Below are 144,179 nucleotides of genomic sequence, written 5' to 3'. Positions count from 1 at the left end.
CCTCAATTCACCGATTGCTTTTTATGACACAGGACCCCGCCGCTTCGGAGATCACACTGGACTCTCCTGTGATTACAGCCAGTGTTTACAAAACGCCCTATTTCTGCTTGCTGCTTTCTGAAGTGCTGTGTCCTAGTCTTTCCAGGCAGCACTTTTCCCGCCTCCACCTGTCTGCGCTCCTGGGCATGCGCCGCGGGCAGAGCCGCCACTTCCCACCTTATGGAGCAGCGGGCCCACGGGTGACGTTCAGGAAACTCGCAGCCCGGGAGGCTGCCCCGTCGCCCATAGAGCAGCGTCGGGGCGATGCAGGCCAAATCGCAGCTAGCTATTATTAATATTTCGAATTTCAGAATTTGGAATTATTTAGATCGGCTACAAGTATTGGCTAAATTCTATTTGTTTCCCTTTGCACTGCCTTTAGAGATAAAAATGGACATACAATTTTGAGTTAACAGGAAAGCAACTGATTTGATCAATCTGATTCAGAAATATTGTCTGGGGTTCTAAATAAAAATATATTTTATTACTGTTTTAAAATTTTTCTTTCTTCAAAATATAAGGAATTCACTTTCAGAAAAGAAATGGGGCACTAATAATAAGTGTTTATATAGCACTTTCCAGTTCAGGAGGTTGCTCAAATCCATTATCTCCTGTTATTTTCAGCACAGCTGTGGGAGATGGGTATTATTGCTACCATGCCACTGACTGGGCCTAGACCTGTACCATCCCATGCCCGTCCAGCTGAAATTTTAATCAAGACCTCATGACCCCAGAAGCTGTAATAGCCATTAAGCCAGTGATTCTTAACCAGGGTGTGCGTCAGCATTTCCTGGTGACCTTTTCAACATATGTACGGCCAGATCTACCCTGGACCTCCTTGGTCAGAATCTCCTGGCTGATACTGGATTCTTTCAATAAAGAAACACATAGCCTAGCATCAAGACAAGGTAAATACTTAAGGTGATGGATATCCCAATTCCCCTGATGTGATTATATGACTATAAAGTTACCACATGTACCATGAAAAGGTACAGCTATTATGTATCAATACAAATTAGAAAATAGAGATGCCCCTTTAGGTATAAATATCACGTCAGGTATGGGGACAAATAAATGTTTTAGGAAGAAACAAAGCAGAGTGAGGGGGTGGAGAGTGACAGGTGGTGCTGTTTTAGATAGCGCCTGTTAAGGAAGGCTACACTCTCTGCGAAGGGACATTTGGACTCAGACCATAGTGAAGAGGAGCAGTAAATATCGTGGATGTGGGTGGGAAGGGGGTTCCAGCAGAGGTAACAGCAGATGCAAAGTCCCTGAGGCAGGAGCGTGCTTGGTGTGTGGAGGAACAGCGAGGAGACCAGTGTGGCTAGAGTGGGGCTGGTGAAGGGGAAGTACTAGAGACAGGTCAGGAGGGCAGCCTGGAGTCAGATATTAGTCCTTCACCTGGTGCTGTACAACCTTTAAAACAGGCGCAGGTACTCCTTTAAAACAGGGGCAGTGCTTTTTTCCCCCCTCTACCTTGCTAAACAATGAGCAAGAAAAACATGGAGGATAAAAGCACAGCTAAAATACAGTCTTGATGAGCTGCCACCATTGCAATCACCATGAAGCTGTAGTTCAGGGCTGTTAGGGAGACTGAGAAGAGTGAAAACGGTTAGTGGTGAATGAGTAGCTGCTAATTTGATAATCACCGTGAATCCGAGTGAAACAGATTTGTTCGCCTCACTGTCTACAATTTACTTTTATTTGTGATTGAATTGTAATTTCCATTTAAAATCATTATAAGGAAACAATACGTTCCCATCACACTCACTTAAGTACCATCCTGGAGGTTTTAGTTTTGCTTTAACATTAAATCTGGTCATGCTGTCTTTCATTCCTACCATCAGGGCTTTCCCTTAAGCAGATGCTGTTCTTTTTCTTGTGTGTATAACATGGGAACAAACCACACATGCCTGGAGAAATGATGATCCTGTTTCATTTTTAGATAACTGCAGATTGATTAGTTTTGAAATTTTCTCTCAAGAGAGATAAATGTCTTTCCTAATTTTTTAGGAAAAATGCCCCTTCCATATAGATATAGCTTTAAAAATATTTATTAAGGCAGGAATAGAGTGCCATATCCATAAAGTTTAAATCCAGTACTGTAGTGGATCTTAAACAAACAACTTACCATGATGAGTATAGTTGCATTACACAGTGTAATTTATTTTCCAGATTGATTATTTTAACTACGATATGGGAAATAAAATGTGCTATGATTGGTCACTTGTTTGTCAGCTGGAATAGTCAGATTAAAGAGGGCCCCAAAAGAGAAATGCAGGTAACTTTGTCTGTCATAGCACATTCACAGAGCTCACACTCTGAGTGGTTGAAACATAAAGGTAGGTAATGACTTCAGAAAACAGGTATCTTCTCAGGCCTCAGCATACTGTTGTAAGAAGCAGAGGGTGAAATGAGATGCAAAGTGTGATATATAAATGTGCACAATGTGATATAAAATTAAAAAGAAAATGTATATTTAGACAGGGTCTCATTCTGTCACCAAGGCTGGAGTGCAGTGATGTGATCTCGGCTCACTGCAGCCTTCATCTCCCAGGCTCAAGTGGTCCTCCCTCCATAGCCTCCCGAGTAGCTGGGACTATGGGCATGCACAACCACGCCTGGCTAATTTTTGCATTTTTTTGTAGAGACGGGGTTTCACCATGTTGCCCAGGCTTGTCTCGATCTCCTGGCGTCAAGCAATCCACCTGCCTTGGCCTCCCAAAATTCTGGGACCACAGGTGTGACCCACTGTGCCCAGCCAGACCTTACGTTTGTTGAAACAAAATCATCTGTTTACCTACGCATTATATAATATATAGAATGATATACTTGTAATATTGCCAGTAGTATTTCTTTAATAGAGGATGGTTGAATTTTTATTTGGTCACTTATCTATACTTTTTAAGATAAACACATACTTATATAATTTTAAAAATGTGTACCATAGAGTTTATATACTTTTATAATGAAGAAAAAGCACCAATAAAAGTTTTTTTTTTTTTTTTTAAATGGCATGTTTGTTGCATTGTATAAAGATCTCATTCTGGCTTCTTCCCAGCCTCATTTTTTTTCCATATTCCACCAGTGAATCATTGATTCCTGTCTATTTTACTTTGACGCAAACTTAGTTTTCCATAATAAAAAAACCTGTAGCTTGACTCTTCTGTAATTTGTCATGTTTTTTGCTATATCACTCCAACCACAGAGGTAGGGATGACATTTGTCATGTTTTTGTTATATGACATTTGTTATATGACATGTTTTTGTTACATGACATTTGTCATGTTTTTGTTATATCACGCCAACAGTCCAACCACAGAAGTAGGGACGATTTTTCTGTGTGACAGTTAATATTTTATGGAGGTTGGTCGGGATTCTGGACCACACTGTTGGCTATATGTATTCTTTTCCAGTAGAGGGCAGCAGATGACAGAATGATGAGTCATTAAGATGAACTGTGTTGACAGCTTTCTGGGAGACATGTGAGAAATGGTAGAGGCATAGTTGGCTGGGTGTCATAGTGACTCAGTCATTCAGAAAGCCATATGGTTTATTTGTATTTGTGCAAATTAACAACAGAATGTTTCCCTTTCCTCCAAACTATGGGGATGCAGAAAATTAACTTCTGCCCCATTGTTAGGAATTTCCAAAGATTCCAGTGACACAAATGTAAACACTTAGGAATAGAACTTGTACCAAATAAGAGTTCTTTTATAAGACTTGTATACTTTGCACTATATTTCCTTGGAGGTTCTGATTAACTAAATTTGAGGTAGGGCCCCAAGTAAAGTTGACATATCAAACATAGATAAACCATTCTTGCCCTTAAAATACATAAAATATGAAAGTCAGATAAAAGGGTACAAATTGTATATACAATTAAAGGGTTGTAAAGGAGTGGTGATTAGTAAAGAAAATACTCAGGAAACAAATTTGACTTTGAGAAAGGATTTAAAGAAAGAAATGCCAGCAGTTTAGAGGAAGGACCTGACAAGATTGAAAACTGGTGCCCACTGAATCCAAGTGAATCCAGGCTGCACAAGGATTCTTTTTTTTTTTTTTTCTGGAGACAGGCTGTCACTCTGTCACTCAGGCTGTAGTGCAGTGGCTCATTCATAGCTCAATGCAGCCTGAAACTCCTGGGCTCAAGCAGCCCTCCTGAGTAGCTACTCAAGGCTCAATCTACTGAGTAGCTAGGACTACAGTTGTGTGCCACCATGCCCAGCTAATTTTTTTATTTTCTATTTTTTGTAGAGACAGGGTCTCATTATGTTGGCCAGGCTGGTCTCAAACTCCTGGCCTCAAGCTATCTTTCTGCCCTGTCCTCTCAAAGTGCTTGGATTACAGATGTGAGCCACTGCATCCAGTTCTGTACAAGTATTCTATTTGGTCAGCAGAACGCTTTATATTTCTTAAAATTTGTATTTCTGTAGATGGGGCATGCACCTTCTAGTTTGCTACCCTCCTCACCATTCCCTATCATCACACACCTGGCACTTTACACATTTCTCTTTATCTTCCTAGCTCCTGAAGCCATTTGTGACTACAAATTCTGGCTTAGAGGAACTAAGGAGATGGGTACCAGAGGGAGGAGGCAGTCATCTAGGAGCAGGTAAATCACCTGTAGAGGGTGTGTGGGGTTTATATAAACTGGATTACTCAGCCCAAGGGGCCATGTTGGAAAACAGGTAATAAGGAATTGAAGAAGTAGACAGTGGTGGTGATTTGAAGAGTAGTTTAAACCTTGTACTGCCACACTCCAGGATGAGAAAACCAGAAAGTCCTAGAAGAAAATGAAAGAACTGACCCAGAAAAAGTGCTAGAAAATCTGTTTCTGTTTAATATGTGCTCTCTCTATGGGTTTTGATGACTAGAATTGCTCTGCTGAAAAGTAACAGTAAGTGCCAGAGTCAAACATGATTGACATGTGTGAGTGCTGCCCCTCACTGTCACTCCAGAGCTCCCCACTTACCTGTGTGTCCCAGAAAAGTTAAAGGCTTGAGAGAATCAGCTCCCCACATCCATGACATGGGTCTCTCCTTGTACAATATTTAAAAATATATATTATGTATATATATGTTTTAAAAGTTTGATTTTGCTCTGTCACCCAGGCTATAGTGCGTTACAGCGGTCACAGCTCACTGTAGCCTTGAACTACTAGGCTCAAGGGATCTTTCTGCCTCAGCTTCCTGAGTAGCTAAGACTACAGGTGTACACCACCATGCTTTAAAACTTTTTAGGAAAAAGGGTTGCCCAGGCTAGTTTTGAACTCCTGGCCTCAAGGGATCCTCCTGCCTCAGCCTCCCCAGTTGCTAGGATTATAGGTGTGAGGCACATGCCTGGCCCTTGCACAATTTTGAGAGCACTATGAAGTGCTAGCATACTGCCCCAGAGTCAGTGGTGGTCCTGGTGCCGACATTGACTCAATGGCTCACTAGAGCCACAGCCATTTAATCTATTGCTCCTTAGTTTTCTCATCATAATTTAGAGGATTGCACAAAGCTGTGTGAGAAGACCCCTTTAGCATTAGCTGCCTATGATTCAAACTCAGAAAAGAAAGGCCAAGGCCCAAGCTGTGAATCAAGCATGATTGCTCTTGAGAAGAGTATTAGGCACATTGCATATGGGAGGAAAAAATGAGGAGGGGTGAACAGGGGCAAAGAGTGTGAAGTCTAAGAAGATTAGACATAGGCTCCAATTCTAATTCCAGCTTTTCCTAGCTGAGTGACCATATAACTTCTCTGAGCCTCAATTTCATTTGCAAAATGGAGACATTGGTACGTGTCTGGCTGGACTCTTTGGAAAATTAAATGAGATAGTGTTTTTAAGTGTCTGGCACATCTTCACTGCTATCCTCGTCCTCAACCTCACCACATGTAGAAGTTAGTCTTGTGAATATCCCAAACTTCTGTCTGGAAGAGGCCCTCTAAATGAGAAGTCTCAAGGACACAGCATCAAGATTTCATCTCTAGGAGAACCATGGACAGCATCTGTGCTGACAGTTCTTTGATTAACTCAGTTAAAACTTGGAATGGCTAATCTGCTGTTTTCAGGCAGTTTTGATTGCCACAGCATTTTGCTGTTGCACCGTCATCAAAAGAATCAAAGGAAGAATTGTGTTTAGGATCCAGAGGCTGCTTCTGGAGAATGTGGGGAAAATGCTGACAGCTCACTGTGATGATTTGCTGGGGACCGAAGAAGAAAGACGTTCAGACCAAGAAATGGCTCTGCCTACCTGCCTCTGAGGCCTGCAGCTCTTCACTGGAACCTTGTTGCTTTGACATGAGGCATCTTGTCCTCCCCAGAGTCCTTTTTCCATCTCCAGCAGAAGCCGTGTTTTTCCGCACACCTGAGGGATAAGACATGTCTCCCTAAGAGAGGCCTGGTATAGAGCAGTTGCCTGTAGGGAAGGAAGAAAGTTGAGTGGGAAAAGGGATGGTTCTGGGTGACTGAAGAAAACCCCAGGAGGTGTCTCTGTGACATTATCTTTTCCTCTAGAAAACCATTTTCTGAATCTAACCTAATAATAAAGTAATCCAATCAATAACTAAGTAGAAAGGCACATCATGTTAGACTTTCCGTCATCCTTAAGTACAAATCTGTTTTGGAAAGAACTTCGGAGATTTATTTTTAGGGAATGAGATCACTAAAGGTGGTTTCATAGTTCCACAGGATAACACAAAATTTCTTTTATTTATTTATTTATTTTGACATGGAGCCTCACTGTGTCATCCAGGCTGGAGTACAGTGATGCGATCACAGTTCACTACAGCCTCGAACTCCCTGGCTCAGGTGATCCTCCTCCTTCAACCTTTTGAGTAGCCAGAACCACAGGCGTGCACCACCATGTCTGACTAACTTTTTGTGAAGATGGCGTTTCGCTATGTTGCCTAGGCTGGTCTTGAACTCGGGCTCAAGCGATCCGCCTGCCTTGGCCTCCCAAAGTACTGGGACTACAAGGTGTGAGCCACAGTGCCTGGCAACTTTTTTTTTTTTTGAATCAAAACGAGGCCCAGGAATTACTGATTAACTTCTAAAATTCTTGGTGGCTTGCTTAAAACTCAGCCATAGATTCCTAAGGACAAAAGAGGCTTGATTGTGGGAGGTGAGAATAAGGCTTGGGATAAAGTGGGCAGTTGTTAAGGAGTTGGAGATTCAGAAGGGAAAGGAGACGCTGCAACTGGTTTTTAGCTGGAAGTGAGAGAAAGAGCACAGATTCCTGCAAGGGCAGAGGAGCACTTGTGAGACTGGGTGGCAGGGCCCAGATTAGGGTGAGGCAAGTGAGACACCCAGGTGCTAAATTCAAGGAGGCACCCACAGTCAGGGCGCGTGAGTGCAGGGGTGGCACCTGAGAGTGAGTGCCTCCTTCAGTGTGGCATCACAGATGCTCGAGTTGTTCATCCTAGTCCAGGCTCTGAGAGTACAGTAAGATGGAGCAACATTTTGTTTTTCCAAGACAGTTTCAAACTTGCCTCCTATTTTGGTTACCCAGAGGTTCTGATAAAAATCGAAATAGCACAACTTTGGGAAAGAAATTCTCATATGAGTATAGGGCTTATTCTATAGTAAAAATGTGGCTCACGACTTACCAAGATGTACACATTTGTGGTTTAAGGTAAAAAAGTGAAAAAAAAATCATCCTCCAAATTAGTGTCTGTTTATATCCCGGTGTGTGGATGGAGAACTAAGATTTTTTCCTCTTTCTCTCTTTTCCTCTGCCTTTCTTCTTTTCTCTTTCAACTCTTTCCTTCTATTCTGTCTCCCCTTCTCCTTCCGGCCCAGTTTGACACCACTGAAGTGCCTGCCCTTCTCTTTTTCTTCCTCCTTCCTTTGCTTCCGTTGCTTATAACAGATTCGGAGGGGGAAAAAAAAAGAATCAAATATCTGTTTCACAGCCATTTCATAAACAATACTGGCTCTTTTCTTTTGGTACCACTAGGCAATGAAAAGCACTGTAGGAGGACATTTGTGACAGTATAGTGATGAATTCATGACGACTCGGCAGCGTCGACTTGAAACAGGTCCACTGTGTTTCTCTGCATTTAGCCAAGACCAAACCAGAATGAATGCCTATGGATGCTCAGCTGGATGCATGAAACAAAGAGGTTTTCTATTTTGTGATGAAAGGAAAATAATTTGAGGGGGAAAAAAACCCTCTACTCAAACCAGAAGTTTAGTTTGTGTTTGTTTCAGCCAAACTACTTCAAGCCCTGTCATATTTCTGTGGACCTCAATTGTTGCAGAAATGTTTTCAAAGCCTTTCAGGTTTTGTTAAATCTCTCCAGAAGTTAATTGAAAAAGGGAGTTACTAACACAGCTTTTCCAACATTGGATCGTAGTCAATCTTTTTCAACAACTTTTCAACAACTTGAATTTTTGAGCTAATTTCCTTTTTTCAAAATTATGTTTTGAAGCAGATACATCTCATGTGAAATACATTTTCAGAAATCTATTTGAAAAATTGATAAGCATTAAAATTTCTAGCCTGCCACAATAGGAGGAAAGATGAACATGGCTTATGTTATTCTCCTGTTTCTTGTTTAAACATTTCATGATAAAGAATATGTAACATATTGCATAAAGATAGGAAAACAAACTTCAGCCAGAACTGAGGGCTGGTGTGTGGTTGTGTAGGATGTACACTGCACAACACTGGGAACTGTTCCATATTAGCGCCAGTGTATATTTGTATATTTATTAAAATAATTTCTTGGTGAGTGGCTTGGAAATGTCTTGGAGAAGGGGCTTTCCCACCCCACCCCACCCCGCTAATTTGCAGAAAGGCATCATTTGGGAAGGCAGTGGCTCTGAATCTGAGTTAATATTTATAAGTTTTATTTTTGCTCCTGTACTCCTAGGTTTGGATTGGTTGTATCCTGTTGTGCTTGGGACCTTTCTCCCAATTTGCCGATCATTCCAAATGAAACAACAAACAAACCAAAAAACAAAACATGGAACGATTTTGCATTCTTCAGTTCCTCTGATTTCCATTTTCTTTGTCCTGAGCCTAATGTTTCTTGCTGGGTTCCTTTTCCTAGTTCTTTCTTTATGCCAGATGCTGCTCTAAGTGTGTATGTGTGCCAACTCATTAAGTCCTATGTTCTTAGCCATTTTTTAAGGATGAGGATACTAAGGCTCAGAGAGGGCTGCTTACATAGCTGGTCTGTGATGGAATCAGGATTCCAATCCAGGTAATGCAGCACCAAAGTTCCTAATTTGGGTCAATTCCTCCAGCCCTGGTCCCCTCCAATCTCAACTTTCTCTCACTTTCTCCTGACCACAGCAGAGGTCCCGCATGCCTTCTGGTGGACCCTACTCTCCTTGTGACAGATGAGGACAGGAGGGGGCAATTGCCGTTGCGGGTTGTGTGACTCCAGGGCCCTGGCATGCTGCTGAAGCCAGAGGTTCTTTCTTTCCTTCCCCATCCACTTTCTCAAACCTTCAGCCTCACTTTGGCAGGCTCCTCCCTTTCAAGAAACTTATCTTTATATCTTCGGGACTTTACATGCTAGCCCAATATCTGTGGTACATAGACAGGATTTCTTTATGCTTACTTATTCTCTGCCGTGTTCCAGAAATAATGTAAAAGGGGGTCTCATGTATAAGCAAAATAAATTCAAAATGATGAGACAAAATAAGTCGATGAAGAGGGCAGGGCAGAAGGAAAATGAATTTGAAAAGGTCAGACGAAATCATGTACAAGTTTGGTCAACACTACATGTGCCCAGCACATTTGCTGGTGACAGGGAGGGATCTGGGTGGGTGGAGTGGGGTGGGGCCATGTGGAGGGAGAGAGTAGGAAAAATAATGTAATCCAGGAGCACTACTCATGGCTGGATTGACTGGGGGATAGATTTTAGAATATCTAATGTAGTATTTTCCAAAGAATATCTAATGTTGTGTTTTCCAAACCATGTTCTAAGTATTACCAGTTCTATGGAACTTAATAGAAAATAAGAGAACAGTGGGGTGATGGTCATGGTTTGTGGTTTGATGTTTCTTTACTGAGAGATTAAAAAAAAAACTCATGTACATTGTAAGCCTCTAGGAAGGGGATGGGGCTACAATTATTTCTAGACATTTTTACCATGAGGATCTTTCTTTTGGAAACTTAGAGGACTACTGTATTCGGAAGAGACATTGGGGAAAGGAGTATAGGTGGATAAGAAATGCTTGTCTAAAGAAGTTATCCTAAAAGGGAAGATCGGTAATTTTAAGTATATAAAGGGTAAAAATGTATACACAGAAAAAATATTATAGAAAAAATCAAGGAGAAATGACTGAGAAAGGATGACAGATAAAAGGCTATTTTTTTAATATAGAAAAAGTTCTTACAAATCAATTTTTAACATCACCAACCCACCAGAAAAAGGGACAAAGGACATGAACAGGTAAAAACAAATACAAATAGTTTATAGACATGTGGAAAATATTTATGCTCACTCACAAATGGAAAAATACAAATTAAGTTTAAAAATGAGGCACTGCTTTTTTACCTACCAGAGCAGCAAAGCCTCAGGAGTTTCATAATATGCTGCATCGGCCAGGGTGTGGGTAAGCAGGAAGCCTCCACGTCTGGCGGGAAGATAAATTGGTGTAACCCCTTTGGGGGCACTTTGGCAACCTCTATCACATACATTCAAAATATGGTACAGCTAGACTCTGACCATATTTTTGCACCTCTTCCACTGCCTTCCAGGTCTGAGCCAAGACCTCTCTCACCTGGATTGCTACCCTGGTCTCCTCTCCTGTCTCTCTCCTATCACCTTTGTCCCCAACATCTACTCTCAACACACAGTCACAGAAAGTGTGTTAAAAGCTAGAACATGTTTCATGTTTTGCTCAAATTCTTCCATTGGCTTCCCATCTCACCGACAGCAAGAGCCAAAATTCCTATATTGGGCTGCAAGGCCCTACCTAACTTGGCCCCAGCACCAATTTGATCTTATCTCTTATTCTGTTCTGGTTCCTTCTGCTCCAGCCACAGTGGCCCCCTTGCTTTTCCTTGAATTTGTCAGCGATCCTTCCATCTTAGAGCCTTTGGACTCAATGTTCCCTCTGCCTAAAACAGGCTTTCCTAGTTATCTGTAGGGCCACATTCCTCACCTCCTCCAGGTCTTTGCTGAAATGTTGCTTTCTCAGTGCAGCCTTTCCTGATCACTCAATTTAAAATCACAACTTCCATTCCCTCTTACTCTTCTCATTCATTTCTACAGCTATTATCATCTTCTCACGTACTATATGACTGACTTATTTATTGTGTTTTTATCTGTTCCTTACCATGAGAATATAAGCTCCACAAGGGTAGACATTTATTTTGTTGTTTTGTTCATTGATGCACCTCTGAACAGTGCCTGGCAAGCTGTCAAATATTTATTTATAAATATGTTTCTCAATATTTATTGACTTTTTATTGAATGGAATTGACCCAGAAATTCCACTTCTAGGAATTTACTTGATGATACACTTATACATGTGTACAAAGTGACATGAATATTGTTTATTGTAGCAAAACACTGAGCAGTTATCTTAAGATATTGAGCATTATCTGAGGGTACAAATTAAATGAAGACATTGGATAAAGTTTCAAACCAGATAGGACTAAAAGTTGATTTGTGTCCCACTATTTAGAAGGTAGGGGCTGAAGCTGAAGACCAAATCAGTTATAGTCCAAACAAACTACATTTTCTTTTCACCTCTGATTAAAAAATGTGAAATATATACTTGTGTGTGAAGTTGGACTTTTCCTATTGCCTTCGAATTGGTGACCAAGACTCAAGGTTGAGAACAAAGAGGTATTCAGTCCCCACATGCTGAAAGAGCCTTTCGATTGCCTTTCAGGTGTCTGACAATTAAGGTCAGACACTTCTGTTTGGGCTTACCAAGAGCAACCATCACCTCTGCTCCCACTTGCTTATATAAAAAGATTAGAGAATAGGTCCAGTCATCAAGGCTCTGTCTTCCAAGAAATACAGAAGGGGCTTCAGAAGACTCACTTGTGGTGATGGGGTCTCCTGTAAGAAGTGGGGTGAGTCTGGCATTTTTCTCTCCTGGCTGGATGGCATTTCTATCTGAAGGCTCACTATGGTATTGCCAAATTGGACTGAAGTTTACCTCTTGGGAATGCTTAACAGGCATTCCAGGGATTGGAGGCAATCTGAACCCAGGGATTACTTCTTATGTAGAGATTCTTGCAAGCAGGAGGCCTGAAGGAGTCATTTATTGCAGAGAGGTAAGAAGGGATGCGGGGGTAACTTGTATGGGAAAAGGAATAGAACAACCCCATCTGAAGCTCCTCATGTCCTTTGGAAAAACGGAAGATTCATTTACAGGGTATTGGATCTAAATGTAAAAGAGCATGAGGGAGAGTTCTGAGTACACGGAATGAGATTGTCCAAACAGCCTCTGGTCCTAGCGGGTATATAGGGGCTGGGGAATATACTAGTTAGCTAGAGCTGCCATAACAAACTACTGCAGACTGGGTAACTTAAACAAAATACATTTATTTTCTCACAGCTATGGAGGCTACAAGTCCAAGACCAAGGTGTCAGCATGTTGGTTTCTTCAGAGGCCTGTCTCCTTGGCTTGCTGATGGCTCCCTTCTTGCTGTGTCCTCACATGGTCTTTCCTCTGGGTTCCTACAGCCTTCATGTCTTTATGTGTCCAGATTTTCTCTTTTGAAAGGATCAGTCAGGCCAGTCAGATTGGATTGAGGCCCACCCTAACTCACTGAATCACCTACATAAAAGTCCTATCTCCAAATATAGTCACATTCTGAGATACTAGATTTCAGGGGTTCAACACAGGAATTTTGGGAGGACACAGTTCAGCCCATAACAGGCTCCTAGTCTTTTAGTGAGTCTGCCACTTTCTGAGCTGCCTTCTAACAGCAAGAGGAAGGCATGGTGGAGTTGAGCACCATTCCAAGCAAATCATCCCACATATGAAGAGACCTCTCCATTAGCAGAGGCTACCAGTAGCAGGTAGAACAAGATTGAGCCAGAGGAATACTAGAGGAGCCTCCCAAGCACCCACTGGTTACCAATGACCCAAGAGCATCTCTTCTTCTCCTATTTCTCCTGCACCCCCAGCTCTCAATCTGAAATGCCTGATCCAGAAAACAAACAAACAAACAAACAAACAACCCAGACTCTCTCCTTCTTCCTCTACCCAATGAATGAGATTGGCCTCTTCCTAACTCTAAGTCATGTGAGGCAATCCCAGGAAAGATCCACTGGGAAGAAGAGAGGAGATGAAATTTAAACTGGATATGAGGTGGGAGTTCTAAATCAAAATAAGGTGAATTTAACTGAAAGTGCCAAAGAAGTTATAGGATCTGCCTAAGAAGTTACGTAGAAAAGTTTTTTTTTCAGAGCTCAGATGAATATGGGGACTGAAAAAATAAAGCTATGTCAATTTAAACTTCACCAAATTGATATTTCTCAATAAATTGAATATCTGTTTCTTTCTATGGATATGGAACCATATCTTGGAAAACACCACAAGCTGTTTTTACGAATTATCTCTAGGGAAGGGGAAGTTATGGACCAGAATTGGTGTAAGAAGAAAATGTGCTTTCATTTTAAACCCTTTGAACTTAAAAAAAATTACCATGTAGATGTATTACTTTAAAAATACTCAAACAGTTTAAAACTAAAGTAATTAAAACAGTATGATACTAATGGAGAATGCTGTTAAGAAGCAACCCTGAAAAACGTCAACTCTAAGTTAAAGGAGTTTCTTACCAGTGGGAAAAATAATTGTTGTAGGTTGAACCAGGGAAACACGTAATAGGAAGAAACTGGAATTTCCTGGGTTTGGGATGGAAACCTGTTCTATAAATGTGGAGGAAGACCTGTAAAAGGAGTGGGAGAAACCAGAGACTTGGAATGTAAGAAACCATTGTGAGCCGCTGATGCTGTTGCTTGAAGGGAGATAAATGTTGTGACAGATGTCTGCAAAGCTTTTGGCAAGGAATGGGGTTCCATTTGGTATGGTGCATTTCAAGGTTAAGCTCTTCTGTGTCATGTAGATGTGGCATGTTTTTGGCTTAGTGCTGAACCATGGGGTTTGGGATTTATATAATTGTAGAAAGCATTAAGTCAAGAGGCAATGCACAATAGTTTGGCTAGTGACATTTTATGTAATTCCTCATGCATATGTTTAAGCCGTAGAAATCACCCCTAAAATACCAGGAAAGGATTCAAGAAAAATGGGAAGAAGAGTAAGAGGTCATTATAGTCTATGCATGTGTTAAATTTATGTATGGGTTGTTCATTTCCCCGTACATGATTAATTCTATTCTTGAGAGTGTTGAGTAAATTAAAATAATAAAACCATCACAAAGGGATTCTCTGTGTGCAGACAGTGACTTGAGAGGGAGTTATAACTCTATCATCTTCCTGGAACTGAATTAGACTAGGAAGAAAGGAGTTCTGATGAAATGAAGTGTAAAACAGGACAGCAGCCTGGATGCAATGAAGGTGGCTAATGCACACTAATACCTGCCACAGTTGTTTCCTCTAATATTTGAAAAGATGAAGGGGGAAAGTTATAAAATGCTAATAAAATCAGTCAAAAATGCAGTCTTTGCCTAATTTCAAAAGGAGTCTTTGCTGTTGAGGAGTACACTCCAAGAAATCTACCAGAGCTAAGAAGTGTCACTGTTGGCTTTATCTTGATGCTTTTCACTCATTTGAGCCTCTGGTTCTGAGATCAGGCCAGTGACGTTGCAAAAAGGGCATTTCTGCAAGGAAGGACTCATATATCAACTCCCTTTGGCCCATACAGACTCCATTTCCATTGGATTTTAACATTTTAAGGTTAAAGGAATACCTGATGCTTTTTTGTTGTTTTTTAAAGCCTAGATGGTGTGACATGTCAAGAAGCTATTTTGTTACACTTAACAATGTTTTGGCTGTTTGGTAAGACTTACAGTTCTGGAAAGTTTTTGTTTTTGGAGAATCATCCCCGAAAATGCTAGAGCACCCGCTATGGGAAGCTGGAGAAGAGGCTGCTGTAAAAGAGGAAAGAAACAAGGTCTCCAGCTTGCCCTCTCATGTTGTAGGCTTATTTGACAATTCCGAGGTCAAGAATCCTGAGGAGCATTTTAAAGACAATAGAAAAGGATGTTAGATTTAGTAGATATTGGTTTTCTTTTGCTTACCCGCCATACTTTCTCTCATTTTGAGGAGCCTCCCTCCTCTAATAATCAAGTTGCTTTGGCTGAGGCTGCCTCTGTTCTGGGAGAAGACACTTGACATAGGTCTGAGTCAGTTAATAAACTCTACCTGGTCACATTGGTTGCTTCTGGCTTCAAGTGAATCCTTGTTTCTTGGGTAGGACTGACCCAGAAGGAGAAGTGCCTCTCTCTTTTGAGGAACTTGAATGAGAAAGGAGGTAGTAGGTTGGAACTCTGCCGCCCTGTTGGTAGTGCTGGTAAGCCTCTCTAGAATGCGGCATTACAGAGGAAGCATGGAGAGAACGGGATCCTGATGAGTTTTCAAAACTTTTAATTTAGCCATGTCTAAAACCAAGCCTACAAGTTGACATTTTCAGTAATGTGAGTTAATATATTCTACCCCCCTAACCCTTTATTTTGTTCAGCCGTTGTCAGTAAGGGCTGTCTTCATGGAAGTGTTCCTACTTGTTACTGTAAAGTATTATGAGGCGATTACAACAAAAATTTGAGATGCGGAATAAATTAAAAGGGAAAATATCTAAACATGATGATTAAATCTCAATAAAGACAAATGATTGGGCACTAAAATTATAGATAAAATAAGTAATTTGAAATAAAGCTACAAAGAATCATAAGTTAAAAATATAATAGTAAGAGAGATAAAAGATTAACATAAAAGACTAAAATCCATGATATAAAAGTTGAAAACACAAAAGTAGAGAGAATTAAGGACTAAGAAAAGGAATTGAAAACAATAAAGGTAAAACAATATTAAAAAGTTCAGAAGAATAAAAATGGATTTGGAGAAATATCTTAAAAAGAAAATGAAAACAAAATCTTAAAAATTAGAAAAAGAGGTAAAAGAAAACCAGTACAAAGTGAGTCAGTGAGAATCCACACAAAGTTCAAGGGATGGTTAAAAAAATTCCGTTGATGGGATGTCATTTGGTGGGGCTAAGAGCCAAGAATACAGAAGGCCCTTAGCTTGAGCAGTTACCTATAAATATGCAGGGTATGTCTGTTTAATACTGACACACAGTGGAACAGTAGGGAGAAAGAAACCAACCTTCTCATCCTTGGGAAACTTGAAAGCAAGTGTCAGTCATCTCCCTCTTGCCAGCACACACAATAGGGGCTCGTACAATTCTTTATTGACTGGTCTGCAAATTTGGCGTATTATACACAGAGCTAATAGAGCATAGTTACAGTCAATTAGATCATTGGCAGGAAAAGCAGGGTGTCACTGGATACATTTTTTTCAAACTATTTTCTTTATAAAGAAGAAATATGTGGGGCATATACCAGCAATAAAGTAACCCAGCTATAACTGCCAAACATCAATACAACTATTTAGGATTCCATCTGAGTTTTTGTGATCATAGGATGTCAGGTTTTAGCTTGTGTTCAACAGCCATTCAGTTCTTGAAATACTAGAACAAGAAAAAGATTATATATTCAATAGAAATAAAAAATTGGTATGGTATTGTTACATAGTCAATATTTTCCCCTTGAGATTCAGATATAAAAAGAATGTAGTTCAAACTGAAAAAAGTATATTAGGAAAAGTACTAGTATGAATGACCTTTCTAACCTCCTAGCAAGGTTACAGATGGTGAAAGTCAATTATCATGACACTGCGAACTCTATGTTGGGTTGCCAGACAGTGTGAGATGTAAAATTTTGTCATTTTCTTCTGTTTTGTATTTAATCTAGAAAGATCAGAAAACCTGTTCATTTGCAATAACTATTTTTAACTTGAATATACTACAGAATTTATCCTGTTATATTTGATGCTAATTTTTAATTTTTTTTTCTTGCTGGAAGTGTTTCCTGAAGTATTTTACTAGTTTAATATATGTATATATATATATATATTTTTTTTTTTTAGACGGAGTTTGGCTTTTGTTGCCCAGGCTGGAGTGCAATGGCGCGACCTTGGCTCACTGCATCCGCCTCCTGGGTTCAAGCGATTCTTCTGCCTCAGCCTTCCTAGTAGCTGGGATTACAGGCGCCCGCCACCACGCCCAGCTAATTTTTTGTATTTTTAGTAGAGATGGGGTTTCACTACATTGGCCAGGCTGGTCTTGAACTCCTGACCTCAGGCGATCCACCCACCTCAGCCTCCCAAAGTGCTGGGATTACAGGTGTAAACCACTGCACCTGGCTTAGTTTCATATATTTTAAGAAATCCATTCAGAAATATATCAGAATATCTGTGATAGTCAATTTTATGTGTCAATTTGTCTAGGCTACTGTACTTAGATATTTGGTCAAACATGTCTGGATGTTGCTGTGAAGGTATTTCTTAGGTGAGGTTAATATTTAAAGCAGTAGACTTTGCGTAAACAAATTACTCTCCATAATGTGGGTGAGCCTCATCCAATCAGTTGATTGTCTTAAGAAAAAAGACTTTTTGAAGATCTTAAGAAAAAAGACTGATGTATCCTGAAGAGGGAGTTTAACCAGCACATTGCCTGTGGAGTTGTGTTGTAACCTTAATTCTTTCCTGGGGGTGTGGACTGTTGGCCTACCCTGCAGGTTCTGGACTTGTCAGCCTCCACAGTTGTGTGAGCCAATTCCTTAAATCTCTCTCTATATACACACCTACTATTGGCTCTGTTTCTCTAGACAACCCTGACTAATTCAATATTCAAATCTTTTCAGTGACAGAGAATTGAAGGAGATTCATTTTATTTTATCTTGCACTTGGCTCAGAAAAATAAAGATCAATTCTGATCAATGGTGCAATATCAAAGTGCTATCTATAGCACCTCGGAGGAACATAGGTAGCTTATCTTTTTTCTTCCATTAAAGAAGCCTTTAATAAAAAACACTAGACTGACAATTTGAAAGATTATGCCTTCTTCATAGGTTACTAATCTTTGGGATTCAAAAAACTGAAGTCACATTTCCCAACCCAGCTGCCCCATGTACCCTACCAAGAACTTCAAGTTGAAGGAATACCTGATGTTTTCCAGGTAACTTAAGACATTTGTTTAATAACACAAGCTATTATTTTAATATTTTCTTGTAAAGCATTAATTTGCCAGCATTCTTTATATTGCTGATTTTAAAAAGATAATTGTATAGAAGAAATTTTTTATTTTTTTCCTGTAAATATTAAAAAGACTTTTGAAATGCATTTAAGATCCTCTGTTAGAGTCCTTCATCTTAGGGGAAATGGAGTTCAAACTAATACTTGTTGGATTAATTAAGGACCAAATGATCTTTGTTCTTCATTGTCTGAGTGAACATGAGACTGTGTCTAATCTTAGGTTTCTTATTGCTTAATATTTACCAAAAGCAAATTTGGCCACTTAGTGATAGTTAATTTCAGAAATAAACCCATGATTTTTGACATTCTTATCACTATTGAGCCATTAGAAGATAGAATCACAAAAATGGTATACTGTAAAACTCATAAATGTATTTAATTTTAGAGTTTGGAGGTCTTAGGATGAAGTATAAACCAAATATCTAGATACAACAGTTAAAAAATTATTAGTGTGTTGTGGATTTAGAACTTCTGTACATTCAAGACTTTTTTTTTTCATGTTTAATTTGTGTGACTGCCATGGAAAACACAATGTTAATGAAGGCTACTTTTGTTACCAATAATGATGCCCCTTCTCATGACTGAATATTTGCAAAACAGCTCTTTGATATATAGGATTTAAGATAATGATATCATTCCCTTTTGGTAATTAATTTTTCCTTATCATTTTTTCTTAGTGTTTATACTATTTTTGTGGAAAATGTTGAACAAACTAAAAACCAGAAGAGGGACAATTATAATAATCTGTTATTTGATCACATCTCTCATGCCAATTCCATCTTTTAGATGATTTTCTTTTGTAACTTTATTCATGAATTTTGGTGCAATAAACAGGAGCATGTCCAGTGGAGGGGGATGAGGTCATGTATTCACAGCCTTCAGAAAAATTGGTTAAAGCAACTGCAGTTACTTATGCTCAAAAATGAAAAAAAAATCTTTGGGTATGGGTAGAGGTATAATAGCCACACCAAAATACTTGAAGTTTTCATTTGTAACTATTTCTAGCTCCAGAGGACAGCATTAAACAATTTGTTATATAGTATCAAAATTTAGTTTATTTATAAGAAAGGAGTTTAATAATGGAAGCTCCTCAAGAGTGGAAAGTGCTGTCTTTAAAAAGAGAAGGATCAGATAATTTCTATTATACACAACTTCTTCCACAGAACAGGAAAAGAGGAAGAGCTATCAAGACATATTATGAGGCTATTATATATACCTTTGATACAAAACTAGTCCAAAATCAATGTGAAAGAAGACTGTGTAGGGGCACCAAGAGCAGAAGGCACATTTCATTGGAGGGCTATCTTAAAAGAATAGCTACCATAATATCATTCAACACAGGAAAAATAAGTGCCTAAGAACAATGCAAGACTTTTTAAAGAAGAAAATTAAAAAGGCAGATGAAAGGTTATAAGAAAATATCTAAATCAGTGACAAGACAAATAGTAATTTTCAGATAGGAAAACAAACTTATAAAATATGCATTCCGTATTAGGGTTCTCCAGAGAAACAGAACCAATAGGACTTGGATGGATGGATGGATGGATGGATGGATGGATGGATGGATGGATAAATAGATAGACAGACAGATATACAAGAGGAGAGCTATTTTGGACACTGGTTCGCGTAATTATGGAGGCTGAGAAGTCCCATGATACGCTGTCTGCAAGCTGGAGAACCAGAATCATTGCTGTAATTCAGTGTGAGTCTGAAGGCCTGAGAATTGAGGGACTATTGGTGTTAGACACAATCTGAGTCTAACAGACTGAGAACCAGGAACTCCGATGTCTGAGGGCTGGAGAACATGGATATCTCAGCTCAAGCAGAGAAAGCAAATTCACCCTTCCTCTGTCTTTTTGTTTTATTCAGTTCCTCCATAGGTTGAATGATGCCCACCCACACTGAGGACAGTCATCTGCTCTGCTGAGTTCAGCAATTCAAATAGTGATCTCTTCTGGAAATATCCTCACAAACACACTCAGAGATTAATGCTTTTTCCAGCTATCTGGATATCCCTTATCCCAGTCAAGTGGATATATAAAATTAGCCACCATAGAAGCCTATCCTATGGATCCTTTTGCAACTTATTTTTTCATTTGACACTATACTTTTTACATTTATTCACATCGATACTTATAACTCTTGGTCTTTATAATTGCATGAACCAATTGCTATAATAAATCTCCAGAACTGCTTGTCTGTCTTTCTATCTATGTCCTATTGGTTCTATTTCTCTGGAGAACCCTGACTAACACAGCTCACATTTAGGTAAATTTTTAAAATACACTCCACACTATTATATATTACTTTAGGGCAAGTACATATGTAGTAAAAGTATGAAAACATGAAAAAATGGGCACCATATCCAGAACAGGGTGATAAGGACAGATGAAGAATTTGGGAAGATTATAAAGGGGGTTCCAAATATATCAGTATCTATGTATTTTTTGAGACAGGATCTCTCTTTGTCACCCAGGCTCGAGTGCAGAGGTGTGATCTTGGCTCACTGCAAACTCCCACGCTAAAGCAATCCTCCCACATCAGCCTCCTGAATTGCTGGGACTACAGGCAGGCGCAACCATGCCTGGCTAATTTTTGTATTTTTTTGTAGAGACGGGATTTCACCATGTTACCCAGACCGGTCTCGAACTCCTGAGCCCGAGCGATCTGCCTGCCTCAGCCTCCCAAGTGTGTAATTTTTTTTTAACTAGAAAAAATCTGGTGAGAATGGGATAGAGGTGGAAGGGGAGGTAACAGAACTGGTTAAAAGCAGCTTTGAAAGCAGCACTGTAGGAGTAGAGGAATGGCTGCTCCATTTTTTAGTTGGCAGTGTCTTTGCATTTCTGAGCCAGAGCAGACAGTTGGGAGGGGCAAAGCATCTTTCTACCTTCTTTTCAGCCATCAGGTTTGCTGCAACCCAGTGCCAAGACGTTCATGGATCACCAGTTATATTTCTCAATCTAATTCTAAGGACTTTGCAGTAGTGGCTATTTCTCCCAGATTTGGGCAATTCATCAGCCATTCTAGTCTTTGCTATTTTGAGTTTCCATCATTTTTTGGGGGGGATCTTTTTGGCATCTATATTAGGGCAGGCTAGATTATTCTGTAATAATAAATAAAAACTCAAATCACAGTGGCTTAATTCAATGAAATTTCTTCTTAGCTCCTGCAGAATTCAATACAGATATTCCCGGTCAGAAGGCTTTCCTGAGTGGCTCTCCTCCAGGCAGTAAATTCATTTATCTATGCTTCCTCTATTGTACAGCTCTACCACTTTTTAGCCATGGGAATGAAGGAGGAATATGGTGGCAGATTGTAAAGGATGTTTTATGGGCAGTACTGAAGTCATGTACTTCACTTTTGGCCAATACCATCAGCCAGAAATGAGTTACACAGTCCCATCTGGATGCACAGGGATATAGGAAATGTAGATTTTCCTTGTGCCTGAGATGAAAATAAAACAGTTTGCTGAATGCATACATAGCATTGTCTAGCCACAACATTTTATTTAGAATATAAGACACTGAGACAAAATGTAAAACCAGTGTCTTGTATTTTAACTTTTGCTTTGAATTATTTACTTAGTTATCAATAATATAATAAGCACCTGTAAACTTAGCACTCAAAATAAGAGGACAATAACCTATATCTAACTACATGGTCTTCCCTTCCTTCATTTCCCTGACTTCCTCTACCCAAGAGGACCATCTTCCTGAGAGCAGCATTGATCATTCTATTGCTTTCCTTTGTTTTTTAAAGTTTTTATTTTGAGTTTATTCTAGATTCACATACAATTGTAAAAAAACACAGAGAGATCCTTTGTTCCCTTTATTCAGATTCTTCCAATGGCAACGTCTTGAAAAGCTACAGTATAACATCACGACCAGGATACTAAAACTGATAGAGTCAAGATGCAGAACATTTCCATCACCACAAGGATCAGTTATGCTGCCCTTTCATAGTCACAACTTTATTCTGCCCTCCGCCTTAGCTCTTGATAACCATTAGATTATTCTCCATTTCTGTAATTTTGTCATTTCAAGCATGTTATATAAATGGAATCAAACAGTAAACAATCTTTAGTATTTTTTTTTCACTCAGCATAGTTCTCTGATGACTCATCCAGATTGTCGTGTTCACTAATAGTCCAACCCTTTTTATTGCTGAGTTTCCATGGTATGGATGTGCTACAGTTTGTTAACTATTTCCCCACTTAATGACATCTGGGTTGTTTTCAGTTTTGGGCTATTACAAATAAAGCTTCTATAAATATTCACGTACAGTATTTTTTTGTGAATATGTCCTCATTTCTCTAGGATAAATGTCTAGAACTGCAACTGGTGAATCATATTATATATTTTTTATTGTGGTAAGAATGCTCAACATGACATCTATCCTCTTAAAACATTTTAAGTGTACAGTACAGTATTGTTAATTATAGGCACAATGTTGTGCCTTAATCATCTTGGATAATGGAAACTTCACACCTGTTGATTAGCAACACCCCATTTCCCCCTTTCCCTGGCCCCGGCAACCACCATTTTACTCTGCTTCTATGTGTTTGACTGTTTTGTATACCTCATATAAGTGGTATCATGTAGTATTTGTCTTTCCGTAACTGTCTTCTTTCAGTTAGCATAATTTCCTCTTATATGGCAGGATTTCCTTATTTTTAAAGGCTGAGTAATATTCCATTTTATGTATATACAACATTTTCTTTATTCATTCATATATTGAGGTACATTTAGATTATTTCTACATTGTACTTATTGTAAATCATGCTGCAATGAACATGGAAGTGCGATTATCCCTAGGAGATCCTGATTTCAATTATTTTGGATAAATACCCAGAAGTGGGATTGCTGAATCAAATGGCATTTCTATTTTTAAATATTTGAGGAACCTCTACGCTATTTTCCATAGTGGCTGTACCATTTTATATTCCCACCAACAATGCACAAGAGTTCCAACTTCTCCACATCCTCTCCAATATGTACCTTTTATGTTTTTCATAATAGCCATTCCAACAGGTGTGAGGCAATGTCTCATTGTGGTTTTGATTTGCATTTCTCTATAAAAACAAAAACAAACTATTTTTATTTCTATGCTTACACAGAACACATCTGATACCAAATGTGTGGGGTGGTTTTCCCCCATAACAACCAGGTCTCCAATTCACAGTGGATAACAATTGGGTGTCCCACAATTGAATTCAATTCTGACATTATGTACATGGAATTAGCATCAGATGTAAAAAGTAAAGGCTCAATCCCACAAGACCCCAACTTTAGATGCCAATCACAAGTCCACATTATTACTCGTGCTATAAATCAAAGGTTCCTGTAATCTTCTCCTCATGTTCAATAATTTGCTAGGATAGCTCACAGAACTCAGGAAAACAGTTACTTACTAGATTACTGTGAGGTAGGAGGTGGGACTTGACTACAGAGGCAAGGCTCTGGCACCGAATTAAATTGAGGACTAGCTAAAACAGAAACAGGGTGGAAGCAGCTTTCCATAAGAGGTGCCCACCAGTGCACCGTGTCAGTTTACCATTGCCATAGCAACACAAGGAAGTTATCCCTGCTTTCCATGACAACGACCCGATGATCTGGAAATTACCACCCCTTTCCTAGAAATTTCTACATAATACACTTCTTAATTCGCATATAATTAAAAGCAGGTATAAATATGACTGTGGAAGTGCCTCTGAGTTGCTACTCTGGGTACACTGCCTGTGGGGTAGCCCTGCTCTGCAAGGAGCGGTGCCTCTGCTGCTGCTGTACGGGGCCACTTCAATTAAAGTTGCTGTCTAACACAACTGGCTTGCCCTTGAATTCTTTCCTGGTTGAAGCCAAATACCCCCCTGGGCTTTCCCCAATTTTGGGGATCACCTGCCCTGCATCAACTGACTTATTATAAAAGGATATAATTCAAGAACAGCCAGAAGAGATGCACCGGGCAAGGTATGGGGGAGAGGCACAGAGCTTCCATGCCCTCTCTGGTCATGCCATTTCCCAGTATCACCATGTGCTCACCAACCCAGAAGCTCTCTGAACTCCATCCTTTTGTTTTTTTCTATGGAAGCTTCATTATGTAGCCATAATTGATTAAATCATTGACCACTGGTGTTTAGGTCAATCTCCAGTCTCTTTCCCCTCCCCGAAGGTTGGGGAAGTGGGGCTGAAAGTTCCAACTCTCTAATCATATGGTTGGTTTCCCTGGCAGTCAGCCCCATTCTTAGGGGCTTTCCAAAAGTTATCTCATTAATATAAACTCAGATGTGGTTGAAAGTGGCTTGTAATGAACAATAAAAGATGCTCCTTCCACTTTTACCACTGTGGAGCTATTTTAAAAACTGGGGACAAAAACCAAATTTATGACAAAATATGCTACTTTTGTTCTTGTCATTTAGGAAATTATAAGCGTTTTAGAAGTTCTGTTCAGGAGCCAGGAATAAAGACCAAAATCTATTTTTTTATTTTATCATAGTATTACACCTCATGACTGGTGATGTTAAACATCTTTTCATATTATACCTATTGGCCATTTGTATGTCTTCTTTGGGGAAATGTCTATGCAAGTCCTTTGTCCATTTTTACATTGGGTTATTTGTTTTTTGTTTTTTGCTATTGTGTTCAAGGAGTTCCTTATATATTTTGGATATTAACCCTTTATCAGATATATGGTTTGCAAATATTTTCTCCCATTCTGTAGGTTGCCTTTAACTCGGTTAGTTGTTTTTTTTTTGTACTGTTTTTCACTTTGATACAATCCTACTTGATTATTTTTGCTTTTGTTGACTGTGCTTTTGGTGTCATATCCAAGAAATCATTGTTAAGACCAGTGTTATGAAGTTTTCCTTCTATATATATTCTTAGGAGTGTTATAGCTTCAGGTTTTATGTTTGAGTCTTTAATCAATTTTGAGTTGACTTTTGTGTATGGTATAAGGGTCCAATTTCATTTTTTTTTCATGTCACTATCCTGTTTTTCTGACACCATTTGTTGAAGAGACTATTCTTTCTTTGTTGTTTATTTTTGGCATCCATTTTTAAGATCAGTTGTTTATATATGTGTGGATTGATTTCTGGGTTCTTTATTCTGTTCCTTGGTTTGTATGTCCGTCTTTATGACAGTAACACACTCTTTTAATTACTGTAGTTCTGTAATATGTTTTGAAAACAAGAAATGTTGTGCCTCCAGCTTTGTTCTTCTTTCTCAAGATTGTTTTGGCTATTTGGGGTCTTTTGTGGTTCCATATGAATTTTAGTATTTTTTTTCCTATTTTTATAAAAATGTCATTGGAATTTTGATAGAGATTGCAATGAATCTGTAAATCTCTTTGGATAGCATAGATATTTTAACATTATTAAGACTTCCAATCCATAAACATGGATATCTTTCCATTTGTTTGTGTCTTTTAAAATTTCTTTTGTGAATGTTTTATAGATTTCAATGAAGAAGTAATTCACCTTACTAGTTAAGCCCATTCCTAAATATTTTCTTTTTTGGTGCTATTGCAAATAAGATTGCTTTGCTAATAACCTTTTCAGATAGTTTGTTGTTAGTGTATAGAAACACAACTAATTTTTGTATGTTAATTTTGTATTCTGCAACTTTACCAAATTTATTTGTAAGTTCTAAGGCTTTTTGTCGTGTGAAATCTTTAAGGCTTTTATATATAACATCATGCAAACAGGCCAGGTGCAGTGGCTCATGCCTGTAATCCCAGCACTTTGGGAGATTGAAGTAGGCAGATCACCTGAGGTCAGGAGTTCGAGACCAGCCTTGCTAACATGGCAAAACCCTGTCTCTACTAAAAATGCAAAAATTAGCTGGGTGTGGTGCCAGGCACCTGCAGTCCCAGCTACTCAGGAGGCTGAGGCAGGAGAATCACTTGAACTGGGGAGGTGGGCGTTGCAGTGAGCCGAGATTGTGTCATTGCACTCCGGCCTGGGTGACAGAGCAGGACTCTGTCTCAAGACAAAAAAAGAAAAAAAAATCATGCAAACAGATAATTTTACTTCTTCCTTTTCCATTTGGATGACTTTTATTCTTTTTTCTTGCCTAATTGCTCTGGCTAGGACTTCCAGTACTATGTTGAATGGAAGTGGTAAGAGTGGGCATCCTTGAATTATTCCTTAGAGGACAAGTTTTCACTTTTCACTGCCAAGTATGATATTAGCTATAGGCTTTTCACACATAGCCTTTATCAGTCTTCAGGGACTGGTCTGATACAGAAGACCCTGACCAATCAGCCCAGCCAGAAGTACTGCGGGTCTCTAAAACCTTCATTCTAAATAGTTTAAATCATTATCTTTTCTCCCAATGGCCCCCAGGCATCTAGAGTTTGCTGTGTCCATTCAGTAGCCTGAGACAGAAGGCAGTGCCTTGGGTAGCCTACAGAAAAATAAGAACATTGAATGTATGGTTAGTTATTTCCTTCCCTCTCCAGGGAGAAGCTGAAAGCTGAGTTTTTTTTTACCTGCTTGCTTTGCACTGAGTCAGAGAGTGGGGCTGCAGCATGTGCTAGTTTGCTAATTCAAGCTGCAGTCTTTTTTTCCCAGTGGCCTCCAGTGACTAGAGAATGCTGGTTCCTGTCAGTATTCTGAGACAGGTAAAATAGAAGTTAGTGCTTTGGGTAGCTCCCAGAAGGATCAGAATATTTTTCTTTCCCCAGGAAGAAGTTAGGAGCTGAGGGTTTTCTCCCAGTCATATGGTGCTATGCCAGCGGTAGGGCTACAGCTAGACAGTATCTTGACTATTCCTATTGGCTTCTGTGTGGCTGGTTTCATGCTTGCCCAGGATGCAGGAGTCTCTCAACCAATTTCTGGATTTCTCACAAAGGGATTGTTCTGTGAATTGTTATTGAATTGGTGTGTTACGGAGGAAAGGAGGATCCAGTGCTTTCTATTCTGCCATCTTGCTGACAATCACCTCTAACCTGTTATGTTTTAGCTATTCTGGTTCCCGAGCACTTACATATAAACTTTAGAATAATCCTGCCTACATCCATAAAAATTATTGCTTGGATTTTGATAGAAATTGTATTAAACTTATATGTCAATTTGGGGAGAACTGATAGTTTTACTAAGTTGATTCTTTCAATCCATAAACATGTCTCTCCATTTATTTAGGTTTATTTATTTATTTCATTGTATTTTGTAGTTTTCAGCATACAAGTAGTGTACATGTTTTGTTAGATTTAGCACCTAAGTATTTTAATTTTTTGTGTAATAGTAAATATTATACTTTTTAATTTCAGTGTCCACAAGTGTTCATTGGTGGTATATAAATATAACTCATATTTGTATATTTTTCTTATATTCTGCAAACTTACTGAATTTACTCTTTATTTGTAAATTTTTTTTCTTTGAAATTCCTTGGGATTTTCTATGTAGACAATCATGTCATCTGTAATAGGGACATTTTTGTACCTTCTTTTCTGATTTGCATGCTTTTATTTCTTTTTCTTGCATTATTGCACTGGCTAGACCTTCCAGCACTATGTAGAATAAGAGTGGTGAGAGCAGACATCCTTGCCTTGTTCCCAGTCTTCAGGGAAAAACATTCAGCCTTTCACCATTAAGTATAATGTTAGCTGTAAGGATTTTCTTGGAAATAGATACTCTTTACTAAGCTGAAGAAGTTTCTCTCTAGTACTATTTTGCTAAGAGTTTTTGTCACGAATGAGCGTTGAATTTTGTCAAATGATTTTTCTGCATCTATTCATACAATAATGGAAGTTTTCTTTCGTAGTTTGTTAAAGTCCAACTTGTTCATGATACATCATTCTTTTTTTATATATTGTTGAATTCTATTTGCTAATATTTTGTTGAGGATTTTTACATCTATATTCATAAGGGATTTTGGTCCATCAGTTTCATTTTGTACTGTCTGATTTGGTAAGGGGATTCCTATTAGGGGTGGAAATCTAGACTTCCTCACTCAGCCTTTGCTGGCATGGGGCAAGCCATAGTTTTTCTGTGGTGTTTTGCTAAAGTAGAGTAATTATTGCCTACAGGTTTTCTGTCTTGCTAGGCTGTCTCCTGTTTTTTTGTTGTTGGCTAGGGAGAGTATTCTTTTGTTAGGGTGTTTTTTTTTTTTTTTTTTTCCCCTCTGTGCCCATTGGTATTTCTGTGTTTCTGGCTTCTTCAGTTTTACGTCTGGTAGAAAAAAACATTCATGGTACCCACCACTTGTTTTCCTTGAGCCCAAAGTTCCAAGCAAGTCTCCTTTAGTTTCTCTCCCTTTCAGAGTCTTTTGATATTTGTTTTATATGTTATATCCAGGGTTTTTAATTGTGCTTGGTGAGAGGGATGAGGAAAAGTACATATACTTTATCTTCCTGGAAGTGGAAGCTGCTTTTTTAAAAATATAGAGTAATTACATTTTTATTTGTTCCTATATTGCTTTATTTTACTTATTTTTATCATTACAAAAATAGTATCATGCTGGAAGTATTCTTTGGGGGAATTTCTTTTATTGCATTAGTATCATATTGCTAGAATTCATCCATAGGCAGCATGTCTCTTTATAATTTATTAGTTTTGACTGCTGTAGATATATAACATGGTTTATTCATCTACTCTGCTGTGGGTGGAGATTTGTGATGTTTCCATGTTTTTGCTATTGTGAACAATCTTGTACATGTATCATGTTGTATATGTTAAAGAGTTTCTCTTGATATATACCTAGGAGTGGAATTGCTAGACTACAAGATACATATGTCTTCAACTATACAATATAGTGCTAAATTATTTTCCACAGTGTTGCACTCATTTACATTCCCACTAGTAATGTGATTGAGATACTACAGATCCTGCCTAAGCTGCAGCCTGAAAACTCTCTACAGACAGTACGCTGAGGTAACTGTGAGACTTCCCTCATTTGTTCCTCCTTTCTCAGGAGGAATCACTGTCAATTATGCCTGATGATCAATATCTGAAAACTACTGTTTCATATATTGTGACTTTTTTTTTTTGGTTGTTTCTGGTAGGAGGGTCAATCTGGGCCTTGATTCTTCAGTTTGTTTGAAAGCAGAACTCATTTTATAACTTCTAACTTTTCAGTAGTAATTTTTTTCTGTTTTTTAAAATTTCTGAAATCATTTGAGCCTTCTCTGTTTTTGTTGTGTAATTTTGTCAAAGTTTGTTCATTTTGTTAAGTTTTCAAATAGCTAATTTTTTGGCTTCGTTAGTCTTCTCTATTTTATCGTTGTTTTATTTTACCTCATTCCTTGTATTTTCTTTAGTTTTATCCTATTGTTCTTTTTCTAAATTCTTTTTTTTTTTTTTTTTTTTTTTTTTGAGACAGGATCTTGTTCTGTTGCCCAGACTGGGGTGCAGTGGTATGATCACTGCTCACTGCAGCCTTGATCAAGCGATTCTCCTACCTCAGCCCCCGGAGGAGCTGGGACTATAGGCACATGCCACCATGCCTGGCTCATTTTTAAACTGTAGAGACAGGAGTCTCACTATATTTCCTAGGCTGGTCTCAAATTCCTGGACTCAAGTGGTCCTCCTGCTTTAGCGTCCTAAGGTGCTGGAATTACAGGTGTGTGACACCAGGCCTGGCCTCTAAACTCTGGTGATGGGAAATCAATTCATTAATTTTAAGGCTTTTTTTCCCCCATAATATTTATGTTTAAAGCTACAAATTTCCCTTATGTCACTGCTTTTGCTTCATCACATAAATTTTGATACGTAGTTAAAAAAATTTTAAGCCAGTTTTAGATGTTTTAACATTTCCATTATGACTTCATTTTTAACTTGAGTTATTTATCAAGATGTTTAAAATTTTTTTAAATAAGTAGGAATTAAAAAAATTATATTTGTATAATTGTCCAACTTCATTGCATGCTTGTTTTTATAAAATTGTTGTGGATTTCTTTATGGCCTAAATCATAATAAATTTTTATAAATATTCATATATACTTGAAAAAATATGTATTATTTTAGTTTTTGGATATATAATTCAATATATGTTCTTTAGGTTAATTTTTTAATTGTGTTGTTCAGATCTTGTATATCTTTGCTTTTTTTCCTATTTAAATTGTCAATAGATGAGAGAGGTGTGCTGAAATCTCTCATTACAATGATGAATTTATTACTCTGTTCCTGAAGTTTCAACAAAATTTACCTCATATAGTTTAAGGCAATTTTATTAGGTAACTACACATTTAAAATTACTTTTTTTCTTCTTGGAGAATTGAATTAGATAGTAAATTGAATTCTCTGTCCTCTAATAATATTTTACTTTAACTTTTTTTTATGTTATTAATATAGCTGCAACAGCTTCTTCTTCTTTTTTTTTTTTTTTTGAAACAGGGTCTCGCTTTGTTGCAGTGACATGATCTTGGCTCACTGCAACTTCCACCTCCCAGGCTCAAGGGATCCTCCCACCTCAGCTTCCTAAGTAGCTGGGACTGCAAGTGTGTGCCACCATGCCTGGCAAATTTTTCTGTTTTTTGTAGAGATAGGGTTTTACCATGTCGCCAAGGCTGGCCTAAAAACCCTGAGTTCAAGCGATCCACCTGCCTCGGCCTCTCAAAGTATTGGGACTACAGGCATGAGACACCATGCCTGGCCAACAACTTTCTTTTGGTTGTATTTGTTTCATATTTCATTTTCTATCCTTTTACTTTTAACCTTTGTGTTTTCATATGCTTTTGGTAAGTCTTTTATAAACAGCTTAGTTTAGATTTTTATAAGACCCAAAATGTGAATTTTATCTTTAGTTTATATTCATTTATGCTAATTCCTATATATGGAACAGTTTTAAATAGCTTATTATTTCTGTTTCATTTCTGTTTTTTCCTCCTTTTTTTTTTTTTGTTTTTTGAGACGGAGTCTCGCTCTGTTGCCCAGGCTGGAGTGCAATGGCACAGTCTCGGCTCACTGCAACCTCCACCTCCGGGGTTCAAGCAATTCTCCTGCCTCAGCCTCCTGAGTAGCTGGGACCACAGGCGTGTGCCACCATACCTGGCTAATTTTTTTTTTTTGTATTTTTTAGTAGAGACGGGGTTTCACTTTGTTGGCCAGGCTGGTCTCGAACTTCTGACCTCGTGATCCTCCTGCCTTGGCCTCCCAAAGTGCTGGGATTACAGGCGTGAGCCACCGCATCTGGCCTTTTCTCTTCTGTTTCTTTTTACCCACTTCACCTCCCTCCCACTTTAAATTGCTATTGTATCTGCCCAAAATGCTGATTAGGGAATTATCTGTTATTGATTCACAATGAGATAAGCACTTTATACCAGAATGTATATCAAAGCATTGCTCCCTTGATTGAGAAAGTCTCTACATGAAAATCCTGTCAACTGAACTAAGCAGTGTGCTTAGTAACAAGTTAATGTGCATTCTGGTGCAAGATCTTTCTGTTGTCAAGAACTGATGAAAAAAGTTCACAGGCCAGCTCGGTGGACTACAGTCTGAGAAATATTGTGTTATCGTGTTCTCACATCTCTTGTGAGAGCTCAACCTTCAACATACTGACAGTACCTAAACTTTTTTTTAATATAAATATATTTTTCATTTTTATTTATTTATTTTTTCCTTGTCCTTTGGCTCTCTTAATTAGGAGTTATTATAAATATGATTCCTCTGTTACTTTTGTAATAGCTTGCTTTCTCTTTCTAAGATAGCAAACAAGTACACAAAGGTATTTGATCTCTTTTATTTATATATCACTTGCCACCTCTCTTGTGTTTGTTTGTTCCTCTATTTGAGAATTTTATCCGCACAATGTTTTCAACATAGGTTATTGCATAACAAATATTCTGAGGTCTTACATGCCTCAGAAGATTTTCATCAAGCCCTTAGATTTGACTGATATTTGGGGTGGATACAAAATTCTAAATTCTAAGTTCTTTTTTTCCCAGTAGTTTGGACCTTCTGCTTCCATAGTCTTCTTGAAGTCAGTTTTGCTTTTAAATAATTTAATTCTTATTCCTGTGGTAAAATGTAATTAAGAATTAAACAATTTAATTCTTATACCACAGGAAAAAGAATTAAATTATTAAATTATTTCATATAATATGCTTTCCTTTTTGTTAGCTTTTAGAATTTTATTTTTATCTTTGTCTCTTAAGACAATATTTATGTTTAAATTTTAGTATAATGTGATGTGGATTTTTCTTTCTTTCTCTTTTTTGGCACTCTATAGACTCAGTTTGGGGCCTGTTATCTTTTTAAAAATCTGGGACATCTATCTACATTGTTTCTTCAAATATTTACTTTTCTTTTCTTTTTTTTTTTTTTTGAGGTGGAGTCTGGCTCTGTTGCCCAGACTGGAGTGCAGTGGTGTGATCTCGGTTCACTGCAACCCCTGCCTCCTGGGTTCAAGTGATTCTTGTGCCTCAGCCTCCCGAGTAGCTGGGATTACAGGCACCAGCCACCACACCTGGCTAAGTTTTGTATTTTTAGTAGAGACAGGGTTTCGCCATGTTGCCCAGGCTGGTCTCGAATTCCTGACTGCAAGTGATCTGCTTGCCTTGGCCTCCCAATGTGCTGGGATTACAGGCAGGAGCCACTGCACCCTGCCCAAATATTTACTTTTATAAAATTTCCTCTCTTTTGTGATTCTTATTATTTGAATTATAACACTTGGGGTCCTATTCTTATACCTATTTACGTTTTTTTTTAAATGTTCTTCCTTCATCAATGGCGTGCTTTTATTAATGTATCTTATCTTTGTGTTCTTTATAAATTATTATAAACTTCTCTTTAAAATACCTTCTGTTCTCTGTTCGTGCATCTTTAAAAATCATATTAATACATTCTTTCCTTTTAAAAATTTTGTTAAAGCGATTTAAAATTATTGATTTAAATATTTTTGCTTAGGATACAATCTTAAATTCAGATAGTTGCGCTCCTCAATTATCTTATCCTTGGGTTTGTGGGGGCTTGTCTTTCCTGGGGATATTTTCAACTCTGTCAAGCAATGATACAAAGAAAGGCTGGATCTCTGCATCTGTCACCACAGTTAGGTCAGGGGAAGCGGGTGGGGTGCAGGCATGAGCCCTAATGTGGAGAGGCCCAGGCAGTGAAGAACCGGAGTCAATTATTCCTCACTTTAAAAAACAACTAAAGAAAGCTCTTTGATATTTGCCTCCTTAGGAAAAAGTACTTAAGTGGGGATCTTCCTTGAGCATAGCAACTTCCCAAAGTCATTACTTCGTTTTTCACAGAGTGGCTTCTGTCAGTGATTTTCCTTTATTTTTGAGATCACTTGGATGAGAGACCTGAGTTGCTACAGGTGTGGGGTGTGTACCGTTTGTCGCAATAGCATCTTTTCTATTTTATCCTCTCTATATTCTACTGATCTGTCTCTTGTGCTAGACAAATCCATTCCTTCCCTCCCACGTCAGTTCAAAAAAAACCCTCTACCTTTATCGCAGGAATTTCTCATACCTTTCTTTTTCTCTTTGGTTGATGTTGGGAGTGAGCACCAATAATAGTGCCTGTTCACCTTCCTAGTAGGATCTAGAAATGGATCTACCCACACCTTTGCTACTATTTTTAGGAGCCAATATATATTTTTTTCAATACAAAGTAACATATAGTTTTGTGTGATGGCTTTATTTTTATAAAACGTGTTTAGAATATAAATATACATGTAAAATGTAAAATATTACATCCAGGCTCTTTGTGTTCTATTTCCAGTCTTTAAGCACATGCAGTCACATTTTTTTTACTGTTTTCAGTAAAAAACTGCAATCATATTTTTTACTGTTTTTTTCACTCTACATTACTTTGACTGTACTTCTTTGGTTTGTCCTGTTTGTTTATTTTTACAGTTCTCAGTGTGTGTTGTTAGACATATTTTTAGACATGGATATTTTTTAGAATGCATAAAATTCTAAAAAATTTATATACCCAAACCTACTGAAACTCTTATTGTAGAAAAATTATTTTTACTTTTTATAACTAGAGATGAGTATAACATCTTTATACATATATTCCTTTTCTTTTGATTTATTGGTTTAGATTTATTCCTAAGAATGAGATTTCAAGGTCTATGGATGTAAACACTTTATGGCTCTTGATAAGTATTGCCAAATTACCCTTCGAAGAATGATGTTACTCTTTGAATGGTTTTCTATACACTTATTCTGATGTATACTTAATTGCATCTGCACGTATATCACTTAAGACAAATCTTCTTCTGTCTTTTTACACTACTCTGATTACATTTTTAAAGGATACATTAAATTAAAATGGTGATAGACCATCTCCTTTTTTTAAAAGCACTATTACTTCCAAATAGCCCTATAAAATCCTCTTAATTCTAATTCTAATTTAAGTAATTAGGAATATAAATATAAATTAAGACAATGGGTGACATTTACTCCTTCAGATTCTGACAATATAGAGAACATGTAGTAATCATATATTTTGAAATATTAGGTGTCCCAGAAAGGTACAAAATTTTTTTTTGAAATTTGTGTTATTTCCATAAGTTGTCTGAAAGTATGGAACTTATGGAAGTTATTTCCGTAAGTTGTCTGAAAGTCTGGCCCTTCCCCTCTGTCTGGAGCCATTCAAGTCCCTGGGTTTCTATCATGCAAGAGAGCAACAGGGATGAAAAAAGGACAGTTATTAGACTTCTTGCAACTCTAATGCTTGGCACTGAAACTAGATTTAATTTGATTCAGAAAAATTTAAAAAGGCAACTTTAACATATTAAGGGTCACGCAGCACTTCATATCTGCTATTGTCTTTAAACAAAGACTGAATGTGTTACATTTTTATAGTATGATATAATTTATAAGATTCTTGAAAAAATTATGATTAATATGTGTGAAGCACTCTTTTAAATATTGTACATTTAATCCTTGTATTAATTTTTCTGGGTCTGTGGTTGTCTGGGGGCTCAGCTGGGCTCCAGGATTGGCTGGCCTGGGCTCCAGGATTGGCTGGCCTTGGCTCCAGGCTGTGAGGTGGGTTTTCATCTGCTTTACCAGTGCCATGAGCCACCTGGGGCCATGCTCTTCTAATGGAAGATTACAGATGTGCAAACAGGGAAGCCAAACCACACAGGCATGTTTAAAACCTCTGCTTGCCTCATATTTGCTAACATTCTGTTGGCCCAAGCAAGTCGCCTGACCAAGCCCAACAGCAGTGGGCTGGGATATATGCTCCACCCACAGTGGGAGGCACTGCAAAATCACATGGGAAAGACTGTGAGTGTCCAGCTATCAAGGAGTGAGTGAAGAATTGAGAACAATAATCCCAGACATCAGCATCCTCAAAGCAACTGTGCAGATTGTCTACTGTTAACGCACTATCACCCCCATCCCCTATTTTATATAAAAGGGGCTGACAGTACTACATTTTAGGAGAGAAGCCTAGGAACAACATTTCCCAGAATCTCTTGCCAATGGAATTCTGGTTCAGATTCTGTTAATGAGAAACACTTACTTGGGATATTGAAAGTGGAAAATTAGGAGAAGGTATTACTCTCTGACAGCAGGTGGGCAGGTAAATGGCAAACGGTAGTCATGAGGTTTACTTTGACTCCTGGGCATTCCTTTGTGAATCATTTGCTTTGGTGCTGCAGGGAGCTGACATCATCAGCGGTGGTTTGCTGTGATTCCTTCAGCCTTCTGACCTCTGAAAGCCAGACCTTTGCTCCCACAGATCATCCCATAATTTTGTAAGTATTTTTATTATTTTACTGCATTTAAGATGCCATAAATTCTGTCAAGAAAGAATAAAATGCTACCAATAAGATTAAAATTTTTTATCTTTAAGATTTTAATTCTATACTTAAAAGGCTCTTTTAGACCTACTTAGACAAGTTTTCAAAAGTAAATATCACAATTCTACATACCTATAAATGCAAATATGAGCACAATACATGTGTTATTTCACATGTAGAATTTTGCTCTTGTGAATCTTTTTTTTTTTTTCCAGTTAGAGGCAACAGTATCTATATTTTCCCACTCTTCAGGAGGCACCAGGAGCATTGGTGAAGGATTATTTCTTTAAAGAGTGCTCCACCATTATCTCTTGCCTTTTCTTCCAAGCTGCTAACAACTATTCTGAAAGTTTTGCTGGTGTTATCTTGATTTTATCCATCTTCAAAGAATTCTTAAATGGTTTGTTGATTCAAAATGTGAGAATTTGCAATGGTTTAGATAAACCAGTGGGAATGATTCTGTACTTCTCAATGAACTTATTCTTTCCCCATCTTAATACATGTTCCTGTAAAGCACCAAGAACAAACCTAATTAGTGGTTGTATAGGGCTCCTGGATATCTATTCTGGAAGATTTTCTGTTAGCTCAGTGGCAATCCATCTGTCAGTTTTGAGCATATCTTTGGGGAAATATCTCATTTTTGGGTATCATTTTGTAAATACCTGAAATTAAATATAAAATGCATAGAATGTACAACACCCAGAGTGAAGCTAATCTAAATTGTGGGTGATAGTGATGTGTCAATGTTGGTTTATTGATTGTCATAATGACACTACTGGTGCAGGATATTGTTGATGGATAAGATTGTGTGTTGTGGGGGAAGGGAGCTCTGCTTTGTGTTCAGTTTTGCTGTGAACCTAAAATTGCTCTAGAAGATAAAGTCTATTAAAAATTAAATATAACAACACTGTTATTGTCAATTATGCATAGCGTTGTATGTATAGGCTGGTTTTATTTATTTATTTATTTATTTTGACGGAGTCTCGCTCTGTCGCCCCGGCTGGAGTGCAGTGGAATGATCTCGGCTCACTGCAAGCTCCACCTCCTGGGTTCACATCATTCTCCTGCCTCAGCCTCCCGAGTAGCTGGGACTACATACAGGCACCTGCCATCATGCCAGCTAATTTTTTTGTATTTTTAGTAGAGACCAGGTTTCACCATGTTAGCCAGGATGATCTCCATCTCCTGACTTTGTGATCTGCCTGCCTTGGTCTCCCAAAGTGCTGGGATTACAGGAGTAAGCCACTGCGCCTGGCTGTATAGACTGTTTTTTGTAATCTGTGTCATGATCTTGATCTCTTCAGCATTGGTAGTATGAGCACTGGGGTTTCTTTAGCATCCTATATTTGACCAAACAAACTGCTGTATTATTTTTCTTAGTTGAATCATATGTTGCTGCAACTTAACTAACTTCTGTTTATGGTGAGTAAAAAGTTTCTGACAAATTGATACTTAGGGCCTGGATGACAGCATGAATTAATCACACAAGCTTCTTTTTCATCTCTTCTGGTTAATTTGATAATTTTCCCTGCCTTCATTTCCCTCCTTAATTCAACTGAAAGCACAGTCTGAGACAAAGATGTGAATACGTATTTAGGACGTGATCACTGGAAACAGTGACCCTCTAGGGGGATTAACTTCATCCCTGGGGGCATTTACTGTCCCCCACCCACCACTTCTAGGCTCTTTGAGGTAGAAAAGCAAAGATGACCTTAGTTTTTGAGTACAAAGAACAGTGATGAAGAGAAAAAGATGGCACTGGAAAGCACTATGCTGGTATTGTTCTTTTTCCATGTTACTTGCCAGATCAAAATGTATAAAGTTGAGACAGCATGATTTTACAGCGTATGCTTTCCCATCCCATATGCATTTCTGCCTCTTTAACAACTGCTTGGGATGAATGCTTTCTGTCTATCTTAAATGTATCTACTCTACATTCTCTGATTCACTCCAAACCCCTACCAGCCCATAGTAAGTTATTTTTTATTTTTTTTGAGACAGAGTCTCGCTCTGTCATCCAGGCTGGAGTGCAGTGGTGTGATCTTGGCTCACTGTAACCTCTGCCTTCCAGGTTCCAGCACTTCTCCTGCCTCAGCCTCCCGAGTAGCTGGGATTACAGGCCAGCACCAGCATGCTTGGCTAATTTTTGTATTTTTAGTAGAGACAGGGTTTCACCATGTTGGTCAGGCTTATCTCAAACTCTTGACCTCAAGTGATCTGCCCTCCTCGGCCTCCCAAAGTGCTGGGATTACAGGTGTGAGCCACCACACCTGGCCAGCCTATAGTAAGTTATTAATAATTTGGCAGTCTCATGTGGAAGTCAGCCCCTAGTGAGTCTGGTTAACATGCACTTATTTGGAAGAGACTGTTACTCCAGATGACATTTCTGCACATCAGTTCTGGACTGTGGTCACTCCACCTAGGCATTGCCATCCCAGGAGGCCCTGCTGAAGCAGTCTGCCAGAATCAGCCCTATTCTTACTATGTCCAAGATGTGTTAGGTGCTATGGGGAATTAAAAAAAGTCTGCGTGATAATGACCAGTTTCCAGGAGTTTAGAAGCATGCTTGGGAATAAATCTGCACGAGGCAGTTTACTAAAGACAGCAACTCAAACTCTGGGAGCAATTGAGAGAGAGGAGAGCATAGGCAGACCGGAACCTTTTGGAAAAGTCCCACGAAGAGGCCAGGTCTGAGCATGCCCTGAAGAATGGATAGAATTTGAATTAAGCGAGTCGTGTTGATAAGACACTTTTTGGAGGCTGAGACTTTCAAGAAAATGTCATTTTAAAATATGATATTATTCCTTTTTGATAACGAAACTGTCCAGTAAGTTTGTTGAAACCTGTAGGTACCAATGCTATGTTTGCTTAGTAAGAGGGTGACTGACATTTAGCAATGTCCTTGGACAGGCTTGGTGGGGTATTTGGACATGGGGAGCTCAATTTCTGATTGCTTGGCTGAATGCTTCGGATAAAGTCTCCAGATACAGAGGACTCTATAAAGGAGAAAAACCTGGTGGCTCACTCCCTGGGGCAGCTGGATGTACTATGGTCTATGCATTCTGGTCCAAGCCATTGTGTCGCGTGTTTGGGAACTTGTTTCGGAAATTGCTGTCCTTGCCCTGTTGGATAAGGCTGACCAGCTTTCTTGGGTGGACCTGCACTCAGTGGAGCCATGACCCCTCTTCTTCATCATTAAGAGAGAGCTGTAACCGTTTTTTTTTGTTTTTTTGTTTTTCCTTGGGCTATGGTGGCTGGAGTTAAGGGTCTAACGGTGTTTGGGAGGGGCATTAAAACTTCTCTTTGTTTACTTATCCCTTGTGAGTCTATGTTGTCTGTAATTTCCTACTTGTTAGAGGGAAAACAGTTTACTATTTTCTTTTTTTTCTTTGAGACGGAGTCTCACTCTGTCGCCCAGGCTGGAGTGCAGTGGCGTGATCTCGGCTCACTGCAAGCTCTGTCTCCCGGGTTCACGCCATTCTCCTGCCTCAGCCTCCCGAGTAGCTGGGACTACAGGCACCCGCCAACACGCCCGGCTAATTTTTTTGTATTTTTAGTAGAGATGGGGTTTCACCCTGTTAGCCAGGATGGTCTCGATCTCCTGACCTCGTGATCTGCCCGCCTCGGCCTCCCAAAGTGCTGGGATTACAGGCTTGAGCCACCGTGCCCGGCAACAGTTTACTATTTTCAACCCCAGGGGCCTTGAATGACTCATAGTCACTTTTGGAAGGCATTGTGCTTGGGTCTCAGACCTGGGTTCAAATCCTAATGTTGCCACCAGGTGAACTCACCAGTGCTTCTCTTTGATTCTTATGGACTCTTGGTTTCCTTCTTTATCAGTTGTGGCTGATTATATCTGTCTCATAACGTTGTTGGGAGATTAAATAAAATCCTGATGTAAAGCCTCTGGCATGAAACTTTAGAAACATCAGTTCTCTTCTAATATAGCTTAGGATGTCAGTTGTGATTCCTGATACTAAAACCTTAAAAATTCAATTTAAATTTAATGAAAAATAAGATATTTATGCACTATTTAAAAAAGAAAAACCATGAGAAAAAATTTTTAGATTTAGCCGAGGAATTTTGAAGATAGAATTATAGTCTTATTTCCCAAATGCAGTTGTTTTCAGTGACTATTTTATTCACATTGTATAGAAAAAATATGTCATATAGAAGAGGTAGCCTTTGTATAAAGGCATCTGATGAAATGCAGCTAATTAAGCACATAATTTGGTGCAGACTGTGTACCCAACATATTTTGGCACATAAAATATTTACTCTGATAGACTGAAGCTGTTACTCTGAACTGGGTCTGAGTTGTTATTGAGACGGAGTGTTTTTAATCTAGCAAACGATAATGACTTCATCACTTCTGACTTTGTATGTCTGGTTTCAGTGCTGAATGAGATTTTATTGCTGTGCTTTCAGCTTTTGGTAAGAGTGCTTGATAGATTATTGCTACTAAGATCTTGCTTTTGAAAAGAACATTAAATACTTGTTAATTTATATTTATCTTTAAGACTCTAAATTCATGCTAACCATAAGCAAGTCTCCTAATTATGAATTTTCCTCATATTTTCAGTTTTATGTCAAAGCTATGAACTTGAACAGCACAAAAAGTGGATCATCTCAAAGTTTCTTTTCAAAATGCTTTAATGTTTTGGTCTCTTTCTCTCCCGCTTCCTGATGCATTGGCTTAGGAAAAAGGTACAGTTTTGGTCATGTGTTAAGCAGGTATGTTTTGAAGGAAAACAACAGCCACCACCCTGTGCTTTCCACTCTTTGGGTTTGTTTCAGTTCCAGGTTTTCTTAGTGTGTTTAAGTCTACTTTGTGGTCCAAGCTCTGGCTAGATTTTCAGAGAGGTGAGTTTTACTTTAGTTCAACTTTAGTTTCCTTCATTAAGTTTTTGTGTGGTTTTTAGAGGTTCTGGGCATTAGATTTGTGACCTCAAATCAGGGGCATGAAACGGGACTTTGCTAATGTTCTCTGTAGCTCAAGATGCTAAATTATTTCCGACTGTAAAAGTCCCAGGTGATGTAGCGTTGTGTTTCAGCATGGGTGCTGCTTCAGTTAGTCTTGGGTGGGTGTGGTGATGAGATTCTGCACTTCCAGCAGGCTCCAGGTGATGCTAAGTTTGTTGGTCTGAATAAAGAGTTTAGTGCACACAATTTTAAACTTGACTGCTTGGGCTTGAATTTCTGTTTTACTGTGCATTACCTGTGTGACTTTGAGGAGGACATTTAGCTGCTGTATGCCTCCACATTGGCATTTGTCACAATAGGAGTGATTAAAGTGGTATTTAGCTCATAGGGCTTATTTAAAGAATAATTGATATAATTTGTGTAAAGTATTTAATACATGATAGAAAAGCAATGGCTGCTAATCAGTATAGTTTATATAATTTTTTTCTGATGAAAATAGCTTCTAGAAAATTAGAAGGGGAGAAAAAGGAGTCCTAATATTGATTTATTTTTACTTGAGAAACATTTCACTGCTGCTTGGTGACTAACCATTCCAGTTTGCCTGGAACTGCTTTGGTTTAGCGCTGAAAGTCTTGCATCCTGGGAAATCCTTCATTTCTGAGCAAACTGGGACAATTCGTTATCCATATGTTTTATATACTTCTTTTGTAATCTTCATAATAATCTCTAGATATAGGTTCCATTATTTGAATTTCACAGATAGGTTGATGGGCCGTGGTTAGTAAGTGGTGAAGCCTGTATTCAAACCTGCCTTTGGGTGTCTACAAAGTCTTTGTATGCAACATCTATTGTACATTCAACAGTCATTCCTTTATTCTTATTTAGTCTTTCAAAATTTATATCAGAGGCTGGGCATGGTGGCTCACACTTATAATACCAGCACTTTGGGAGGCTGAGGCGGGCGGATCACTTGAGGTCAGGAGTTCGTGACCAGCCCGCCTGACATGGTGAAACCCCATCTCTACAAAATAATATAAAAATTAGCCGGGCATGGTGGTGGGTGCCTGTAATCCCAGGTACTCGGGAGGCTGAGGCAGGAGAATCGCTTGAACCCAGGAGGCGGAGGTTGCAATGAGCCGAGATCATGCCATTGCAGTCCAGCCTGGGCAACAAGAGCGAAACTCCATCTCAAAAACAAAAACAAAAAACAAAAAACAACAACAAAAACCAAAATGTATACCAGAAACGTATTTGGTTTAGAATAAGATAAAGGAATAAAAGATCTTTAACTCTTATAAAGTTATTTTATTAAAAAATTAATACTTAAATAGGAAATACACTGGACATGGCAAATCGTGAGGCTGCCCTAATCCAAGGTTGCCCTAATCCAAGGCCTGAGGAAAGGCGATTCATCTCAGACATGCTCTCTATGGACCAAATACAATGAACAGTTGGGTTGCAATGAGGCTGGGAAGCAGACTAGATGATTTTGGGAGAAAGTGGAAGTTTGGGCAGGGGGCTAGGGAGAATAGGATTGTATTATGTTAATCTTCTTTTTTTTTTTTTGGAGACGGAGTCTCACTCCGTCGCCCAGGCTGGAGTGCAGTGGCGCTATCCCGGCTTACTGCCACCTTTGCCTCCCAGGTTCAAGTAATTCTCCTGCCTCAGTCTCCCGAGTAGCTGGGATTACAGGCATGTACCACCACACCCAGCTAATTTTGTGTATTTAGTAGAGACGGAGTTTCACCATGTTAGTCAGGCTGATCTCGAACTCCCAACCTTAGGTGCTTCTCCCACCTCAGTCTCCAAAAGTGCTGGGATTACAGGCTTGAGCCACTGCGCCCGGCCCCTGTATTAAGTTTTTCTTCCCAATTCTTCTCTTTCCAGTCTTCTGCCAAAAAGCCTAGACTTGTTTCTTACATTTTCTTCATTTCTCGGTCTTTGTAAAAGATTAATTGGAGCAGACACAATTGAGCTTTGTCAAGTGGCAATATCAGGGGATGCCTGCACCTAAGAAAGTCCTCAGATTATCCCATTACCCTGTTTCTATGACAGCCAAAGAATCAAATCAGTTGGAATCTTTCCTTACTCTTCATGAAACAAATGCTATTAACTCCAAAAATACTTCTGCAAATATTTCTCACAGAATTTTCCCAGTTTTACTATTAAGAAAGTGACTGCTCACCACCAAAGGAATTTTTATAATTATTTTGAAGCCAGAGTTTTCTCAGTTGGATGTAGCCATAATGAACCCACCCCTGGGCAGAAGTTACATTTTTTTATGTTCCCAAAGTGGATTTGGATATGACATTTAACATAAAACTTAAAACATTTTAAAATTCAATAAATTAATACATAAAATATAAAATATGAATATGAATAATAAAATTGTTGTCAGCTATAAAATCTGTAGAATCAATATTTCAGAGCAAGGACTATTTATTATATTTAATTATTTCTGTATATTTCTAAACTGTTGTAATGTGTAATGGGTTTAAAATATGTAAACCTGTGTTCCCACACCTGGTTTTGTTTCTTACAAATATTTTAATAGAAGATAGGAATTGAAATGGAACTGTTATCCTAATTTCTTCTCTTATTTGATTTGTCTGGAATTTTAATTAAAGATAAAACCTATGAGTAAATTTTTTTGCCAAGAAACTCCAATAAATAAATAAAGATCACCAAAATTATTGAAGAAATAATAATTGAAAAAATAGAAAATTTTACAATTATTCTGCATCAGTGGTTCTCAAAGTGTGGTTCTTGGACTAGCAGTATCAGCATTACCTGGGAACTCATTAAAAATGCAGGTTTATGTGCCCCATCCAGGACCTATTGTTTTATGAAACTCCGTGAGTAAGGCTCAGCAGTCTGCTTTAGTGAGCCTCCCAATGCATACTCAAGTGTGAGAATCCCTAGTTCAGAAGAGTGTCTGATGGGTCATTATGACGATGTACCTTTAGCCTGTCTTGACAATTAGAATTTAAATTGATGACTCATAAATTAGACAATCTTGCTTTCTCTGCCTTATAGAGAAATGATGACCATTGGACAGTGTAGTGTAATGGAAAGAATTTAAATTTTAAAGTGGGAAGATCTAGTTTTCAAGTTGCAACTTTATATATGTGAGTCACTGAAGTACTTTGAGTCATAAGTTTCTAATATATAAAAGGGGATAATATAACCTCCCCCAACTTAGTCTCATAGACTTGTGATCAGATGCAGATGTGCATGCAAAGGCAATTAAAACATTACCAGTACTATGCAAATGTTACTTTTCATAAACACATTACTGCCAGTATGATTGCAATTCTCAAAACTTGCCTTTCTCACCTCCCCACTCTTTGCCCTGTGAAAATTTAATTATCTCTCTAAGTTTTGCAAAGCAGAGATTAAAAAAAAAAGAAATTAGAGGTTTTTTGAATAAGAAAAAAAAATCAGAGTTCTCGCAAATTGTTTTATATATGAAATGGTACATATGGATCTTTTTTTTTGTTTCATGAGTAGTCTTTTAAGCTTTTAATCCACCACGTAAAATGAAGCAATAGCACACTTCAGTGATACCATGGCAATAATAATGCATTTGGAATGTTAAGTGTCAAATTTCCCTCACGTATTTCAAAAATTGTTTTACATTTTTCTGGTTTAACCTCTCTTGACACCAGTGAACTTGAGGCTTGTAATTGAAGGATAAGTGAGCAAAAAAGCAGTTTAAGTGATAATATATCCATTTCAATTCCTGTTTTCTGGACGGAGACCTTTTATGCTAAGTTCATGTGAGAGTAAATTTTTATGACAAAATTATAACCCTCAGATAGATATTACTCAGGCAGGCTGAGATCTGTCCTGGTATAATGGATCTTGTGACAATGAAATGCAAGAGAGTCTCCCAAAAGCTTTGCCTAAGAAAATTCTGACAGTAGCCTATATATATGCTGCCGAAATTTTCAAGATGCTATTATGACTCATTATAGAAAAATGGCTTGGCATTTTAATCATGAAATACAATTGTGTTAAAAAGGAGTAGAAAGAAGTGTAAAGCCATAATCTTTGAAATATTGCCATGTATTCATATTAGCCTAACTATTTAGAAAATGTAGCTTTCAAAGTGGTTTTATGCAATAAAATCTTCTAGTTTGGAAGGGGCCATGTATTTCTTTCCCTTAATTTGAGTTCCACGCATAATTTTCTGTATGTCACCAATTGAATGAAAAGGAGGCATCTTATGCAACCAGAGGTAATCTGAACTTTACATAATTCTCCATGAGTTTGTTCTTCCCTAATAATAGAATACTGCTTTTCCCATTTCGGTGGGTTAATGTTTTTTGAGGGAAACATGTAAGGATCCCTCAAAATATCATAGCATGCACAGTTAAAAATATTACATCATTTGTAAGGACCACAATATTATTACAAATAAGTTGGCAGAATTTAATCATTTCGTACAATTTTGAGATATTTAATTTTCCTGGTTTTGTTCAGTAAAACTGTTTTATATTTTCCAGCCATCTAAGGGAAATTTTATATTCTTTTCAAAAGATCATCATAAAACAAAGAAAAAATCAATAGTAAGAAACAAAAATAAAAAGGGGGCAAATGACTATACAAACAAAAATTCCAGAGTTAAAATTAATTTTTACTTTAATGTGTGAAAACGTGATTTCAAATTATGTTTGGTTTTGTATTCAATTATGCTTAAACTTTTGAGGGTCCATAACTCCCATATTGTAAGAATCTGATGAAAATTTTGCACACAGGAAAATGTACACACGCACATGCACACATTACTTTATACCCCATCGTAGTGGAACTTGGTGAAGAACCACACTTGAGAGCAGCAATTGCACCTGTTGTTTTGATACTGTCCAACACTTACCTCAAGTAGGAGCCACCTGAGCCAACTCCTTTTAAGACAAGTGTACTTTGTCCCAAATACAAAGTGGAAATTAGTGGGTTAACTTGGTGAGCATCTATTATCTCAAATTTTAATAAAAAGCTATGAGATAAGCAGGGCAGGCAAAAGGTGACAGTGTCTTGCTAGATATCATTCAGTAACAGAGTCAGGATTCAAGCGCAAACCTCCTGATTTCTAGCTCTGTGATTTTGCATAACACTACATTATCCTCCAAGGATTTCCATCTGTGACACATCTGGAACTGTTATACCTGTTGTTTCTGGCTTGCTACATCAGTTAGGATTAGGCTTGATTGTAAAGAATAATAATCCAAATTAACAGTGGTTTCACTAAAGAGGACCTTCATTTCTTTTTCATATTCAAATCCTAAGGTAGGTGGTCCAAGTCTTGATTAGCATCCCTGCTTGGTGAAGTCCTGAAAGGCCCAGGCTCCTTTTGTCATTTTCTTTGCTTCAGTTTTCAAGATCATCTGTGGTCCAAGATGACTGCTCAGCGTCAGCCATCACAATTATATTGCAGCCAAAAAGAAGAGAGAGAAAAAAGAGCCAAAGTGTTCCAGAGGTCTTTGAAGTGAGCTTTCTGGACTTTGCAATATGATGCTGCTTCTTACAACTCATAGACCAGAATAGTCCAATTATTGAATATTGTCCTGTGTGCATCCATTATTTAGTTTATAAAAGGTACAAAAGCTTTACACCATTTTACTTGAGTTAGTATGCAGTTTAATATTTCTGTTTTTCTCTTTCTTTCTTTTTTTTTTAGACAGAGTCTCGCTCTGTCGCCCAGGCTGGAGTGCAGTGGTGCGATCTCGGCTCACTGCAAGCTCCACCTCCCGGGTTCACACCATTCTCCTGCCTCAGCCTCCCGAGTAGCTGGGACTACAGGCGCCCGCCACCACGCCCGGCTAATTTTTTGTATTTTTAGTAGAGACGGGGTTTCACCGTGTTAGCCAGGATGGTCTCAATCTCCTGAACTCGTGATCCACCCGCCTCGGCCTCCCAAAGTGCTGGGATTACAGACGTGAGCCACCGCGCCCAGCCTAATATTTCTTTTTACAATCAGAGAAAAAACATTACCTGAGTAACTAAAACTAAAAAATCCTAACAAGACCATTCCTCATTCTAACTGAATAGTTTGTGAATGGCATCCCAGAGTATTTTCCTTCTTTGACTTCATATGAATTGTGAAAATAAATATGTGAAGACTAATATCTATATTAAAGTTAAAACACTAAAACTTTATTTTACTTATGAGAAGATTTGAGTAGTCAATCCTATGATTCTATTTGCAAGGAGTTTGGAAATAGAACCTTTATTTGTATGGCCATGTGCCTGCTTCAAAACTGGGAGACCTATTATAAGGGAGAAGAGAATGAAGAAAGAGGGCAAGGAAAAGAGGAGAGATTTTAGAGAACACTATGCAGTCTCTGAGGGTCAATGGTCAGGAACAGTTTCTAGACTCCATTGCGTCTTTTAGATGCTCAAATAAATGAGTATTTAAGTAAGGTTCCTTGCTGCTGCTGCTTTGTATGATTTATATCCTGGGAAATTTAACATTAACTTAATACTGCAATACTTCACTGTAGATTTGGGGGACCAATGCATATTCTCTTTTAGAAAACCTCCCATTTCCATTTTCTATATTAAAGATAAAAGGTTAGTTTATGCACTGGGAACCACATGGTGGGGCCAAGAAGAGTTCTCTGTCCTTGACCTTTTCCCGTGTCCAGAAAAGCACAACATCCGTCCCTTTGGAAAGGTCAAAATAATTTAAACTTTTTTTTTTTTTTTGAGATAAGGAGGCTAGGAGAGAACATGAGGACAGAGAAAATTTGTGTCTTTGCAGTGACATGTTCTAAGTTTCTTTGGGGGTTACTTCTTTATTTTTTCATCTAAAGAAAATCAGGCATAGATGTTTGTGTTAAATGAGAAACAGATACTCTTGTCAGTAAGCCTAATGTTCACTTAGCCAGTGAGCACTTCTGTGGTCAAAGAACATATCCAATGTGTCAAATGTGGGGAAGGGACCTCTGCTATGACATTTAAAGATCAGTGTGGAGTCATAAGACTTACTGGAAACATTTATTTGCATAAGTAAAAATAAGATGTTTCATTTTTTCATAATAGAGATGTACATCTCAGATGTGCACCTCAACAATTAGATATTGCTATAAAAGAACCATTTTCAAAATATGAAACAATGCCTCTTGAGTGAGTTTTATAGTAAGAAAATCGGAAAATGAATGATGATATATATATATTTACATATGTATTTTGTATATATGTATATACACATATATATTTTGTGTATATATGTACATACACATATGTACGTGTGTATGTATGTATATGTATATTTGAGTCAGAGTTTTGCTCTGTCATCCAAGTTGGAGTGCAGTGGTGTGATCTTGGCTCGCTGCAGCCTCAACCTCCTGGGCTCAAGCAATCCTTTTGCCTCAGCTTCCCAAGTAGCTGGGACCACAGGTATGTGCCATCACAGCTGGCTAATTTTTAATTTTTATTTTTTTGTAGAGATAGGGTCTCACTTTATCACCCAGACTTGTCTTGAACTCCTGGGCTCAAGTGATCCTCCCACCTTGGCCTCCCAAAATGTTGGGATTACAGGTATGAGCCACTGTGCCTGGCCTCTGTCAAGAATATTGTTATGTGATAGCACAACTTGTAACTTGGGTACAAAGCCCTTTTACTGATAGATGAGAAATGAAAAGGGAAGAATCACAGCACTTGCCACTCAAACTTTCTCATAAATAAGGTAAAATTTTAGTTTTTTAACTTTAATGTAGATATTTGTCTTCACATATTTATTTTCACAATTTATATGCAGTCAAAGAAGTAAATGCCCTCAGATGCCATTCAAAAACTATTTAATTAGGATGAGATCTTGTTAGGATTTTTTATTTTTAGCCACTCAGGCTAAAATAAAATAAAATTTTTTCTGATTGAGAAAAAATATTAAGCTGCATAATAATTCAAATAGTGTGTTCAACTTTTGTGTCTTTATAAACTGAATAATGGATGGACATGGGACAATATTCTGCAATTGGGATTATCTCTTTTATCTCCTCCATCTAAAGGCTCAATGGAATTAGAGGTATTTATATGAATTTTAGGGTTAGAATATATTTCAGTCCTTTCTCATTTGAGTAAGTATGTGTGAATGAGTATATAATTCCAATATGGCATGTATAATGAAACAAATTTACATTCCCACGTTCTGAAGCTAGTTTGGAATGCTAAATATTTAGACATAGATACCATATTTTTAATCAGACAATATAATCTCATAGCCACATTTTTCTCTTTTACTTTCTTAACTCTGTCACCTTCCCCTTCTCCCGTTGTAAAGCAATTTTGTTAGTTTACATTTGCTTTTCCTGGACAATTTTGCATGGGAAACTTTTATCTACCTCATGATTATCAGAACACACCATCATCTTGTAGCTTTGATGCCATCCTTTCTTTTATGTGTCCCTAAAGGATTCATGAGGCATGTCCCAGATTGTTTATTGACTTGACTTCTCAGGACCTTTCCCAGTCGTTGAAAACTGTCTGGGGTGTTCTGAGAAGTTAAGTTTACTGGAAGTCAAGGAACTCTCTACTTGTCCCTCAAATTATAGTCAGTCCTGTGGTGGGCATCTGTGTCTGGATTCTGGGATAATGTAGACACTGCCACTGTTGCCACTTGATCACACATTGAGGTATTGGTGTTGGGGAGAAGCTATCCAATAATACTATCTTAAATAATAGGAGTATAAATGGTACAAATGCAGCAAGTTACCCTGATTGCCTTTGGTCAACATGACTTTCCGTCCTCAACTTACAGTATGTTTCCAGGTTTCCTTTCTATCCATTAGGAGGGCAGGGGTCACAGCTGACCAGACTCTCTTGTCTGTGTCTGTACCGGCAAACAGATGTTTTAGCAGGTGGTTTCTTCTGATTATGGCAGGTTAAATTAAACTATTTTGAATTTAATGTACATTATGCTGATGAGAACTGGATCGGTTATTTAAAGGACTGAGATTCATCTCTATATGAACCACTTTATTTCCTGCTAGGACATCCTTTTGCTTTTTTGAAGATATAAACAATGTCTACTTCTATCTGAAAAAGATAGGCAAATTATGTTTTTGAAAATTGAAGATATTATTTCTTATTAACAGACTGAATGAATGGCATTAATATTGATTATTAATGCTATAGAGAAATACAGAGAATATAGTTTATCATAAAAAGATGAATTTTAAAGCATTAAGTGCATTTTATTTTATTGTATTAGCACATAAATTGATGAAGCCACATGGTGAAAATCTGTGAGAAACTGAAGGTTTTCATTTGTTTTCTGTGCCCCACTGTATATCACCTTTCAAAATAATGCTTTCTGCTGGGTCCAAACTTCACTTGGAGCAAAGAAAGGTAGTTAAAAGGTTTCACTTAAAGCTACTTCATTATGGTGCTACTGAAAGTAAGTAAAAGCAAACAGCAGTAACATGGGACTTAAATGAGCAAGAGAAGGATTCAGGTGAAATAGAAGCTGCATTTGGGGATAACTGAAGATTGACTTTCTGATGAAAGGCACAAAAAAGGATTAATTGGCTTATTCCAAACAGAGGGCAGTTCTTTAGGAAGTATGCTTGAGGATATACTTGGCAATAAATTTGACAGCTAGCATGGTCTCTCTGCACGTTGGCTTTATCCGGGATTCTGGAAGGAGAAAACCAAATTTGCCTTTATCTCGGAGCTCAAAGGCAAATGTGTGTTTGATGCCCAGGTCATAAGCCCAGTCTAAAGAAGAACCTGATATCGGGTCTGTAAAACACAAGCAGTAAATATTTAATTAGAGACAAATGCTAATTTTTTTTAAAGTGGAAGTCAGTGGTGTATAATTAGCAATAAAAAATAGTTATGTGTGCAGTTAATTGCAGTAATGAATGAGAGTAGTGGTCCGAATAGTACAGAGTGCATAGTAAAGCATAATCATGACTTTGGAATCCACCCAGTGTGTGCTGCGTTTAAAAAATTACATTTTGGTTGGGTGAGTAGTAAGTTGAGTTTATTTCCTAGGCACACATTGTTGCAGATGGACGTGTTCAGGACAAGTACCCAGAGCAAGTGCTAGCAGCTGAGGAAACCAGCTAAGGAGTCACTGGTCGTTGAAAGCCACCAGGGAAAAACTATACACACAAGATACATAGAACTGCATTTCTTCTAATAGCTTAGGTCTCTTGTTTTTCATGTTGCTAGGGTAAACTATTTCATAGTCAAAAGACCAAGAAAATGTAATTTAGTTATTTTAAAGACATATTTAATCTCCTAATTCAAAATTTCCATGTCAACTTTTATGAAATTTAACTCAAGGTTCTATTTTTTGGTAAAAACATTGGAAATATAAACACACATCTAAAGGTTATATACATATAACTCACATCTAGAGGCTATATACATATACAAGTGCATATACATATCATAATTGCATTTATGTGCTCACATTTTGCTTTATGTGATATAAAAGGTTTTTTTTGTATGTGAAGGCATTTATGTTCTAGGACAAGTAATGAGTTTAACTAATAATAACAGTTTGAAAGATCTGAAAAATTTGAAAGATAAGAATTCAAAGCTGCGATGAAAGAGAGAAGGGATATTTTGATGAAGAGATAGTGTTGGCTCTTAAATTGGTCACCAAATATTTATTAAACCTTTAATATTTACAAGACACATTTCTTGGCACCGGGGAGAGTAATTGTTGCAGGGTACAAAAATGCAGAAGATGCCACTGGTGTCTTCAGTAACTTACAATTTAGGAGGCAGAAGTCAAGGTATAAGTCAATAGAGGCAGAGCAGAATATGCTAAGTACCATAGAAAAGGTACAAGATTTTACCAAGATTTAAAAGAAAAAAGAGATTATTCTTGATGAGGAGTATGGCCTTTCATGCCCAGTGCCAGCTCAAATACTGCCTTCATGATGGAGGAGATGGTATTGGAGGAGAGCCTTGAAGAAAGGCTAGTGTGTTTTCAGCTGGAGATGGAAGAAAGGAATTCTAGCCAGTGAACTACAAGGATAGAAAAGCACGGAGGCATTGTTAGAAACCAACGAGATCCAGCTGGTTGGATCAAAGGGAGCAGTGAGAGTTTGTGAGTAAAGCTTGGAAAACCTTGTGAATCGGGACTAGGTGTTTAGATTTTCTTTTGGAGGCCTTTTATACTTTAGGTTTGTTAATCTGGATTGAAAAGAATAGAAACCAGTTATGAGGTAGTGTGAAATGAAAGCCTGACTAGGGTAGAGTCACCACATTAGAAACAACTGAGGGATTCTACATAAGAAACATTGGGATTTCATAAAAATGATTGATGTTTCAATCTGGGTAGCTGGAAAAAACATACTGTTAAAAGAAATGGGAACTCAGAGAGCATTGGGATGGGAAAAAGAAAAGGCAAAGGAAGACAAAGTGATACGTTTAACATCAATCAGACATTCAAGAAAGAGCTTGGAAAAATGAATGTTTAAATTATTGGCATAGACATCATAGGTGAAATTGGTGTGCACACATTTAGGATCATTATTTTCTTGGTGGGATGGATCCTTTTATCATTGTTAATGTCTCTGTCACTAGCAAATTTCTTTGCTCTGAAATTCACTTTATCTGATACTTAATGTAGCTATTCTTCCTAATGGCATAGTATATCTTTTCCATCATTCTCATTTCAACTTATCTGTGTTGTTATATTGGAAATGAGTTTCTTATAAACAGCATATTGTTGAATGATAATTTAAAAAATTCATTCTGCCCATGTGTCTTTAATTAGTGCGTGTAGGTAAATTATTGATATGACTTAAACATGCCATTATTTCTTTTTTTTTTTTTGTTCTTTCTGTTTTTATCCCTTTATCTTTTTTTCTTGCTTTACACCTTCCTCTTGGTTACATGACATTTTTAGGATTCCATTTGATTGATTTATAGTCTCACTTGCTTAGTTTTCTTAATGGTTGCTCCAGGTACTATAATACACATACATAACTTACCACAGTCTAATGGTATTGACATTTTACTATGTCAAGTGAGGTGTAGAAACTTTACTTCCTTTTAGATCCTTTTTCCCTTCCCACTTTTAAAGTACAATTGTCTTGAGTACTTCTCTACATACATTGAACATCACATCAAACAGACTTACAATTTTTGATTCAATCATCATGTGGAGAAAGATAGTCTATTATTTAATTTATTTATTTATACGGAATCCATTTTTCTTCCTTCCTCTCTGCAGTTCCAAGCCTTTTGCTGTGATTATTTCCTTCTTGTTCAGAGGGTTCTTTTAGCCATTAAGAGTAGGTGTGCGGGGCACACATCTGCTGATTTCCCTTTGTATGAGAATGTCTTATTCCCTCCTTCATTTCTGAATATTTTTGCAATACATTGAATTTATTGAATTTAGGGTTGATAGGTGTTTTCATTCAGCACTTGAGAAAATGTCACTTCCTTTTGACTTCCATGGTTTCACATGAAAAATCTGCTGTCACTGGAACTGTTTTTAACTCTAGATCATTTCTGTCTGATTCCTTTTACGACTTTTTTCTTTGTCTAGTTTTCAGAAGTTTAATTATGATGTACTTTGATGTGAGTTTCTCTGGGTTATTCCTGTTTGGGTTTCACTCAGCTACTTGACTATGTTAGTTTATGTCTTTGTCAAATGTAGGATATTTCAGCTTTTATTTCTTCAAACATTTTTTTTCCAGCTCCTGTTCCCTTTATTTATCTTTTCCTTGGACCGATGACATGAATGTTGGATATTTTATTATGCCATTTGTTCCTGAGGCCTTGTTTAGTTATTTATTTTTGTTTATTTTCTGTCTTCAGAGTGAGTGAATTATATTGCTCTGTCTTTAAGTTCACTGATTCTTCCCTCTGTCATATTTATTCTGCTATTAAGCCCTTCCAGTTTTTTTGTTGTTCAAGTTATTACATTTTCTAGTTCTATGGTTTCCATTTGGTTCCTTTTTATATCTTATATTTATTTCTTTGATGATATTTTCCATTTCTTCATTTGTTTCAAGGCCATCTGTAATTGTTTGTTGAGGCATTTTTTTTTTAATGATGGCAACTTTGAAATTCTTTTCCAATGTTTGAAATTCCGATCATCTCAGTGTTGGCATCTATGGATTATCTTTTTGTATTCAAGCTGTAATTTTTCTTGTTTTTAGTATTACAAGTGATTTTTGATTATATTCTGGACATTTTAGCTATTACATTAAATAATAAATTGTAACTTAAATCTTCAATTTAGCAGGTAGTCACCCTGTTCAGGTTTAGTAAACAGGCCCTGGCCTACTTTTGTGTCTTGTGATACTGATGACAATATAGTATTTTTTTTTTTCTTTTGAGATCGAGTCTCACTCTGTCACCCAGGCTAGAATGCAATGACACAATCTTGGCTCACTGCAACCTCTGCCTCCCAGGTCCAAGTGCTTCTCCTCTCTCAGCCTCCCAAGTAGCCGGGACTACAGGCGCCTGCCACCACACCTGGCTAACTTTTGTATTTTTAGTAGAGACAGGGTTTCACCATATTGGTCAGGCTGGTCTTGAACTCCTGACCTCAGGCAATCTGTCTACCTCAGCCTCCCAAAGTGCTGGGATTACAGGCATGTGCCACCACACCCAGACAGTTTTGCTTTGGTTTTTAGTTGTTGTTGTTGTTGTTTTTGAGATAGAGTCTCACTTTGTTGCCCAGACTGAAGTGGAGTGGTACGATTTCAGCTCACTGCAACCTCTGCCTTCCAGGTTCAAGCAATTCTCCTGCCTCAGCCTCTTGAGTAGCTGGGACTACAGGTGCGTACCGCCACACCTAGCTAATTTTTGTATTTTTAGTAGAGACCGGGTTTCACCATGTTAGCCAGGCTGGTCTCGGACTCCTGTTCTCAGGTGATCCTCCCACCTTGGCCTCCCAAAGTGCTAAGATTACAGGCATGAGCCACCGAGCTCGGCTGACAATATAGTTTTCAAAGCCTTTGCATTGCTATTTTGGTCTGGTTGGTTCACTTAGTGGGTAAAAGGTGATTGCCTGGTGCCCTAGGTAACAAATGAGGGATTCCAGCCTGTGGGGATAGAGGTCATTTCTTGATGAGGAGAGTCAGAAGTAAGAGGAGGGACCTGAGGAGAGAACCTGAGGAAGTATCCATATATTGTACCCTATTTTTTGGAAAATGTCTACTTTTAGAAGCAGTCAGTGGGAGAGTAGAAAAAAAGGAGGAGGAGGAAGAAGAGAACCAGTAGAGTTCAAAGTCAAGGAAGCCAAAGGAATGGCAAGAAGAAGAGTTATTAACAGGGTCAAATATTGCATGTAATTTATGGAGCACGTGAGCTGAAATATAGAGACTGGCTTCAGTGATCAAAAAGATTGCCACTTTTAGCTGGTTGGATTTAAGTTCATGAGAAAGAAATCACGCTAAGATGCAAGCTTGGTAGCAAAGGAGGTAAAGTAAATAGGAATTATGTCTTGTAATTTAGGATATGTTAGACATTTTAATAAACTTGGCCAATTCCTAGTTGCAGTAGCTCTCTATTTGCAGTCGAGTAAACTGCTGTGATTTCCAAGGGTTAAAGGGCATGGCTATTCTATTTTGAGAGATTTACTTTTTGTGAAGTTTGTCATTAAGATTAATAGTGGTGATTGAGAATATATGGAATTTGATTTTTCATAATTATGTGATGCTATGAAGTAGAATACATTTCATATCTTCTAGATCTTAAATTTGCAAACAAAACTATATCAAGTCATAAAGTAAATACAACATTGCAAGTTTTTACTTTGAGAAAAAAATATAGAATTTGTGTGTGTGTGTGTGTGTGTGTATGTGTGTGTGTGTGTGTGTGTGTGTATGTGACAGGGTCTTGCTTTGTTACCTTGGCTGGAGTGCGGTGGCATGATCATGGCTCACTGTATCCTCGACGTCCCAGGCTGAAGTGATACTTCCACCTCAGCCTCCTGAGTAGCTGGGACTACAGGTGTGCATCACCGTGCCTGGCCAGAACTTAATTTGTTTAACATGATACTTAGCCTTTTCTTTATCTCCATGTGTACCTACTAAAACATGTGTATGCATTTATAAAATACAATAATAATCACTTGCTAAATACCAAGTACCCTTCTATGTGCTTTATGCATGTTAACTCATTTAATTAATTCCTATCCCAAATGTAAGTAACAATTACCATTTTACCGAAGAAGAAACCTAGGCTCAGAGAGATTAAGCAACTTGCTGAAAAACACATAGCTAGTAGATGGTCGAATCAGGATTCAAGCCCAGGTGGTGTCTTCAGAGTTCATGTTGTTAATCATTGTACTGTGCTACCTATGTGCCACTCTATATTCTAGCCAATACCAAGTCTTTACTCAGTTCTATAAGATAATTTTGTTTTTGTTGACAGCATATTCTGAGTATGTTCAACATTAAGAAAATATTTCCTACTTACTTCAAGGCACAATATTGGTTGCAACAAATTCAATCAGAACAAATCAAAATGAAACGGTACCAAACTAGAAATCTGATTTCAGCCCAAAGGGATCCATATAAAGTGACGCTGGTGACTTAATGTGTGCTGCATTTATTGCTTACTTGATACAGTGTTTTCTGAAAAATTGTATCATTTAAAAAAATATTATTTAAATGTATTCAATATAATAACCTGTACTTTTATATTAATACTAAGTGAAAATTATATTAGAAGCAAGAGCTGAAGCCAGAGATACATGGGCATACACTGAAATATTTTCTCTGTAATATCAGTTTGAATGTCTCTTAGTAAGTAGAGGTCTGGTGTTATGAACTACAAGTCTTAACTTTGTCTTTTTCAGAATGTAAATTTTGAAAAAGTAGAATATGTAGAATATGGAAAAAGAGCACTGGGTTGAGAATCAGTGGTAGATCTAGCAATTTTGGTACATGAAGGAAGCTACAAGAAATGTACTTTGAAATTAACTTTTTAATTCATGATGTGACTCACAGATGAATTTTATTACTAATGCAATCTTGGTTCTTATCAACTCAAATAACTATTCTTGCTCACTAGGTACTATGTTTAGTTATTTCTAAGATGAGGAAGGATTGGATATGCTGTTTATATGCAAATATAATCATTTCACATTAAACATTACTATTTACTTTTTTGTGCCATCTCAATATTGCTGCTTTGGGGCAAAGTGGTAGGTATACCATTTTAACTCTGGTCTCGAATGCTGATTTTTGTTTTTCTTCTGCCCTAAAGTGATGAAATATTTCTGTATCTGAATTTCAGTCTATAAATGAGAGGTTTTGCTTAGATCAGCGATTCTCAACCCTAGTTTCATCTTAGAATCACTTAAGGTACTTAAAAAAAAATTGAGTGCCGAGCTCTTCCTCAGACTGATGAAATCAGAATCTCTGGGGGCTGGGGGTATAATCATTCATGTATTTTAAAAGCTTCCTGATGATTCTTTTTTTTTTTTTTTTTTTGAGATGGAGTTTTGCTCTTTCACCCAGGCTGAAGTGCAGTGGTGTGATCTTGGCTCACTGCAACCTCCGCCTTCTGGTTTCAAGTGATTCTCCTGCCTCAGCCTTCTGAGTAGCTGGGATTACAAGTGCCCACCATTACGCCCAGCTAATTTTTGTATTTTTAGTAGAGATGGGGTTTCACCATGTTGGCCAGACTGGTCTCAAACTCCTCACCTTGTGATCCGCCCTCCTCAGCCTCCCAAAGTGCTAGGATTACAAAAGTGAGCCACCAGGCCTGGCCACCTTCCTGATGATTCTAATGGGAAGTCAGGCTTGAGAACCATGGAATAGATCATTGCCTATGTTTCTCCCTGGTTTCAAAATTTATGATTTTAACTTGTCTGATATGTTTGCCTCTCATGTTCAAAGAGCAAACATATATATATTTTTTTCTAAAGGCCAGAGATCCTCCATAATTTGAGTTTAAAAAATGCTCCCCCAGTCCTTTTTTTTTCTGTCTTCATCAAGTCAAAGACAGGAAATCACTGACAAATGCTAGATGCTGTTCCTAAATCTGGGGACATGTTAAGTGACAATCAGGTTATTGGAATGACTAAACTTTAATCACATTTTGATTTTTTATTCTTACCAAGTCAACTACTTTGCTACCCTGTTTCTCATGAATGTTTGATTAACATTCTATCAGATGCTTTATTAAAGCAATCTGTTCTAGAAATCTTGATCGTTTATCAAGCTGCTGCAGCACTGCGTGACAAAGGCAATTCTTTCTAAATCTCAATGCCTTTAAAATGTTGTAGTATAATGTAATAAAAATTTTAAATAATGCTGCACAGTTAAACAGAATAGTAATCCCTCTTGACTGTATCTTTCCATTTTGAAAGTGACACGCGATGGCATGGAGCTATGGTAGTTTTGGCTCTCCGCTCCTTCCAGTTAGAATGTGACTTCCTTAAGAGTAGTTTATTGTGTCCTAAGTCCTCTCATTTATCTCTGAAAGCTCCAAAGTGCTAGCCTGCTAGCTAGGTACACCATATATTTTTGTTCATTAAGAGGTCTTAATGCAATGCTATGCACAGCTCTGTATTCTCATACTTTTGTGGATACACACACACGGAAAATTATTTCATGCTTTAATTGCCTTTTGCAAAGTTTGTTCCTGTTTGGAATGCTTTGTTCTTTGCCTCTAAGACTATCTGTGGGTTTTTCTTGCTTAGAGAAATTGCTCTTATGTGGTGTCTGGGTGGCCAATCTGGCCCTGCTATTTATTAGTATCTACTAAGTGGGCTGCCATTTTAAACTGATCTTCTAGTCTGTCTTCTTGTTCTTTACTTTGCTTACTTTTTGTCCACTCACATAGTTGGGTACATAACATGTATTTTGAAATCTTGTGGTCATCCACCTGTATGTGTAATGAGCCCCCAGCATGGCTAGGTTGTAGCAAGATCTATGTGGATGCTGGGGATCATCTGTATCACTACACTTTTTCTTCAGCACCTTAACAGTGACTGGTTGATAGGTGATTGTTAATGAATGTGCTCGAGGAAAGGGACTTGTCCATTTTTTAGTCATTTTCCAGTTCTGCCAAAGAAGCATCTAATAAGTAAGTCCTAGAAACTGCATATGTTGATTCCGGCATTTTCAAATTCCATCGCAATTGCTGAGGATGTAGACTTTCAGTTCAAAGTTTATACTTTCAGCTTGGAATACGGAAGTGACTTAAAAACTGTGGTCAGGTAAAATTGTTGCAAGGAATCCTGAATTCATATGCACATATGTATTTTTTAATGCACAGATTCTAAAAGTGTCATAAAAATATGAGTGTATCTTTGGTGGTGGAAGGGTTGCTCATGAAATTTTTAAAAGTTAAAGGGTAGTCTTAATGCTAAACACTGTTGGATATTTGGTCTAGAGAGTGATGCAGGCTTAATCAAGTCCAGTACTGTTGTGGTTTCAACTCACATTCACTTCTTTTGAATAAGCCAGGACACCATTATCATTGAGCAAGTTTATGGGAACTAATTCTGCTGTTGTTCCATGCCGTGCACTGTACTGTATGTTACAGGGTCCAAGAGGAGATCTGAAGCATAATTCTTGCTTTTGAGAAGTTTCATGGGGAATTTTGTATAAATTTTGAGACTAAGAACTGAAGCTTGAACTTGGTTTGGAGAAAAGGTAGTTTTTACTAAATAATTCCCAAACTAAGCTTAGTGGGAGTTGCTGTAAGAGCAGAAAGTGGTCTCACTTCCCAGGATCTGAGTTAATTGTCTTCGGTGATACTCAAATGGATTTTTTGGCTGTTCATTGAAAATAGAAAATCCTGGATATTTCAGCTACAAAATCCAAATGCACAAACAGTATGTGCAGTGGTCAAGATCAGGGCTTTTGTTTGTTAAAATCTGAGATTGAGTTCCAGCTTCGCTGGTTACTAATAACCGGGAAATAGTACTCCCCACCTCATAGGATTGTTGTGAAGCTTGAGATTGTGAAAATCAAGGGGTAAGCACAGTGCCTAACTTGTAAAGACTCCATAAAAATTTGCAGATATTATTTAGTATAAAGTATGGGAGTTGGCAAATCCTGGTCAGCCTCCCGTTTCTGTGAATGAGGTTTTATTGGCACATAGTCACCCATTTGCTGACTTATTGTCTATGGCCGTTTTTGAGCTATGATCCTCCGGTTGAGTACCTGCAACAGAAACTGTACCTCCACAAAGCCAAAGCTATTTACTATCTGGCCCTTTACAGAAAAAAAAAATTACTGATTTCTTGTATATAGAATAAGAGACAAGAAATTCAAGGCCAAGAAATCCAAGTCAATAACTTAAAAACACATAAAGACAACATAAATTTAAAAATAGGGAAGAGTAAGAAATGGTGCTGAGAATATGAAACAAAAGTGATAGAACTAGAGTCTTGTGATCTCCCTTCTAGTTCACCATACAGATTTCAGTTGAACATAGTGAGAAGGAGCAAGTGAGAAGGCGAGATAACTTGTTCTACACAACCAGAGGAGCTGAAACTGATTTTCTATCTGTTTTCCTATCCTAGCTGTTTTTCAGCTAGGGAGAAGACCATACTTCCATGTAGACAAGGCAAGTAAGAAAGAGTCCAGTTAAAGTTAAATGGTTAAAAAGAAATGTAGACTCTACTCCATCTAATTTCTTTTGTGTGATTTTTTTTAGATGAGGTCTTGCTCTGTTGCCCAGGCTGGAGTGCAGTGGCACGATCACAGCTCACTGCAGTCTTGACCTCCCAGGCCCAAATGATCTTCCCACCCCAGCCTCCAGAGAAACTGGGACTACAGGCATAGGTCACCATGCCTGGCTAATTTTTTTTTTTTTTCTCACTCCAGTGAATTCTCATTAGTTCCTGGAAGGGTACAACCTTGTTGGTGGTAGAGGTGGGAAACAGGAAGGTAGATAAAGTAAACTGTAAATCTGTCTTGTCTTAATAGCTTCCGTTGACCTTGTAACCCTGTAAAAGTTCAGTGTAATTTGTTTCTAGAAAAATCTTATCCCAAGAAAAGGTCAGAATCTATCCCCTAGATTCACGTATAATTCAGAATATCCTGTAAAAAGTAGAATTTAAATTAGCAATTCCAGATGCTCTAACCTAAATTGCAAATTCCATAATTTTCTTTAATATTTGTAAAAAATAATTAGGGAAAAGGGCTCAGTAAATAAGAGGAATGACTTACAAATTGTTGATTCTATTGGGCCATAGATGTAGCGGGTTTCATATCGAGTTGATAGAACATCAGTGCCAATCTTTGCAACTTTGGCCTGGAGAGAAAGGAAAGTTAGAGTGAAATAATAGGATACTGTGTAAATACCAAGGAATATGTAATTATGTATGTATGCAATTTTTTAATGGAGTCTTACAGGTTAGGCACTGTGCTTATCCCTTGATTTTTAGTTTCAAGACTCATAACAACCCTATGAGATGGACAGTACTATTTCCTGGTTAGTTGCAACTGGTGAAGCCGGAATTCAGTTCCTGGTTTTAACAAAACCAAAGCCCATACATATATATATGTAAATATGTAAATTACTAGGGATGAAAAAAGTCAAATTTACCAGGTATTTGGCATTTGAAGATCAAAATAAAATAAATGGTTAAACGAGAAACTTATTTTCAGTAATATATGTGGTAAGTATAAAGACTTGGCCGGGCACGGTGGCTCACGCCTGTAATCCCAGCACTGGCAGAGGCTGAGGTGGGCAGATCACGAGGTCAGGAGATGGAGACCATCCTGGCTAGCATGGTGAAACCCCGTCTCTACTAAAAATACAAAAAATTAGCTGGGGGTGGTGCCATGTGCCTGTAGTCTCAGCTACTTGGGAGGCTGAGGCAGGAGAATCGCTTGAACCAGGGAGTCGGAGGTTGTAGTGAGCCGAGATTGCGCCACTGCGCTCCAGCCTGGTGACAGAGCGAGACTCCGTCTAAAAAAATAAAAATAAAAAAAAAGACTTAAATATGCAGTCAATTATATACAGTAATGCCATATCTCATTTTGTGTTTCTACTCTTCTTTCTCTCTCTCTCCTCATTCCTTTCTTCTAAAATAGAAAATATACATTATTTTTCCTGTCAATTTTTTTGGCTTCAGATAATTGTCTCTTCTGACAGTTTCTCCATGTTCTTCCATGTTTTACATTCCTTGGTCCCTAACAGGCTCATATTGCTACAGGATCTTCTCTACTCATCTGACTTCAGCATACCAAGGGAAGAAGGGTGGTTGACCGCTTTTTAAAATAGTTGTTAATTAGGGTGTCTCTTTCAGAGTGGCATTTTGTCATGACCTTTTAATACACGTTAGTGTTTTGTGCTATGAGAGTGATTGTCAGAATGAATTTTAATGGAATATAGTTACTAACATATTTGCACTCACAAAGATTTTTAAAAGACTATACATATAACGTATATAACCAATAAATAATTTTTTTCTTAATCAATTTAGTTGCTATGCAAGAACTCTCATTTTACTCAAAGTGGTTTTTTTTTGTGGATATGTATTTTTTTAACCCATAATATCATTTTCCTAACAGTGGATTGAAATCACAGTGCTGTACATTGGTATGCATTAATTGAACTCATGCCCTCAGATTATCACCTAGATTGGATAATAAATGACTATGGGCCATATATTGCTGGTATGTTTTCTTTGTTGTATATATGGAGATGATTTTAATGACTGATTCAAGTCTCTGCTCCAATTAACATTAAATGCTATTGTGCTAAATACAATGGACTGAGGTCAGAATGAAAATTGTAACCTCTTAAAAATTGTAAAATATTTTATGAGGCAGTATTTGGACCACAGCTATTACTGAAAGTGCTGTATTTGCCAATCACCATGGGATCTGGGCCACTAAACTTTTTCTGTTTTATTTATTTTCTTCTATAGCAATTCAAAATATTTATCCCTGTATGCACCCATTCACTCTGTCACTTCCTGTGATTCATTGGAACCCATATGCAGACTTTTTTTTTAAAGCTCACATTATCAAATCAGTTTTTATAAAATAAATGGTGCTTAATGGATCATAGTTTTGGAAAGATAACATATTCTTAGTGAAGAAGCTTCACAAACATTTATAATCTTCTTTGGATTGTAAAAGAATATAATTTCCAAGTTGATCAGGATAAAAATACAATGTATCTTCTTAAATCTGATATCTGGGGGGCAGGACTAGTAAATGTCTTTGCTATTCTATTGGGCTTTTTCCGTGCATGGTTTTACCGTACGACCCATGGTAAATGTTAAACCCCACAATGAGCTGTGTTGTAATAGACTTCTATTGTGCCTTACCTAGACATTTCTTCCTGATCTTTTTTTCCTCCTGAGAATCACATTAAAGGAATTTATTATCTATATACTTTTATCAATGAAAAATCAACCTAAAGATCATGATTTTAACTTCAAGGCAAATTTCATTAGTTCTTTTCTTTGACATTAAAATGTGAAATTCTTTCAACATACCCAAGTTAATGAAGAACAGACCGAAAGTCAATGGTGTTGTCGATGCATGAAGTGCGAACTTTTGTCTACGTACCAAGTCCTCGTGGTTAGGTGGCAGTTTTGATGTATATCCATAGGGAAACAATAGCATCTGGGAGTAGGAATGGAAGGTGATGTAAACCTTGATTTCATTCAGGTGGCTTCTAATGAAATTAGTGACAGCTTTCGTCTCTTTCTCGGACTCTGGTGCAGAACCCCGATAGTTATCTGCACATGGGTCATTGGTGTTAGGAATGGCTGCAGAAGACATAGGTGGATGAGACCACAGTCTGCTACCCATCCATATAGCTCCTGCCTCTTCTAATGTATTATAAATTCACAGAATGTTTTGAATGTTTTTGCCTCTCATGTTTACAGGGCTGCTTCAATGTCTCTTGTATCATAGTCACTACAGATTAACATTGCACACACATGCCAGATTGTAACAGACTTAGCCCACTGGAATATTCTAAGCCTTGTTTACTTCCTTGTCCTTTCCCAAGGCCACAGGAATAATAAATCAGAAGCAGCCATGACTTGGAGCCAGATAGACTCCAGTTCTAATTCAAACCCAGCTCTAATGCGCTGGGGGCTGGTGTGAATTACCTTCCCTGGGCACAAGTTTCTTCAGCCTTTTTCAGTAGAAAGCTCTCAATTAGGGATAGCTGCTGCTATTCTGTGTTCATTATGGTAGAATACAGTTAAAAGCTCAGGTGATGTTTTCAACAAAATTAGGCACAGAAGAAATATATAAATTGGGGCAATGGTAATTTCTCCTTGAAAGTGTGCAGTGACGAAGTCATAGTTGTATAGCAACTAAAGCATCGTCTGATGTAGCAGGCCTCTGCTTATCATTGTATTTCTGTTAAACTTTTTCACTTTCTTTGCTTCAGATGACTCTTTTCACTAAATATCTGAAAAACTGTCTGTATGTTGCTTTTAGCCACTGACATTTCTCACATCAGGAAGCAGAGGAATCTGAGGTCTTTATTCAGATTATCTGAATTTTTATACATTTGGATTGTGCTTAATTTTTAGCAAACTAGATATAGTAAGTAAGAGATAGTTTGATAAACAGTCCCTTCCTCCTCATTTCCTTCCACACAGCAAGACATCCCTCAATGGTAGTGATGATTGTCTTTCATGTTATAGATACAAAAGTTAACACTCACTCAAAGCATAACTATTTTTACTGAACAAGTAGGTGTTTTAGTTAAGTCTGGGACCTAAATATTCCTTATAGCAATTTTCCTTGATAGCAAGTCTGCTACTCACAGTTCCATGAAGCATTAAAATTCCTGTTGAGGTCAGTGCCGATGCATTTGGAGTTTTGGTTCTTGGAACGATTTTTTCTCCACATGCGGTTCTGCCAGATTGAATGATGTAAGTGTTTACACAAGATCAGTTTGCATTTTTCAATTTGATCATTTCAAATTCTCTCTGCAGGTGTCTGCAACTTTATTTGAAATCTATCTAGTTAACTTGAGGCCCTTTATTATAAAAAGAAAAAATATTGTTTTCTTATAATTTGTAGTATTTTCAGAATCATGGTTTTTAATATTATATCCTTAGGCTTTGATGAAATAATTCAGTTAATTTTAAACACTGTTGATTAGTTCACAGTATTAGAAGATGACTAACGGTGTTCTGAAATTAACCAAAATTTAAATTATAACTTCATTAGCTTGTTCACCATATATAGATTCAGATATAATGCAGGTCAAATTTTTACTGTTGGAGCATTATTTGCAGAAAATAATTTGATGTGACAGTGTCTGCCTGAAAGTTCTTATTTAGCAAAAGCAGGATAATAAAATATACTGTAAAAAGACAAATAGGTATCTGTACCTCTCTTTTATTTTTTTTGATACAATGATTCTACCTCAAATTCTATTCAAAATTGATGAAATACAAAGATTTTTGTTTTAAAATCAATTAATTGGCTTTATTCTTAGCTAGATATGCCATATCATATAATGCAATCATACATTTCCTCTGTAATTACTACTTTATTTTTCCACATAACTAGCTTCAGCAGCAAAAAATTTATATTATTTCAAGGATACCTATGCAACCAAGAAATCATACTTAATTTGAAACTGAGATTTTAAAAAATATACTTTTCTGAATTAGAATTAACTAGTTACCTAAACCCTAAGCTGAATGCATAACATTGTGTATTAAAGCCAGTAAATAATATCTAAATGCAAACAAGAGTGTAGAGAGCAGTACCTTTGTCCATGACCAAATATATCCATCAACATTGAACACAGGAAGAATGTAAAAATTCATTTGGTCCAAGAGTTTGGTCATAATTTTGTTTCTCCCATAAGTTTTGGTTGCCTGTCAGAGGTGAAAAAAATTAAGCTATTGGTATGAAGTTTAGCTATTATGTGGAAAGCTGTGGTTATAATAGTAATAACTTGAGTCACTTCCCAAGGTCACATGTTTTCAAGCATATTTTCCCTAAAATGAACAAAAATAAACAATCCATGTAGTTTAAAGGGGAAAAAAACCTAACTTATTTAGACTAGTGACATTAATGGAAATGAATAGTCTTTAAAGGAGCATTTAATTATCGAGACTTATAGCATTCCAAATGTAGCATGAGAGATATGTTTCATAGAAAGATTGGAAGCCAAATGGAAATTCGTAACACAACTTATTTTTAATTGATTCTCTCACATCCTTTACATAAATATAGATAGAGTCTGTAAGCACAGGAATATGAAAATATTGGAGAGAATTTGTGAGATAGTTATAAGCAGGATTAAATAAAAAAATTGTATTAATAAAATACCCAAGAATTCAGAGATTGAACAACTTTTTTTTTTTCTATATCTGACTGAAATTTCTCTAATCACATGCACTTTCTGTAGCTACCTAAAATCTCTCTCACCACTCTTGGGAAGTCCTTCCAGGTACATCTGAATTGGAGACGAGATTTTTTGTAGACCTGTGATGTGCATTCCTTTATGTGTTGAGTAGGGGGAGCTCTTGGCCCTCAGTTGGGAGAGCAAAAGTAACTACAGGTCACTTCCTGGTGGATTCTTTTCTAGAAAAATATCTATGCCCAGAAAACCATTGTTACACATATTTCACCAGTGTGCCATGTGCAAAAGCTGACAGAAAGAGAAAATTAAAATATGGTAGGAGTCAAAATACATTGGCAATAGAGTGAGAGGAATATTGAATATATAAACTAGATTAACCTTTTAAAAAAGTGAATTGTAGGCCTGGTGTGGTGGCTCATGCCTGTTATCCCAGCACTTTGGGAGGCCGAGGGGGACAGATTACTTGAGATCAGGAGTTTGATAACAGCCTGGCCAACATGGCAAAATCCAGTCTCTACTAAAAATACAAAAATTAGCCGGGCATGGTGGCGCATGCCTGTAGTTCCAGCTACTTTGGAGGCTGAGGCAGTAGAATCGCTTGAACCAAGGAGGCAGAGGTTGCAGTGAGCCGAGATTGCACCACTGCATTCCATCCTGGGTGATAGAGTGAGACTCCGTCTCAAAAAAAAAAAAAAGTGAGTTATTTTTCACTCAGAAAGGAAACTTAAATATTAAAATTCCAAGTACATGTGTGACCAATGTATTATCTAAAGAGGAATTAAAATTAAATATCTATGTTTTGAGCTCATTGAAGAAAAGTTACATTTGTAGGTTATGTGAAGGTTGTTTCAGATTTTCCATACTTGACTACAGGAAAAACTTTCATATGATAGCCCAAGAAAAGTGTGAGTTTCATAAACTCTTAGCTTGAGTTTAAGAATTGTTTGAAGCGAAGGTGTCAATTTCATAAAAACTGTGATGATGAGTAAAATTCAGAGTGTTTCTTCCCTGACAGCACCAAGTGTGGGCTCTTCTAGCTAAGTGGAATTGTGTGTTTGGAAAGGATGTCGCCACTTAGTGAAGTGCTGGAGACTTGGCAGTCAAAGGAGAATTGGGAGTCTTCTGATTCACTTACCTGATAGACAAACCACTGGCAGAATGCTGGGGAGACCCATTCTCGTGCGTGAATGCCACAATCCATAAAAATAGCCTTTCTTTTTTCATTCTTTTTCCCAATCTATTTAAAAATAAACTTGAGATATTGTTTTGAACAAACTCACACATTGATCCCTTGTTGACCAATAACTCATTCATATTCTCAAAGCAATTCTTTCCCCTGTCTATTGTTGAATGAGAACCATGTGTGCACATATTGTTCTCAGAAGGGACCATGGGACATATCCTTAAATGTCTATACATAATTCATAATCTATTACAATGCATATTTTTCAAAAAATTTTTCTAGTGTCAGGGCAGCTGGTAGGATTTTGAAAAAAAATTTGTAGTCCATTGTTTTTATTTTATTACTAACATCCTGTGTTCTGAGAAATTGATTATAAAGTCACTTTTGTTTCTGCCACTTCCTTTTGTTTTTCTGGTTTTGTAAACTGGGGATATTTACCCTGGAGTGGAGAAGATCTTGTGTTGTGTTGGAGTGGGGAAGGGAAATAGTACTGGATACTTGAATGGCTGTCATTTTGAAGAGAGTGCAGGTTTGTTTTGAGTGGTTGGAGATAATGAATGAATGGGGGTTTGGGATGTGGATGGGCTTCTCACTTGTTAAGTGGCTGCTTCAGGGAGCAGTATCTTTGGATGTGCAAAAATCCAGCAGCAATGGAGTGGAAATTGTTGGCTCTGTTATAGTGAACCCTCAAGCAATCCAGGGTTGAAATGCCTAACACACTGTTCTACAGTCCTATGATGCTATGATATTTAAATTCCCTTCATGACATTCATTCATCAGTTTCACTGCATTTTAAGGGGTGAGGGTTTTTTTATACCAGAGACATCACAGACTGTTGTAATAAAGCTGTGGGATGAAATATTTCTTTGGGTTTGTCCACTGTGTAATCTCTGACCAATGTTTATCCAGACACTTTCTTGGTTCCACCAAAACCACTTGTCACTTCTATTCTTTAATGGATGTCTAGAGCTTAAATATTCTTTCAGAGATAATACATATTATCTCAGAATTAGCTCAGTTGTGTTACAAAGTAACTTTTAAATTCATGTTTTTCAACAGTAGTAAGAATTAGTGGTTCTTGAATTATTTTTACCTTCAGAACATATAGTGGATTATCTTCAACAGTAGATCCAATTTTAATACGAGAGACCATTTCAGGATGTTTATCCATCATCTTTTCAGTCCAAGCCACAATCTTAAGAGCAAAATCAATTTTGAGAAATTAGAATAAAAGAAAACAAAATGACAATAAATAATAAGGGTAACTTTAAAAAAAGCACAGGCATTTTATACTGTACCTTTTCCCAGTTATTGTATTTTGCGTAGCTGTGCCTGCCTGGGATATCTTCTTTAACATCAAACTGTTTCTCAATCTCTTCTTGTAGATCATGAATCAAGATTCTGTTTGACAGGGGAATGATAAAATACATGTTTTATCATGAGAAAGGAAAACGCAGTTCTCTTTCATTTGCAGAAAATTTCTCTTCCTTCTTCTTTATCTTTAATCAAGTTTGCTCTGTTTCTTCATTATTCTCCTCTAGCTATCTCCTTTAGACATGTCATGTGTCTGGCTTCTGATCTCCCCATTTATCTAGAGCCGTGCTGTCCAGTGTGATAGTCTCTAGCCCCAAGTGCATACAGGACATGTGAAGTGGGGCTTGTCCAAGAGTAGAGTGCTGTATGTGTAAAATATACACCAGATTTTGAAGATAGTATAAAAATGATATAAACTATCTCACTAATAAGTTTTATGTTGTGTAGAAAAAAAATTTCAGATATATTGGGCTAAATAAAATGTATTGCTACAGTTAATTTTACCTGTTGCTTTTTACTTTTTTAATGTGGCTACCACAATTTTAAAATTATGCATGTGGCTCGTATTGTACTGCTATAGTACTCCCCATCCTTCTCCAAAACACACACACATCTACATCCACATAAACACAGGCAACAAGGGATTCTTTCATGCACACATCTACAGATCATACCTTGTAATTTCACACCTTCTGAGCTGGGAGAAACTTGAATAATAATGATAATTATAATAGAAAGCAGGTACTTAGCACTACCTTGTGCCAGGCATCGCTCTGACCTCCATATGTACATTATTAATTCATTTAATCTTCACATTAGATTATTATGCTTATCGTACAGATGAGAAAAATGAGGTACAAAGTGTTGAAACAACGTGCCTATAGTGATGGATCTAGAAAATGGCTAACATGATTTGAAGGGGGTGAAATAAGAGGTGGGAAAAATCACTAGGAGACTAATGTTGAGGGTCAAGAGGCTTACGGCTTACACCTTATCTTCCTATTTCCTTTTTCTTTCTTTCTTTTTTTTTTTTTTTAGATGGAGTTTCACTCTTGTTGCCCAGGCTGGAGTGCAATGGTGTGATCTCGGCTCACCACAACCTCCACCTCCCGGGTTCAAGTGATTCTCCTGCTTTGGTCTCCTGAGCAGCTGGGATTACAGGCATGTGCCACTACGCCAGCTAATTTTGTATTTTGAGTAGAGATGGGGTTTCTCCATGTTGATCAGGCTGGCCTCGAACTCCTGACCTCAGGTGATCTGCCCGCCTCAGCCTCCTGAAGTGCTGGGATTACAGGCGTGAGTCACTGCTCCCGGCCTCATCTTCCTATTTTCATCTCTTTCTGAGCCATCTCATGTCATCATTTTATGGAGTCCAGTGGCTGTAATGGTCACCTGATGGTCACTCATACTTGACTCTCCTCTGAACTCTAGGCTTACACATCCAACTGCCTACATGACGTTTTCACTTGGATTCAGATATCCATATGTGTAATACAGGCCAGGTACTGCTTTATACACATTATTTAATTAACCTTGTCAGTATTATCACTTTACAGATGGGGAAGTTAGTGCTCAGAAGGTTTAAATACTCACAGTTTTCATGAGATGGAGTTGGGAATTTGAATACAAACTGCCTCATTTCAAGATTTATTTTTTTAAAATGTCATCATCATATATGCAAGTATTTTATTTATTTTGTCTGGGAATTTTCTATTTGCTTCATTAATCTTTTTTCTTATGCCTTAATAGAAACCAAATCATATTTAATTACAGTAAAATTTAATACTGGATAATGTATCTTATTCTTTTTTTCCAAAAATTTTGAGTAATTTCACCTATTTTAAATAAATGTCTTGGCTGGGCATGGTGGTTCACACCTGTAATCCCAGCACTTTGGGAAGCTGAGGCAGTTGGATCACATGAGGCCAGAAGTTTGAGACCAGCCTGGGAAACATGGTGAAACCCCATCTCTACTAAAAATACAAAAGTTAGCCAGGTGTGGTAGTGGGCACCTGTAGTCTCAGCTACTCGGGTGACTGAGGCATAAGAATTGCTTGAACCCAGGAGGTGGAGGTTGCAGTGAGCTGAGATTGTGCCACTGCACTCCAGCCTGGGTGACAGAGGAGACTCTGTCTCAAAAAAAAAAAAAGTCTTATCAGAATCATTTTAGGAATTAGAATCATCAGAAAAAATGGGATTTTTTGATAGACATTAAATTATAAATAAATATAATTTTATTATTAATAATGGATCATAATATAATTGTATCTTTTTGATTCTTCAGTAAAATGTTAAGTATTTTGATCATCTATTTATATATATATTTTACCAGTTTTTTGACTTTTTTTCTCACTACATTTTTGAATTGGTTATTACAGTATTCATATATTAAAAAACCATTTACTTTGATTACACTTAGCTATTTTATTAGATTAAAAAACTATCTTTATACTTTTAAGAATTTTAGTTATGTTTTTAGGGTATTTTTTGTGTTATTTCTTCTGCCAATATCTATACTTTCTAATTTTCTTAATAACTATTTCTTTTTTTCCTTGTTGTTTTGCATTGGAAAACTCTCTGAACTATGATAAATAATAGTAGCCATAGATGGCATTCTTTTTTTCTGCTTTTTACAGGAAAGCTTATCTTTCACCGTTAAGAATGATGCTGAATGCCACTTTGAGATTAATATGGCAGTATCAATTTATATGATCAAATTATTGTCCATTGATGTATGGTTGCATTAAAACCTATTATTAGATTCCTTAATTTGTTAAATATTATTTTACAGCTGTAGGAGATTTACAAATACCCTCACAAAACATCTTGTTTGTCTTATTTTAGATACTGTTCTAAAAATCTTGTTTAACCTAGAAGGAATGCATTGGATCTAGGGAAAATGACTTGCTGAAAGCAAGCAGCGAACACACTGTTATCAGTAGGTGATAGCTGACAGCAAAAAGAAAAAAAAAAAGAGAAAAGTAAAAAAACTGCCTAGACAGAGGGACTTAGAAAACATGGGTCAGTGGTCTCATAGCACAGTATGAAAATTCATATTGATAATGATAATTCTTTACCCAAAGGTAAACCATATTCAATATACTCTATTTTGTAGGGCAGAAAATTATCGTTTATAATGGAAATGTTTCAATAAAAATATTAAAAAGAAAGGATTTCTTGAAGTCGTACTTATCTGAACAATTTTCTTATTTGGCTTATCTCATTTCTCATTGACTCTATATAAATAAAGGAATTACTCACCTTTTGGTAATGAAATGCACATGTATTTTTTTTTCTGCTGTTAGCAGTGAGTCCTGGATGCACGAAGAAGTCTATTTTTTAACATTCACTCTAGTCTTTGGGACAATATCATGTACTCTTTCCGTCACCATAAATCTTATCAAATAAGGAAGCAGTGAGTGACCTGTGTTCAGACCTTCTTGGGTTCCAACCCCAGTTCAGCTACATAATACGAATATGTGATCTTGGGTGGCTTAGTTACCCTCTGAACCTCAGTTTTCCAACTTTTACAATTGTGGTGACCAGGCTTGTGGTGAGGATGAAATGAAGTAAAACCTAAGTGCTTGGTGGCCTCAGGCTCCCATTGAACTTCAGAATAATAGTGAAGTTGGGTCACAAAATCGACAACCATTTTACAGTCATAACACGTTTTTAAAGCGGGCTTTGATGGTATGTAGATGTTTGACTCTTTGATTTCTTCAATTTCTTATAATAATGAGCTATGACACTGACACTGCTGAGCTCCACTCTACTTGTTGGTTTCTCCTTGCCGATTGACTGACTGATCTGACTTCTGATGTGGAACGCAAACGCTGTATTCCCCTAATTAGAGTTTATTTAGCACATGGGACCAAGTACTGCTCATGAATATTGATTCCTATTAGCAGCACTGACAAGCACATCATTATGTACATCATATCTAACTCACTGTATGCTTTGCTTTTGACTTATGATGAACCTAGGATTTCTGAGAAAATAAACTTGTGACAGCAATTTTGGAATCAGGTGGAGCATGTTGCACTGAAACTCACACAAAACCCGGGAAGGTTTGAAATTATATTTTGGGTGGTCATTACAGACGTAACTAATTGCTTTAAGCTCTAAAGAGGGCACATGGCTTTTGCTCCACCTGCATTAATAGAAGTGCAGGAACCAGGCAGAAGAGAAATTTTATGGTCCCAGAGGTTGATTTGTAACATAAGGCAGTATTAATTAGTCACAGGAAGCTTGTATCTAAGAATATTTTTAGACTTACACATATCAATTTAGCTCTTATGATAACAGCAGCAAAACAAAACCAAACAAAACAAAGCAAAAAAAACAGTGTGAGTTGAAGTACAACCTTTCCACAAATGATGCAGCTGCATGAGAACATCAGAACAGTGCCAGATTGTTGCTGATAGGGACTAGAAATTAAGCCTAAGGCTGGAAATTAAGAACTGGGGCCAGATGTTATTTTCACAAGCCCTTCTACTAACCAGAAGCCAGGCATAAACAAATGAAACCAAATTACTTTTTCTCAAATATTATTTTGAGCTCCAAAATTTGCTTAATTTGTTTAAGAAAATTCCTAAATATAGGTGAAAGGATAAATAATTATCACTGAGTATTGAATAATACAAATGTTTAATGTTTACTGAACCTTTCTTATGTGCCAGGCACTTTTCTCAGCACTGTATTTACATTTTATCACTCAACATGATTAACTGGGTACCATTATCAGCTCTTGCTTTTATGAAGGTTTGGCCAATTTCCAAAACGGACACAACTGTTAAAATACAGAAGTTGGAATTTGAACCTGGAGGGTCTGACATCAGCACCGTAGCTGTGAGCCATTGTACAATAGTGCCTTCATCATGAGAGTGAAATCCTTGGGTATTGCCATCAGATCTGTACTCTCCTTAGTCTTCGGAGGTTGGTGCACAGTTGGCCCAATCAACCAACTCTCATGGAAGTCTGTGTCCCAAGATCAGGGAGCAAGTAAGAGGTTCAGAGAAGAGATGAGATAAATTCTACTTTGACAGTTTCAAGGCGCCCATCCTTTGCTGCTTTTAGAAAGCAACAAAGGACTGGAGAACTATGGGCCAATGTATGTGACTATCGTAGGCTCTGGGGTGTGTGTGTGTGTGTGTGCGCGTGTGCACGCATGCATGCACTGGGGAAAGATGTTTCAGGAAGGCAGAGTCACTGTCAGGGTGACTTATAAATGGGACTGAATTCTCCTGATGCCCACATTACATCAGGATATGGTGCTATTCAAAAAGCATGGTTTCAGATTTCCCTAATATTCAATATCCCCCTGGTAACTCCCTAATTTGGTTACCACACATCAAATTCTACACTTACTGACATGGATTTCTCAAAGTTTGAGGAATATTACTCATTTATTCACTGGGAGGAAAATGGAACATCTGGTGATAGCCTCTAGTTATTCCCTGTTTCTCTGTGTGTGTGTGTGTGTGTGTGTGTGTGTGTATTCATAGAAGTAAAGGACCAGGCAGACAGCAACTTTATGATCCCAGTCAATCTTCATGAAACCCCTATGAAATAGATTCCATTATTATTCCCATTTTATAGATGAGGTATGAGGTAAAGCAAAATTAAATAAATTGCCAATGTTAAGTATCTAATGCATGGCTTCAATGGGACTGGACCCAGACAGCGTTGCTTCAGAACCCACTTTCCTACCTTCCACACTCCTGTTTGTCACATGACCAATTGTAACTTCAACATCTGTACCATGTATCATGTTGTAGTATAACATGCATGTTATACTCTTAGGTAAGTAATACGTAAAAATGTGAAGCAGAAGAAAAAAATGAATGGAATGACACATTAGAATGATTCGATTGAAACACTTGATAGGACTGTGTATATCCCTGGAATATGAATTTGTATCTGACTGAACATTATTATTAGGCAGTTAGACATTAATATGAGGTGTTGATTATCACTGTGGCAGTTTGGCATAGATCTCTTTTGCATTTCTCACATAATCTTATATGGATCCTAGTAAGATTTTACTTAATTGTACCGTTTGAGTTTTCTTATTATATTAATAGTTGTTTTCTGAGTTACCTTTCATTAACAACTCTTTATTTTCTAATTTTAACCTTTGATCAAAGAAAAGACAATGTTAAAAATTGACTGTCTAAAATGTGAACAATGTTAAAAACACTAGGATTTTTAACTGCTGAATCCAAGTATAGTGTCTGCCCCAGAGGCTCAGTCCGATGGACGTGCTTTCACTTTGGTATTTGTTTGCCAGTCTGTTTGGCTTTGTTAGTATATCCATGTTGTTTGTTTTTTGAACTTGGCCTTTTATGATTTTGTAAATAAGTAAAAAAGGAAACAAGTATGTTACTTTAAAATAAAATCTGGCTTACTAACTTAATTTTCTAAAAATTGAAGAAAAATCACACAGATGCTTTAAACTAAATAGTGGTTGATATACACTGTCTAATGAAGGGTGTCTAAGTAAATCTTTGTGTCAAACCAGCCTCTTAATATGGTTTAATTCAGCCTGGTGCCTGGGTCCGACCAGATGTTTCTGTTCTTAGAACTCTTTTCTGTTACTGACTGACACCAAGTAATGCATATAATTAATATGCAAATAAAATTATCTATATAATTAGTACTTGGAGACAAGATTTTAAGTAGTTCTTGTCTGCACTTATCACTTTACATATTTATATTTCTGAGGGAGGTAACTATCTAATTATTTGGCTTTCCCATAACTGTGGCTGATTTGGGCCACTTTGTAGAATTCATGTTTTAATTTGATAAAACCAATTTTTATAGGTAATTTAACACTTTGGTACTTGATGTAGATAGCAAGAAACTCCTTTGTCATAAGACAAAGTGAAAAACACACTAATCTGAGGATCTGGATTTAGACATCTAGTTGAATCAGAATCATTTCAGGATAGAAGAGGCCTAGAGGACCAAAGGAGAAAAAAGGCTGATGTGAGCTATTTGATAAATTGGAAGGATGCTAGCCGCCTGCCTAGGTGTCTTACAGTGATTTACTCCACTATTCATGCTCATGCCAAGCAACTAGCTTTTCTAGATACATTTTCTACATTGTAACTGCGTTATAGGGCTATTAAGGAAAACATAATACCTAATTCTTTACCTTGCTGTTCAAGCCAAATTATATAAAATTTGGCCACACCACTACTTTATTTTACCTTGGGCTGAATGCTTTGTAAGAATTAGTTTATCATAGGAATCCAGACCAGGTCTATATTATTGAAGTAAAGTGAAGAGTGTAATAATTTAGGCACATATACTAGAAAGCTGGCAATGAAGTGAATCAAGAGACACAGTAGGCCTGGTGCGGTGGCTCATGCCTGTAATCCCAGCACTTTGGGAGGCCGAGGTGAGTGGATCACAAGGTCAGGAGATCAAGACTATCCTGGCTAACATGGTGAAACCCCGTCTCTACTAAAAATACAAAAAAAAAAAGCCAGGCATGGTGGCAGGTGCCCGTAGTATAAGCTACTCGGGAGGCTGAAGCAGGAGAACGGCGTGAACCTGGGAGGCGGAGCTTGCAGTGAACCCAGATTGCGCCACTGCACTCCAGTCTGGGTGACACAGCGAGACTTCATCTCAAAAAACAAAAACAAAACAAGAGGCACAGTAACCAGGGGTTATTTAAGATAGAGTGTTGATTTCTTTTAGATGAAAGAGTCAATACATTATCTGAACCTTAATGTAAACAGATAATGTAATACAAATTTCTGCAGTCTTGTAGTTATATTTTTGAAGTGTCTAATTTTAATGATGTGATTTATAAAAACAGAAAAACTTAGTATATTAAGTTAAAAGGGTTAAAAGCTGGTATCAATTAGTTTTTTTAATAAATATATATTTTTATACTTTAAGTTCTAGGGTACATGTGCACAGCGTGAATTACATATTTTCAATTTGTTAACTTTTACATTTCTGCCACAACCTTCTTGAAACAGTAACAAAACCGAAAAAGTCATCAATAACCATCACAAATAATAGAATGTTATCTTTAAAGCCACGAATAAGAATGTTTTTTGCTCACTTATGTACGTGATTTTTAAATTTCAATGGAGTTTATTTGAGATATTGTGGTAATATCATAAATAAAATCAAGTTAATGGTGAGCAGTAGTAAATCCTGCTCTGCAATATAACATCACTGACATCAACAGGCTCTTTCTTTATCTCAGCCAGAAGCAGACCTTTTGAGTTAAAGTACCAAGTCAGGTAATGGAGGTATAAAATGGCAAGTTCAAAAAAAAAAAAAAATGAACTAGTGTTTAGCAGTGTTTTGACAATGAGGGTCTCAACAAAGGGGAATCCTGGCATAACATGGCCTGGGGAAGTTAAAATGGGATCCCTCTGTACATCAAACTATGAAATGTTTGAAAGTATAAAAACACATTTTCTTTTTTTTTTTTTGAGATGGAGTCTTGCTCTGTCACCCATGCTGGAGTGCAGTGGCGCGATCTTGGCTCACTGCAACCTCTGCCTCCCAGGTTCAAGTGAGTCTTCTGCCTCAGCCTCCCGAGTAGCTGGGACTACAGGCACATGCCACCATGCCCAGGTAATTTTTGTATTTTTAGTAGAGATGGGTTGTCACCATATTGGCCAGGCTGGTCTCTAACTCCTGACCTCATGAGCCACCTGCCTTGGCCTCCCAAAGTGCTGGGATTACAGGCGTGAGCCACTGCGCCTGGCCAACACATTTTATTTTCTAAATTACACATTGATTTATGATATTCATTGCTGGGCTTCCTTCTCATTCACTGCCCAGGGCCCAGACTGTGCATGGCCCATGGTTGCTGCTCAATATATTCAGATTTTCTCTTACTTCTCTGTGGGGCCAGAATGACTCATTTCTGCATCTTTGGCTATTTGAGATTCTTTTCTCTTTGATTTAAACTGTATTCTACTGCTCTGCTTGTGCTTTCTCTGAGGAAGAATTTTTTTCATAAAGAATTATTTATTGTATATTTTTAATTGCTGTACTTCTGACATACCAATGACATACCAATTGCTGTATTTCTGACATACCAATGACTTTTTTTTTTGGTCTCCTTTTATGTATCAGGAAAATTCAAATACATAAAAGGAGGCCAGCGCCAGTAGCTCATGAGATCTGGGCCGATTACCTGTCAGTAGTGATGACGTGTGGCTAGACCATTCATGCCTCCTCATGTGGGCTCTGTGCTTATGAGGGGCTGGTTTTGGAGATGGTAGATATAGGTAATTGTTATTCTTATAGCTAAGAGCAAATGTAAGGTAGATGTTGAACTGCCAAGTTTGATTCTATCACCTCTGTAAACAGGCTTCGATAATGTGTTTGGAAGTAACTGTGATCTGTATCTTACAGAAAGAGCTTTCGTTTTGGGGGGCCCAATTAAAAATAGGTCCATTGTAATACTTTCCTCTACTTCAAGGCTCCCAAAACTTTGAATATCCAACAAATTTCAATATTTGCCAAGGACTTACTCATAGTGCATTTTATTTTGATCCAAGGCAGACTGGATGGCTTGGGATTCCTTCTCACTAACTCGGAAATCCACCATCATATTAGCAGCTACGTGGTGGGTGGCACTTGGATACCAGAAGTCAAGCTGCAGAGATAAGCTCAATGTTAGTCAGAGTTTATTTGCTTATGCAACACTTATTGATTAAGAAATGATCATGTCTCATACACCATGAAAGGAATTTGGGGCTCAGCATAACTAAGATACAGATCCTTCTTTTAATAAGTTTATGGGATTTTTGCAAATATGTTTAAGAACTGTTGAATATTAGGGAGGAGGAAAGAAACCTTCCTAGTGCCTGATCACTTTTTTTTTTTTTTTTAAGGACTTCAGGTCTATCAAGTTAAAAAGGATGGGCAGATGTTTTGGTTAATTTTTTTCTTCCACAATTTTGGGATTGAATGGGATCACAATTCATCTAGCCACAGAATCTGCCTCTAATTGGAAATTTAAGTTAAATATCTGGTTAGTTAGTCCTCAAAACCTGATATCCCTATAAACTCTGGAAATCCTGATACAAGATATTGTATCAAACAGTCGGCATAGACCCCCAGCAATGTCATTTTTCTAGCAATATGTCCTTGGGCAAGTTACTAGGACTCTTTAAATTTTACTCCTCTCTTCTGAAATAATGGGGCAAATAAGGGTCCACTGGGAAGTGTTGTGAAGATTGTGAAATAGGTCTGAGGTCTGGGGCATGAAGACAGTTAACAGGTGCAAATTTTTTTTTTTTCCTTTCTCTTCCTCTAGCTGACAATTTCAAAAATTTGGTATATGAGCTCAGAAGTATAGCATTCAGATCAAAATAATTTCGAGCTGGGTGTTGTGGCTCACGACTGTAATCCCAGCACTTTGGGAGGCTGAGGTGCGGATCACCTGAGGTCGGGAGTTCGAGACCAGCCTGACCAACATGGAGAAACCCCACTTCTATTAAAAATACAGAATTAGCCAGGCATGGTGGCACATGCCTGTAATCTCAGCTACTCGGGAGGCTGACGCAGGAGAATTGCTTGAACCTGGGAGGTGGAGGTTGCAGTGAGCCGAGATCTCGCTATTGCACTCCAGCCTGGGCAACAAGAGCAAAACTCTGTCTCAGAAAAAACACAAAAAACAAAAACAAAAGCAAACATTGAAAAGATTCCAGTTCTTGTGGTTCTTCAAAATCATACTCAATTGTGAAACTAAATGAAGTACAAGTCCCCAGCCTGGGAAATGTGAAGGAAAAGCTCAATTTCCACCCCTGCTTGTGTATGTGTTCAGGTCTGCCTGGCTGTTTCTTGATTGAGTCCCCCTCTACCTCGAGGTCAATCAAGTGACAATATGAGGCTGCTATGAACCAACCAATGTTTATTTTGATCAAAAAGCTACATCATGAGTTGGACATATGAGAGATGTAGTGTGATGCAAAGGCAAGTTAGGCAGAGCCATCTTATCACAATAGACATTTCTGTGTTCTAGCAGGGTAATGTGCAGCAGGAGCTTAGAGCTTAGTGAACTTTCATTTATTAAGCACGAGGCAAAGAGCTGGGTGCCACAGTTGTAGAGACTAATAAGGGACTTATGAGATGCGAAAGGTTTGGTGTGGAACACAGAGTCATACATGCATGTTTCCCACATGTTAACCAATGCCAGAGGAAGGAACCGGGTATTCCAGGAGCACAAGGAGCAGCCAAAACTGAGTCACGAGAGTTGATGAACAGAAGAGACGTCCTGCAGGAGACACTGCCTGAGTTGGATCTTGAGAAATAAGTAGGACTTACCCAGGTCAAAAGGGAGAGAAACACATTTTCATGAGAAAAGATGTACAGGGCCAAGGTGGGTGAGATTTTGGTGTTTATGGGGCTTGAAGGGTGTGGAAGAAGGTGGAGGAGCAGGATATTGAAGAGGCTGGTAGTTTGGCAGATCATAAAATGCTTTGAATGCTATACCAATACCAAAAGAAAATGCTTCTGACTGGGCATGGTGGCTCATGCCTGTAATCCCAGCATTTTGGGAGGCTGAGGTGGGTGGATCACTTGAGGTCAGGAGTTTGAGACCAGCTGGGCAACATGGCAAAACCCCGTCTTCACTAAAAACACAAAAATTAGCCGGGGATGGTGGTGGGCACCTGTAATCCCAGCTAATAGGGAGGCTGAGGCAGGTGAATCACTTGAACCTGGGAGTCGGAGGTTGCAGAGATTGTGCCTCTGCACTCCAGCCTGGGTGTCTCAAAACAAAAACAATAACAAACAAAAAACGCTTCTATGGTGCTTAATATGGCAGGCCTGCTTCTAAGTGCTATCAAACGCTTACTTATTCTTTGTAGCAACCCTAGGAAGTAGCTATGACTATTATCCCCATTTTATAGCAGAAGAAATTGAGACCCAGAGATGTTGAGTAAGTTGCCTAAGGCTACAGAGCTAGCGTAGAGCTTGGATTTGAATGTAAGCGTTTGACTTTGAAGAAAATGCTTTTTCCATACTAGGCTGCTTCTTAGTAATGACCCTCAAATGGAGGAATGCAATTGTCAAGTTTTAGAGTGAGCAATCAGGTTGCAATGCAGAGTTGGCTTTGTAGGAGTCAAGACTAGAGCCCTGATTGCTAGTTAAGGGACTATGGAAATTCTCCTTGCAAGAGGTAGAGTGAACATGAACTTGGCAGTGGCAGTGGAATGGAGGGCAATGTGTGGATTTGAGAAACATCTGGGAGTTAGAATAGACAGGGCCTTTGATTGATTTGATGTAGAGGTAACTGTATGTTCAACTGGAATAAATCCCAGACCCAGTTCTGCGTTTAAATCTGATGTGTAATCTTGGTCATTTAATTTATTGTCTTTGCACTTTTGCTCTTCTGTTTCAAATGAGTTACATTATAACCCTGACGTTGAGAATCTGCTGGAGAATTTGAAATGGCATATATAAGGTGGCTGGTGCAACATAAATAGGAGCAGCTGAATACATGATAAAATTATATTAAACTGTTGGATTTTAAAGGATTGATCTAACTTTAAAAGTCTTATTTGAAAATGTACCTGCTCTTGGAAAGGGTCACATCTTGATATTAGCCAGTGCCTCAACGTTTTCAGTTAGTACTCAAGAGAAATTATGGCACCAGAGGAGATGAGGGTCGGAGTGGGGAGAATGGAGAGGGAATGGCACCCGTAGGCAAGAGAAAGATGCCCTGATAAGGAGGCCAAGAACAGCTCCTGATTTCATAGTTTTACCTTGAAAAAGCTGGTGTTTGAAAAGCTTTTGGGAGGAAAAACAGAAGTGGTAGTCTTGGAAACCAAGACCAAAACCAGAACAGGTGAAGTATTGGACATTGGCTGAATTATCCAGATAGCTCCTGCTTTCCCCTTATGTTCAATAGTCTTTTGTAGTCCCGTGGGCATTAACAGTAAAATAAGAAGAAGCATCTTTTAGAGAACAGTAAGAAAAGATAAAATATCCCTCTAAATGCTTACCTCATTGGTTTTGGCCAAGTCCTTTATGATGTCTGCTTGTTTTTCATCCTGGGGCTTCACGCGGAACACCTTCTCCCTTTGTGGAGGCAAATGAAAAAAAAAAAGTGAACTGTAAGGAAACAACCTTTAATTCTCTTCTACACAGAGACTGGAACACAGGAAGTAAGATTTACCTGTCAAAGCGGACGGGAGCAATTGCAAGAGTGGTAGCAATCAAACCCACAGGCAGGATGAGCCTCATGGTTCTTCTTTGCCTGCCTTGAGACCCTCTGGCAGTTTTATGCCTCAGCCCTTATCTTGATGAGCAGCTGATTTCCTCTTAGGGTTCTGTTGCACAAACTGTTCCCCTTCTTCCCCCACACCAGGTTTTTTTTTTTCCAGCTGGAGAGGGAAAAACACTAACCCACCAAGCACATGCTACTTATCTACCTTTTGCAATAGGAAATACCCATTTTACAGATACAGGATGGGAAGCAAATGCCTTTAGCAAATAACTTGGCCAAGGTAACAGAGAAAGTATGTTCACAGAGCTGGGATTTACTAGTTCTATCTGTTCTAAAATACTACTCTACCATTCTGCTTGAATTGAATGATGGAAGAAATTAGTTTTAAAATTTGCACTTGGAGACTGAGATGAATTTGGGTATCTGGCCATAAAATCTTGGTGAGTGGTTCGTAATAATGTAAAATATATTTTTGAAGCTAGAATGTAAGTTGTGAAATTAAAAACATTTAAATTGACTGGGCACGGTGGCTCACGCCTGTAATCCCAGCAGTTTGGGAGGCCGCGGCAGGTGGATCATCTGAGGTCAGGAGTTCGAGACCAGCCTGGCCAACGTGGTGAAACCCTGTCTCTACTAAAAAATACAAAAATTAGCTGGGCATGGTGGCAGGTGCCTTAATCCCAGCTACTTGGGAGGCAAAAAAAAAAAAAAATTTAAATTACAAAATATAAATGTACTAAAAATGCTGTAAGTACTATGGCGAACATTGAAGTGTTCACCGTTTAGATTTTACAATGATAACATTTTTGTTATATTTTTCCTGTACTTCTCTGGGTAAAGAAATAAACACTAAAGACCTAAAGCACTGCCCTAACTCTTTGCCCTTCTCTTCTGTCTGTCCTCAGAGGTGACCCCTATTTCTAAGGCAACTTGAGAACTCCCTGAGAGCAAGAAAATATCAATGCTGTAATGTTTATTAATTGGACACTGTCTTCAGAGCCTGGATGCTGTAATTGCCAAATAATGCCTTTTGAGAGTTGAATTAATGAAAGCCACCTATAGATCATTTACAACCATCTCTGGAGGGATCTTTAGTCTTGAACACAACTTGGTTAATTATGGGAGAATAACACCTTTACCTAGAATCATAGGTAACCTAAAAGAGTAAGTGAATTTATCTAATCAGTTAACTTATTAGAATTTCCTTTTTGAAAACCACCTCTTCACATTGACAAACGTATAGCTGACTGTAGATAAAACTTCTCAGAGTCACGCTTATGTATTATCAAAATAGTGTGGTTGGAGACACGCCCCTGTTGTATATACAGCAGCAGTAATTCCATTCTTCTCTATCTGATGGGTGTGTGGTAGAACTCGGGACTTTTTTTTATTTCCCCAAATGGATTTTCTGGCTCCAGCCTTGCAGGTAAGGAAGAGGAGGGTTTTACAAATGCCTTCATGTTCTTGACACTGGGCAAGCTCACCAGCACTGAGAACTCCCAAAGCAAATGCTTGCTCCATTGCTTTTGACTAAAGATACTTTTGACCAGGGAACAGTGAAAAAGAAAGACCTTGACTTTGGGTTTCGACAGACATCACTTCAATGTGGCTCCCACACACTAGCTACATCCCCTTGAGCAGGCTGCCTAGTTATTCTGGGCCTTTGTTTCCTCATTTGTAAAATGGGAATGCTAATGTGACCCTAACAAGTGGCTGTGAGGCTTAGTGAGGCAGGATATGTTAGGGACTTCGTGGTAGGTGCTAAAAAACATGTCCATGCTCTCTAGACAGTTGATAAAATGTTTATGTGCTGTTAACAGAGACTTCCAGTGGGCCACTGCCAGCCTGCAGAACCGGTATCAAAATAGATCATGTGGCAGATTAAAGTGGTGGCCGTGACCTTTAGGGATAAAATATGTCTCTGTATTTGTTTTAATGTGGACTACTTCAAGAATTTTTTTAATGTTATAGCTTTACTTTTTAGAGTTTTATTTTCTTATTCTAAAAATTATAAATGCCCATTGAAAACGATTCTGGAAAATACAGGAAACGTGAAAGAGGAAAAATAGAACTCCTCTTAATTTTAGAATTCTGTTATATTTTCTTGAAGCCGTTTCCTCTGTGACTGGTTTTAAAATTGTGTGGAGAAAGCTTCTATGTCTGTTTTTCAGGTCAAGTAGGAAGAACACTTTTATTTTATTTGGGGAATCTAGGTGAGTGCTTTGAGGACCTTGGTATTTCTCAGGATAAGACTTTGTTAATAAATAAAAGTACATCTTTGGCTTCTTAATAGATTACATATTGGCAATTTCTTCTTTCTGGAATATGATATAAACATGTGATGTGTTTGAGACTCCCGCTGCCTCTCCAATCTATTTAGCCTCTGAAGAAAAGTACAATAGATGGATTTCAATAATGTTCTAGAGCTTTTTCTCAGAACAAGTGCTATTTCTTGGCAAGCATAGATCAGTGCTGCCTTATATTACTGCATCAAGGTTTATAAAAGGTCTTGGCATATGTGTGGGTAGGATGAATAATTGTCAAACCCCGTATCATTTTAGGATTGACTATGTAAGACTGTGATGTTTCACAGATTAAATCAACCTCTTTAAAAAGTAACTTAGAGGTGAATACTTCATGCAGCCATAATTTTCCATCTTTCTTGAGCTCTGCACTTTCTATGGTATTTGTAGTAGTGCACGTCTAGCCATGATTTAAAATATCACCATATAGTTTAGCTATGCTTTTCTCTATATATTTTTAATCATTATCACTCAGCAGAACCCTTTTTGCCCCCAAATTAACATGTTAACTTGCTATGGTCTGCCTTCTTTTCCTTCTAGAAATTCTCTCTTTGACCGGTTCATATAGGTCAGCTTGCAGAATAAGATGAACAAATGGCATATGATTCTAGGTATGTAGGAATTCCATAATCCAGATGAGAAAATCAGTCTTGCTATTTTCTACCCACACCATTTGAGAAAGAAAGATTCAGGGGCTACTCTTGTGCTGTTGGTTCACTGTTGCTTTGGGAGCTGAGAGCTTGGAGCTGAAGGAAAGGCTCAGAGCCTGCTCTGGGATCTCAGGGTGGGAGTGGGATAAAAGAGGGAGAAGAAGAGGTATCCCCCCAACCTGGGGCTCTCAGGTGGGCAAGGCTGGGTGGACTCACAGCAGTCTCTGATTAGCTGGTCAGATACTACTACAGTGAAGACTAAGGCAGATTTCTGTTTCTGTTTTTCTTGGTTTTGCCCAGGCAAGTGGAAATTCTACCCAGCTTCCTGTTAACTTTCAGTAGACAGTGGTCATAGTAAAAATTTCTCAGGTGCAGGACATCTCAGATACATGGGATTTCAAATAAGAATATTTGCATATTTGCTTTCCTATTCTTTGTTCTTACCCTTAAAAATTCCTTGGAATTTTAAAAAAGCAGTCCACATATATTATTCCTAATTTCTATTTTAAAGTTTTCAATTTAGGGAATTAGGAGAGTTCTTTGTGGTTTGCCAAGATTTCCATACTTTGGGCCACAGCATCCCTTAGTCAGGGGTTGGTGTTACTTGCCAGAGATAGCACAAGGGAGTATCCTGTGGAGCAGGAGTTTAATGATACATCTCCAGCAAGATTACCTCACTCAGGTAACTATGGCTATGTTAGCCCTCCAATACACAAAGTGGATATAACTTAAAGAGTAGGAGGAAGAATATTTAGCTAAATTACATCTATTTTTAAATTACCACTAATGTTGCTGACAAATTAATGGGTTTTTTTTTTTTTGCACGTATGGTTCTCTCTCTATTTAAATGATGTATTACTAAAAGAGTTTGAAGATGATTGTGTGACACATTGTAGCAGCTGCACTGCTACCACCTAGTGGACAATTAATGCAATTAATTATTCTTTGGCTTGACAACTTTCACAAACCGTTGCTACTTCAATGGATTCTCTTTATGAACAGAACACTGTTATAGATATTTTAACACATCATGCCCAATATGGAGTCTCATTTTTCTTGAAGCCATATAGAAAGTAATAAGTTAATAGTATATGAAAGTAGACTACAGAAAGTCTATAGAAAGTAATGAGTTAATAGTCTATTATTTTTATGTAAGAGATGCCCCTAAATCATAAGTTTAATACATCTCATTCCATTTTAAAATTTGAACTTGGCACAATACTTCCCAACACAGCATGTTCAATTCCAATCCTGGAAAACATCAAGTCCTGGAGTGATTTTTGCCACTTTCATTGGTCCAAGTGGTCCAGTCAGGGTCCCTGGTATCCTCTTGTCTCACTTCTGATCTGCTTTCCACACCCTAGCCTAGTTGGTGTTCCAAAAACACTGTAACCATGTCATTGATGACTTAATATCTTCAATGGATTTTCATTGTTCTTAGACCAGTGTCCCCAGTCCTTAACGTGACCTCTAAGCTCTGCCTGACATGGTTCCTACCACCCTCCCCAGCCTGTACACATGCTCCTCTTTCCTCAGCTCTCTAAATTTCACCCTCACTGACTTTCTTCTTACACTTTTGGGATAGCCACAGGCCTGGAAGGGGTGCTCCCTTTGTCTAGCTAACTGTGACTTATTTCTCAGGTTACAGCAGTTTCTGAGGGAGGCTTCTCCCGTACATCAAGCAGGTAGACTTTTTGTATGTTCTTTTTGTGTAGTTCATCCAGCACTTATTTGATTAATGTAAATTAGATTACTAATTAATAAATTGTTAATTAATGAGTTAATTATTTGTGTAATGGCTGTCTTTCCAAAGGGCCTATACACCCATTAAGGGCAGAAATGTTATCTTTCTTTTTCATTGTTCCGTCTTCAATTGCTTAGCAAAGTGCATGGCATGTAGTAGACAGCCGATAAAATAACTTTAATGAGCTGAGACGAAAGCTAGACCAAGAAAGATGGTGTCTTTTCATGTATGCCAGGTTTAACAGTCCTAAATTTCCCTTTACATTTCTTCTTAGCTCACAAGCCTCCCACTATAATCAGTGCATCTACACCCTGATGGTCTCAGCCAGCACCCCAGGATGTTAACTCCTATACAGCTGACCGGATCCTCACTGTGCACGGCTTGCTTAGTCATTCATTCACATCAGTGTTTCCCCAAAGAAGTAGACCATATGTCAAGTTTTCCAATGGTAATGATTCACTTTTATTATGATCAATACGAAAAGATCTACCTAGTTTAATAGACCCAGAAGCTTAAAAGAAAGATTGGGATCTGCAAAACATCCAGGCAAACCAAAATAAGAATTCAAGAAAGAAAAGAAATGAAAAATGAGAATTTTGAAACAAGGCCATCAGCTTTCTCAACTAGTACAGGTGTTCCAGGACGTAGCTGGCAACATACTTGATTGCCAGGAAGGTCTCCTCGCAGGTAGCCCGGATCTGGGATTCTGGAAGGAGAAAGCCATATCTGCCTGTATCTCGAAGTTCAAAGGTGAAGGAATATCTGATTCCTTGGTCGTAAGCCCAGTCGTCAGAGCCCCCAGCAGCAGGATCTGAAATGTGCAAACAGCAGTGAAAAAAACTTTAAATCTAGGAAGGAGCTTTAAAAAATTGCCAGTTTCTTTTTTTCATTACAAATGTTTCACTGTGCAAAATATTTTGAGTAGGCCAATTTTCTAGTAAACTGGATCATAAATGTTATGGGGGCTGTTTTAAAAAATTACTCCAACCTTATTAAATGTATCACCACTTCACTTTGTAGAAATGATGTGTTTAAATACTTCAGAAAGTACGTAATCTGTAATGCGAAATTCCCAGTGTGCTTGTATGCTATGGTAAACTACACTTTATATGTGAAAGGATGTGTATCTCTCAGGAAAATAAGGAAAGCCGTATGATGATTGGCAAGAGGAGAAAACTCTAAACCTGGCTGAAACTGTGCCAAATGATAAGATTGAAGAAGCTGAGGGCAGGGCTATTGCCTTCATTTTCATATTTTTAGTGTTTATCTAGCATAGGGCCTGGTGTAGATAAGGTATTTGTTATTAATTTATTCAATAACAATCATGTTGTCACTAACACATAGAATATGTATTAATTAATTCATTTGTTCATTTATTCACTCATCTGTTTTTTCAATCAACAATTGTATAGCCCCCACTGAACAGCAGGCTATGGGCTCAACTCTGAAGATGCCAGAACAAAGGAGAGATGTTGGCTCTGCCCTCCAAAGTCTTACAGTGTAATGGAAAAAGAAACCTAGTTGAACTGAATAAAACATGCACCAAGTTCACCATCTATAAATAGGTGGGCTATCTCCGCTAGAAACCCCTTAAGAAAACAGTATGCCTCATATGATTAAGAGCAGTTTTTTAAAAATAATAAAAATAAAATTGTATTTTGCATGAAGGCTTAAAATAAATCCCAACAATTCAGGACTGGAGCCTCTCCAACTGCACTGGAGGCCACTTGATGATGAGACTGGGTCTTTTTTCATGTGTGTGTTTCAATTTCTTTCCAACCTCAGGCAGAAAGAAACCATTTGAAGGCAAAGGAAGATATACGTAGAAATTGAAAATGAGGCCTGTGGAATGTGCCTTCCAGATAAATCTAAGCTGCAGCACCCACAGCTCTCGGGTCTAGCCCCTAGTGCTCTAGCCACTTGCTTGCATACACTGAGTGTCTAATTAGGGACTGGTGTCTACCTCTTGAAGGTGACTTGTGCCTCAGGTAGCCCTGGTACTTGTTTGTCGTCTGTTTAGCCAAAAAAACACTCTGTCTTTTTTTTTTTTGAGATGGAGTTTTGCTCTCGTTGCCCAGGCTAGAGTGCAGTGGCAGGATCTCAGCTCACTGCAACCTCCGCCTCCCAGGTTCAAACGATTCTCCTGCCTCAGCCTCCCGAGCAGCTGGGATTACAGGTGCCCGCCACCATGCCTGGCTAATTTTTTGTATTTTTAGTAGAGGTGGGGTTTCACCATGTTGGGCAGGCTGGTCTCGAACTCCTGATCTCGGGATCTGCCTGCCTCGGCCTCCCAAAGTGCTGGGATTATAGGCATGAGCCACTGCACCCGGCTGAAAACACTCTGTCTTATATTTTCCTCCAGCAACAATCCTTTCAGATAAAACTTTTGTGTCATCATCTTGGGAAGTTAATTCTGATACTGTGGGGTTGGTTGGTCTTTGGGTGTGTTCTTTCCTTGTGCATCCTAATGTCACAGCACTTAGCACCTGTATCACAAAAGACTGCTTATTTTTGCTGCTTCCCTACTGCTAGTTCTTTAAAGACTGCCCTGATCTCCCTCCTTCCTTTTCTCTTTTCATCTTTTCTTCTCTCTATTCTTACTTTCTTGTTCTCTTAGTGCCTAGTAAGGCCCTGGCACATAGTAAGTGCTCAGTAGATGCTTACAGAGAGGAAATGTCTCTGTGGGTTGAAAAGGATATTTTTCTCCTCCCTTTTTATTTTGAGATAGGGTCCTGCTCTGTCACCCGGGCTGGAGTGCAATGGTGCAATTATAGCTCACTGTAACCTAGAACTCCTGGGCTCAAGTGACTCTCCTGCTTCAGCCTCCTGAGTAGCTGGGATTACAGGTGTGCATGACCAGCTAATTTTTAAATTTTTTTTAGAGAAAAGGTTGCTATGTTGTCCAGGCTTTCCCTCCTTTTTTTTTTTTTTTGAACAGAAAACTGATTACATATTTTAGAAAAATTTGCTGTGAGGCAAAAGCCACATGCTTTAAACTATCAGAAAAGAAAGGCCCCAGGAACCTTTTGTTGGCTTTTTAGGCACATGGTTCTTTGCACAGTTCTGAAGCCAAGACTCACAGATTGTTGTAGCTCCCGGGCCATATGTGTACTTGGTGCCGTGCAGTGAGGCAAGTTCTTTCACAGTAGCTTTAGCCAGGGCATTCTGCAAAAGAAACAGGAATAAGTAAGGAAATAAGTAAAAGCACACTGCCAAACAAATGCCCTGTACATTATTTTTAAGGCATTCAAAGCATGTAAGTAACAATTTGGATTGTATTATATGCTTATTCAGGACCCATTTTCATTTTTCTACTTAACCTAGTGATATGATCCAAGTAATTCTTGTGCAAGAATGTCTTCCCTAATACCCTCCCCAAGCATTCACTCTGAGCCTCTATTTATCTTGTCTTGTAAGAGTTTGTAACAGAAAAGCAGGAGACAAGGAAGTCTTTATGGTTGTGCAAAGAAGTCGTTTACCTGTTTGCAGGCAAACAAACCAAAACACACGCATGCAAAAACGCAAAGAAAACAAAGCAAAAAACAAAAAAAAAAAACAAAAAAAACACTTGGCAATGTGGCAGTTTATAAAGCCAGATTAAGTTACAATAGAGTTGTGTGAGTTAGGGCAGGAGCATTAGAAACTGCACATAGGAATGGCTAGTCAATGCAACATTCAGTGCCAGCATGAAAATGCTTAGGAATTGGCAGTTCCAAGGATGAGTGGTAGCTCCAGCTTGGAAATTTTTTAGACTAAAAAGTTAAGAGAATATTCATTCTATTTCAAAATGCAGAACATTTGAATTTCAGAATTTAAAAAAATTGTTAGGTATTAACTTACGTGTAATCTTTTTTCTTAGAAGCATCATCACCTTCTCATAAGAACCATTGCCCTCCAGTTCCCTGCACCCCACTCCTAGGGAAAGGCTCTCTGTGCTCAGAAACTCTGTGGTAAAACTCCACTGACATACTGCCTATTTAAATAAAACACTTGAGAAGCAAGGCCTGGCTCAGCTGTCTGGGGAATACAGATTTGAAAAACAAATTGTTTACTGCAGGAGAATTAGTCATAATTCATTCCGGTTATGAAACCGGCTATATTTCATACTTTGGCATTATAATTACTTCTTCTACATATGCCTGGAAAACTGTGAGGTTGGTGATGAAATCAGAATAATATGATTTTTACAAAGTGGGAATTTTCCTTTCCTTATTCTAATGTTGAAACCAGTTTAGTAGAATCTTATGTCAAACTGATGAGGGCGTGGCCGTAAGACTTCAAGGATTCCAATTCCTTTAGCATTAATACTTTATCAGCCAGGTGGTAAATTAGAAAACTTAAAAAGAGTTATTAAATGTAACTCATTATTTTCTGTTCTGGTCCACTGAAATGATGCAATCAGCTTCCTGGAACTAACATTATTCTCAGAGTTTTGGGTCGGTACTTGCAAATTTTAGGGTTCCATTTTCCTATTTCTAAACTGATAAACTAAGACATGCTTTCTCTAACTGCATGAAATCTTTACTGTTGTGGCCTAAATATATTGCTCCTCTTGTTTAATCTTATTGTAACAAAGACACTAGATTTAGATTTTTTTAACCCTTTGTTTAAACCCTTAGGTTCCACTGCCAATTGAAACCAGCACCAGTTAAACATTACGTAATGCTCATAATAGATTTAAAACCATCTTCTAGAGATGTGAAACATGGTGAGGCAATAGTTCTTTTTGTAGGTAAACATGATATTTTCTACCATTCTACAATTTCTTTACCTTGCCATTTATCAAAGGAAATCTCCAGTTAGTTATTTATCTGAAAGGCAGAACCTCTGATCTTAAAGAATTCTTATTCCTTCCCTGGTTGCCTTCTTCAGGCTTTACTTCAATTTTTCCTTAAGCCTTGAATTATTATTTTTAGTTAGTAGAAATATGATTCTTCAATATTAGTTCCAAACATATAAAGTTACGAAGACTAGAGAAGATTTAATAGTCATTGTCATTATCTATTGGACTCGTGTGTTGATTGATTGTCTTTCAAGTCTCTCAATATATTTACTGGTGCAATGTAGTAATACAGTTTTCAGACAAAACCAAAGGGGGCTACTTGTGATCTATTATCTCTTTTGACTTATTATATCAATTTAGACATGATTTCCATTAAGGCCACAGAAAAATGTTTAGTTGTCCTTTCCTCAAACCACACTCTGGGCACGTGAAGTGACATCCGAGTTTTCTCTACACCGTCATCGGCATCTTTTGGAAACAGTTGCTCTATTTTTTTTTTGATGCTGAAGCAATATCTGAGGTTGATGTGAGCTTAAAAAGGTTGTTATTTTATTCCTGTCACAGGTGCACACTGGAGGAACATTTAGTTTATGCCTAAGTTCTCAGCTCTTGTCCTCAGTTGCTCTCTCATTTTGATATCCACCTCATCTCTCATCTTCTGAAGATCACCTCATCACCACGTCTTCGATGGCTCTATCATGTCAAACCTCTTTTGGCAAAAACAGTTGTTGCAAACCAGGTCCGGCCTTGTCTCTCAGGCTACATTATTTGTTGTGCATTCCCATGTTCCTTCTGAGGTAGATTTCCCTGAATTACTTCCCTGTACACCCTTTCCTGCTTCTCTTGACCTCCATGACTGTGGGTACCCTTTTCTCTTCACTGGAATCCTCTTTCTCTCTTTGCTAATATGGATAATTGCTATTGTTTTTCCAGATTCAGTTTTAGTGTTATCTTCTTTGTGAAGCTGCCCCTACTCTCTTAGGAAGCATTGAGCACCTCTCCTTTTTGGGGGCCCACACTTTTATCAGGGTTCACTGTATGCTATAATCAGTTGTTTTTGCATCTATTTCCTCACCAGGTGAGCTCCTTGAAGGAAGGAATAGTTGGCTATTCATTTTGTATCCTCAGCAGATTGCACAGCACCTAGCACATGATTAGTCGACTGAGTCTAACCCTCTGGCTTAGGGGCATTATGAGTAATCAAGATTTGGGTGGAGGTGCAGAGTGCTGAGCTTTGCAGAGGCTGAACCCACCTGAGTGGAGATTGGGGATGCTTCTGGGGGAGGGCAGTGGTACCATTTATTGATGGTTGATAGGATGCCACATTTAGACATTGACATCTTCTGTGCATTTTACTTATTTCTATTAATTAAAAAAAAAGTCTATGAATCCTTTCTCTTAGCCCCTCCAAGGCCAAAAGACAAAAAAAGTCAGAACAGACATTAATCAAGTAAAATATCATATTTTAAATTCCAATTATGTTAACAAAAATCCCTGGAATCAGTGTGGGTCTTTTCTTTAGAAGAGTTCAAATAATTTCACAAATGTTACTCATTTATCTTCTCAACATTATCTGTCCATATTTCACCGACACAGAATTTTCTAGCAGAATGGAATGCCATCTGGGGCAGCAAGCTCAGTGGGAATGTTCCAATCAACCCAGATGACTGACCCCTGCCAAGAATGGTAGAGAGAAAGGTAATTCTTGCATTTGCTACAATTTAGAGTGGTAACTCTTTTCCCTTTACGTTTCTGTAAAAAGAGATGAGGGCAGATGACGGAAGAACCAAGAAGCAACGACACAGCAGAGAGCTCGGTCCATATCTTGAAACTCCAATTAGTGATGATTTCTATAAAACTTGCCTTTTGAGGGACATCTTACATTGTTTCTCAGTGGATTCAAAATCAGAACTAACATTTACATAAAAACTTAAGCTTTACAAAGAGCTCTTGATAAGAGCTAGATATTTTTATCCCCATTTTACAGATAAAAGAACTAACACTCACAGAGGATAAAAGAACTTGCTCAAGGGCACACAGCCCCATAAGTGGCTGACTTGAGCTAGCTTCTTCTTTCTTTAAATCCTCTGCTCTTTTTCACTTCTCCTTGTGGCCTTGGAATACTTCAAAAGAAGTGTTGCTGGAGCTGGTTTTACCAATTGTAAAGAACAGAAGGAAGCTAAATATAAACCAGCCTGAGAGAAAACTTTGCTTTCAGTCAAGGCCAAACATGGTCAGCCTTTATTAATCCTTAGCTATGAATTTTCACATCTTATGCATGTTCTCTTTTGTCATCTGTTTCCTCAAAATGAGGCCTTGGTCCTAGAGCAAAAGACAGAGAGAGTCTAAAATGTCACATCTAGCTCACAGCCCAAGAGACAAAGTAAAAGCTTAGTGTAATGTTTCTCCAGGCATTGAGTTCCAAGGGCCTGGTGAGATGAATAAGGAGAGGATATTCTTTTCCACTGACCTGCATTCCCATCGAATATATGATAAAGAAACTCCCCTTTCGTGACTGTGCACATAGCCCTTGTTCCCATCTCTTGTACACAGTCAGCATCATGACAGGGGGCTGCCTCTTCTAATCTTCCAGTGACCCATTATTACAGTATAAGGAAACAAAAGCTCCAAACCAACTATAAGGTATAAAACAATTTAAAGAAAATTTTCTGTAGAACTTTGTTTCTAACTGAAAGTTCTGAGTTTAGCCATCCCTATGGGTGAATATTTGTGATAAGAGAAACATCAAAATAATCCTTAACTGCAGTTTCCTTCCTTCCGTCCTGCGATAATGGGTAAATTACACCAAGGGACCAATAAGAAACTTAACTTTTATAATTTTGGTGCAAAAGAAGAAGCCCTTACGGTCTATAAGCAGGAACCAAGGAGAAAGCATTTGAGACCTGAAAAAGCAAATATGTTTTGAGAAAAAGGAGGCCCTGAGATTAGAGAAGGGCAAGGAGTTAGGAAAAAGTTTGGCTTAGGAGAACCAGGCCTGCCGATTTCCACAGAGCCCACGGGGAGTGTGGGAACGCTTTCACTGATGAAAACCAAACTTTTTATTTGGCTGATCTGCATACATATTTTTAAGCTCTTTGAAATTCAAGGGAAATGTGAAGTGTGAGTCAGCTGAAATTGCAAAGTCTAGAGAATGTATTTATTTATTTATTTATTTTTCTGATGGAAGTGGAGTTTCTCCCAAATAAATACTGTCTAATGGGGGATTTGTAGGTTCTCTTGCACTTGTAATTTGCAGAACATTGTAAAGTTTTGTGAAGAAAGTATAAGATCCTGTGAAAGGCGAGAGCCTTTGTCCAGGAATGTGACTTTGTTCTTATCTTTATTTAAAGCAAGTTTCTCAACCTTGGCACTCTTGACATTTTGGGCTGGATAATTTGTTGGGGATGGGAGGGCTGTTCCGTGCATTGTAGGATGTTTATCAGCATCCCTTGGCCTCTACTCACTAAATGCCAGTAGAGCTCGACAGTTATGACAACCAAAGAAGACTCCCAAACATTGCCAAATGTCATCTGGGGGTGGGAGTGGGAGTGGGGGGCAAAATTAGTTGAAATGGAAGTCATATAAAATATTTAGTTACGGTAAACTAGAATTTATTTTAGGAAAAAGATTAAAAAGAAAGACAACTGATTTTAAAGGTGCTATGAGAATGCCTTTTTCTCGTTGATGACATTACAGCTATCTTTTAAACACCTCTGCTAGGTCACTCTTGCTAAAACATCACTTTATTCCCAGAACGTTCAGGCTTAGCAAAAAATACAGACTGACCAGTTAAATTTAAATTTCAGATGAACAATAATTTTTCAGTATAAGTCTGTCCCATGAAATATTTGGACATGGTTACAATAAAAATTGTTTGTTGTTTGAATTCCAGATTCTACTGGAAGTCCTGTAATGGACCTGCAATCCTATTTTCCAGGTCCCTGGCTCCAGGGCCCACTGTGACACAGGATTCATCCTGGCATTCAAGTGCCTACACAACCTGGTTGCCTCATTGATTGGCCCTTGCCCCCACTCTTCCCTAAGGAGAACACTCGATACAGGATGACCCCCTTCTACTTCCTTCCTCAACTTCATCTTTCAGTTTCTCCATTGTTCATTTGTTGGCTCTTTTCTCTGCCTAAAATGCCCTATTCCTTTCTCTGCCACTCAAATCCTGCCCAGACTTCAAAGCTCAGAACAAATTGCATCCCCTCTCTATAATCTTCACTGAGCAGCTTCAGCAAACATTGCTATTTTCCTTTGCTGAATTCTTACTATTGCACTAATTGGAAACTCCCAATTCTGTTCTCCTTTTGTATGGTTTCTGGTACCCAAGTCTTATCATTTCAGTAGGATTGTAAGTTCTCAGTGGCAGGAAACATACTTTATAATGAACACTTAATAGGTGCTCAATGAAATTTCTTTCTTTCTCTTTTTCTTTCTTTCTTTCTTTTTTTCTCTCTTTCTCTCTTTCTCTTTCTTTCTTTTTTTTTTTTTTTTTTGAGACAGGGTCTTGATCTGTCACCCAGGCTGGAGTGCAGTGGCATGATCTTGGCTCACTGCAACCTCTGCCTCCTGGGTTCAAATGATTCTCATGCCTCAGCCTCCCGAGGAGCTGGGACTACAGGCGTGTGCCACCACATCCAGCCAAATTTTTGTATTTTTAGTAGGGAAGAGGTTTCACCATGTTGGCCAGGCTGGTCTCAAACTCCTGACCATAGTGATCCTCCTGCCTCGGCCTCCCAAAGAGCTGGGATTACAGGCATGAGCCACCAGGCTTGGCCATGAAATTTTCGATGATTGATAAGCCATGTACTGAGCAGGCCTGGTAGGAGAATTTTATCAGGCCAAGAATCACTTAAAGAGCATAATGGTGAATAAACGACTAGTTTATTAAATGAATTCTGAGTTTGTCATTTAAAATTTTTGTCTTTTAAGTGAGAGTATAAAGTTGGAGACAATTCCTGCAGCAGATATTTTGTGCCTAAAGCCCTGTTCACCTAAGCCTGCCTGGAAGCAGAATTGTGGCTTGCTACTCTTGCTATTAGGCAGGGACATGGTACAGCTGTGATGAGTAATGTGCATGGGTGTGTGCATGGCCCTGCAACTGTCTGCCTTTTAATCACAATATTTCTTCCCTCTGATTTTTACATTTATCTTTAATTATAATCTTGCATTATACTCACATTCTTGAGGAGAGCAGTGGACTTCTATCTTAGTAATGCCTTAATTAAAACTTCAATTAATCCAGGCGCGGTGGTTCACGCCTGTAATCCCAGCACTTTAGGAGGCCGAGGCAGGCGGATCACGAGGTCAGGAGATCGAGACCACCCTGGCTAACACAGTGAAACCCCATCTGCACTAAAAATACAAAAAAATTAGCCGGGTGTGGTGGCAGGCGCCTGTAGTCCCAGCTACTCGGGAGGCTGAGGCAGGAGAATGGCATGAACCCGGGAGGTGGAGCTTGCAGTGAGCCGAGATTGCATTACTGCACTCCAGCCTGGGTGATAGAGGGAGACTCCGTCTCAAAAACAAACAAACAAACAAACAAACAAACAAACAAACAAAACTTCAATTAAGAGGCAGTGGCTGAGTTGCCACTGGACTGTAAGGTGTTAGAATTTGGAAGTAGCTTTCTGTCTTTTGTTCACATTTAATAATTTTTCAGAAAGTCTGTCATATTTCTTCTTCTGGTTACTGTTATCTTTTTCCTCGTTAATGAATATATATCTCTCAAAAGAATGGGCCAGAATCATAAAGACTAGGCCATGAGAAGTTAGTCATCTTAGCTAACCAGAGTACATCTTTATTAATGTCCAGAGGCAGAGGTAATTATGATGTACTGTGTGGGATTAAAGACTTTCTGATGAATGTTCTTCTGTGAAGCAGTTATATGGGGTACCACCATAGAATGTGGCCACTTAAATATGTGTCTGTGTGTCTTTGGAAATTGAGGCAGCCTAGAAGATTCTTCAGGAGCCAGTAGCCTTAGACCCAGGGCTACCCTGACTACTAGTGCTGGCTTTGCCAAGCATTCCATGCCTCAGCTGGAAAATGAGAAACAGACCAGAGAATTTCTAAGACTTTTCTAGGCATAACATTCTGTGCTTCTAATGCAGAGAAATGGTGCAAGACTCATGCCCTGGATTGGCACATTTGTGTAGTGCGCTCTGCTTTCCATTTTGTTAATCTGTGGAGAGGGACAAGATACTTGTTGGCTGGATATTCTTCTGGCTTCCCATTTTTCACTTTGAAGTTGTATTATTATTATTATTATTAACAGTGTCATGTAGACATCTTTGCAGGGGAGGTGTACCAAAGATTGGGAGCTTCTTCCTGCCCAGTAAGTGCAGCCATATGGCCAAGTTTGAGAGCCTTTTCTCCCAGTTTTAATTTCTCTGACAATAACAAGGTCACAGAATTCAATATTTCATTGTCCTTTAGAATTTTGGAAATCTAAATTCATTGTTTTTCTTTTAAGTCTTAAAACTTCCTTTGACGGTAGTGGCAACTTTATATTAAAGAGGTCTACACTGAGAGACTGCACAGTTTATGAGGCCATTAGAAGCTCAGAGTGCACTTTGTATTCTTGCTTTAAACAATATAGTATGAGTAAAAGCAGTTTGCAAATGGGAAAGCATTATATGTGTAAGATATTCTTGTTATTCCATCTACTTTCTACTGCTCTGCTAAACATATCTTAGAGAAACATTGTAGTCTTCTCTGCAATCCATATAATACTTTTCCTGTTCTTTACTTCATTGGTCTTTTGCATTCTTATCTCTGCCTTTCTTTCTTCTGAAGGTTGTCTCATGATATGAGCAATTATTAGGCAAGCTACATGTAAAATCATTCAGAAATGAAGGCACATACATTTTTATCATGACTCAGATATCAAAGGACTGCTGCTTATAGGATGTCCTAAGTTTGGGCTGAAGATGCTAACATAAGCACAAAATAATTTCCTTTAGTCTAGTCTTATTCTCCTTGAAACATATATATTTTTTGCTATAAATAAAATAATAATTTTATAGGTATAAAGAAAAATAGAAATCTCTTGTACACCAATGACTTGGCAGAACGCTGTAAGTCCTCATTGTTTCCTTTAAATTTTAATGTGGTGAGATGCAAGAATTCATCTTCCTAATGTTTTACTACCTTTTGTTTTCTGCAGCAGAGTCACATTTCTCTATGTAAGAATTAATATAGAGGCACTAGATTTGGGTGGAAAAATTAACTTTTCTAGACCAAGACTTTTTTTCCCCTTGAAATCCTCATTGTAAATAAAAACTGTAAAACTGTTAATACTGTTATTTTTGAGAGACTCATATTCTTTTTTGTCTATACATATATTTGTAATTGCACTATAGTTAATGAGCTTGTTTTAGCAAAATGTGCTCTGGAAGTAAGTAAACTAGAATTCTACAATATAAGAAAAAGTTGGAAGGATCTCCAGCTACTCAAAATATTAAAGTTGCTTTGGCGTGCTAAACTAAATTCAGACACCAAATGAATCAGATAATCAAATAACAGTCACCTTAAGTAGCATGCCACTTACTAGTGGCATTTAAATATTTCTTTTAAGATACTAGAGAAAAGCTTAATCAATAGAGAAAATTATTGGAAATTAAAAATAACTTTTAAATCAATGAGTATGATACATCAAATTAAATTTTTGCATTTGAGTCACCTGTCTTGTACTCTGGTAAAGATAAAAGTGGCATGTATTTTTATTTGAACTTTTTAGTTTTGTATGTGTAGAAACAAACATCCAAGATAAGATTATTTTGTGGCTTGTGCTTTTTCTCCTTTTGAGAATAGATTATGAACATTTTACTTCGGTAGAATTCTACTTATTATACTTCTTTGGCAATTAGAATTTAACAATTTTGGAGGACAGGATTTTGAATAGTATCTCTTTTACTATTACCTCTCCTTGACTTTAAACAAAAAAGTGACTCTTAGGGAAGAGTATCAGTGACTCATGTTCTGTTGGAACATTTTTACACCATTTGGCACACATGTGAATTGGCCCATTAAACTTGCTAACTCTGAGGCTTGGTTCTTTTACTGGAGAAAATTCCCTTAGGAAGTAGCAAAAATTATTCATAATATTCTAAAGGCAGGACTTACTTGCCTTTTTTTTTTTTTTTTTTTTTTTAAGAATGATTTGGAGACTTTTAGAGTAGCCCAGGTTCTGGTTGTTATTGTATACAACTAGTGGCAACAAAGCTGTCTCATCACTAAAAGGGCTTAAACTTATTCCTCCAATAAGAAAATGTATTGAACAAGAAAACTTTGGTAGCTCAGCTTCCAGGAACACTTTAAGCTTTATTCTTTAGTGTTAGTCTTTTAGTAGTTATGTCTAAAACTAGTTGATATTGAAGCAAACTGGATATATATATGTTATTGCTACCCTTAATATGTTTTGTAATTTTTATATTTTAATTAACTCATTAGTATGTAGTTATGACTTTGACTTTTTCTCTTCTGATATGGCACAACTTAAATATATTTACATGAGTTATAGAAACTACATATCCCCACCTCCTCTTTTCTGGTGGCCAGAAATTTTGGACAGAAATGAGAGCCAACCACACCCATCTCTGGGAGAGCAATACTGTGAGCACCCATTGGGAACACATACAGACCAAGCTTAAGTGAAAAACTGAAATGCTTAGCGGTGCTAATATATATATATATGTTTTTTATATATATATGTTATATATATATACACACACACACATATATGTATATATATATATGTGTATATATATATTTTTTGGCCATGGATGGGGAAAAATGAAAAGCTTTTTGAAAAATTGTATTGTTTTTTAAAGAAAAGGGCCCATCCAACTATTAGCTATCAATTTTCTAGGAGACTGGGTTATTTTTCTGATTTGTTCTCAAAATATTTACGGCATTACATATTTTATTTGGTCTCTGAAAGACTGAATCTGAAAGTATAAAACAACAATTTTCAGTTTTAAAGTTACTAGGTCTTAAAATTTACGCATTTAGGTAAGCCAAATATCCATGTCATTGTCTAGGTGGAATACATTTTTTTTTTTTGGCGTAACTCAAATGCTTTAAATGTTATATTTGCCCTTTTAGTTTATTGGTGCCAATTTCTGGCAGCCAGATGTTTCATAAATTAAAGAAATATTGTTTGAAAGATTCAAACATGCTTATTTAAAAAATTATTCATTGACATGTGATATTTCTCAATGAGAAAACTCATTATTTAGCTGCTCAAGTGATTATGTCTTGATTGTTCAATAAGATTGCTAGCTTTTTTTGATGTCAGAGATTCTTACATTTCTTTGCTTTATTCCCTGTATGTGGTAAAGACTCATCCACATTATTTGTTCATTGATTGATTTACTTTTGAGTCTCACCCAATCAAAAAGTGAAATAAACAATTTTAGTATTTAATGACTAAACTTGATATCACCCAAATGTGACAAATTCCTAATGACATCAGCTGTGCTCTGCTATGCTCTGGATCTGTGTCAAATTCAGCTCAGGGCAGCTTGACAAAACTGACTGAAAAAAAAATATGTATGTGATCAAGCAACTTTGTTGATTATCTCATATGCATCTGAAATCATCATGTAAGTCAGCATTGTGGTGAAGCCAGAGGAAATGGAACTATTGTCATTTTGAAGATTAGTCAATAAATCACACGTGGGGAACAATTTCCTGCGTGAAAATTGTATTTCTTTTAGCCACCTCCAGATTCCTTATAAATCTATAATAAGTTTTTCAATTCTACTACCAAAAAAATCAATAAAGGGACTTCCAGAAAGTGTTCTTATAATGATTTTTTTTCAGGATTAGAATTTTAAAAATCTCAACAGTAAAATGTCATACCTACTACTTTGCTACTTACCAACTCAGCATTGTTCTCACCGAGTTTGTAAGCATATGAGTAAGGGTAGATCATCATTTGGGAGTATGAGTGGATTGTCAGATATGCCTTGATGGAAGAGAGTTTGTTGCGGATGAAATCAGCCAGGGCCTTGGTCTCCTTTTCAGACTCTGCAGCAGGTCCACAGTAAGTTTCAGCACAGGGGTTTTGAGAGGCTCCAATTTCTGGAAAAACATATGATGTTAATGGCAAGGATCACCTAGTGAAGTTCTTGTGAGGATGTTTTAAACTTTCAAATTAGGGAGTTGTTTTCGTAGGAGTCCTTATCAAGCAGTCCTTAAAGTTGTCCCTATTATGTATATATTATATAGTAAAATATCCATTTAATCACAGGATTAGGATGGTATGTTTTTAAGCTAACGTGGTAAGAAGTTGCATATGGAATCACCAATGTGTCTCTGTGTAGTATTACACAATGATATCAATATAGTGCAAGAAAATTAATAAGTAAGGGACAAACTAATATCCATGAAAAAATTATTACTATGATCATTCTTAATTGCATTACGATTTTATGTAAATAATTATTTATTTAATAGCTGTCTGCCCCTCTAGACTATACATTCCATGAGTAGTAGGATTATGTCTGGTTTGTTCAGCCTTATATTTTCAGCATCTAGCACAGCTGGGAACGCAACAGAGTTCTCAATATATTTTGGTCAAATGAATTAAACTGTTTTTTTTTTTTTTTTTGGTGCTTTTAGAAGGTTAGAACTTTAAAATATAAAACTTGCTTTTTTTTATTTTAGATACTGTTGTGTTTTCGTATTTTTCCTCTTATGTTTTTCAACGGATACATGCAAAATGGCTAGCCAGATACTTACCACACCAACCAGCATCAAAATTTCTGTTGGGGTCTGTGCCAATGCAGCTAGATCCAGCATGGGTGGAGCGAGTCTTTCTCCATAATCGGCTCTGAAAGTGGACTACATAGTTAGGACAAATATAATAGAGAGGGGTTGGTTTTAGTTTCATCAGCCTCTCTCAGTATTGGTGCATATACCTTGGTCCAGGTGTAGATGTAGCCATCAATATTGAGCACAGGCAGGACATAAAAGTCTAACTTGTCGAGAAGCTCTGTCACTTGGATCTCATGTCCATAGGTACGAACAGCCTGTATGTGAATTATGAAGAGGAATTTCATGGAAAAATGGAATTATGATGCTGTTAAAATTTACAAAGACTGTTGAATGTTAACTTTGGTAATAAAAGCAGCATTTCCTATTGAGGTGGACAATATTAATATTTAAAAAGCAATCAGCAAATTACTACCAATACTTGATATTTTTATTTATAATTTTTATTTCTAATCTTCTCTGTTTCCAGGATATTTCTATTGCATCCTTCTTATTTTAACTTTTTACTATAATGAGAAACTTATTTAATTAAAGACTTCTAAAGAACATATATACTCATTTCTTTTAAGATAACAACTACAGTAGCTTTTTACAAAGTTAGTAGGGTATAAGTGTAAGTAAGGTATAGAACTTACTAGTTCTAGTAAGTAAGAAGTGTCTGTGGATAGCTGTGCATGTTCCTAATAATGTCATTTAGAAATGTATTTCTTTTCTATAAAACCTCCTGTAGATGATCTCACTAGAGGGAATGTCCAATATAACAAGGTAATGAGAATGCCTCTCATAGTAAGCTCACACTCATGGATTTTGGGGAGGCTCTCACCAACAATCCAAGCTGCATAGTGATGGGAGTTTCCTTTGTTGTCTTTCTCAAGAAGGGACAATCCTGTTGTCCCTGTTAAATAATGTAGATACTTATCTATGAATGAGGGACATCATGCCCATTTAATACGTTCTCGTAGTCACAGTCCCCCTGCTCCACCATCATATTAAACTTAAATTCAACCCTTCCCTAGGCTTGCTTGAATAAACTTTAAAGTAGATTAGACTTCTATGTGTGAACAGTTTTTATATACTGTTTGTAATTATATATATAAATTAATTACAATATTACATGATAAAGCATGTGCTTTTTGGGTTGGAGGAGCTATGCAATCATGTTCTTTTAATGGTCTACAAATTGGAAAAATAGTAAAATTTAATTCTAACATCCAGTTATCCTCTTCTGAAAGGCAGATTGTGAGCTACATAGTGAAGCTAAGTGATGCCAATCTGATACATAATGTCTAGAAACCAAGACTACATAACAAATATGTACGGAAGTGCTTCACACAAAAATTATGTTGTATATAATAATATTATTATATATTTAAAGCACTTCAATGTTTTCAACTTTTAAATTTGAAATAATTTTAGACATACAGAAGAATTGCAAAAGTAGTTCCCATATACCCGTCATCCAGCTTCCTGAATGTTACCATCTTACATAACCATGGTATAATTATTAAAGTGAATAAATTAACATGGATACAATACTATAAACTAAACTGTAGACTTTATTCAGATTTCACAAGTTTATCCACTAATGTCCTTTTTCCATTCTAGGTTACAAACTAGGATCCTACATTGCCTTTATTTGTCACGTCTCTGTAGTCTTCTCTGATCTGTGACAGGTCTTCAGTCTTTTTGTGTTTTATGACTTTAACACTGTTGAAGAGTGCTGGTCAGTTTATTTTGCAGAATGTCCCTTACTTCGAGTTTGTCTAAATTATTTTTCAAAATTAAATTTTGTTTATGATTAAAGGGAGGTCATTTATTTTAAGGAAGAATATCACAAAGGTGATATGTCTTTTCACAGCATATCTGAAGCTACGTTATATTGATATGTCTTATTTATTATTGGTGATGTTAACCTTGATCACTTAGTTAAGGTAGTTCCTTCTGCTAGGTTTATCCACTCTAAGTTTTCCCTTTATAATTAATACTTTTTGTGAGGAGATAACTTTTAGACTCTGTAAATATCCTGTTTCTCCCTAAACTTTTACCCACTAATTTTACATCCATCTGTGGATTTGCCTGACATGATTATTGCTGTGATGTTCTAGTGATGATTTTATGTTTTGCTCATTCTTTGTACATATATTAGTTGTAATTCTTCTGCAAGAAGGAGTTGTTCTTTGCCTCTCTTTTATTTATTGCATCATCTATGCATATCAGTATAGACTCATGCATATTTTAAAACTTGTTTTTAAAAGGCCTTTACATTCATCTTATTATTAGAATGATAAGGAATGAAAAACAGTGTCATTTAGAGTAAGGACTACTATGCACTCTTTTCTTTTAATCTGAAGTGTACAATGATTATTAGCCAAGAGATAATGATCAGATTGGTTTAACCACAACCATTAGCTTTTACATGACCAATCACTATGCTAGTTGTTGAACTCTCTACCAAATGTGGGTGAGAAAGTTCGGATGAGTGAAATTCAAATAAATACAATTTTTTTTTTTTTAAAGAGATGAGGTTCCACTGTGTTGCCCAGGCTGGTCTCCAATTCCTGGGCCCAAGCAATTCACCTGTTTTGGCCTCCCAAAGTGCTAGGATTATAGGCAGGAGCCACTGCACCTGGCCCATAAATAGAATTTTCTGCCTTATAAAGGTCTGTTGGTGGAAGTTGAAACTAATTTCCAAAATTGGGAACTTGTAATTGTGTATTTTTTTCTGTGTTATTATTCTCTCTAGGTTTTAAGGAATTAATTGAAAATTAAAACATACATTTCTCTTTGCCAAAAACCACTCTACACACTGACCTCTCTTACAAACCACTGGCAGAATGCAGGAGAAATCCACTCTCTGGCATGGAAACCACAGTCCATGAAAATGGCAGGCTTATTTTGTCCAGCTTTGCCAACCTATTGCAAACAAAAGGAAAAGGGAAACCATGATTCATCATAGGACATTCAGGGGTTAACCTCCACTACCCATCTGGGCTTGAGACTCAACAAGTGAAACCCGACAGCAGCAAGAGCTGGATCCCATGATTAAACTAAAATATAATACTAACACAGTATGTTCTCGCTTCTAGACTCACAATGTTTGAGCTGAAAGCTTATATGGCTGTTTATTATTTTTATTAAGCTTGACAAGCTCATATTTTCAGATGATGCTTGATTACCCTGCTTAATTGTACTCATGTGGAGGTTATTTTCAGCTGCTGTTATTAGGTGACATGACCAAGACAACTGGATGAGTAATTAGAAGTAATCATGATTGTCGCTAATCTTGTAAGAATTTTTACTACTCTCTCACTTATTCCGTCTTTTTATTTCCTTCATTAGAATTACATGACAAAAATGGTGTTAGAAAATGACAGAAACAAATTGTTGATGTGCTTTGTAATGTTGTCTGATAGACATGAAGTTTATGAACCTCTTTAAAAATGGATTTGCAAACCACAGCTGGGAAAGAAGAATTTCATCAAGGTAGATAATCATTTACGTTGCTTACAAGAATGTGGTTAAATTTATAGGTCTTCTCTTATTTTATTGCATTTTTCCTTTTGAATAAATCAAAATAATGATTTAAAAATCCACATATGATAAAAGAAGCTGGGGAATCTGGTTCCCTCGGGGATGTAGGCAGGAAAGAGTTATAACAATGTTTGGGATAAGCGTGTCTGTGAAACAGATGTTCATGTGTTAGAATTCATTGATTTAAAGCCCTCAGACATGGCAAGGTCATGGTTAAAAATGATTACCTTGAGGAGGTAAATAGCGCGTCCCTCAAATGTGGTTCCGATAACACTGCGAGAGATGAGGGCTGGATTCTCAGTGGCGACTTGTTGAGTCCAAGCCTCTATCTACCAAATGGAATCATTTGTAGATCAATGTGGCATTCTTGGTTCAATTCCCAAAGTAATATCTGTCTAAATCATGTGCACATCATACCGTTTCCCACTTGTTGTACTTCTCATAACTGTGTCCTGTTGCACGAACCCGGCTATCAAACTGAGCCTCCACCACATTTCTCAGGTTGTTTATCAGTACCCTGCAACGAACCAAAGTGGGTGTTCCTATGAACATAAGTGTATTTTTCCCCAGTGAACACACATAAAACCCCAGAGCCACTGCTTTAGTAGATGGCACATTGCACTCTCCATAAATTCTCATGTTGTCCTCTGGTTCTTCCTGATGACCTTCAGCTGCTCCAGAGAGATTCTGTTACTGACCATAAAGAGTGAGTAAGTCATTAAGAAGGATACTGGAGAATGCAAGCAAGGTAGGATCTTCCACAGCCCAAACCTCAGGTATTTGACTATCTGTGAACCTTAAACTTGGAAAATGGTTGCTCCTGGTACCTGGGACATTTTGGGTCAGGGCCTTGGGCTTCCACACAACACTATGTACTCAAAACCTATCTTTGGTCTTTCTTCCTCAGGACTTTTCTGAATTTAGAACTAAAAGTCTTGCGTTTCAGGAAGCTACTCAGTCCTGGGTAAATGGGAGGAGTTGTCACTTTGGACCTGTCTCTAGGTTCTGAGAAAAATATCTTGTCTGGAAATTCAGAAATATTAACAAGCTGAAGATTTACTTGGTAAAAGAAGAATGAGTTTAAAAAACTAGTTTCTATTTGCTTGTCTTTTGGGTGGGTTAAGTAATCTAATAATGGTTCTATAGCAAGGTAATATGAAAAGTGGTAACAGAAACCTTTGAGGCCTACTATTTAGAGAAATGAATTGTCCAGGTGATAGTTTCTATTATGAGGCCAGTCTGAAGGTGTGTGTGTGTGTGTGTGTTGTGTGTGTGTGTGACTTCACTTCCCTTTCTACTTTGAGTGAAAAGTATGCTTGGAAGAGAGAAAAGTTTATGATCATTAGTATCCTTGATCACAGTACGGTGAATATTACAGACAGAGGCCACTTTGCAGAAATTTCTATTATCCACAGTTAAACCTTGAAATGATTTTATCTGACATACAGAGAATTGCAGACACACATCAAAAGTCTGCTTCTCCTCTGGCTGCCCCAAGGACATTCTGATGAAGTATGTCAGGGACATCCTCTGAACCTTCCTCCTGGTCACTCCTTCAATTGGTGAACTTGGGTACGAACTTGTGTCTGTTTTTGGAAAGTGTAATAAATTAATACTAACTGGAATCTGTTTCCTAGCAAAAGACAAACACTTTCTTAAGGTCTTAACTATCTTAAGGTAGTATTTAAAAAGGAAAAAATGCAGATTTTAAAAGTTATTCCATGGAGAAATATTTTCTATTGAGCAGCTGCCAATGCTTTGTGAGTGTATTAGTTTTCTATGGCTCTTGTCAGTTGCCACAGACTTAGTGGCTTAAAACAACGTGAATTTTTTATTTTATAGTTCTGTAGGTTAGCACTCCAACACAAGTCTCACTGGGATAAAAATGAGGTGTGGCTAAAAAAGAGTTATCAACAGGGAAGCTCTATGGGAGAATCTAATTCCTTGCCCTTTCTAGTTCTGAGAGGTCGCCTGCATTCCTTGGCCATACCCTTTTTCTCCACCTTCAAGGCTTCAACAGGTGATAAAGTACTCACATCCAATCACTGTGACCTCTTCTCCCTCTCTCTTTCACTTTAAAGACTCATGATTACAGTGGACATATAGGACAATCCAGAATAATCTCCGTATTTTAACATCAGCTGATTAGGAACCTTAATTCCATCTATAACCTAAATTCCTTTTTGTGATAAACATGACATATTCACATGTTCTGGGGATTAGGATATAGAGTTTTTTGGGGAACATCAGTCTGTCTCTTATAGTTAGGAACAATGATTTTAGTCAGCACTATAATTATATTTACTATCCCAGTTGAATTGTTAAGGAATAGGGTGGAAGTAGAAGGAATCATGAATGAGGAATCAAAAGATCAAGGTCATAGTTTTGCCTAACTCATAAATTGGCTTTAGAAAAGTCATCTAATCCCTGGACCTTAATGTCATAAGTTTTAGAAGGGGGTCATTTGATTAGTAAATATTCAACATCCTTTTCAATTCTAAAATGCAGTGGCTTGATTCCAATCTATAAGCCTTAGTCATTTACATACATGTCTTCCAATTTTATGAAAAAAATAAAAATTTCCCAGTTACCACTGTCATAACTCAGGAAAACGTGGAGGAAAACTAAAAAATAGTTCAGGAAAATGATATTCAAGGATAACAAAAAACTAAAAACAGACTAACCAAACCAAAACAAAGCAAGCCAAGTAAGACAAAAACCTGGAAACAAACAAAAAAATCAACCGACAGAAACTGCTAAGAGGACAATTATGTCTCGATATCATAATGTGAAAGAACAAATCTTACCTAATAAGGATGAGCTTCTCGGAACGAAAAAAAAAAACAAAAACCCAAGAGGACCAGAAAATGACACCCTCTTTCATTTCAAAGCTTCCAGAACATATTGCTATCCTCTTACCTGCACCCAACCCTTGAGTTGAAATTATTATTATTATTTTTGTTAATTTATTTATTTTTGAGATGGAGTCTCGCTCTGTCGCCCAGGCTGGAGTGCAGTGGTGCGATCTCGGCTCACTGCAACCTCCGCCTCCTGAGTTCACGCCATTCTCCTGCCTCAGCCTCCCGAGTAGCTGGGACTATAGGTGCCCGCCACCACGCCCGGCTAATTTTTTGTATTTTTAGTAGAGACGGGGTTTGACCGTGTTAGCTAGGATGGTCTCGATTTCCTGACCTCGTGATCCACCTGCCTAGGCCTCCCAAGGTGCTGGGATTATAGGTGTGAGCCACCGCGCCTGGCCGAGTTTAAATTATTTAGGAGGATCAGTGACTGTGTGGGGGCTGGCATTTTGTTTGGTACTAAGAGACATTCTGTTAGAGAAATTACTACGTTAAATATTAAACATTTTCATCAATATCCAGGACAAAGAAGCATAAAAAAACAGTTAGTTAAATTGAAGATGACACCCAAGAGTAAAAATATCCTCTAGTAACTTGCAAAAGAGCATCAGAGTGAGGTTGAAATGTGTTGCTGACTTCTGCTTGAAGGCTGGGGACTGACCTCAAATGATCCTTCCCAGCCCTGTGGTTATTTGATTTTATTAGATTTAGGACAAAGTACTACTTTAGCTATATTACAAAATATTATTACTAAATAATGAGCTTCCATTCTAGAAGATTAAAACAATGGCTTACAGCTCCAAAATAGAGAAGCATGTATAGTATTTTATACTTTTATATGCTCGTTTTATAGTGCCATCCAACTACTCTTTTTTTTTTTTTTTTTCTAACACACAAGCAAATTAGATAACTGGGACTCCCAAAAAAGCAAGGAACACAATGTCTGAGAAGTAAAGAAAGACATGACTCAGTTTTATCCCCCTTTCAGATTTCTGGAAAATAGAATATTTGATCAGTACCTGGACTTTGCGCCCACTGTTATTGAAGAACATTGCTATGTGCCTATTGCTGTCCTGGGACACCTTCCTGTACGCCTCTGAAATATGCAGAAAAATGCTGATATACGTGTGAGCAACAATCAGTCTCCCTGGATCAAGTAGGGCAAAGCAATCTTTCTACAGTCTGTAGCAAGGAATTCCATGGAGGGCAGGCCACCTAAAGGTTCTGTCAACTTAGCTTCATAACCATAAGTTGGAGATTTACACTATCTGATTCCTAGTCTTTCTGTTACTAAGAGTGAAACTTTTGTCATTTAAAACTACAGTTATCTTTCCTTTTGCACACATTTTGATTTTTTCCTATGATAATTCAGGATCTGATTAAAGCTGCCAAATAATACAGGTCTTGGTGAAGAGGGTTGGAAACACTGAAAAAACCTGAAAAGTTATTTTGGTAGAACTTGTGTGCAGTGGATGGCTCTTGTTATATACAAACACTACTGCAAATTTTTGCCAGCAGGAAATCGTCTAAATACAAGTTAGTTACCATATGAGGTAATAATGGGATGCACAGGGACTGCTTGCAACCCCAGCAAGGATATTGCTGGTATGCTTCTCCAGGATTTCCAGGGACTTATTATTATTTAATATTTAGAAAATTATATGCTACAAATGTGCTAAGCAGCGAACAGCGAAGCAAAAATTAACAAGCTCTTAGCCCTCAGGGGATGTCCTATGTTCTAGATGAGACAACATTCATACACAATTCCCAAAAAGTTCACCACTAAAAAAGAAAGTGAATTTTCTATCTGATTATAAATAGAGATTGAAATTCTATCAGAAACCATTTTACTGTTTTGTGATAAGGGTAGAATTAAGACATCATTCAGGTAGCTAGGGTTAACCTATGGTCGCTGATCTTTGTTTTTCTTAAAGAATTACAAAGAAACTCATCTTTTTGAATGCTACTGAAGGCTCCAAGGACTAGAATTTTAGCTGTCCTTTTCAGTATAATAAAAAGAGCAAAATGTTATAGACATGAATCTTAATCACATTTTGAGACTTACCAGGTTATATCTTTGTTTTAAAAAGACAGTCAATTCTTAAGGTCACATTTTGACACTTCCTTCAGGCAGAAAGCACATAGCTAAGCTTTGTGAGGCATGATAATGGGGTTAAACATAGTAGTTACTGTTGACTCTTAAAAAAAAAAACATATAATCTCCTTCTTTGTACAACAGTAAACCATAGCAGCATTCTCAGCAATATAATACCAGTTGTAATTTATTTATATATATATTTTTATTTTTACAACAGCCCTTTGAGAGAGGCATTGTATCTTCATTTTATGGATAAGAAAGCTGAAGCTCAGAAAGGTTGAGCAAATTACCCACAATCACACAGCAATGTGCAAAGCCAGGATTAGAATCTAATCTGTTTTTTTCCCAAAGCCTTTACCTGTTGCACTATGCTACCCACTTCTCCTGATGGAGGTACAGATTTTATAGGTGACAATTCTGACATCTTCACTGGCACAGATACTATTCTTTTACATTTTTAAGATGTGAAAAACAAGAGAAATTTCTGTTAAAATTATATAGGCTACATTCTTCCAAAACATAACAAAGGCTTGAGCTTGTGATGGGGGATTGCTGGATAAACATTCGAATGTTCAGGACCGGAGCCCAAGACTTTGTCTTTGTTCCTCCCTAATCTGCCCCCTGGAGGAGGACCTCTGCTTTGTACTAGAGACTTTATTTCCTCCTTCCCTCTTATGCAAGTGTCCTGGGTTAGCATGGTCTCTCCCACTTCTAAGCCTTAGCATATGGTCTGTTCTCTTCCTAAAGTATGGTTTTTCCTTGTCTTTGTCTGGCTAATCAACTCCTACTGATCTTTCAGTTCTCAGCTGAAGAATCATTTCCTAGGACAGCCCTCCCTGACCCCTAGACTTGCTCTATTCTTCTGAACTCCAGCACTTTACTCTTCTTTCCATCTATTAAATACTACTGCAATTCCTTATTTAAAGTCTGTTTTCCCCTAAAGGATGTGAGGCCATATCTGTCCTTATTGGAACTTGATACATGTAGACATTCAATATTGATTTGTTGGATCAGCAAATGGACAATTGCCTTTACTTAGGAAGACATTCTTGTCATGAAAGACCTAGATGAATGAAAGTGGTATTCAGTAAGGGAGACAGGATCAGCTTAGCCAACTACTCTAGTCCTTTCTTTGCGTCTTTCTCTCCATGCCTTCTCCTACCATTAGAGATAGTGGTGGGACTTTAGAGAAAAAAGGACAGAAGGGCCATTCAGACTGACTCTAGACTTATCCTTCTGCTAAAAAAAGCATAAATAGCCCTCATAACTCACAATAGGTCTCGCTGATCCCCTGGAAAGAAGAGCTGATAAGATTTCGGGTTAAAACTATGTCTAGCTGAGAATAGAGTATCCATTGGCTAGGCCTGTACTCTATACATTGCTTGTAAAATGGACCAAGTCAGATATCTGGCAGAAGACTTGGGGTTCAAGAATAAAAACCATTTTAATTAGAGCAATAACTAAACACAAAATCCATCAGAACTGAAGTCTTAAGACTTGGAATCCAGGGCCAGCTCTGCCGTTACCTATTTGTGGGGTCCTGGGGAAGGCATTGGTCTTGGTCTCATTTCTTCCTTCCCAGAGTTATTCAAAGGCTCAGATGAAAGCATGCATGGGAGAGAATTTTAATATTTATAAAACATAAACTTACTTGTATTGTAGTTCATTCTGCTTTAGAACATTCTCCACAGTGACAGTATCTTCTGCTTTAACACGGAAGTCAACTGTACTGTGAGGTTTGATTTGTGTGACAGAATCTGGCTTCCAGAAGTCAATCTGAATAAAGGATAAGATAAACTATATTGGATACCTATAATTCAATGGATGAATGATAATCTGCGAGCACATTATTGCTCTACTGAATTGAGTTATTTTCAAAATCAAATCATCTATGAAATCTGTTGAAAATATTTCCTTTGAGTGAACAAGGGTTGGAACCAAACAGTTAGATGTTGATAAAAGTGTTTACAAATATATACATAACCTTGATTGATCATCAATGAACATGAAAAAACATAGAATCATTTCCCATAATGCTAGTTGGTTGTATTCTGTAACTGTTCTTTTCTATTTATTGATGTTCTGGATCACTAACTTGTTGGAATAGATGCTTTGTGGTAATGGATCTATGTGCCAGATGAATGATGAGTTAACTAGAATTACAAAATTTAATGGAGAAATATGAAGCTGTTTTACTTTTTAATGGACTTATTTTATGAGTTTATCTTGGAAGTCACAGTAATATGTGGAACCAGGAGGATCCCTGACCTGTGGCAGATACATCAGGAAGAAAAATGGTATCTTTTCACAATGGGTATATTGACACTGTGGCTGGAGACAAATTGATCTTGGGGATCCAGTCATGTACTGACATTTTCATTTATTCAGTTACTCATCAACTATTGTGAGAACCTACGATATGCTAGGCTCTGTGTCTGAGACTAGGAATACATTAGTGGGCAAATCAAACATGGCCTTTGTCTTTATGGGGGAGACATTAGAGAAGATGAAGCCCCAAACAGCTGTTTTTTTTTTTTTTCATCAGTGGATGTGTGGTTTTAAGTATCACTTTTCAGTGGAAAAATATTAACTAAAACATACTGTGTCTTGTAGTCTTGTAGGTGTCTGTTTTTCTCTTCCTTGCTTGTGCTGAGTGGAAGCCTAGAAGTCTGAGGTCAGCCTGACATTGGGTCTTTCTTTGTCCCTGTGTCTCAGCCAATCTCTGTTCGGATGTTTGTGCACTGCTTTGGAGCTAGAGATATGTCTGATGGTGATATTTAGGACCACTGATTGGAAACTTGGAAGGGAGTTTGGGCAGTCTTAGAGGTTATGCAGCAAAAACTGACGAGGTAATACTGTAAGGCATCTCAGTTTCAGATACACTTGTGGGGCTCCCAGTAACCTATATTCTGTCCTGGTAAGCTTCAAACCACTGTAGAAATCTAGAGGTGGTGAGTCATGAATCAGGCCCATAAGGAATGTCAGGGCAGTGGGAGGCAGGGATACTGGTGTTCCAGAAGAAAAAAGCATGAGTGAGGTTGTCACAAAGGGATTGAAAGGATAGAGTATCAATGTTTGGATAAGGATTGGCTGTAGAAGGTGATCTAGTGAGTCAAGGATGAGAGGTTAAATGAAGTGAGGAAGTATAAAGACATGCTAAGATAAGGACAGAGAAAGCAAGGGGCTGGTGACAACTTCTAGTTAGCCAACATTGTGGAGAGAAGGGCAATTGAAGATAAGCACATTATAAGAGAAAGCATATTTTTGAAACTTAGCTCTGAATTTGTGTTCCTAATAAACACCTGTCATTCTATGGTGTGGTGGGAGAGAGAGGTATGTCTTTATTATAGACGACAAGGTTGAGAATTGGCAAAGCACATAAAGTCCTCCATGTATCTGTAGCTGACCAGACAGTGTCCCGCTGGCACATAATTGCTGGGACCTTTTAGTGTGCTCAGTGTACTCCCCTTGCTAAGATCTGCCTCTCTGTACCTGAGGGCTCTTTCCTGTAGAACTGGGAAAAGCCAAGTTATCAGCTCTAGGTAGACAGGAGGTACCAAGGAAATTATTCTTTGTGGTTCAACCAATAATCCTGAAAAGCAAATGTTGAATTACTCCAACTCCTTCACCTCTCAGGTGGGATAATTCTGAAGTGTGTTGTTTGCACACATTCCTAGAGTTTCCCTGTGGGTTTACCACCAGTTGTCCTCTGTGATAGCTGGCTTAACACTGTTTCCTTTGTTGGCTGCCTTTACTTCTATTTAGCACTCCCCACTTCTTCACCAGGGCTCCCTGCACTTCCCAGATAAGATTCTTTCCCTTGAATCTTTGTCTCAGGGTCTGCTTTGGAAGAGCCTGTATTAAGATGCTAGCTTTCCACTCAAAGCATCAAATGCTTGCATGATGTTCTTGGTGGTGGTTCTAGCAGAACCTTGTGTATATCTAGTGCCACTTCAGAACAGCTTAATTGCTTATAAATGGTTTTCTTTCTAATATTAAACTGAAAATTGTCATCTGTATCCTCCTAAGCTCTTACCCATTGGTCCTAGCTCTGCCAAATATTAGAAGAGTATATCTATGTAGAGAAAGTGTTACTTTTAAGATTTCAGTGTGAGAATTATGGATTCTTTAAGATGGGGCAAATAAATCTCATAAATATGTTTGAGAAAAACTTACAGAACTAACCTGAGGTTGCTTAAAAATTTCAGTTTGACATGGAGAAAACCAGTTAGCAAACCTGTCAACATACAACACTCTGGAGTGTTGCATGTGTGACACAGACCCACTATACTGGAGTTAGTCTCTGATACTTCCTAGTAGAAACATGGCTGGAAATCAGGAGCAATGCTATAGCCTCACAGCTGTTTACCAATGCACCAAATATGAATATAGGTAATAAAGTCAAAGTAATAACATAAGGTGATAAATATAAATTTCAGAAATTACCAGGACCTTGTGAATGAGATGTATGTCTGAAATATAAACATGGAGTGAAATATAGGATGTAGATGTAGGGAATTAAACTATACATTATGAAGTTAGAAAACAGAAGTTATAAAATTATAAATGTGACAAAGAACCATATAGAACATTTATTGGATGATCAAGAGATATCTTTAAATGATAGCATTATAAGAATATCAATTTAATCAGCCGGCTGCCTAACAACTAAAGAATCCTTCCTAAAATATCTCAGAAAACTAGCCTAAAAGCAAGATAAAGTAGCATGCCAACCTGAAATTTTTCCAGGAATAAGATTGGCCAATAAAAAAATAAATATTGGTGTTGGGGATCTTTTTTTCTTCAAAAATTTGCATGAATTTGTTTCTTCACATTGCATTTGGCTATAAGTCAAACATCTGATAGACTTTTCATTTATCTTGGTGAAATTTTCCTTTTTTGTTGGAAAAGAAAACAACTTCTACTCAAGGCCCAATTCCAGACAGCAGTGAGGAACTTACTGGTACAGTAGGGATGATAAGAACATTGGAAGACAGTAACCATGTTACTCCAGGCATAGAGAAAAATGCACCTTAAATTTGAGAAACACAGACTTCAAGACAGTCCAGAGAAAAGTGAATAGGTTTTATGGTGAATGCCTTCAATAAAGGAACAAGCACAACCCTGATTGTGAGGAGATAAAATAAAATCCTTAATATTCAATTATAGATGACAAAAGAAGGGCTGCTGGAGTACAGTGTGGTCACGGATCTGCCCAATATATTCAGCATTTAAAAGGACATGTTCAAAAGCTGAGAGGAAGGACACATGGCCAAGGATGAATACAAAGACTGGATGCCCTTGTAATGATCTTATCAGGAAGGCTACAGCCCAGAATATGCTGTTGCCGTAACTGCTAAGGAGAATGAAAATCTCATTTCAATCATGTTGAAAATAAAAGAATAAAGAAGAAATATGTGTCCCACTGCTTGGAGCTAAAGCATGATGTTTGCAGCCAGAGGAAAGAAAGAAGCCCTATTTAACTGTTTTTTGGCTTCTGTCTTTTCCAAGAGAGAGTTACACTATTCCTTGTTTATTCTATTACTACTGAGAGATGAAATTACCACAAGGATAAGTAAAGATTTTTTCATGTTATGATTTGAACAGAAATACCTTCTTTGGAAAGAGAACATTGAGGCCCAAGGTAGATGAGGACATAGGTGATTGATTATACTAGCCATATAAATTGTATTCAAAATCCCAGACCTAATGATAGTAATAACAGCAAACACATATAATTCTTACTATTTAAGTTCTTTCTAAGTGCTTTACCTATATTAATTCATTTACATCTCACAACAATCTCCTATGTAAATAGTATTATCATCTTCATTTTACAAATGAGGAAGTTGAGATCCAGAGAGGTGTCCAAGTTTGACTAACAAGTAGTAAGGCTAGGAATTGAACCCAGGCAGTCTAAGTCCAGACTCTCTGCTCTTGACCACTATGAAATGCTCAATTTTAGATAACTAAAAAAATACTGCAGATGTGATTGCAGAACTTTCTCAGCAATCTTGGAAGAATCAGAGCTTGAAGGGCTCACTGGCGAGTAGAGGGGGCAAGTTTTAGATTTTATAAACAAGAAAACAGGTGAAGCCCAGAAGCAGGAGCTGCTGGGGCCTGGCATGGATTCTGGCAAAGCTGCAGAGTGAACTGGAAGCAGATGGATTGTGAATGCTGAGGAAAGGAAGCTGTGGTCTCTGGGAGCCAGTATGGTTTAAAGGAAGAATAAGTCAGGCCCAATTAACTTCACCTTAGTTTTGGATGAGAGCACTAACCTGGTAGAATGTTGAATCTTGATCTTAGTAAAGCATTTGATGAAGTCTCTGCATTGATATCTTTCTTTATAAACCAGAAAGCACCAGGCAGAGTTACCCCTAGGTAACACCCCCCTAGCTTGGGTAGTTGAGTAAACTTATGCAAGCAGAATAGGTTAATGAATCTCTTCAGTGCTTAACACTATGTCTGGCACATTGGAGATTCATGATAAATATGTACTGAATGAGTGAAACGTAAAGAAGGCCTCTAATTCTGTGACTCCTGACCTTCTTAATGTTTTCCTTTATCAGCGACAAGGATAAAAGTCAAAAAGACATGATTATCAAACTTGTTGGAGAGACAAAGTTAGGGGGAAGAATTATTGCCCTGGATGACTGAGTTAGTTTTCTAAAAGATCTCAACATGCTGAAAACAGGCTGTCAAGATAAATCTTAAAAGTGTAAATCTAAAATCCTACATTTAGGTGAAAAAAGTCAATTAGGTAAGCACAAAAGGAGGGATATCCTGTTTGAGGGTGATTCATGTGAGGAAAAAAAATTACCTAATGGTTTTGATTGAACACAGGTTAATATAAGCTCATAGTGTTCTATGACTGTTTAAGATGCTAAAAAGAATCTTAGGCACCATTAATAAATGTCTGCTTTACAAATGAAGGCAAGCAATGGCCCTGTAGTATACATTAATCAGAGCACACCTGGAGGTCCATAGTCAATTCTGCTAACTACATTTAAAAAAAGAAATATAGACAGAAAGACTGAGCTGTATCTAGATGTGAGCAGAATGATCAAGAGTCTGTAAACCAGTGCTAAGAAAAATTACGGAAAGCTTGAAAAAGATAAATCTTAGAGGTAACATAATATTTGGCTCAGCTAAGCCCAACAGGTCAAAGTTAGAGAAGGAAGCTTTCAGCTCAGAATAAGGAAGAAAACCGTTGGAATGATTTGTAAGGCAAGTGGGCTATTCCAAAAAGTAGTATACAAACTATTCCTGGAAGTACTCAAACAGGTTTTACCAGGAGTAGTAACTGGGGATGCTGTTTCCCAGAAGGAAATTCCAGATTTGAGTGGATTGCTGGAATAGATGAGTTTATATTTCTTTCAATTCTGAACTTGTGAGCCTGTGATTATGACACTCTCCACCTTCTTCTTCCTTCCTCTATGCCTTAAAAGCTACAAAATGACTATACATGTGTATGTATGTATATGTGTGTGTGTGTGTGTGTGTGTGTATAAGCTAGCAGATTATTTTAGTTTATATATTTATGAAGAAACGGCATTGGCCCAAGTGGAACTACTGTATTTGTGGTCAGCAATAGCTTCCTGCCACATTGTATACGCAGTTTAAAATGTCAGTTCTCACCTCATATATAGTGGATTAAAAAATTAGCACAGAGATGTCAGTTTTTTGAAAGCAAAAGAAAAGTATGAAAATCACTCATGGCTTTTTACCCTCTTTTTCCCCCTCATGTCATATCATTAAGGGGACCTGAATCAAGGTCATGAAAACCCAAGCTGTTTGATTTGGAATGAAAGAAAATCAAAGAGGACAGATGATACATGGGATGTGGAAATGAATTTGAAGTTGGACAAAAGCCCAGTTTTTCAGTAATATCCAAGTTGATCATTTTTCTCTTTTGCCTTAGAAGGAAAGTGACTGCACATTAGATGTTCTGTGACCTTCGTGACAGTTCCAACTCATCCAGTTGTCACACTGTCAGCTCTTTTAAAAGTTACCATGGATTTATAATACTACAAGGCTTATGGCAATCTAATTTAGGCAGAAAAAGAAGACATTATGGCACTAAATGTTTTCCAAGTTTTTATTTCTTGCTACCAAAAGTGCTATAGTTAATATTTCATGTTTTTTTTCCATTGTTGGAATCACAGTGCAATCTAAGATTTTAAATTAGATGTGAAGTAAATCAAAATTGTTACTTACCTGGGTCGTGCTGGCCAACTCGCGGATTATGTTAATGTGATTTTCATCTTCAACGTTAACACGGAACACCTTCTCGCTGAATAGTGAGATAATAGAAGCACAGAAAATTGGAAATGAGTAATGTGTCCAAATTTGGGGGCTAGCAAGGAAGAAGGACTTGCTCCTTAAAGATGGCTTACTTACCCTTCAAAGTGCTCACCACCATGATGAGCAGATGCCAGGGCCACATTCACCAGAACCAAGAGCGCCAACATTGTGTCTGACCAGGTCTAGTGGGTAGGTCTCATCTGCTTTTATAATCCTGAGTGTTCTTTGCTTTCTTCTCCTGATTGCAAACAGGAACTATCATATCTTGATTAATAGTTTTCCTGGCATTGTTGCCTTGGTAGCTGTGTAAAGTCTGAGAGGGTATCTCTCTCAACACCTGTGGAAATAGAGTAAACACCCTCAAATTCAACTTATTTAATTTGGATCGGAACTTGAATAGTCTGAGAGTAAATTAGATTTAAATAAAATCTATTTTGTATTTTTTTCTGTTTTGAATTGAGAATTACATACAATAAATTCTACAGATTTTAGTGTAAAGTTTGATGAGTTTTGACAAATGTGTAAACCCATGTAATAAACATCCCAAACAAGATATAGAACATTTTCATCACCCTAACCAGTTCCCTTGAGCACTTTTCCAGTCTATTTCTGTACTCCTCTCAAGCAAATGTTACTCTGATTTCTGGCTTTATACATTAATTTTGCCTGTATTAAACTTAATGTAAATGAGATTATACAATATATATTCCTTTGTTTCTGGCTTCTTTCATTCAAGATAATGTTTTTGAGATTTATCAGTATTTTTGTTTGTATTACCATTATTACTATTGATATTATTTTTGAGACAGAATCTCGCTTTGTCACTCAGGTGGGAGTACAGTAGCGTGTGATCTCAGCTCACTGCAACCTCTGCCTCCTGGGTTCAAGTGATTCTTGTGCCTCAGACTCCTGGGTAGCTGGGATTACTGAAATGCACCACCATGCTTGGCTAATTTTTGTATTTTTAGTAGAGGTGCAGTTTCGCTGTGTTGGCCAGGCTGGCCTTGAACTCCTGGCATCAAGCTATCTGCCTGCCTTGGCCTCCCAGAGTACTGGGATTACAGGCATGAGCCACTGTGCTTGGCTTTGTTGGTATTATTGGTTTATTCCTTTTTATTAATAAGTGATATTCCATTGTATGGATATGTCATAATTTGTTTAGCTATTTACTGTTGATATATATTTATATTGTTTCCAATTTTCTGTTATTGTTAATAAGGCTGCAATAAACATTTTTGTACAAGTTCTTTTCTTGGCATATGTTTTCATTTAAGGGGGTGGACATGTGAGTGGAATTGTTAAGTAATAGTGTAAATCTAGGTTTAACACAATAAGATTCTGCTAAACAATTTTTCCATAGTGGTTTGTACCATTTTAAGCTTCCATCAGTATCTAGTGGCTTTGTGTTCTCTCCAACACCTTGTTATTTTTAGTATTTAATTTTGGTGTTTCTAATGAGTATAAAGTGGTATCTAATTCTAATTTTAATTTTAACTTGTATTTCCCTGATGATTAGTAGTGGTGAACATCTTTTCATGTGTTTATTGATCATTTGTAAATCTTCTTTTGTGAAGCATCTATTGAAGTCTTTTGCCTTTTTAAAGAAATTGGTTGTCTTTTAATTCTTGTGTTGTAGCCGTTCTTTATATAGTATGGATACAAGTCCTGTGTTAGAAATATATGTTCCAAATATTTTTCCCAGTATGTGGCTTGCATTTTTGTTTTCTCAATGTTATGTTTTGATGAACAGATGTTTTTAATTTTGATAAAGTTTGTTTACCAACATTTTTCTTTTATAATTAGTGTCTTTACATTTTTTCAAAGGAATTTTTCCTATCTCAAGGTCTCAAACACATTCACTTATTTTTTTTCTTATAAGAGATTTGTAGTTTGGGGTCTTTATGTAAGATATGAGTTTTTAGTGTAAGATATGAATCATTCATTTTTAAAATATGGATATTCAGTAGATCCACTATTATTTGTTGAAAAGGCTTTTCTCACATGTTCTAGCACTTTCTCTATGGATCTCAATGTATGGTAATGGCTCTTTAACCTTTAAGAAAATTTGTTTATCATGAGAAACAAGGAGACAAACCAAAATGAGGGACATTCTTCACAAAAACTGACTTTTACCCTCTAGAAATGTCAATATTATGAAGGATAAAGGCTGAAGTATTAGTCCAGATTAAAGAAGACTAAAGAGACATCCTAGATTGGATCCTAAGTCATACACACACACAAAATGCACTAAACACCACGTTAGCCCTGGGAGGCATTAAGGGCGGCCCCAACTCACTGGCCAGGGTTGTCATGGATGGTAGAATTACCTTAGACTTCCTCCTTGCAGGCCATGGTAGATTCTGTGCAATAGTTAATATTGTTAACAATAGTTAACCATCACTGTCTGCCTTAGACAGACAGGCAGCTTTTTCCTTAAGTTTCAGTATTGACTGTTCCACTTCACCTGAGGCAATAATTTGCACACAACAAAATTTTTTTAAAAGTTAAAGAGCCATTACCATAATTTGAGATCCATAGAGAAAGTGCTAGAACAAGTGAGAGCTGGTCAGGCACTAGATGACTCCATGCCTCACTGAGGAAAAATAACCAAACATAGGCAAAGGAAATCCTCAGAAGCCAAGAGACAAAATGTCATCATATGCATTCTTTGTGCAAATTTGCCAGGAGGAGCACACAGATGCTTCAGTCGATTTCTCAGAGTTTTCTAAGAAGCACTCGGAGAAGTGGAAGACCCTCTCTGCTAAAGAGAAAGGAAAATTTCAATACATGGCAATGGCAGACAGGGCCTGTTGTGAAAAGGAAATGAAAACCTATATCCTTCCTAAGAGGGGGAAAAAAAGTTCAAGGATCCTAATGTGCCCAAGAGGCCACTTTCAGCCTTTTTCCTGATTTTGCCCCCAAATCAAAGCAGAACATCTCGGCCTATCCATCAGTGATGTTGTAAAGAAACTGGGAGAGATAGGAAATAACACTGCTGCAGATGACAAGCAGACTTACGAAAAGGAGGCCGTGAAGCTGAAAGAATAATATGAAAAGGATATTGTTGCACTCTGGGCTAAGGAAAGCCTGATGTAGCAAAAAAAGGAGTCATTAAGTCTGAAAAAAGCAAGAAAAAGAAGGAAGAGGAAGATGAAGAAGATGAAAAGGATGAGGAGGAGAAAGATGAACAATTGAAGATGAAAAAGATAATGATAAATAAGTTGGCTCTAGTACAAGTTGTTCCCCTAGTCTATAAAGCATTTAAATCCCCTGTAAACCCTCACTCCTTTTAAAGAAAAAATGGAAAGGTAAGGCTGCCTAAGATAAGTTTTTAAACTGTATACTATCTTTTTCTGTATGGTTAACACACTACTAAATGTATCTTCTGATTGTCCTGTCCTGGTGGTATTTTCGATAGACACTAACATTGCCTGCTACAGTACTGGGGTTGTAAATGGGTGTGGAAATTTAAAGTAGGTTCTTGTCAGTGCACAGCCCAAATTAGTTGTATATGAGGATGGTAGTTTTTTCATCTTCAGTTGTCTCTGATGCAGTTTATATAAAATAATTGTTGTTCAGTTAACTGAATACCACACTGTAATTGCAAAAAAAAAAAAAGTTACAGCTGTTTTGTTGATGTTCTGAATGCTTCGATGAAAATGTTTTTATTAAACAAATTAAAGCCCAATTATATAACCTTCTGGATATAAAAGATATAAATGGTCTATATATTGATACTCTATCAACACAACTGATTAAAAAGTTGAAAATTTAGGCAATTCATTGACTTTGACAAGTCTGCTTCTTTTGTGGGTGTTAATTATTTCCTTTTCTATATAGTCTCATAGTGTTTTGCTTTTATTTCTTCATATCGTTTCTTTATTTTTGTATTCTAGTTGAATATTTGTGAAGCCTTCTCCTTTCCCTGAGATTACAAGCTCCTTGAGATATCAAACTGTCTCATTCATTTTAATTTGTTTTTTAGCAAGCGCAAGGTACTTTGTTGAGTGGAAGGATATAGAAATAATGACAATCTGACATTTTCACAAGAAAGTCAAATTATTTTGGCATTGTTCAATAATAACATTATAGCGAGAATAATATTAAGACAAATATTGCTTTCCTAGGAAGGTCAAATTTTATTCTTCCCTTAGGTTTATAGCAAACATACCTTCCAGAATTCCCTTTTGGTTATGAAAATTTACATAAATAAAAATTATAAACTTATCTGAAGTCATAAAATCGTCTTACCCTGACCCATGTGTATATTCTTAGAATTGACCGTTTCCTTTTAGTGTCTTAGAATCTTCTGTATTTTCAGAATTAATGATCGAGTGGTGTACATATAAAATGTTTTTTCCCGAGATCAGTTGACTAGGTGCATTCAGGGTGGTGTGGTCATAGACACATGGGATGTCTTTTTTATACTATGCTTTGGGTACCACAAAAATGATACATCACAACATTTGCTTATTATTCATGGATTTGTTCTAAATTATCCTAATGTAATCTGCTTTGTACACCACATTTTATTCTGTTGCTGATTCTTCCAGATTCTAACCTCATTGCTCACTGTTCTACTTTGTGTGTTTTCCTCCCCACTGACCTTGCCTTTTGGATTTGGCTTTTGTTAATGTCTTTCTAGCTTCAACTTTGGCAATCCATCAACCCCAATTTGGGTTCTTTCTTCACTTCCCATCCCTAATTTCCCCTTGTTTGCAACCAAAACTAAAAGTAAACTAGCTAAATGACAGAACTTGTTATTAATATAACTAAAACGTTTAGCAATAGTGTTGATATCACAGGTTTAGTTCATGATATTGAAACTGCCTTTGCAAAAATTATAACAGCAAGAAAATTATGACAGTGAAAAAAAATCTGACCTAACCAACTCCATTTTGCATCTGACCTCCAAGCTGTTCTTGTTTATTCCTGATTCCAGAGTGTAGGGTGAATTAACTTTAGTTTATAATTGAAATTTGAAACAAATATGATAATATCCCTTTCCCGAAATAAACCCCCTCCTTGCCTGGGGACCAGACTGCCTTTGTAGGACTAACAAATTTGTCGCAAGATTAGAAATTATAGCTTAGGAACCAAACAGCTAGAGGCCACAAGATTCTAAACCACTTCAATTGCTACTGGGGATAATATGACTATTGTAAAACCTAAGATTGTTGCTTAAGATATTTTTCAGACCGTGTAATCAATGTATCAGCTAGTGCCACCCAGATCAATAAACTGGCTCATCTGATCCTGTGGCCCTCTCCAGGAATTGATTCAGCATAGGAAAATAGTTTTGACTCCCTATGATTTCATCTCTGACCCGACCAATCAGCACTCTCTGCTTCCTGACCCCCTACCCGACAAATCATCCTTAAAAAAAAACACCCAGTCTCCAAATTTTCAGGGAGATTGATTTGAGTAATAGTAAAACTCTGGTCTCCCATTCAGCCAGCTCTGGGTGAATTAAACTCTTTCTCTATTGCAATTCCTCTGTCTTGATAAATTGACTCTATCTGGGCAGTGAGCAAAATGAACCCACTGGGCAATTACAATGTTTGTTAAGCCTAGGCCTCTATTTTTGGTCATCTGTGTCATGTAGTTACAGGATGGCCACTAATAAGTACATTTATGCATTCTAGTGGATTGGTAACCCTATTGAAAAGATAATTTCTTTTTCCCCCAAATTCCATTTTTTTTTTTTTTTTTTTTTGAGACCGAGTCTTGTTCTGTTGCCCAGGCTGGAGTGCAGTGGCACAATCTCTGCTCACTGCAAGCTCCACCTCCTGGGTTCATGCCATTCTCTTGCCTCAGCCTCCCGAGTAGCGGGGACTACAGGCGCCTGCCACCACACCCGGCTACTTTTTTTTTTTTTTTTGTAGTTTTAGTAGAGACGGGGTTTCACTGTGTTAGCCAGGATGGTCTCGATCTCCTGACCTTGTGATCCGCCTGCCTCGGCTTCCCAAAGTGCTGGGATTACAGGCGTGAGCCACCGCGCCCGGTCTTTTCCCCCAAATTCTAAACCAAATATTTAGATTGAATCTCAGTGGACCAACTTGAGACATGTGCCTCTCTCTCTGGAACCAATTCTTGTGGTCAGGATGGTGGGATGTGCTGGTTTGCCAGGCCAGGGTAACGGGATCATCCCTAGAACTCTGGCATAAACTCCATGCAAAATACTTAATGCAGCTACTACTGCTGCTGCTGTTGCCACCCTTTCCAGAAGAGATCTTGAACAATCCTCACTTCCGTTTGTCACCAGCTTCCAAAGTCATAGGTTAGTGCCCTTGCTACTAGGAGGCTGGGAAAGTGAGAGTCTGACTTTAACTTTGATGGTAGGAAGTGTCTTCCTCCTATGGCTCCTTAGCTAGAGCATTCCCCAGTCTTAGGATGTGGGGTTCAGATCTGGACAGCTAAAAAGAGTGACCAATATCCCCTAAAGGAGGACATAATTATTTGTGGATGGCTTGTGGGGTGCTGTAATTGGAACTGTAAACACACTGGAAAGTTTATCTCAATCCATACACTGTGGTTCCAAGTGGAGGGCAATTAAGATTTTCAGTTAGTAATTAAATTTTTTTTTGTTAGGTGTGAGGGAAATCAAAATATCTTTCCCCCAAATATACTTCTTTGACATATTTTGAGTTGTCTGTTCAGAAGGCCTGCAAACAGAAGTAGCCCTGCAAAGTCTTTCATGGGGGAGGTTTGCATCTGTGGAGAATCCACATTGATGCAGCCAGTTTTTCTATGAGGATTTCCTTCTCTCATCTATCCAGATCTAGGAAAGATTAATTGAAGAGTCTGACCCCTTTAAAGGTCTGAAAAAAACATTTAGTATCTCTTCCCTCTGAGGGCTGCTACGTGTGAGGTTTCATCTGCATAACAAGGCTACTTTTGCTAGCCTTGCCTCTTCTTCTTCCCCTCCCATAACCTGTTTTGTCATAGTCCAAGCCCTCATTCTTTCTGTAACCTCGAGATGGCATTTGACCTTCTGAACCCCATTGGAAGGTGGAGAGTAATCAGTCTGTAGTTCTTCCCTGTGTGCACATTAATACATTTGTTTATCTTTTCTCCAGGTAATCTGCATTTTGTGAGTTGATTTTTCAGCGAAACTTCGGAGGGCGAAGGGAAAGTTTTTCCTTGGCCTCTACAGGCACACAATAATTTTTCCGTAGATTTTGAAATTTCTGCTTTCCGTCTCACGTACATGTTTTAAATTTCTTTTTTACTTAAAGCTTTGGTGATTAATAAGGCAAGTGGCACATTTGTGTCTGTTTGTGTTTCATGTAACAGTGTGAGATTTTGGAGACTCTCCAAACTGTCCATGGCGTGATAATTTATCCCATGTGATGTCTCAATTTCTGGAAAAGGATTTCCCCAAGCATTCCATAATATTAAGTAGAAAAGGGTTCTGAGGTCAAATATGTTTGCTTTAAACTAAAACAAACAAGCTCCTTTAGTGTAAGGTTTCTTGGAGTCTTTAATATGCATTACAAATCATCAAAAGGGGACTCTGCCATATAGCTATTTCCCAAGCATGTCTCACAGTAGAGGGTTGGGATAACCAAGTCCAGCTAAAATTAGAAGACTTACGACCACTCCTGTGATTTCAGTGCATTTGACTGTGGAATATTTTCTTCAAAAGCATCAATTCAGACCAGTTATTTTGAGAATACATTTTGGGATCTTTAGACAGAGTACATAATTACAATTACGTAAACTTAAACATCTGGCCCTGTGGATTCATGGTCTCTTTTGTTCAAAACCAAAGAATTTATTGTGATTTTAATGTTAACGTTCTTGAGCTAAGTGTTACGGGGTATTCAGTGATGAAAAGGGCTTAATTGTGTTCTTTAAGACCTATAGTGCCAGGCAGGCAAACAGGCACAAAAACTAAAGGAGTAGTTCTCTTGACGCTTTTTTTTTTTCTTTTGGGGTGTGAGTTTAACAACTGGGCCAAACGATGATTCTGGAAAAACCATTCTCTCAACCTGAGTGCTACCTAGAACTGATGAGTAAGGAGTACACAGAAGGCTGTCTTTCTCTCTGTTAAAATGGCCAGATGATACCAGGGAAGAGAGAGAAATCAGAGAATGAGTAATTCCTGTTAAGTCAGAGGAAACAGTTCTAATTACTTGGAGAAGTTCAAGTACTTTGTACATGTATTTGTGTCTGTTAGATATTGAGTATGCTAAATCAAGTTAAGCCTAAAGCTGACTACTTACATATTTTAAGTTTGGCCTACAGGTTTCCCTGTACCTACTGAAGTACAAACTAAACAGAGGTATATACAGATGTAACCTACACTTGTGCCAATAACTGAGTTTTGGCCAATCAAAGGGGGCTAACTGTTCAAACTATGTTCAAATAGGGTAAATGCTGATCTGTAACCAGTCTGGCTGTTTCTGTACCTCACCTCCATTTTCTATATGCCACTTTTCTTTTTCTGTCCATAAATCTACCATGTGGCTGCGCTGGAGTCTCTGAGCCTACTCTGGCTCAGGAGACTGCCCGATTTATGAATTGTTCTTTGCTCAATTAAACTCTGTTAAATTTAATTTGTCTATAAACAACTAGGAACATTTTTATCTGAAAATTATTCTTTCAGAAATCTTGCATCATTTGCAAATTAAAATCACAATAAGATACCATCTCACACAAGTCCGAATGACTATTGTTAAAAAGTCAAGAAATGACAGATGTTGGGGATGTTGTAGAGAAAAAGGGATGCTTATACACTGTTGGTGGGAATACAAACTAATTCAGCCCTTGTCGAAAGCAGTTTGGAGATTTCCTGAAGAACTAAAAATAGAACTACCATTTGACCCAGCAATCCCCTTACTGGGGATATACCCAAAGGAAAATAAATCATTCTAATGAAAGACACCTGCATTTGTATGTGTGCTGCAGCACTATTCAGAATAGCAAAATCATGAGCTCAACCCAAGTGTCCATCAGTGGTGGATTGGATAAAGAAAATGTTGTATATACACACCACACAATACTACACAGCCATAAAGAAGAATGAAATTATGTCTTTTGCAGCAAACTTCTTTGCAACTGTAGGTCATTATTCTAAGTGAATTAATGCAGTAACAGAAAGCCAAATACTGCATGTTGGCACTTACAAGTGGGAGCTAAACATTGGGTACACATGGGCACAAAGATGGGAACAATAAACACTGAGGGCTCCAAAAAGGGAAAGGTAGAGGGGGACAACGGTTGAAAAGTTACCTATTGGGTACTATGTTCACTACTTGAGTGACAAGATCATCAGAAGCCCAAACCTCAGCATCATGCTCTACACCTATGTAACAAACCTGCACATGTACACTCAGAATCTAGAATTGAAAAAAGAAATCCTGCATTTTATCATTATCATTGATGAAGTTCAGAAAATGCTACTCCAAAATATGACTTTAGAAGAACAAAATATGCCACCTCAAAATATGCCTCTTAAGCTTAAGGATTATTTTGAGTTGATTATTACGGGAAACAAGAGACACAGGAGAAACTTTAAAAATAGAGTAGAAGTTACCATTTGTAAAAAAGTTACATCTTTTAAAAAATGTTCCTTTTGTATGAGTATCTCCGCTTTGTTCCAGGAAGAGAAGGATGACTCTAAATCACTAGGAAGTATTATTAATAGAGAATATTGACTGAAACCTGCATAGTAAACCTCTCTCTGTTTCAGTGGATGATGGTATTTACTCTACCTTCTTAGATGTATATTCTTGATATTTACTCATTTTGCTTTGGGTAGCTCCCATGTATACATGACGTATACCTGTTAATCAACTTCTGCTTGTTTTTCTCTTGTTAATCTATCTTTTGTTACAGGGATCCATCCCAATTGAAAGAGGAAAAATTATTTTTCCTCTCATATTGTCATTATTTCCTCCTCCTCCTTCTTTTCATCATCATATTCTGTCATCAATTCCTAGACCACTTACTATGAAAACAGAACTTTGTTGCTTCAGTTCTGATGTTAAAAAGGCAATAGGATTTTATATTATAGAAGAGGCAAGCTCCTAAATGGGGAGTTATTTCAGAAAAGAGTTAGCTTTTGTTTGTTTGCATCCAATCAAAACAACTGATTCATTCAGTCAGTTCAGTAAAAATTCTCCTTTTATGCACCTTTGTTAACTGAACTGTCCAGTTGTTTGTGAGGCAGCCAGAATTACCCTGTAACTTGATGGGTATAACTGATTGATGACCTGATCTGCTGGTATTTCTCCGAGGAGGGCAAAAACAACCTGAAAATGTTGTACAGGTGCACCTATGGCCAGTTAGTTTTGTATAATTAGACTTAATATTTGAATAAACTGTCTTTTTATGGTTATGAAAAGAGAGGCTAGTAAACATTTTCTTGGCTGGGTTTCCTTTTTGGCATCTACTAATGTTGGTATATGGTTTTATTTTTATTTCCAAACATGATCATCATCATTAATGGGCATAGTCTGCATATCTCTGGTGGGAATGTTGTTTGTTACTGAAGTGCAGACCAGTATTTTGAAAGCTGGGAGAAAAACACAATTGCTTCATTCCATAAATCTTACCACCTGAGTCATCAATTTGAGGTTCCTTATTGAAATAAGGAAAACATATTTAATCATGCAAATATTTGGAAACTCCAAGCGTATCTCTATTTGGAATTTGGGAGATAATTAAAATGGACAAGTTATGATTGATTAGTGCATGAAGAATGGACTAGTTAAAAGGCAGTTGTTTCTCTTTCTATTCTTATATCAACACTCCATCAACAGGAATTAAGAAAACAGCATAACTAGGCTCCAGCTCCTCGCTGAGGGCAATTAATCAGGAGAGAAGAGTGGGGAGGTAAACTGGAATGCTGCCAAATAAATCAACCTGTTTTTGTTCCTACATTTATCTTTGTTAATTCTCATAGGCCATCTTAAGAGTCTGATCTTTGATTCATGTAATAGGTAATAAATTTTAGAAAAAAATTCCTAGGTATTTTGAATTATTAAATAAATTACATGTTATATTTTCATATTAATATTTCTTGGAAACAAACTTATAAGAAGAGGTACATTTCTACTTTTAATTCAAATATGAGAAATATTTGTTTTATTCCAGTTTATAAGGTAAGAGGAAACTATTTTTATTCTTAAAATGCTGTAACAGAACATTAAAGCTCTTTAAAACCTTTTGAGGAAAGGGCAGGGTTTTAATAAATAAATGTTAATAATATAAAATGCCATATTGGGTAGGAAATAAAAGCATAAAGTCAATTCAAATGTCACTATTTTCTGACAACCTGTTTACTGTTTACCTGATATGAATCTTCAAAAAGGTCTTTGTTCTACTTTGCATGGCTCCAGTTCAATTTCAATTTATTTTAAAAATTAGTTTGGAAGGGCAAGCCCCAGGCACGCAGATAATGCCGGTGATGCTGTCATTTGGCAATCCAGTTCTAACCACCAGATTGGTTTCTTTCTTTTTTTTTTTTTTTCTGTTTCCGATTCTTAATCATTGAGACTCTAGTTTCTTCCTACTATATTACCAAAAGGTAATTTTATAAGCAAACCTATAATCAGCATGGTGATACTTGAGAGAAACAGGTTGACAATAAGTTCTCCTGGAGTCATTTGAAAGAGTTGGCATTTGAGTGCTTAGAAATATGATCAGTGTAATGGATGTTAGACATGGATTTTTACCCTTTAAGAGTGAAATATTTTAATGTTGGGATATTTCATAGTTCCTTTGGAAAACTAGGTATTATATTACCATGCTTTTATGTAATAAAAATCCTTCCAAAGAACTCTGAGAATTAAATGGCTAAATTAACAACTTGTTTTGAGATTTAAAAGAGGATTCCAGAGTTTTTGATTGTTCAATATTCTTTTATGTCAGAATTTTGATCTCCAAATGCAAGAAGTGTTGTGCTGGCTTCACAATTAATGACCTAATTTTGAAGCACTGCATGATGCTCCCCAACATTGATCTGACTCGGAGGCAAGTCTGTTCAACATGATGTCAGCAAGAATTATTTTGACAGCTGCCAGAGCAGTAACACAGACTCAAAAAGTTTTCATTTTAGTATGTGGTGTTCCAGAATATTGGTGTGATGTATACATGCCAACGGACAATCAGACAGTAGCATAACGTTCAAGAGAACTCACAAGGAAAAGTGATCACAACAATTAAACAAAGCATCAGTTTTCTCAGTGAACAATAGGAGATAAACCCAAGCACACAAAAATATCCCCTCGAATTTCAAATGGGAATAAAAGAATCAAAGGTGTATTCTTCCTCTTGATGGTCTCCGGTATTGCATTACAGCCAGAAGAGTGATTCTAAACCATATGAAATGCCTTCCCTGATCCATGGAGTATTGGCTGTTGACAGGTCCTACTTAGTCAGAGGAGAGTGCCTCTGTGGATGGGCTACAGTTTTCATTCTCAGGACGGATGGTCTAGCATCAGATTCCATGATAAACTTGCTTGAAGCATGGCCTTGTGTTTTCTAACAGCGTTATTAGATAAACATTTGGTATCTGCATTTCAGAGTGGTAACACAAGGATAAATCAAATAGCAAATTAAATTTAGGTATGCCATCTGCTGCCTTTATTTTATGAATTCCAGCCCATAGGACATTGACTGGGCATGAATGTCTAAGCCATTGTCTTTTATGGTCAGACTTACTACAAACATTGGACAAATGTTCATCCAAGCTGTTGGTCTTCTTGGAAAGAGTAAAATTCAGCAAAAGTGAATTTTTTTTCAGTTGTTGTAAGTTTTTTGTTTTAATAAAAATAAACCACAACAGAAGAAAAAACAGCATGTACTATTTTCTCCGAGTGCAACATCTCAGCAGGCTTTAGGAACTCATCTGCAAGGGGTAAATTGTTTAATGCGTAATTGTAAGCAGAATTGTAAAAAGCCATATTAGGCTTCCATGATTTTATTCTCTTCTTCTGGTAAAAGATCATTACTTCTCCCTGGGCCCCTAATGGTTAAACCTCTTACTACTTTTCTAAGAAAGTTCTTGATTTCTTCTGATGGTAACTCTTATGCCATGTCTTTACTCCCCAGTGGTTTCATTAAGAATTTATATTTTCCTAGTGCTTCTGAGGAAATTTCCCTTTATTTCTTTTATGTAATTTTTATTTGTAAATTAGAAATAACTTTACAAATAAAAATTAAATATATTTATGGTGTATTACTTGTTTTGATATAGTATGTACATTGTGGAATGGCTAAGATGTTTAACACAGGCATTACCTCACATACTAGTCTTTTTTTTTGGTGATGAAAACATTAAAAATGTATTCTTAACAATTTTCAAATATTCAATATATTGTTATTAACTGTAATCATCATGATGTACAACAGATCTCTCAAACTTATTTTTTTCTGTCTAACTGAAATTTTGTGTCATTTTTCTTACCAAATCAGTATAAATAGAATAAGACATTTTCTTATTCTTTTCAACACCTGTATTTTTAAAACTCTTCATTTCTTGGAAGGGCAATAGGTATATTTTCCTTGAGTAGTCTAATGTAAAGTATGAATTTACAGACATAAAATTACGTTTTGGTGCTCTCGTTTGGAGGCGGTTTTATCTTTTAATATTGATGCCAACCTGGTTTTTTAACATCATTTGCTCACAGTGGTTACCAGGGACTAGTAGTGCTGCATTTCAAGGACTTTTGCAGGTTTTTTAGCTAACACCATAAAATGAGTTCTCTATTTCTGAGGCTAATAAAAGTCTTAATGATATGTGCATCCAACAGATGGGACAGAGGGCTATTTTGGCAGTGGGCAGTTGAAATCAGCCCTCAGTTGTTTGTATAAGGCACTCACTAAAGTCAATAAAAGGTAATTTTCACACACAATTTAGTTCAGAGTGTAAAATGTTGGGAAGTGTAGCTGGTGTAAGTCCAATGGGCATAAGGGTAGCAGTTGGTAAAAGTTGTGTTTGATGGCAAATTTTAACTGACAGAGTGACAGGTTGATCAAGAGAAATACGGACCAAGTCACAAATTGTTGGCCATGGCAGGGCTTCAGAGGCAGTGCGAAGAACACAGCTGAAGCAATTACCCCCAACATCTCTTGCACAAGCATTAAAAAAAGGATTAAAAAAATGCCTCTCCCTCTCTTTGTGCTCCCAGTCTTCTTCCTTCTCCACTTGCTCACTCCTGCATTATACCCATTTTTGAAACTATTTGTTTGCTCATATTTCCTCTTAGCATTTTTTTTCTAATAAATATTCACAAAAATCAATCCTTCAGTGTAGGAGCATCATAAATGATACCAGGAGGATCCAGAATATTGTCCATTCTGGCCACACAGGGTCAGGTGTGTAGCTCAGATCTCCTGATGTGAAAGAGGGACTTCATACATTCTCCCTAGTTACAGTGAGGGATATGATGTTCAATGAAGGAAAGGTTTTAGTGAGGCTGAGAAACCACTCTGGAGACAGATGGATAGTAACTGTTAGTGACTTTACTCTTTTATGCATTTATGAAATGAATTGTTAATGATTTATGCATATCAACAGCTTACATGTATTTTGGAAATTAAACAAAATATGAGTCGGGCCAGGCGTGGTGGCTCACGCCTGTAATCCCAGCACTTTGGGAGGCCGAGGTGAGTGGATCACCTGAGGTCAGGAGTTTGAGACCAGCCTGGCCAACATGGTGATACCCCATCTCTACTAAAAATATGAAAATTAGCCGGGCATGGTGGTGGGCGCCCATAATCCCAGCTACACAGGAGGCTGAGGCAGGAGAATCACTTGAACCCAGGAGGCGGAGGTTGCAGTGAGCCGAGATTGCGCCACTGCACTCCAGCCTGGGTGACAGAGAGAGACTCTGTCTCAAAACAAACAAACAAACAAAAAAATGATTAGACAATGTTTTTGACATTTTGTTTATCTGATACTGCTGAACTCTGTATATGCTTTAAATGTATGCATGGCAGGTATGCAGAACAGGCTCATATTCTGGTTCTTTTCATTGATAAATCTTTGAAGTTAGGTGCTGCAATTCTATTCACCAAGAATGTATGACATGAGAAATGAGATCATAATTACTGAATAAGTAATATTTTGTTAGATTACTACAGAGTTTCTCAATCTTAGCACTGTTGACATTTTGGGCTGGATCATTCTTTGTTGTTGGGGACTGCCCTGTGCATTGTAGGATATTTTGGAGCATTCTTGGACTCTGCCAGTTAGATGCCAATAGCACCACCCAACCACCTGCTCAAGTTGTATGTATTAGTTCATTTTCATGCTGATGATAAAGACATACCAGAAACTGGGAACAGAAAGAGGTTTAATTGGACTTACAGTTCCACAAGGCTGGGGAAGCCTCATAATCATGGCAGGAGGTGAAAGGTACTTCTTACGTGGCAGAGGCAAGAGAAAAATGAGGAAGAAGCAAAAGCAGAAACCCCTGATAAACCCATCAGATCTCGCGAGACTTATTCACTATCATGGGAATAGCCTGGGAAAGATCGGTCCCCATGATTCAATTACCTACCCCTGGGTCCCTCCCACAACATGCAGGAATTCTGGGAGATATGATTCAAATTGAGGTTCGGGTGGGGACACAGCCAAACCCTATCATTCCACCCCTGGCCCCTCCAAATCTCATGTCCTCACATTTGAAAACCAACCATGCCTTCCCAACAATCCCCCAAAGTCTTATTTCAGCATTAACCAAAAAGTCCACAGTCCAAAGTCTCACCTGAGACAAGGCAAGTTCCTTCCACCTATGAGCCTGTAAAATCAAAAGCAAGTTAGTTACTTCCTAGATACAATGTGGGTACAGGTATTGGGTAAATACTCCTGTTCCAAATGGGAGAAATTGGCCAAAACAAAGGGGTTACAGGGCCCACGCAAGTCCAAAATCCAGTTGGGCAGTCAAATTTTAAAGCTCCAAAATGATCTCCTTTGACTCTATGTCTCACATCCAGGTCACACTAATGCAAGAGGTGGGTTCCTATGGTCTTGGGCAGCCCCACCCCTGTGACTTTGCAGGGTACAGCCTCCCTCCTGGCTGTTTTCATGGGCTGGCTTTGAGTGTCTGTGGCTTTTCCAGGCTCATGGTGCAACCTGTCAGTGGATCTACCCTTCTGGGGTCTGGAGGATGGCAGCCCTCTTCTCACAGCTCCCCTAGGCAGTGCCTCAGTAGGGATTCTGTGTGGGGGCTCTGACCCCACATTTCTCTTCAGCACTGCCCTAGCAGAGGTTCTCCATGAGGGCTCCACCCCTGAAGCAAACTTTGGCCTGGGCATCCAGGCATTTCAATACATCTTCTGAAATCTAGGCAGAGGTTCCCAAACCTCAGCTCTTGACTTCTGCGCACCCACAGGCTTAACACCACACAGAAGCTGCCAGGCTTGAGGCTTCCACCCTCTGAAGCTACAGCACAAGCTCTATGTTGGCCCCTTTCAGCCATGACTGGAGCAGCTGGGACACAGGGCACCAAGTCCCTAGGCTGCACACAGCACAGGGACCCTGGGCCTGGCCCACAAAACCACTTTTTCCTCCTGGGCTCCTGGGCCTGTAATGGGAGGGGCTGCTGTGAAGGTCTGTGACATGGCCTGGAGACATTTTCCCCATGGCCTTGGGGATTAACGTTAGGCTTCTTGCTACATATGCAAATTTCTGCAGCTGACTTGAATTTCTCCTCAGAAATGGGTTTTTGTTTTCTACTGCATCTTCAGGCTGCAAATTTTCTGAACTTTTGTGCTCTGTTTCCCTTTTAAAATGGAATGTTTTTAACAGCACCCAAGTCACCTTTTGAATGCTTTGCTGCTTAAAAATTTCTTCACCAGATACACTAAATCATCTCTCTCAAGTTCAAAATTCCACAAATCTCTAGGACAGGAGCAAAATGCTGCTAGTCTCTTTGGTAAAACATAAAAAGAGTCACTTTTGCTTCAGTTCCCAACAAGTTCCTCATCTCCATCTGAGACCACCTCAGCCTGAACCTTATTGTTCATATCACTATCAGCATGTTTGTCAAAGCCATTCAACAAGTCTCTAGGAGGTTCCAAACTCTTCCACATTTTCCTGTCTTCTTCTGAGCCCTCCAAACTGTTCCAACCTCTCTGCCTGTTACCCAGTTCCAAAGTCGCTTCTGCATTTTGGGGTATCTTTTTGGCAATGCCCCACCCTACTGGTACCAATTTACCATATTAGTTCATTTTCATGCTGCCAATAAAGACGTACCTGAAACTAGGAACAAAAAGAGGTTTAATTGGACTTCTAGTTAAAGTCCAATTTAACTGGAAGATGGTAGCCCTCTTCTCAGAGGGGACACAGCCAAACCATATCATTGTGATAACACTGTGATGTCCAATAATGCCTTCAGACATTGCCAAATGTTCCCTCAGGGCTAAATCCTATTCTCCCTAGTTAGAATCACTGGTCCACTGGTTTACTGACATGATTATCTGTTTCCAAATCAAGCTATGGCTTACATGAACTTCAGTATGATTGTGGACACAGATGGAGACACAAATCAGGGAGAAAGGTATATATGTAGAAAGTTTAGCTTAGACATTGTCCATGGCTTTTGAATGGCTCCAGCAGCATCTGTAAGAACCTATTAAGGCATTAAATAACAGGACAATACCAGAGACAATGAGGCACTTAAATGCCAGCATGAACACATTGCTTGCTGCAATAGATTCTTCTCTGGAACTGTGCAAAGCAGAGGTTGGTGGCCTTGGAGGCAGCTACGGATTTGTGAGATGAAGTGGAACAACGGTACCCAGGGCAAAAAAAGAGCCCTGAAACATGATCTGAGGAGTTGAGGTTGAGATGTGGCAAGCTGGAAGGCAACAGCAGTTGGCCTATTAAAAGGGCAGCAATTACTGAGTAGGAGGCTTTTCTTGAATGGAGGTAACTTGATTTCTTTAAAGTTCCTTGGCACTTGTTCCTTCTGACATCTGCAAGCGCTGCCGGTCTCCCAGGAAAACAGTTCCCTGCACAGTCCAGCTGGGCCTAGAAGCTGTGACCACAGTTAATGGGACTGGATGCCTTCTTACTATTTCTTACCTCTCTTTGGCTCAATTCTCTCTGTTCTTTCCAGGTGAAGACATGCTGGGCAGGGGCAACTAGGTGCTATGAACTTATTTCTGTTTTCTTCCTGTTTTAGTTATATCCTCAAAGGGAAGTGATGAAGAGGGAAACTGTCTCTTGCTGGTTATTGTCTATGATCTAATTAAATGTTTTCTTGGTATACTTGACATTTTCCCATACACCTTAACACATTGTGGACTTTGGACTACCTAATAAAAGTAGGAAAAATCTGGGCAAGCACTAAACATTCTTCCTTACTTACATTTTCTTTTCTTTCACGTTTAACACACATTTCAAAGAAAATTGTTTCTTTCTCATTCTTAAGAGCAAATATCATTAGCTGATTTCTAAGTTACAGAATTCTTAGAAATGTGTAAATCCTCACTGTGTGATTTAAAAGAGGGTAGTTTCAAGACTGAAGTGACTGATGCATCTTTATTTAAAATGAGACAGAACTTCTCTGAGAGTTTGAATATGGGGCTGAAATAAATTTCAGAGGCAAGGAATTGTAGACTATTATTGTGTGGGGGACCAGAATATGCCACTCCAAAATATAAAGAATTGTTGAGCTGAAGGCAATTAAGAATAAGTAGATACAGGAAAACTCTCTACCCTCCCTCTGCTTGCCTACAAGCAGAACGAAGATTTACAAAGACAAAAGGTATCTTGCCCCTGCTCTACCAAGAACAACAACCACTGACGGCAGCTTTAAACACTTATAGTCCTGGGGGCGATGCTGGAGGAATCTACAGTTAACAAGCTTTACTTACTTAACCATTTTTTTGTTGGTTATTTGTCTTTCCCAAGTTGCTGTCCCTAGAGAGTCCCAGTCCTTTTCCTTTGTCATGTCACTTCTCTAAAAATTTACTTTTCTTTGTTAAATCTGCGATATAAGCTGAAATGCAAAGCCACATCTTTGAGAGCTACTCAGCTACTCATTCCCTGGGTGTCTCCCATGTATATGTGAAATAAACCTGTTAACAAACTTCTGTTTGTTTCTCTCTTGTTAACCTGTCTTTTGTAATGGGTCTGTTCCAACTAAGAACCTAGGGAGGTTCTTATTCCTTTCCCTGAATTTCTGGTGACGAGGATGTGGGATTTTTCTGGGATATTCACTTGCTTCAGAGCCCACAGATGGGATCCTGGGGAAATGGCAGAAGCAGGCAAAAGGGTAAGAATTTACATCAAAGTCAGCTCTTCCTGATCTCTATCTATAGTGCCCATTTAAGAGAGCAAAGTAAAAATTTCTCCTTGTCCCTTCCTTTCCAAATTCATTTTAGCTGCAGGAAAACATTTGTATGATTTAGTTTGAAATGTGATTCTCTATCTTGGGGTACCCACTTGTTATTGATCCTTTTCATTCAATGGACAACCATCGTTTTCCTGTTTGTCTTGTTTATGTCCTGAGAGCTTGGCTTTATGACTGGTAAAAATATTTTCTCTGGTCCTTGCTGGTGTTGGGGTGGGGTTGCAGGTGTCAACTTGTGTCTGGAAGCTAGTCGGGTTGGGAATCTGAGAAACTAAGTGTTCTTTGTGCCAACTCTCAGGGGAGTTTGTCTTAATAATAGATCCCAGTCCACAGGGGGCTTTCATCGTCTCAACCTTCTTTGCTTTTGGTTAGTGCAGGGAAAATCTATCCCAGTAAAATGCATGCATGGTATTTCAAATTAGCAGGGCTGTGATTGGAGGCATCCCACGTTCACTGGGACACATTTTTGCACAAACACTATCCTTAACCGCCTGTGGCAACAAAGATCTTTGATTTTTTTTGGCTATCTCTGAAAGTGAACTTTGAAATCATGGAGGCGGTATCTTTGCACCTCTGGAGATGACTAGTGTATCTGTGGTTAAGCCATAAAAGGTTTATTGGTTTTGATCCTGAGTTGCTTAGTAGATAATACCTTCGGTTAAAAAAGTTTGGTTTCTGATATTCATAGCCTGATAGGAGCAACTTTTTAAAGTCCACTCTGTTCTCTCCATTTGATCCTGCCCCTCCCATAGGAATTCCTCCATGGGAAGCCCTTCTTCTCAAACCCTTGCTAACTGTAGGTTCTGCCGCCACTTTCAGGTTTCTTTCTCATTGGCATAAATTTTGTTAAGGGTAATATGGAACTTCATTAGCTTCTTTAAGAACTTAAGATCTCCCCAAGTTGGCTTCTTCCTTCTCATTGCTTCTGTTTCTCCTTTTTTCTTTTGTTGCCTTAAATCTTCCATCAGTTCCCTTACATTGTGGATATGTCTCCTTCCAGCCTCTGCCTCCTCCGTCCCTCTGTCCTTCTTTGACGGACCTTTTCCCTCCCACTCTAGCCTCTCAGTCACTTGAGCTTTGGAGTCCTGCTCTCATGGATCTCAGGATTCCCCCAAAGCATATATCCGAGACTACAAAGGTTAATTGGAAATATACTGGCACTTAAAATTTAGTCAACAGCCTCCACAGGATTGAGCTCTGATGATAGAAAAATGTGCCCCAAGGCTCCTTCTTGGAGAGAAACTTACATTCTTTTTCTGTACCTTTGAGATATAAATGTTCTACCCTGTCTTACCTGAGAACCATCCCTTTTGAAATGCAAACTTCAGGGAGATGATTATCAGAAGGAAAAAAAGCTATTTGGAAGTTGGGCAAATAAAAAAATCTAAGTCTTTTCCAAAAATAGTGGTAGAAAGGTTTGGCCATCTGAGCAGGTAACCCTGGCTTGTCTCGTTTGTCAGAAACAATTTGGATTCTGCTTATTCTTTTATAAACTAGTGAGTTTTGTATTATAGTACCTGGAACATGGCTGAAGTTTTAGAATGAAAGCGATAAGATCTGCTACTGTCTACATGTCTATATATGTCTTTGTATGTATGTTAGCATATGTGATATTTTCCTAACTCTGGATGGCATTGCCAAAATTAATACATAAAAGAGCTCTATTTAATTGGCTTAAAGAAAAATGAGTGCTTATATAAATTATCCCTAAAACTGCCAAAAGTATAGGAACTAACCCAAATGCTTTTCAAGTTCACATGACTTGGATAAACCTTTGGTAGATAAGACTACTTTAATATTGTTAGTTTAATAATAACAAAAATCCGATGTATTTAACTTTTAAGTTGTTGTTTTGGTGACGTCTGCCTAACATGCATGTACAGTGAAAATACTTAATGGGGAAATAACTTGAAATGATGCTTAGCTTTGTCTGAGGTCCCTGAAAATTTCACGGGTAATCCAAGCACAATTGTGAAGAATAAGTGAATTAAATAGGTGTAAGTGGGGTAAGAATTTATGAATATGCTTTCAAACAATAATTACGTTTTATAATATATCTACTTAAAAACAGTTTTGTAAATCTCTTTGATAACTTACACCCTTGAGTTTTGCTAAGTTAAGTTAAAAAATAGATACTTATTCAATATCTAGATCATTTCCAAATAAGATAAAATACTGATGCACTAATTACTAAGCATAAGTTTAAGTTTGTATACTTTTGGCATTTTGTTTTCATATAGTATAGAGAAGCTGAAGATATTTGGGTCTGTTATTAAACATGTCTTGTGTCACGTTAAAACATTATACTATGAGGAAGCACATGTTTCTAGAAATTAAAGTTACTTAGAGTTAAAAATTTGGATTAACATATATAATTAAAACTACTAGAAATAATGAGGGAAACAACTCTGAGCGCAAAGTATACAAGGAAAATAAGATGTGCTTTTGGTAAGGAAAGTTATAAGGTATGAGGATCTGTTTTGTTAAAGGAAAAAGAGTAATTAATTCTGTACTAAAGTGAAAGGAATGGTTATTTTAGAATAAAAAAGGAAAATGAAGGAGAAAACTGAAAGGATATAGAAAGTTATGTGGGGGAAGAGAAGAGGGGTCAAAGAGAGAGAGACTATCTTTTGTGCTGAAGCTGGCTAAAATTGAATAAATGTATTATATGGGTTTTAAAAATGAGTCTTACTATCAACAAGTTATTAGTGTAAAACTAGAAGCTGTTTTTCTCTCTGTTAAAAAAGCAAAGTGTTCTTGGAACATTAAATCTGCTCTTGATAAGAGACACTGAAAGAGTTTTACCTTTAGAGGGCTCTGACTAGAAAACAAAGATTTTGTGTCTTATCAAAATAATTTTCTGTGCTTTATGTTTTCTATTATTAGGTCTTTGATTACTTAAGACGACTGAGTCCTTTGTATTAAAAGAGCAAAGCTGTTGTTGTTGTTGTTGTTTCCTGCAACTATGTAACTTTCTGTATTTGCTTTGAAGTCTTTTTTTTTTTTTTGAGACGGAGTCTCGCTCTGTCGCCCAGGCTGGAGTGCAGTGGCGTGATCTTGGCTTACTGCAAGCTCCGCCTCCTGGGTTCACGCCGTTCTCCTGCCTCAGCCTCTCGAGTAGCTGGGACTGTAGGCGCCCGCCGCCACGCCTGGCTAATTTTTTGTGGTAGAGACGTGTTAGCCAGGATGGTCTCAATCTCCTGACATCGTGATCCGCCCACCTCGGCCTCCCAAAGTGCTGGGATTATAGGCGTGAGCCATCGTGCCCGGCCCACCTTTGAAGTCTTTTAATTCTCATTCTGGTTAATTGAATGACTATTATTTCACAGTGATCTGTGATCCTATGGATTCAAGTGATTTAAACATTTTGGCATTTTTAACAACGCCCTTAATCAAATTCTTTTTAACCTAGAATTAACTTCGGGATTTTTCAGATAAGCCCCTTGACTATATCAAAAAATTTACTCTCTCTCTTTATAACAAGAGACATATTAAATTAATTAAGCTTATTTGATATGCTAAATCTGCATAGGAAGCATTGTTAAATAAGAAATGGGCTGGGTGCAGCTCATGTCTATAATCCCACAACTTGGGGAGGCCAAGGCAGGAGGATCACTTTAGGCCAGAAATTCAAGGCCAGACTGAGCAACATAGTAAGACCCCGTCTCTACAAAAAATGAAAAATCAAAATTAGCCAGATGTGGTGGCATGTGCCTGTAGTCCTATCTACTTGGGAGGCTGAAGTGAGAGGATCCCCTCTAGGGGTTCGAGGCTGTAGTGAGCTGTTATTGGGCCACTGTACACCAGCCTGGGTGACAAGCTGTCTGTAGTTTTAAGAAACTAAGGTTGGCTTTATGGAACCAATAAAGCGCCCCCCTCAAAAAACCTGGCCTAGTACCTAATTAAAAGTGTTGCAAACCTTATAGGTGAGTACGGAATGTCACTTCCTGGCAGAATCAGGAACCTCAAAATATTTCAGGAACCTTAAGAAGAGAAGAATTTAATCAAATCTATAGGTATTGTGGTCAGTCTTCTAGCAAATCCTTGGCCTTGAGTCAAAGCCTTTTAAAAGTCTAATCTGAAATTTCTTATCAAAAGTTCCAGCAAAGCAGACTTAAAAAGAGCCTATGTGATCAATCACTGTTTTTGCTGCACTTATGTAAATAATCAATTGAAGTTTAATAACACTAGACTTATTTTGAAAATAAATTAGCCTTACTGTGATTTTCTTTGGTAAAAATAGGGGTGATTACAGAGAAAAAAATATTTCAGAATAAAAGTACAGTGCACCTATTGTTAGATTCTAGTCCTATTCATTGTTTTTGAGGTTTTATTATCTACCTGTGAACTGAACTGGATTCTGAATTTTTCTAGTTTCCTCCAATATTTGGCTGTGGGTCTCCAAATTAAGATTTCCAATATTCTCTCACCTTTCTGACTTGGCATCACTAAGAACAAAATCTACCCTTTTCCCAAAACCCTGCAAGTTGATACTGGACAACTTAACATAAACCTAGGAGAAATAACCGCAATAGCTCACATGTGGACTTCCTTCATGCCTCTTGCCTGTGGGCCACTCAGACATCACTGGAGTCATTAAAACTGCAAAAGATGCTTGAGCCCAACATTTAGAATTCTTTCTGACCAGCCACCCTCTGAATTCAGTAACTGGTTTAAAATTTGCTCTAATGATTAATCTTTGTTTTTCTCTTGTTTTCATATAAATACCTCTTATTAAATAACTATGTGCTTGCACCGTATAGGCCTAACTTTGGTGGGAGCCCACTTGTAATACTACCTCCTGAAATGAGACACTGAACTGAACTGACTTATTTCAGTTCAGTTCAGTTCAGTTCAGTTTAACTGAACTGACTTATTCTTAGTACTAAGTGACTGATTCAATAAGGTATGGGACAATGTACTCCAATGTATTTTTTTTTTCTGCTTGTTTCAATTTATGTTTTTCTGTCTTTTGCCCATCTTTGATCTTGCAACTTGCAACCCAAATCTTTCCATAGCTACCAACCCTACTTTTATTTTGCGAAGTTTTATATAAATAAAGTTTCAATGGTGGGACTATGAAAGACCAGAATATACCACCCCAAAATATAAAGAATTGTTGAGCTGAAGGCAATTAAGAAGGAGATACAGGAAAGTTCTCTGTCTTCTCTCTATTTGCTTAAAAGCAGGACATAGATTTACGAAGACAAAAGGTGTGATTTTCCCTCTAATACACACAATTTATAGGCTTGGGGTGATGCCAGAGAAATCCACATTAACAAGCTTTACTAACTAAACTTTTTCTGTTAGTCTTCCCTAAATTGCTGTCCCTAGAGACTCCAAGTCCTTTTTCTTTGTCTTTTTACTTCTCTAAAAATTTACTATTCTTTGTTGAGGATGTTACATAAGCTGGAATTCAAAGCTACGTCTTTGAGAACTTATTCCCTGGGTGTCGCCCATTTATATATGAAATATACATGTTAACAAACTTCTGTTTGTTTTTCTCTTGTTAATCTGTCTGTTGTAATGAGTCTGTTCCAACTAAGAACGTATGGGGGTTATTATTCCTTTCCCTACAGTTTAAAATCTGCTTAAATACTGAGATATTTTTGATAACAGACTGTCACAAGTTGGCCTTGGTCTTTCCAGATGCCATAGTTTTCCAAATAGATCAGGCATTTTTAAACAGCCGTGACTTTGCTCACGCTCTGCCAGCTGCTTGAAACATCTTTCTTTCTGAAGATGAATCCTCCACTTCCTTGCTGATTAAATTCTTCACTTCCTTGAATCCTTCACTTCACTGAATCCTTCCTTCACTTCATTGGTCCCTGTCTCCGCCTACCCCCCGCCAATTTTTTTTAATTTATTATACTTTAAGTTCTAGGGTACATGTGCACAACATGCAGGTTTGTTACATATGTGTACATGTGCCATGTT

At 37.7% G+C, this 144,179-nt stretch overlaps 2 protein-coding genes and 1 pseudogene across 2 annotated transcripts; 1 reads left to right on the top strand and 2 right to left on the bottom strand.

Moving 5' to 3' along the window:
- Positions 1–49,963: 49,963 nt before the first annotated feature.
- Positions 49,964–82,004, bottom strand: CPA3 (carboxypeptidase A3). Its single transcript, XM_526465.9, has 11 exons — positions 81,817–82,004; positions 81,644–81,719; positions 78,164–78,288; positions 68,639–68,741; positions 68,434–68,535; positions 67,293–67,394; positions 65,556–65,666; positions 64,599–64,689; positions 63,379–63,581; positions 61,021–61,105; positions 49,964–50,647 (listed from the first exon to the last, which is right to left on the bottom strand). Exons 1-11 carry the CDS (start codon positions 81,882–81,884, stop codon positions 50,460–50,462), a joined length of 1,254 nt encoding a protein of 417 aa, XP_526465.4. The 5' UTR covers positions 81,885–82,004; the 3' UTR covers positions 49,964–50,459.
- A 4,998-nt stretch (positions 82,005–87,002) lies between these two features.
- On the bottom strand, positions 87,003–119,263 carry CPB1 (carboxypeptidase B1). The gene is made up of 11 exons (XM_516808.9): positions 119,023–119,263; positions 118,840–118,915; positions 112,274–112,398; positions 106,084–106,183; positions 105,894–105,995; positions 104,947–105,048; positions 102,282–102,392; positions 102,103–102,193; positions 101,240–101,442; positions 89,645–89,729; positions 87,003–87,375 (listed from the first exon to the last, which is right to left on the bottom strand). Exons 1-11 carry the CDS (start codon positions 119,091–119,093, stop codon positions 87,188–87,190), a joined length of 1,254 nt encoding a protein of 417 aa, XP_516808.2. The 5' UTR covers positions 119,094–119,263; the 3' UTR covers positions 87,003–87,187.
- Positions 119,264–121,361: 2,098 nt separating this feature from the next.
- Positions 121,362–122,146, top strand: LOC134809529 (high mobility group protein B1-like; annotated as a pseudogene).
- Positions 122,147–144,179: the final 22,033 nt, after the last annotated feature.

The sequence above is a fragment of the Pan troglodytes genome, chromosome 2 (genome assembly GCF_028858775.2).
Source record: "Pan troglodytes isolate AG18354 chromosome 2, NHGRI_mPanTro3-v2.0_pri, whole genome shotgun sequence".
Lineage (NCBI taxonomy): Eukaryota > Metazoa > Chordata > Mammalia > Primates > Hominidae > Pan > Pan troglodytes.
This window is presented reverse-complemented; position numbering and strand designations above follow the sequence as displayed.

What these genes read in the sequence shown, in the direction of transcription:
- CPA3 (XM_526465.9), bottom strand. Translation starts at nt 81,884, where the DNA reads ATGAGGCTCATCCTGCCTGTGGGTTTGATTGCTACCACTCTTGCAATT. An exon ending in ATCCACTATATGTTCTGAAG is followed by an intron (nt 67,395 to 68,433) that starts GTAAAAATAATT and finishes ATTTTTAAATAG; the next exon opens with ATTGGGAAAAAGAATGAAAA. An exon ending in TTTTAATGCTTCATGGAACT is followed by an intron (nt 63,582 to 64,598) that starts GTGAGTAGCAGA and finishes TGTCTTCTGCAG; the next exon opens with CCATTCCTAACACCAATGAC.
- CPB1 (XM_516808.9), bottom strand. Translation starts at nt 119,093, where the DNA reads ATGTTGGCGCTCTTGGTTCTGGTGAATGTGGCCCTGGCATCTGCTCAT. An exon ending in GTGAGAACAATGCTGAGTTG is followed by an intron (nt 89,730 to 101,239) that starts GTAAGTAGCAAA and finishes TTTCTTTTGCAG; the next exon opens with AATGCCCTGGCTAAAGCTAC. An exon ending in CCCGGGAGCTACAACAATCT is followed by an intron (nt 87,376 to 89,644) that starts GTGAGTCTTGGC and finishes TGCACATTTCAG; the next exon opens with ATCCTGCTGCTGGGGGCTCT.